This window comes from Aegilops tauschii, chromosome 7 (assembly GCF_002575655.3).
Source record: "Aegilops tauschii subsp. strangulata cultivar AL8/78 chromosome 7, Aet v6.0, whole genome shotgun sequence".
Lineage (NCBI taxonomy): Eukaryota > Viridiplantae > Streptophyta > Magnoliopsida > Poales > Poaceae > Aegilops > Aegilops tauschii.
Genome location: NC_053041.3, coordinates 608,267,753 through 608,411,931, shown reverse-complemented (window position 1 = coordinate 608,411,931; position 144,179 = coordinate 608,267,753). Strand labels below are relative to the sequence as shown.

The window sequence follows — 144,179 nt, the reverse complement described above, 5'->3', positions numbered from 1 at the left end:
CTGTTAATTAAAAACATTCTAGAAAGGCAAATTGCTTAGTGTTTGAGACTGAAGACATAGATATCAGATTTTTTTTCAATAATGTGGTGTATTATTTAACAAGAATGACATTTTTATATTCAATTTTTGAATAGTAATTTGTTTGTACAATTTATAACATTGCCAGCAAATTATATTTGTGTACAATTGTTAGCATAATTTATCAAAGAGTGTGAAATAATGAACCATGGTCCAAGAAAGGCACCCAATGATTTTAAATTGAGTGCGGACATAAAGTTCTAATCAGCACTCACTTTGATAGGCTTGCCCCGTGCGAATGCACGGGTCGACGGCTAGTAATCCAAATCGCTCCAAAGTCATTTCAGCTCAGAAACATAGTCAACCACTGTCTTCTCGCCTTGACTCAGGTCCTGCAACTCCTTCTGAATCTTGCAAGCAAGCATTTCATTTCCTACTCCTGAGAATGTCCCTTTCAATAATCTCCAGATTTCAGAAGCTTCTTTAATCCTTTCAATTTGCTTAGCGATCTGAGGTGATACTGAGCTCAATAACCAGGCCTTCACAAGTGCATTTGTCGCCTTCCACTTCTGGCCTTCTTTGGAACTCTCATCTGCAGGCTTCTCCACCATGCCTAAAATATAACCTTCAAGCTTCCTAAAAATGGTCTCTGTATGCTCTGCCCAACTCACATAACTCTCAGGCCCTTCTAATTTTACATGGGGCATTTGCAAAGGATGCACCTCTTCTTTTATCTTCACTTCTGATCTTGAGTTCCCTGCTTGCTTGTTAATTGCATCAAACAACACCCGATACTTCTCATCCATCGCCTGCAAAACAGCAGCAAGCTCCCCCGCTGTGACTCCTGCTGGGGCATTTTCATTGCCTGCCATACCTTCAGTTCCTCCACACCCAGCACACACCTCAGCCCGAGTACCCAAATGCCTGACCTGTTCAGCTCCAGCAACGAAGGGAATGCTCAAATCGAGTCACCGCAGCGGCTGAACCTCGTTGCCTGTTGATGTCCGACGCGCCCTTGCTGACCAGCGCTGCGCCTCAACTGCCGCCAGTCACACTCCTCCACCACAGCCGACCAACCCAGCCCCGATTCAGCTGTCCACCACCGCAAATTAGGCCCCCTAGCCACCCCGCTCTGATGCCATGTTGTTGAACACACACCTCATCAGAGAGGAGTCGAAGGTGAGAGAAGGGGAAGACACTAGAATTTCTGGTCGGGGCAACCTCATCCATTCATCCTCAGTACAGATATTTACCGAGCTTCACTTTTACACATAAGACCTCTAGCTTCCCTATTATACAACAAGAGTACCGACAGTACTTGTCTCGAGTGCTGACACATGTTCTCTTCTTTTTTGAACCATGGTGCTTTTAGAGCATCTACATCACCCGAAGTGGGTAGGCGTTACCGATGAGAGAAATGATTGGCTCAAGTGCTAAAGAATGTGTCCTTGCAAGGACAGTAGATAATGGTAATGCAATCACGCCGGCTGGTACCAGACTGCTTCAGACATAGGGAACCAAAACTTTTGGCACTCCTCAATTTCCTCTTCTTAGACCCGTGTGACATGGATGCTCTAAAAAAATAAAACACCAACCTGTTTCACAGAGTTTATAAAAAAAACTGGCCTAAAAACATAAAAAGAAGCTGACAACTTGTTTCCGCAGCCATCAAGGGCTCATGGCCGGCCCACTTTGGCTGCGGTACAAGAACGTTGGGGGCGGAGAATAAGGAGAGTACAGACAGTTGTAGGGCGCGCTTGGTTTGGAGTTAAAATCTGGCTACTGAATGAGTTGGCGGCAACCAATATTTGGCAAAATCAGAACATGCAAAAAAACATGAACTTTTGTAGAGATTAGCACAAGGCTGTTCAGTAGCTAATGTTTGGTACATCCGCCCCAGACAGTAACTGAAAATTTGCCAAACCTGCTAGAGCCCGGTAGCCTCTCTAGAGTCTAGACATGGGGACCACTACTAGGAAAAGGCTAATTAGTGGCGCACCTGTTTTGGCCATTAATGGCGCACTACAGGTGCGCCACTATCATCACGCCACTAATAACTAATACTAATGGCGTACCCCTGGTGCGCCATTAGTATACCAGACAATAGTGACGCACCAGGGAATGCACCATTAGTATGTCAAACGGTGCGCCATTATTATGCCTCCCAGGGGGGCATATTTACCTTGTGCTCTGGGTTACTAATGGCGCATTTCTAGGTAGTGCGCCACTAGTGTGTTTATTGCAGTGCGCCACTAAAGTGCAGTGTGGTGCGCCACTAGTATGAATATTAGGAATTTTTTTCTTTTCTAATATTTGCACAGGTTACGAAATATATTACTGCACATAATATAGACAACACAACATATAAACAACAGATTTATCGAATACAATAGAAGATTAGTCTCCGAATACAATTCATCATATTAGTCTTCGAATTCAAAAGACCGAACAAATCTAGAACATTACAAGTCTCGAGACCGCGAGTAGCGAGTTTGTCTTCACATTACAAGTCGATATCGGTCATCTAAACTACCATCACATAGAAGAGAGCTGCGGTCATCACGATGAGCATCATTGCGATGAGCATCATTGCGATGAAACTGGTCTTCATCCGGTTCCTCCTCCGCTCCCTCCTCTCTCCCGCTAGATAGCGCGCGTATCTAGCTTCCGCCTCCGCCCTAGTGGTGTACCCTTTGTAACTGTTACCGCTGAAACGGTGAACCTGTCTCCGACACTCCTCCCAGTCGTCGTAGACTCCGGGAACCTTACCCTTGTACACGACATACGACGGCATCTCTATGCACTAGCCAAACAAAACGTTAGTAGTAATTCACAGACAATACATAAGCAATATATAAGTATGCAACAAAAGATCAGAAGAGAAAAGCAAGACATTAATAGCACGATTCATGGTCCTACTAATAAATAGCATCGATTTCATATAAGTTGAACGACTGTCCAAACCAAAGAGACATACAAGTTCATTAAAGTTTAATTACAACATGAGCTAATCGATATTTCAGAACTACATAGCATCACTACTTTCGACTCGACTCAGGGACCGGAGCGTGGATGAAGCCGCCGTCTGTCGTGATGGTCATGAAATCGCGGGCGTTGTCAGCCTGCATTTGTAGCGTTGTTTCTATCTCACTGTTGGACGGTTGATATCTGAGGTAGAACTGCCCCGAGGTACGAAGGACATCTTGATGGATGATTTCCGCAAACTCCGACTGGATGCGAAAGAATTCTTGTCTGATGTCCGCGTCCTGGATTGCCGACAAGCTTGCGGCCCAATCTTTGAGATTATTTGGTAGCAGAAGGTGATTATGGTCCTGTACGATCGCCCGCATGTGATGGAGGGTGTAGTAGGCATCCTTCTGACCGCCAGGCGGCTGCTTGACGTAGGGGAACGTCGTATTGTGGGTGAACACGTGCTTGCCGTACCTACGAATTGGCCTGCTGAAGGTGCCTCCAGATCTGGCGTAGCCGGGGAGAACATCATCAAGAACTTTCTTGATATTTGTGTAGTCTTTCTTCGACTGACGGTCCGAGTCAAAATACGTGGCCATGGAATATTTCGGGCTCAAGAGGATGAGTGTGCAACGTGTGTCACTGCACAAAACACGGAATGTTAGAAAAAAAGAACGATCGAAATCTAAGAAATCATATGTTACGGGGTGGTGAGGGGATGACTTACTCGGGAAAGTAAGGCACGAGGAAGTTATCCTTATCTGGGATTCCAGAATGACGCCTTCGAGGTATGAACTCGCGACTTGCCGGTCCCCAGCGCTGCCCAAGATCTTGGCACGCATGTAGAAGGGGTCGACTATCATGATGTCCGGGGTCTTGTCTCTAATGATCCGCATCTCCATACTCAGCGAAAATAGCCGAACGAAGGTGTAGTGCAGCGGATGAAGGTTAAACATAGCGAAGATGTCATCAAACCGCAGGACGATCGTACCCCCGATGGCGCTATCCACAAAGCCCTTGCCCTCTGGCACCTTGGCCACGAAAACCGGGTATGCCAGATCATTCTCGGAGAGACGCCGCTTCTCCAAAGAAAGAACACTATCATGCAGACTCTGCATAGCACCGGTTGCAGTATTGAGCAGATTAGTCGGTAGCATCGGCCTACCCGCCACATGCACCCTCCTCGAGATATCCTTAGGTGAAGGTGGCCCGTCCTGAGCACGGATCGTACTCGGTGCCGGCTGGCTCGCACCCTTGTTAGTCTTTCTTTTCCGTCCCTTCTTCTTCTGCTGTAATGGGAGCGAGTTCTACTCAGAGACCGCCTTCTTGAGTGTGTTGGGGCTGATAATATTTCGCACCTCGGCTATCTGAGGCTCGGTGAAGGCGGCAGCTGGAGGCGTCTCCTGAGAACTGAACGCCAGACGACGCCTGTTGCACTTGGGTTTCTCCGTGGTACCAGCTAGATCGTCTTTTGCAGGGTTGGGTTCTTGAGAAGGAGGCCCCAAGAATTCGTCACCGTACCCATGTTCGTTGAAGTACTTATCGACGTTGGTAAATGTACCGTCGTCATCGTCGTCGTCGTCCGGATCCTGTGCCATATGCATGTCCGAATCCTGTGCCATATGCATGTCCGGCATGTCCGGTAGCGTTGCGGCGGTCTTGCCATGGCTTGGCGCCGGCACGACTGGCGGTGTTGTCTGTGGAGTGGTGTCCCCCGTCCCCAAACGAATCTGGCTCTTCGGCCAAAGCAGGTGCCAGCTTAAGCAGGCGCTGAGGGTCATCACATCATCTTCGTCGGCCCCAGAGGGTCGAAACGGAGGTATAAAGTCGTCGCAGCCCCGCAGCACCCGAACTAGTTGAACCCTATACACGTTGGGTGGCATCGGATTACCGTGGAACAGGCGGTTGCCCGGTTGAACGATTCTGGCCTTGGCGATATCGATCAACTCGCCGTCCATGAAGTGCAGGAGAGTGCATGGAACGTCGGCGGCGCCCTGCGAAAACATGTAGGGCGTCAGGGATGCCCAGTCAAAGGCAAGGAGATGAAGTCATCTGCCGAGAGGCTTAATTAGTTACCGTGATGGCGTCGAGCTCGGCTAATGTCGAGGCACCGGCAACGGCGGGCGTGCAATTGACGGAGGGGCCGCTTGCTGCCAAGGTGCCGGCCGGCGTATTCTTCCCACACCCGGGTAAATTAAGCTGCAGTGCCGGCGTCGCCGCGGGAGACACCAATGCTGCCTCCGCCGGAGACACCAATGGCGCCGCCGGCGCGTTGCGCGAGTTGCTGCCCGTGAAGCTGGGAATTGGGGACGGCCCCTGTTGGCCGCCCGCCATCCACGCCTGTAGCCCAGAAACCAAGGTAGGTATAATGGCGGTGATCATCGCTCCCAGTTGGTATCGCACTTGCTCTTCGACTGCCTTGAGTTGTTGAACCTCACGCTCCTGGCTTTCCGAGCTGGTCTTTCTCTCCTTTCGCCCAGCGGTATAGTATTCCGACCATTTCGTGGACAATTCTTTGCCGGCCACACGACCAGCTGACGACGGCTTACTGAGCTTATCCTTGTTTTTCATTACGTTCAACGCCCTATTTAAAGGGGTGTCGAAAGGGGATCTCTGAGACGACCCCGCGCTACTGCTTTCAGTGTCCTGCGGAAGGAACGTGAACCATTTAGAAATTTGGCTTCATTAATTAGAATGCAACCATATGGAGCTAATTACGCGGGGGTGTATTCCTTACCAGAACACGCTCAAGCGCCTTGGTCTTCGGATCCGTGGTAAGCTCCTTGGTTACCGGGTCAATCTTGTACCGGGCCCTGACATAGTTCCTGGTCTGCTTGTCACGGTATTTCTCGAAGAGGGGCGGTAGGCCTTGCTCGGCACGCTCCGCGTCCTCCTTGTCCCATATAGGTTCCGCCACTCTATAACCGCCGGGGCCGAGTTTGTGGACCCCTAAGTTCAAGTCCCGCATATCTTTCCCCCACTGACTTGATTCCACGGTTGCGTTGCTCTCGCACTTGATCTTGAACTCCCGGTAGTCATCTTCGTTGATCGAAGGATTTTTCTCCTTGATCTTCTCATAATTATCACCTTTTTCAATCATTCTCTTCACCGCGGCTCTCCAAGTTGCCAGGGCCGTGCTCATCATTGTGAGGGCGGCACTGTTCACTTTATTCCCTGAGAGGCGTGTGTTTGTGAAGTCACCGGGGAACTTGTATCGTTCGTGCAGCTTCGTGAAGAGGAGGTTGCACAAATTCCCTCGGTCACGATGCCTTAGGTTCTCGGTGTTGATCGAGACGGTGCTCCGGAGAATGCACCCGAGCTGTCCCGCATACCCCTTGACTATTGCTTTGGGCGCCGTTGGATGCCCCTCGGAGGACACTTCAGTAAATTCCTCCTTGACGGTGCCGAGCACGTTCGGGCGCCGGTCCTTCCGTTGCCTCTTCGGTTGGCTGCCATCTGTGCGTGCGCTGCCATCATCAGTGGTGGCATCCTCGGCGGCACCATCAGTGGTGTCATCCCCGACGCCACTAGGGGTTGTGTAGTCAGGATCGGTGTCTTCCGCGGCGTCCTCATAGCGGTGAGGTTCTTCCTCCATCTCCTGGGACATCTCCTAGAATGCCTTGCCCGAACCGCCGGCCTCATCGTTGTGGGCCATGTTTCCCTCTAAATAGGAAAAAAAATTGGTCAAAAAGTTGGTTATTGTCAAGGAACAAGATCTCTAAGTTGACCAAATAACCTAATTCTCGAGGAATGTCGCCAAAAAGTTGGCTTCGGTGTGCGGTACAAAACTGAATTTTGGAAATCCACAGAATGAACAAGCTAAGGGCTGCAAATGCCCTCAAGGCTTCAAGGGTGACGACATAATGGCTCAGTTGTATTTAAGGGTTGGTTTGTGAGGAATTATCATGGTCTCATCATTTAGGGTTTGTCGACACCGAGGCATCCTAAAAGCTAAGCTTTTATCATTTAGGGTTTGTCGACGCCGAGGCACCCTAAATGCTAAGTTAAGTTTTCATCATTTAGGGTTTATCGATGCCGAGGCACCCTAAATGCTAAGTTAAGTTTTCATCATTTAGGGTTTGTCGACGCCGAGGCACCCTAAAATCCAAGGTTATATCATTTAGGGTTTGTCGACACCGAGGCACCCCAAAAGCCTAAGTTTCATCATTTAGGGTTTATCGATGACGAGGCACCCTAAAAGCCATCATCATCATATCATCTTGAAAATATTATAGCAACTAAGTTCATCCTACTTAATTAAGTAATATTGACATTTTTTAAAATCTTAATTAAGTAATAGAGTTTCATTCACTTCTTGCACTAATAGATTGCATTTCCAAGTTCTTATAAGTTATAACGGAGACCCTACGAGGACCTGGAAGCTTGCAAGCGTTCTAGGGAAAATTCTGGTGGAGTTCTTCTAATAAGGAGTTGATTGGTTGATATAACAAGTTCTAGGGAAAATTCTAGTGGAGAAATGGAACTGGTTAAGAGTTGAAAGAAAGGTATCTAATTAGAAACATAGGTGGAGGGTCTTGTAGAGGATAGATAGGTAGCAGAATCCATTCAGATGGAAAGCTTTAATGAGTTTGAATCAAGATTTGGATAATTCATGCCTTTAGGTGAATAGGAAGTTACTTCTGCAAATATCTGTTGGGTCCAATAAGATAATCCACAGTGTGGTGAAAACACGCCCTTCGAACTGGTTTGAGCTATTGGTGAATGGAGATGGTCTAAGATTTTCGGTAGTAAGAAGTGAAGTGGTAATTTTGAGAGGAAATGGTTAGGATGAGTGGTTCCTCTTTCCTGTTTAGCTTTACAATAGAATATTGTTAGTCATGCACACTTGTGCATTTTCAACCAGGCCCAGTGGAGTTGGCCTAAAAACATTTCTTTCTTTAAGCCTGCTACATCCATCTCAAGTATTTATGGTCAAGGGTTAGCAGGGCCATCCAAATAGAATATGTGGTATGGGCTTTTTTAGTAGGTCATCCTACCAGATTAGGGTTTATCGATGACGAGCAACTGACATTAGTAATAACTATGAGTTGATATCACACTTCTATATGTATAACACAAGAGGCAGTTGATCCTACTTAATTGAGTACTAAGATACCCCGGCCCATGCATTAGTCGCAAGTACCCCATATGTCCTATTTTTAGCAAAGTCATGCTAAAATTCACGGAAAATTTCAGCATGACCTTTGCTGAAAATAGGACATATGGAGTACCCGAATTTGCCGGAACGGAATTTAATCGACATTCCGGCAAACTCAAGGGCCTCTCGGGGTACCTGCAAAATCACTATCCTAGGTGGACAAGGCAATGTGCTACTTGCTTAAATCTCTGTCCAATGCTATTTACAAGATAAACAACAGGTGGCAAAGCGCAGTGTTAAAAAAAGGCCTCCATCACAACATGGAAAATACGTTGGCATGTGAAGAGGTGAAACAATATATGCATCTCCAGGTAGTATCATTCAACATTTTGGACAAACCACTACAAGTAATACTGGATCAGATACAAGAAGAATGTGAGAAAATGCAGACAAATACTAACAGATTGAGGTGTTTAACTTGTGGTGCTCTCTGTGCTATACAGACCTGTATTCTTGACAAACTAGTACAAGCAATGGTGGATCAGATACATGAACAATGTGGGAAAATGCAGATCAGGACTAACAACAGATGGAGGAGTTCACCAGCCAATGCAAGATGGAGTCTGGTCTGTTCTATAGTGGATCCTATTCTAGTGTCTGGAACGCATCAAGGAATATTTTTTTCTTTCGATCGAACAAACAACAAAACAGCCCGTATGCAAAACAGAGTCGCGGGCAGAGACATAAGTTAACAATACCAAACGCAAGAGCTGTCATGAACTAAAACAACAGGACCCTGGTATTAAACAGTCTCCACCTATTAATGCTATTGTCTGATCAAAAGAGTGCCAATGTGTCAACGCTTATATAGGGACCAGAATGCATCCAGTAAAATCAAAAGAACATTCGATGCATATTAGGAAGAAAAAAACAGATTTGAGCTGTCTACATATAAATATGGTGTTTATCCTATGGTGAAACAATATATGCATTCCAGGCAGTATCATTCAACTATAACACAGCAGCGCGGGCGTATGGGCGCACATGCGCATGAGCACGGCAGAGGCCGGCCGGCCACGGCGCTAGTACGCGAGGAGCGCCGCGGGAGCGGCAGGGTGGACGCGGCCAGCGCGGGCGGTACGCGCAGGCGAGCGGGTGCGCGAGGGGTCTACAGCGCTCGGGACGAGGGGAAACAGAAGAGGGGAAGCGAGGGGAGCTCACCGCAGAGGCACACGAAGGCCCGGCGGTGGATTAGGAGCAGCAGGCCGGCCAGACTTGAAGGAGAGGCGACGGAATCCAAGGTGGAAGAAGGGCTCGGTGGCGGGTTCGCGGTGCTCCTCGGCTCGGCTCCGGTCCGGTTCGTCGATGTATTCGACGGAGACGACGTAGACGCGTGCTGGACTTCTCCGGCCTGCTTCGGTGCTCGACGGCGTGGAGACGGAGACGCGTCGGGGTGGGGTCGGAGGGGGAGGAAGGGGAGGATGGGGAGAGGGAGGCGGCGGGGGCGGCGGCGCAGTGGATCGGGGCAGCGGCGCGCAGTGGGGGGGCTGAGAGAGATGTGAGATTGGGGATCGGGGATTGGGGATTTTAGTAGGGGAGGGATAGCAATGGCGCACCACCTAGCGGTGCGCCATTAGTAACTTTTTTTTGGATAGCAATGGCGCACCACCTAGCGGTGCGCCATTAGTAATTTTTTTTGGATTTTTAGTTGCATTCATTTGTGAATTGGTAAAACATTTATGAATATGAAAAAATATCATAAAATTTGAAAAAAATGTATGAATTCAAAAAGTGCCCATGAAATTTAAGCAGGAAAACGAACACTGAAAAATAAATACAAGAATAAATAAAAATAAAAATTTGTATATCAATGGCGCACCTCATTCGGGTGTGCCATAAATACCTTCATAGCAATGGCGCACCCTCCCCTGGTGCGCCATTACTAACTGTTTTCTTTTTTGGATTTTTAGTTGCATCTAATAATATTTTAGAAAATGACGATCAAATCTGAAAACATTTATGAATGTGGAAAAGTATCATCAGATTTCAAAACATTTATGAAAAAAATATGAATATGAAAACATTTATGAATATGAAAAATATCATCAAATTTGTTATTTGATTTTTTTGGATTTTTAGTTGCATCTAATAATTTTTTAGAAAACATTTATTAATATGAAAAAATATTCATGAATTCAAAACGTGCCAATGAAATTTAAAAATATTCATGAGTTCAAAAAATATTAACAAATTCAATACTTTTTGTGAGTTAGAAATTGAATACCATAATAAACATAAATAAATATTCATGAGGACTAGAACAGAAGAAATATCATTTCAATATGTCGAAATACAATCGAGAAATGAAGACTACGATTTAAATACAATCGATCTTAGCTAGCTATCTTTTCACAATCTTCTTGCCCTTCTTTTTCGCAAATGGAGTTCTTCTCTTGAACATACGTCCTTTAGGTAGGGTGGTCCTGCTTCTTCTTGTGGTGTATGGCACTTCATCGTCGTCGTCATGTTCCATCTTCGGGTCGCCGTACTTGTCGAAGTCTTGCTCATTGGCGACTCCATCCATTCCGATGATCTTCCTCTTGCCTCTCCTCATGACAACACGATTGGGCTTTGACGGGTCGGTAATGAAGAAGCATTGGTCCACTTGGGAAGCCAGTACCCATGGCTCATTTTTCGCGGTGAAGTTTGCGCCCGCGGTCTTGGATTTGGCTTCGGGTATAACCATGGTGGTGAAATACCTGTCTTCTTTTAGGACGCTCTTGGCCCATCTGAGACGGAACATCGGGACCTTCTCTCCAGCGTAGCTCAGCTCCCAGATCTCCTCGATCCTTCCGTAGTATCTGTCCTTGTCGTTACCGGTGTAGGATTCCATCGTTACCCCGGAGTTTTGATAACCATCGCTCTTCATGTCCTTGTCCTCGGTGCAGAATATGTAGCCGTTGATATCGTACGCCTCATAGGTCATCAGGTTGTGCTCGGCGCCATGTGACAAGGCGAATATGAGTTTTTCTTCCGTGGAAGAATCCTCATGTAAAGGGTACGACAGAAGCTTCTCCTTGAACCAACCCGTGAAACATGAGTTGTGCTCTTTGATTATATCTCCGTCCGTCCTCTGTTGGCCTCGGTCATTGTACGTCTTCTCAGTAAAGGTTTTGTGCTCTACCACCCAAGGATCGACCACGTCTATGTGTTGTAGCGCGACTAGGTTTGCTCTTCTAAAGTCGGCGAGTCGACCCTCGAAGTCGACATGCATTTCGCGGCGACCCCATCCAGCGAGCCTGCCGAGGTGCCTGTTGACGGGCAGACCAACGGGGTTCTCGATACCTAGATAATTCGTGCAGTAGGAGATGCACTCTTCGGTCAGAAAGCCCCTGGCTATGCTTCCCTCTGGATGTGACATGTTGCGAACGTATCCTTTGATGACACCATTCATCCTTTCGAACGGCATCATGCTGTGCAGGAACGTCGGCCCGAGTTGGATGATATCCTCCACGATATGGACCAGCGGATGCACCATAACATCGAAGAATGCGGGCGGGAAGTACGTCTCAAGCTCGCGTAGTATCACCACGATCTCTTCCTGTAGCCTTCTGAGTTGCCTCACGCGAACCGACTTCCGAGAGATGATGTCGAAAAAGTTGCATGGGCCAAATAGCGTTTCACGGACGTGCGCCTCCATGATCCCACGGATTGCAACTGGAAGTATCTGCATCATCAGCACGTGACAGTCGTGAGACTTCATCCCGCTGAACTTCTGCTTCGCTGAGTCTAGGTATCTGCTTATCTTCCCCGCGTAACCGTAAGGAAGTTTTACTCCTACGAGGCAGGTGAAAAACTGCTCGATCTCCTCCTGACTTAGAGTGAAGCACGTGGGAGGGTACTCATTTCCGGTCGTCTTGGCCTTTTTGCCTTTGCGACGACTTTCCGTGTCCTGCTTCGCCTCATCATCATCATCATTAGCGTGAAGCTTCTCCCTGATGCCCATTGATTTCAAGTCTGCCCTTGCTTTCGGCCCATCTTTGGTCCTCTCTTGCATGTTGAGCAGGGTACCAAGCAGACTCTCGCACACGTTCTTCGTGATATGCATGACATCAAGGCTGTGAGGCACACGGTGGATCTTCCAGTACGGCAAGTCCCAGGAAACCGACCTCGTTTTCCATACCTTCAGCAGCGGCTCTGGCGCCTTTCGCTTCTTTCCCGGCTCTGGGCACTCTTTCCAAATTTTCAACAGCTCGTCTATTTCCTCGCCGCTCCTCGTACGCGGGCGTCTTCGGGGTTCGATTTCACCATCGAACAGATCCTTGCGTTTTCACCATGAGTCATCGTCATGAAGCCACCTTCAATGTCCATTGAACACGGTTTTCGAAGACCCGGGATCTCTATCTAGCTGGTGATACGTTGTGTCATCCATGCACCTGACGCATCCAGAAAATCCGTGGACCACCTGCCCCCCGAGATATCCGTAACCGAGATAGTCGTGCACCGTCGTGAGTAGTGCGGCTCTCATAGGGAAATATTCTTTCTCTGCGGCGTCCCATGTATTGGCTGGCGTTTTCCACAGCGTGTCTAGCTCCTCTTTCAGCAGCCCCAGATACAGATTGATGTCGTTCCCTGGTTGTTTCGGCCCTTTAATTAGCATACTCATGTGAATGTACTTCCTCTTCATGCACAACCAGGGGGAAGGTTATACATCCACACAAACATAGGCAGGTGCTATGTGTGCTTCTCTGGCTGCCAAACGGATTGACTCCATCGGTGCTCGCGCCCAGCACGATGTTCCTTGGATCATCCCCAAATTCTGGGTGTTCGAAGTTCAACGCTTGCCACTGGCTCGCATCCTTAGGGTGACTCAGCATCTTGTCTTTTTTATTTATCTCCGGATCATTTCCGTCATCTTCTCGCTTCTTCTCCTCCCTATCCGCGTGCCAACGTAGGAGCTTTGCTAGCTTACGGTCCGCGAAATACCGCTGCAGACGAGGAGTGATCGGAAAGTACCACACCACATTTCGAGGAGCTTTCTTCCTCTTCTTGTATCGAGTGACGCCGCACACCGGACATATGGTAGACTCCGCGTGCTCGTCCCGATAAATGATGCAATTGTTCATGCACACATGGTATTTCACGTGCGGTAAATCCAGAGGACACACGATTTTCTTCGCCTCCTCGAAACTGGTCGGGCACTTGTTCCCCTTGGGAAGACGTTCGTGCTAGAATGACATGTTCTCGTCGAAGCATGCGTCGGTCATTTTGTGTTTTACCTTCATCTCCAGAGCCATGAGCGTTACTTTCAGGCGGGTATCCTCGGGCCTGCATCCTTCATACAATGGAGTAACCGCGCCTATCTCCAATTGATCCAGCTTGGCTTTCTCTCGGGCGGCAGCTCTTGCGTTATCCGTCTGCTTGAGAAGCAGCTCTTGAATATGAGGGTCCTGCACCCAGCCCATCGATGGTCCATCGTCGTCTGCTCCGGCATCTTCATCTTCATGATCATGCCCTTCGTCTTGATCTTCCTCATCATCATGTCCGGCATCTTCTACATGATGACTATGTACTGCATCACCGTCGTGATCATGTCCTGGAGATTCTTCGTCTTCTCGCCCGCCCTCGCCACGGTGGTTGTCCTGCTGCCCTTCCTCATTTCTTGCCCGGCCCCCATGGACGACTTCATAGTAATCTTCATCACCTTGCCACCGATAGCCATCCATGAAACCACGCAAGAGCAGGTGGTCCCGCACCTGTCCGGAATCCGGGTCCGTAATAAGGCTCTTCAGCTTGCATCTTCGACACGGACATCTTATCTCCGTCTCGTTCTTTTGAAGCATCTCGGCCTTCCGGAGCTCAAAAACCTATTCACGATGCCTTCGGTCATCGTGCGGACCGTGGTCGCCTGCGGGGTAGAGCAAAACGATATTTTAGAACCAAGAAAAAATTTGGCATGACTTTGCCTAAAAATAGGACCAAAAAGAATGCATAGTGCCAAATTCTCGCCGAAACGGAAATGAATCAACATTCCGGCAAAATATTGGCAACTATCGCATTTCAAATACCGGTACCTGCAAACACAAACATATGCAATACCACAAACATATGCAACACTACAAACATACGTAGATCTAGGCCATAAAAAGTGCACGTGCACGTTGTTGGAGGGAGAAAAAAGTAGATCTACAACATAAAGAAAGCTTTCCCCTTACTTACCTATCAAAAAAAGGTAATTTAACCACTTAATTTGGGTGAATCTATGGTGCAAATGAGGTGAGGAGGAGGAGGCAGCCGAGACAAGCTTGGAGGAGGAGGTGGAGAGAATGAAGTGGGAAAAGTGAGTGTGGTAGGTGGCTGTCCAAAATATCTACCTGATCTCAGATTACCAATGGCGCACCACCTAAAAATGCGCCATTAATAACCCTGGTTACTAATGGCGCACCTGTTACGTGGTGCGCCATTACTAGTTTGCAAAAAAAATATAATTGTTAGTAGTGGCGCATCGTGGTTGTGGTGCGCCATTACTAGTTTGAACTAGTAATGGCGCACTGTACACAGGTGCACCATTACTAGTTTTGAAAAAAAGTAAAACAAAATTGTTAGTAGTGGCGCACAGAGCGTGTAGTGCGCCATTACTAGTTAAAACTAGTAATGGCGCACCGTGCCCTGGTGCACTATTAATAGTTTTGGAAAAATAAAAATAAAATAAAATTTGCTAGTAATGGCGCACCGTGTGTCTGGTGCGCCATTAGTAATGAGGACACTAATGGCGTACCTGTATCTGGTGCGCCACTGCTATATAGCAATGGCGCACCACATACATGATGCGTCATTAATGTCCATTTTAATTATAGCCCTTTTCCTAGTAGTGGACCATGGCTGCTCTTGATTCATGTATCTCTTGTCCACACAATTCTGGTCCCGGCGTTTCAGAGCAGTGGTGCAGAGTAAATGCATGCCATGAATTCACAGTCACAAGTTTATATATTCCTAATGCCTCCCAAATCTAACAAATTATTATAATTATGCGACTTCAACAGCATAAAATTTGGCTAATTGTCTTGACTCTGGAGGAGTAGTATATCCATGGTGGCTAGCTCATTTGAATAAATGGCTTACATACATCCTTCTTTAGTATGCCTCTAGCTAGCAAAACATATAATAAACCACGGTCGATGGGTTATTTCAAAAAAAAAATTATTTTTCAAAAAAAAAAACCACGGTCGATGGGAGTTATTCTATCTAGTCGGTAACTATGAACCACCACCATGCATAGAACCTATATGTATGCACACATAACTCATTCCAGGTGGGAGCTAGGAAGAAATGAATGTGATAATAGCTCATTAACAAGGTAGGTGCCATGTACCACTGAAGATGAGTATGACTACAGGAAATCAAGGAAGTTCAATAGTGAAGCGCACAAAGTGGATAAGTTACAGACAATCAAGGAACCAAAGAACAGTCGGAGGAACCGAATTGAGCTTGAACTTTTGTTATCCGCCAACTTGTCATAGTTGTAACCTAAATATGCAGTAGCTTCTGACCTTAAGTTATCATATGTAAAACTTGAACCTTTATTAGTATTACTGTACTGCTTCTATCATGTCCAAGTATGTGAATGTCACGGTATCTTCAGACAATCACTACTAGGAAAAAGCTTATAGACAGACGCTTACTAGCAGCGCTCTATATTGCCCCGCGCTACTGCTATTTACTAGTAGCGTGCTATATTGACCCACGCTACTAGTAATATTTACTGGTAGCGCGTGGCCCAAAAAACACGCTATTAGTAAATATCTTCAATCATGCCCTGTGAACAGACTATAATAGCAGCGTTGGTACTAAACCTGCGCTACTACTATGTGGATAGCTGTAGCGAAGGTGAGGCAACCGCGCTACTATTATACTCCAACCCCACCAACCGTCCCACTCCACCGTCCAACCGCCCCCGTTTATCTCAAAAAAACAATCCACCGAAGCCCCGATCCAGATCCCCTCCACCGCCGGCCTCCTTCCACCTCCTCCCGTCGAAACCCGCCCCCGCCCTCGGCCCCGCCAGGGTAAGAAACGAGAGGGAGGAGGGTCCCGACGAAACCCGCCCCCGGCCTCGCCCGGGTACGAAAAAAAGGATACAGAGGCTTAGGGTTCAGCTCCCATGGCGGCTCGGCCCCCACCGCCTGCTCCGCCTCTCCCGCCGGCTCCGGCTCCGGTGCCGGCCAAGGTATCTATCCACCCACCCACACCCACAACTCCTCATGCTCGCCGTGGGCTCTGCACTGCCGCCGCCGCCGCCGCCTATTGCCTTCCCCATCGGCGTCGGGGCATCCGCGAATGCGACGCTGCTGCTAGTGCCTAGTGCTGGAGCGGGGGGGCCATGTAGCGAGCGGATGGCGCACAAGAGTTTGTTCCGCTGGACTGGACGCCTCCTGTGGATTCTGCTCTGCCGCTGCCGGCTGCCCACCGCGTTCCTGCTCCGCCACCAGCCCTGCTCATTTTAGCGTCTGCTTTTCCCTTTTGAGCTTCGATTTGAGCAGCAATTTCTGTGTGACTGATTTGCTAGCGCGTCACTGCGTGATACTGCAACTGAAGCACATGCTCGTTAGACCTCTCTGATGCTCATCGTCCCATGTTTCACATGGGGATGGATATGCTACTAATCATTTCTAGTCCTGTCATGGGCGTCTGCGTGCTGGCCTTGTTTATCTTCTTCCTCTACATACAAGCACTTCTGCTCCTCTTGTTTCCCCTTCGTTCTCAGTGTGTGTCACTGATGGCATGGTTTGTGCTTTTCCCTTTCGGTTTTCAGGCAAATTCCTTCTACCCGGCGCCTCCAGATCGATACTAAGCATGGACAAGTCTGCCTGATCCCAATCAAAATAGTGTGTCTGTCACCAAGGTACGTACGAATGGAAAGATGAGGTTGTTCCCGTTATTTGTTTGTCCAGATATCGACGCACATGCCTAAGTTGTTCCCCTGAATGCGTATATGCGTATGTGTTTTTGTAGTGGACGAGAACGAGATGCATATGTGCTGTGCGGCCTTGATGTGTATTACTGTATATATGCAGGTTATTGTCTCATTTTTCTAGCGATTGGTATATGCTCAGGGTCATGTACAAAGTCTCAGATGTATGGATGTGTTGCTGCTGGATTTGTTTCGTGGTGAATCTCAGGCAACCCTTCACAAAGCTTTTACAACACTCGTCGCCTTCCAACAGCTTTGGCTAAATTTTGGGGTATAAGCGGAGGCCATTTTGCTTGGCTTTGATTCCCATCCAGTGTAGCATCCAAATCGATTTGTTAATACTGAACATGTTTTCCGGATGTATCTTCCATATGTATTATGTGCATTTCAATATCTTCGAAAATTATAATGTGGACAATTAGTTATTATGGCTTGCAAGGTGAACTCCTCGATCCATGTATACAGTCCGGCATCTATAATGAAATCATAATTAAGGTACAACTTTTGTCACATATTTTTTTTGAAGCCTGGCTACTACTTTTCATCTACTACCAACCATAAGCATTTCATTTTTGTATACATCAGCTTGCAATTGTAGTTATATAAATCACGGCGTTCAAATTATATTCATGAGTGATATTTACTTATTTTATGAAGTTTTAGATGTCACCAATCGCCTCTATTTGAGAAAATTTTGCACCTTGGTTGGGCTGCAGGTATGCGTGACAACCAGGGAGACAACGAAGTGCTATCGCGAACGACCATATGATGCTAACTCTCTGTGCTGCATCTGCAATTCTGCATGGGCATCTGGTTAGAATGAGAACATTACGTAGTGCTATGGCCTCTAATTGTGGTGTTTCTCATAGTTAATTTGATGTTAATTTGATGGGCTCCAAAGGTGATATGTGTCTTCAAATGCTACCTCATAAATTTTCATTTGTGGTGTTTCTCATAGTCGTTTCTGTAAGAGATCAATGGAAAACGACCATGTGTTTGGTTCTGAAGTTATTTAAGTTTAGAGTTATCTCTTATGCTCTCTTAGGTACTATTTCTTAATTTATCAGAAACTAATTCTATCCCATTACATTCTTGACATTCCACAAGATCACATTGCTTGCCCCACTAAATTAGCATTTAGGCTGGGCGAAAACCTTAGATCATATGTTCACAGTTCAATTCTTTTCTTATCTGAAACTAACATATTTTACAATGGGCATGATGGATGTTGCAGGTTCATTGATGACAGCCAAGGGTTCATGCTCGGAAACGACTACATCTTGCTCCATGTTGTCGCCTCAGCTAGAGTCCTTAATCATGAGGAGGTGGGACACGTCGATTGTTAGAGGACACTTGACAGGTGCATTTTGTGAAATTCTAGCCAAAAGATTGATAGCATGCTTGCCTGCTTGTTCTTTTCGGTTCAAATAAATGTTCCTTTTCTTGTTGAATCCAAAGTAGCTAGCGGAGATCAAGTGGAAAGGCTGTTGATTGTCCCAAAGTTCTTGGACCATTTAGTTTGAATAGCCAGTGAGGAATTAAGCATATATTTTTGGCAGCCCCTTTAAATTGCTAGATGAGAAGGAATCTTAACTTAATGGGTCTTGTGAATTGGAATATACCATTTAGTTGAACTGATGCAATTTACGTACTAACAAGTTTTCACTTTCTCGACGTGGGCGCAGGGGTGATCGACGCTGACTAGTGCGGCCGGTGGGCGCTATGCTCTTCAACCACTCGGAGGTGGACTTCTCCGTGAAGCCGGTGGCCACGTCGTGTAGATGATTGTCCAGGTGATTTCGACACCGGAGGTCGCCGAGGTGGAGGACCTAGACGCCACCGTCCGGTGGGAGGGAGGATTCGGGTCCACCGGCGTCTAAGCTCCGAGCCTTGATAGATACATCTTAGGTTGGTCATGGAACACCAGGGAAGGTACCCACCTTTTGATGATGGTTGTGTGTATCTGATGTTAAATGGAATCTTGAGAATGTTATGTGACGTTGGTTTGGTTTGCACTGGACGTATTGCCATCCATGAATAATACATATAACTTTTATTTTTTATTTCCTAAATTGTTAGTAGTAGCGTGGGAAATAAGTGAGCGCTACTAGTAGTTAGGTTAGTAGTAGCGTGGGAAATAAGTGAGCGCTACTAGTAGTTAGGTTAGTAGTAGCGCGGGTGCACCAGCGCAACTACTAACTTTTTAGTGGTAGCGCGGGTGCACCCGCGCTACCACTAACCATTTAGCTGTAGCGCGATAGGAGTAGCGCGGGTACCCGCGCTACTAGTAGGCAGTTTTTCAGCGCTACTACTAGCCTTTTTCCTAGTAGTGAATATGGTCGATAGGCTGTGAGTGCCTGCAAATCAATCCATTTTATGCACAATCCATTATCATGCCCCAACATTGAATCCCTATTTCTTTTCGATTTAGTTACAGTTTCTTCTTTGCGTTATAATGGTGTTTAAAGTTTTGATATTTCAATTTCGTGCTTGATTTATATTTGCTTCATACTCAACAGATATTAGTTATTAGCTGAATTTCTATGCTTTCGCCGCAAGAACGCTGCAAAGATAGTCACACAACAGGAAATGATACAGCCAAGATAATCTTATCTTGAATATTTCCATGAACTTGTTGTACAGAAAGTTGCCATGGAAGCGGTCGGTGTTCACCAAGAAACTCTTTTCCCAACTATCTTCATTGCCTTGCGCCGTGTATGAAACCGGAAATATTAATGCCTCCAGGGGAGGCGTTTTGGCTCCCAGGAGCATTTGCTCCCAGATAAACAGTAACTCAAAAAGGTGGTAAAATGTTTTAAAAAAATTCTGAATCTTTTTGTGGATGTACGTATTAGTGTCGCAAGCATATGCTTGGCAATTTTCATGCAAAATGGAGCTGTAGTGTTTCGTCGGGCCAAAAAAGCAAATTTGGGGTGAGATTTTGGGGTAACATTTGGAGTTTCAATTTATTTTGTTTTTTGTGCAATCGATTTTTTTTTAACTTTTTGGCCTAAAACATTGCAGGTAGCATTTCGATGTGACTATGAATACATAAAAAAATTGTTAGGATTTTTTTTTGACATTTCAAAACACATTTTTCGCGCGCAGCAGGATGTGCTCCCTGGAGCCAAATTGGATTTCATTCTCCATCTTAAGTCGACATTCGTTGAAAATTATATTGACAGATGCGCCAGTTTATGTCATCTTCTTTCTTCTTTCGTTGCTGATCTATATGCTAAGCGATATGACATCTGTCAGAGTGTCAGATTGCAAATACACTATAGTGCAGACCGCAATATCATCTGAATGTTATGCATGTTGTTAAGACTTGAACACACCCAGAAACAATCAACAGTCAGTTGTACATCACCGAGATTACGGGCACATAATAGTAATTGGCAAATCCGGAAAGTATTGGAAATGATCATCACCGGATGGTGTGCGCCAGAGTAGGCTATGTAGAGATATTAAGCATGATGGTTTCTTTGTATGTGTAATTACCACAAGCCAGCTCATGAACCGGCAACCCTGGGTCCTAGAGGTGTCCTCGGAAGTCATGCCATGTGGATGACAGACGTGCCGCTCTCTGTACTTCGTTTGGTGACTGACGATATTGCCGAGTCTTACTGGAATTTCTGTAGTAACTGTCAAAAATATTACATCAAACCAGGGGGACTCTAGTCGCCCGTGATTATAGATACTCTTGTCCGCATCATTCTCATTGAGCATCATCACAACATACAGCAATGGTTGAAAGTAAATACATGACAGTATCTCACGCAACTACAAGCCGGTCTATTCCTAATGCTTCCCAAATCTAACATATTTGTGATGGTGTGCGATTTAACAACGCAAATTAGGCAAATTGTCTTTACTATTGGGGAGTATTATATCCATGGTGGCCTACATATATACCTATGGGCTCTGGCTAGCTGTTCACACGACGGGAGCTATTCGAACTGGTTGATAACTATAGAAGACCGGGATGCAAACAATATATATGCATGCATACCAAACGGGAGCTAGGAAATAATAAAGGTGATAATAACTCATCGATAAGGTAGGTGCAATGTACCATAGAACTTGAGTCATGACTTTGCTATACTTTATTTCCTTCTTTTATCTTTTCTCGAATACGCACCAATGTACACATTATTTTGTATTAGAAGGGGGAGAACAAAAAGGAAAATAAAACCAGGGGGGACAAAACCTAACACATCAGTAAGCGCTATACAGGGCAGGTTCTGGTCTGGCAGTTGAGTGTGTGTTATGCTAGCCACTGTGGCGCCTTGGCACTAGCAAGTAGGGATGTAGGAGGACGGCGTCCGCAAGTCCACCTAGCCAGAAACACACTAAACTTTGTTATTTCAATAATCGCGCTAGGCCTAATTTTCATTAGACGGACGTTCGCAGACTCACGGACGTAGTCCGCCTGCATGCCTACCAACGAGCCTTCACTGATTCCCGACATTGACGATGCATGAACCAACACTCCCAGTCCTACGAGGCTCCTTAAAAGAGGCAAGTGATGCTCACTTTCTGGAGTTCCCATATGTGGGTATGGACAAAAACGATTATTTCCAATTCCTAATTGATCACATTATTACAAAATTAGTGGATGTAAAGAAAAATTGTTATCCGCTGGAGGAAAGGAAATTCTGCTCAAATCTATTGTACAAGCTATCCCAACTTATGCTATATCCCTCTTTATAATTCCTAATTTTTTTTGCAAAGAAATCATTGACGTGATGTCGCAATTTTGGTGGGGTGACGTGCACAGGCAGAAAAGGATGCATTGGTTGGCGTGGTGGAAAATATGTGACTTATGAGATATACATTGCTTCAATTTGGCTTTGCTAGCCAAGCAAGCTTGGGGTTTGCTGGATAATCCGGAATCATTATGTGCTGCAATCTTGAGAGCTAATTATTTCCTGAATGGTGATTTAATGAATGTAAATCTAAAGAAGGGTTCCTTTTTTACCTGGCAAAGCATTATGGCGGGGGTTAATTCTCTAAGGAATGGTTATATTGTGAGTACGAAATGGACACAATATTGACGCCCAAAGGGTGCTTGCGATTCCCCTTCCGATGCATGATATGTCGGACTTCATTGCTTGGAGTTAAACAAAAAATGATTTGTTCACTGTTAGATCAGCTTATTTAGAGGAATGGAACGAACAATATGGGAGGAAATTGCAACATACAAATAGTATGGGTATAACCATTGTTAATCCGATTTGGGGCAAGATCTGGAAACATTCTTGTCCGGCAAAGGTAAACAAAATTATCTGGCGTACATTGCATGGTGCCCTCCCGTGTTGTGTTACGCTCGCTAATAGACATATGAAAGTTTCACCCATCTGCCCGTCATGCTCAAATGTGCCAGAAGACACAAAACACGTCTTGTTTTTGTGTCAGAAGCAAAAGAGGTCTAGGATAAGTTAGGATTGTATGAGGTGATCAATAGAGCTTGTGTTGTCGACCGGGCGGGAGAGGTAGTTCTTGAATTTTTACTACTTATGCCAGATCAAGAATTATCTGTATTACGCCTCCAGAACGGACCTGAATGGACCATTATAACAACTTGGTATTTATGGTTGGATAGACGTAAAGTGGTTCATGAAGGAAAGTCTCAAGATGCGTATCACACTTCGATGGGGGCTCGTGCTATAACGGCAAGCTATGTTAAAACAAACTCCCCTAAGGCAACCAGTAAAACGAGGGATGGCTTAGACCTCCTATGGGTTTTATGAAATTAAATGTTGGTGCTTCTATTGATCATGACCTGCTTCGGGGCACAGCAAGGACTGTCCTCATAGATGGCAAAGGAATATTTGGATTGATCATACTACTGCGGCTTGTATTCGGATTGGAATATGTGTGCTTATATGGGTTATATGGAATTGCAGGAATGATATGATTTTTAACAGACAACATATTTAACTTTCTTGCAGGTCATCTTCAGGGCTACCGCATGGATCCGTACGTGGTCCTTACTCACTCCTATGGACTTTAGGGAGCCTTTGGTTACTGGGTGCAACCAGTGGGAGATGGTAGCACGGGCTATTTTCAATCGGTTCGGATGGCGGTCGCATAACAGGATAGGAGTCTAGGGAACCTGTCCTTTACATGGTCATACCAGTTGCGATATTGAGCATGCACCTTTTTTTTACTTTTTGCTCCGCTTGCGAGCTGTAATAATTTTATGACTTTGTGATACTTTGAGACCTATTAATAAGATGGTTGCGTGCATCGTTCCGGTGCAGCGGCCGGAGGCAAGCCTCCTTTTCCAAAAAAAGAAAGATGGCAAAGGAATGTTCGTTGTTGGCACAAGTTGAAGGATTGATTGGTGTGCTGATGTTTTAACAGCAAAGCACTGCCACACCGAAAAAGAACATACAAGTCAGTCATGCTCTTTTCAAGTGAGCCACATGAATCCAACGGATCCATGGCTGAAACACGTTTAGGTAGATTGTTCACAATCTACTAGTCACGCTTCTTTGACAAAAATAGGTTCATCCAAATTAACTAAGTACATGTTTTGTCTTTTTAATAAAGTTTTAGTTGACTTAATATTTTCTGGTTAAACCTTACAAAGATGAGGTCGTATTGTTCTCTCTTCAAACATGGTGTGTGTGCCCAATACGGTTCTCACAGTCCGGTCTCCAGAGTCATGTGAGAAAGCATATATAAGCTGGTTGCCCTATAGGATAACTATATTAAACTGCTTATTGGGATCTCGCTATCAAAATAGAGACCATTTTTAAAGAACTGTATGGAACACCCTCATTGAGTCGCGCAAAGTTTGAAGTTCCAGTCTCTCTAGAACAGGGGACTTGGGTTCTATAACATTCTGTGCTCACTTATGTCGATGTGCATAAGGTACAATAGAGTAGTGGTGCAAAGTAATTGCACGGCCAGGACTTTGATTGTGACAACTGATCTTTCCTAATGCCCCCCAAATTTACGTGTTTGTCCGCGGAAGAATTTCTACATTCAGAGATATACTTGTGTGATGTGTAATACACAGACCATGGAGACCAGAGACCCTTTGTTTCTGCACTGCCCTTTGTCTCAACTATGTTGGACTTATATCTTCACTAATTGGAGCCCAACTTGCTACGGTATTCAGGAGAATATTGCTCATATCAGCAACTCCTCAATGTGCCTTTTGCCCGGGAGATTATTATGTTGGTCTCATGGGCTATTTGGATCACACGAAATGATTTTTTATCCTCAAGAGGATAGCCCCAAGCCTTTACGAATGCAGGAAGAAATATAAGGAGGAGCTCAAATGGATCATTTACAGGCTAACACGAAGGATTATAGTGGCTTTGCAGATTGGATCAAGGTTGTTGGAGTTAACCACAATTCGGTGGCCGTATGGGGTACATATATGAGCAGTCACCGGATAAGATTTGTACTAGGACTTGGGACTAGTTTAGGACTAGTTTAGCTAATATAAATATGTATCTACCCCTGTGTAATCGTATCAAGATCAAAATAAATAAAGTTCAAAGGCTTGTGTACACGAGTGTTTTGCCATAACTCGTATTCCGGCGAGTTAGGATCAGCGTATTTGCTTGCATCTCCGCGCAGAAGGTATTGAGAGTGCGTGTGTGCTCCTAATCGTCATTGGTGAGATTTGATGTCAGGTGCTTTAGATCTATTCAAGGGTTCAACAACGACGACTCCGGCTCCAGGGCGATGTTCCTTAGGGGCATGTGCATGAAGACTTTTCGGTTGTCATCGACAAGGTCAAGCAGGCTCCGGTAGGGGAGCGGTGGCAGCGGTGTGTCAGTGGCTTGTTCAGACAATGGTCGTGGTCTCGAAATCTCGGTGTAATTTTTATTATTGTACTTTTGGCGAACATTGATAATAGATCAGGATCATTCTCGCAAATAAACTATCACCTAGAATTTGGTTGTCCCGTGCCTAAGGGAGATCTCCATAAGTATGGTGAATAACAACAAACACCGCACGTCAATCATACTCTTTTGAACAGGGTCACATGAATATAGGTTGAGATGGCAGATCATGAAATAGAAGTTGACAGCGAATAATGGTCCAAAGGATGGAAACATTATGTACAGACACATGTTGACAATCTATTAGTCATGCTTACAATTGACTAAGAGGATCAACCTAATTTATTATATGGTTTGCCCTTTTAAGGGAATATTTGAGGTGAATTAACTTCTTATTTTTTTCTAGTTCTATAGCACCGATAGAAACTCATCTAACAGAAAAATATATGTTTACAGACCATAACATATTTGACTTGATAGACTAGTTAGACAACGTAATTCAGCAGGGAACATGTATGTTAATCAGGTTTTCAGAGAGAGCACACCAGCTAGTAATTAAAAGACGGAATGGCCACAAATTTAACAAGAACCAAAAGGGTACTGGATAAGTAGCAGTTTGAAAATTCAATCTGCAATCCAGCATTCAATCTCTCGGACAGAGCAACATGGTACGGCGGGACTCGCCGATGTCGATGCGATAGAAGCCACCCCACCAAAAAGGTAGCGATGCCCGCAGGGCGCCCGCATTGATGGTTCCGGCCAAGGCCGAAACAAGCTTTTGCTAACTGAATTGCACCTGACACCGACCTGACTACCGGATCCTCTTCCACCTTCTTTCACCACAACCCACGGGAGCGGCCAATCCACCATCGGGAAACAACAGCACACAACCAAAGCCGCAATGGTGCCACCACCACCAAGATCCTGCCGCACCGCCGGGGTGGGTGGCGAGGGAGGCCACATCGTTGCGCCGCTGACACAAGGATACGCAAACACCAAGCCAGAGCTCCCGCGCGAGATCCGCCATAGCCGGGCTTAGAGCCACAACGGAGGAAAGACATGCCGCGCCATCATCCCCCGCTCGGGCTTTGCCCGCAGTCCGACAGCGTCTTGGAGATCGAAGGTGGCGACCGGTCGAACTCTAGATGAACTAGGGGATCACCGTCGCAACCAGCATAGAACCGCCCTGCCAACCCCATCCCTAGTGGGAAAATATCCCGTGGAGCTTAGGCTTAGGTGCACCTCCTTATCTAGCCATCCATCTTTGCATCGCGATTCATGCAAGAACTTTTCTCTTTTTTGTTTCTTCCAAATAAAACAACATATGAACTTCAAACTTTGCATCACAACAAAACATTCTAACTAGAATGTGGGAAAAAACTTCCAGATTTTTTCGTGCATCATAAGTACTAAAAATAACTTTTTAAATAAAGAAAATATAATTTTGTATATTTATGTCGGTCAAAAAAATCTATAAGATTTTTCTCTCATTGTAGTAGAATGTTTTGCTATATTGCAAAGTTTGAAGTTCATATGTTGTTTTATTTGGAAGCAACGAAAAAGTGAAAATTTCACGCAGTAAGTTAGTTGTCTAGCACGGATCTCAAAGCTATATTGGAAGGTATGTATAGGAGGTGTCCATGAGTCTAAGCTCTAAAAATCCGCGTCCATCCCTAGTGGGTGCACGGCTTAGACGCCGGTAGCCTCTGGAGGCGGTGAGGAGGGGCGAGAAGGGCGTGGGAGGAGGGATCCAGTGGTGTGATTAGTCTAGGCGGGGGCGCTAGATCACGAGGGTCGCGGACGTTTCGTGAGCACTGGTTAACTAGTTGGTACCTGTTTTGTACTTCCATCCACATCAACATCGGTAAGCAAATTTTTTGCATCAAATCTATCAGGCCCATAGCCTCTCTAGACATGAACGATTTGTGAAAACTGGCGTTAACTCACCAGATCACGTACATGGTTAGGATTACAACTTGTGTGACAAGGGAAAAGAAGATAGAGAGATAGAGTTGTTACAGAGATAAACTATATGCTAACAACCTGTCATGACTAGGCAGACATACATTGCTTAACACACTACCAGAAAAACTTCGTTTGCCGACGGCCAAATCTATGCCGACGGCACCCGTCGGCATAAATGCCGCTATGACGACGGCCAAGGGCAGGCCGTAGGCGTAGAAAAGCCGTCGGCATAAATACATATATGCCGACGGGGCCGTCGGCATATACGAGGCCGTCGGGACCGCTCGAGGTACGCCTACGGGGCCCGTCGGCATAGGAGCGGCCGTCGGCATAGCCCTTGCCGTCAGCGCTGACCGTTTGACGACGTTGAGCCTACGCCGACGGGTGGTAACGGCGGCCGTCGGCATACCCGTGCCAGCCCTATGCCGTCGGCATAGACCTGGCCCATACCCCTCTGCCACGTCATCGATCCGTGTGCTATGCCACGTCATCGATCCGTGGGACTGCACCTCCGTGTGTGCACAGATATGCCGACGGCCTAGCCGTCGGCATACATTTTTTTAGTTTTATTTTAAATTTCTTTTTATACAACCTATGGCAAATATATGCCTATGGTATAGCCGTCGACATAGGCCCCTCTGCCACGTCATCGATCCGTGCGCCATGCCACGTCATCGATCCGTGGGACTGCACCTCCGTTTGTGCACAGGTATGCCGACGGCATACAATTTTTTTATTTTTACTTTATTTTCTCATTTTTACTTTATTTTAGTTTTTGTTTTTGCATAAGATAATTATGCCTTATCTAAAAAAACATACCCTGATTGTATATCGATTGCCCCCCTTTACGAACGTCGCTATCGCCGTCTCACGGAGGGGGGAAACGGTCGACACGGAGGGAATTCTAGTTGGTGGGGGGATTCGGGGTGTAGCTATGTCACCGAAACATCGCACGGGTCCCGATGCATATGTGAAAGTGTTCAGGCATGCGTAGACGCCCGTCTTGGGGCTTCGCGGTGTGCCCCCCTGCAGGCAAGGCAGTGCCGCCGTCACTTGGATGGGGGCACACCCCGGAGACGCGTGCCGCCTCTTCGGACATGCCACCACACCACCCCGCATGTATGAGGGCCCGGTGCGACGCTCGGGTGGCATTGCTACCCCCCAGGGCCCCCGTCCCGCCTAACCCTGTAGCGACCACGGGATCTAGCCCTTTGACTTTGCACGGACGGGCTTTGAGCAGTGGACCTATCCACCCGGTTGTGGTAGGTCAGCCCATAGGAACACTTTGGAGCAACATCTGGGCCAGACCCACGGCAAGATCCCCTCCGTGTAGACCCGACGCGTCCGTTTCCCCCTCCAGGTGCCGGCGGCGGCGCCGTCCGTGAGGGGGGGCACACCCCGGAGACGCGTGCCGCCTCTTGGGACATGCCACCACACCACCCCGCATGTATGAGGGCCCGGTGCGACGCTCGGGTGGCATTGCTACCCCCCAGGGCCCCCGTCCCGCCTAACCCTGTAGCGTTTGACCACGGGATCTAGCCCTTTGACTTTGCACGGACGGGCTTTGAGCAGTGGACCTATCCACCCGGTTGTGTTAGGTCAGTCCATAAGAACACTTTGGAGCAACATCCGGGCCAGACCCACGGCAAGATCCCCTCCGTGTAGACCCGACGCGTCCGTTTCACCCCTCCAGGTGCCAACGGCGGCGCCGTCCGTGAGGGGGGCACACCCCGGAGACGCGTGCCGCCTCTTGGGACATGCCACCACACCACCCCGCATGTATGAGGGCCCGGTGCGACGCTCGGGTGGCATTGCTACCCCCCAGGGCCCCGTCCCGCCTAACCCTGTAGCGTTTGACCACGGGATCTAGCCCTATGACTTTGCACGGACGGGCTTTGAGCAGTGGACCTATCCACCCGGTTGTGGTAGGTCAGTCCATAAGAACACTTTGGAGCAACATCCGGGCCAGACCCACGGCAAGATCCCCTCCGTGTAGACCCGACGCGCCCGTTTCCCCCCTCCAGGTGCCGGCGGTGGCGCCGTCCGTGAGGGGGGGCACACCCCGGAGACGCGTGCCGCCTCTTGGGACATGCCACCACACCACCCCGCATGTATGAGGGCCCGGTGCGACGCTCGGGTGGCATTGCTACCCCCCAGGGCCTCCGTGTAGACCCGACGCGCCCGTTTCCCCCCTCCAGGTGCCGGGTACCGGGTCCCATACAGACGGTAAACTAAGAATCTAAAAATGTAATAATTGAATTGATTAAAAACTCCGGTATTCATCATTGAAAATGTACAATTGTTGTGAACCTTTTAGTGCTCGGGCCGCCCCGACCCCTGCCCCGACCCCGCGCCGCCCCGCCCCGACCCCCCTTCGGCCGCCCCGCCCCGAACCCCCTCTGGCCTCCCCAGGCGACCGCGGCGCCGGCCCTCCGCCGCCTGCTCCGGACCTCCATCGCCCGTGCCTGCCCTCCCCCCCCCCCCCCCGAGCCGGCCCTCCCCCATGGTGAGCTCCCTCCCTCCCTCCCTCTCTGTAGCAATTTTTTTGTGAATTAAGTTGTTGTTCATAGTTATGTAATTAGATGGATGGTTAGATGGATGGATGCATTATGTATGATGATAGTTAGATGGTAGATGATTTGATGATAGTTAGAAATGTGAGAAATGCAAAAAAATTAGATGATAGATGATGATGTTGATATGATAGATTATGATGTTAATGATGATGTTGATGATAGATGATAATGCTTTTTTTATGCCTTGATAATTTTTAGATGATGATGATGATAAATTTCCATTTTTTTTGCGGAAGAGATGATAAATGATGATGATTGTTGGATCATGGTAAATGACGATGATGATGATGGCTTTTTTATGCTTCGATGATTGTTACATGATGATAGATGACGAATATATTGTGATGTACTTAATTATTGTCACGGTGCAGGTTCTGTGGTGTTCCATCTTGGTGAAGTGATCGGCGTAGGAGCTGTTGGTCCCCGGTCGTCCGTCTGCTATTCGAATACTTCCTCTACAGCCGAGGGTGAGCTACGAATCATGTGACTAGATTTCATTCTCAAGTCAACTGGCGTAACCTAGGCGTCTCCCGTCCGAAAGGGTTGCATCGATAAATATGCATTCAATTGCATATTTATCACCGCAGCTCTTTTGGATTGTCCAGCGTTTTCCACGGACAGCCCGAGGATGTGTAGATTGGGTATGTTCTCCATGTTCTACCCCGTTCCGAGACAGGATTTCGGCGGCGCCTCCCCATTGTTCTCCGGAGCACATTCTCTCGGCTATTTGCCGAGACGTGTATCTGGAGAACAGCGGGGAGGTGCTGCCGAAATTTTGTCTCGGAACGGGGTAGAATGGAGAACGTACTCAATCTACACATCCTCGGGTGGGATTAGGACCCATCTTTACCTATTAGAGATGTAGGTGGATTAAACGCGGTAGAAACTAAAAATTTGCATAAGAAGGCACCGGAGTTGATAGTCAAGCTAGAGAAGATCTTTCCGCCAGGCTTCTTTACACCGATGACACATCTCATTCTGTACCTCGCGAACGAGGTATTGTTGGGGGGGCCTGTGCAGAATCGCTGGCAGTACGGCCCTGAGAGACAGAACAAGCATCTCCGACAGAAATGTGGAAACAAAGCTAAGATTGAAGCTTCCATAGCTGAGGCAGTTATCCTAGAGGAGGTGTCAGACCTCAGGTCATCATACTATCCAGACCACGTTCCCCATCTGCATAACAAGGTGCCTCGATACAATATAGAAGAGCCGAATTATCAACCCAAGCTCTATCTATTCAACGCGCAAGGTGGGAGGGCTGGGGCCTCGAAACCTTATAACATGCCACGACAAGAGTGGGAGGACCTCATGTTCTATATCTTGCACAACATCAGGGAAGTTGAGGAAGTGTGGATGAGGTAATACCACTACACCATTCCTTTATGTCTTCCACATCATCATGTTTTATGTTCACTTAGTCCCGGTTTAACACCGGTTTTCTTTTTTTTAGTGATTTCGTTCAAGAGGAATGGACGGGAATGAATCCTCCTACTGAGGCGGAGGCACTTACTCTTCTCCGTCATGGAAACCCTGGACGTAAAAATTTTGTTGCTTGGTTCATGGAGAAAGTAATTGTCCACACTCTCCTATTAAATACCTAGTTCAACATTTATTAGTTAACTAATGCACGCAACAATTTCAATTATACTTGTAGGGAAAAGATCCGAACATATCTATGGATGATGAATTGAGATGGGTTTCCATGGGTTTTGACCCTGCCGTCATGACATGTAAAAAGTATGATGTGAATGGGTATCGCTTCCATACAGAGGATCACCAGAACAGCCGGCCTGATCCCAAAACTATAAATACCGGAGTGTACACCCCCGGTCAAAATTCAGTAGACTACTACGGAAGGGTACAAAATATATACGAGATTAAATTCCACCAAGGGCGCGAGACCCTAAGTCTGCCTGTGTTCAAATGTCGATGGTTCGATCCGCGGGAGGGGGTAAAACATACGCCTTCCATTGGTTTGGTCGAAGTTAAACCATCAACCGTCTATGCCGGAGCCGATCTCTTCATTGCGGCTACCCAAGCTACACAAGTATATTATCTGCCTTACCCATGCCAGAAAGAGTACCTAAAGGGTTGGGAAGTTGTGTTCAAGGTGTCGCCACATGGTAAGCTACCGAACCCGAATGAAGACGATTACTACAACATTAACCCCATGACATACGAGGGAGTGTTCTATCAAGAGAAACCTGATGATGATGATGTGGTTAGAAACGATGACGCTAGACCATTGGGTGATGATGATGTGGATCCAAACGACGACGAAGCACGGAATGATGGTGAGACCATTGTCAACGAAAATGACATACTTATGCTAGAAAAGTTAAACTTAGACGCTGACGACGAGGAAGAGCCTCCACCTCCGTCAGACAACGAAGATTATATGATTGATAGTGATGATGAGACGGACTGAGAAAGAGGTTACAACAGTGATGATTCATATGGTTTCTAGCAGATGTACGTGTCAAGTCTTTTTTTCTATAGTTTAGGAATATGCCTTTTATGCCTTTTTATTAATGTGTTTATTTTCATGCCTTTTCCTTCATTTCATTAATTTACTAATTGCTTATTCTCTTTTCAATGCAGGTTCGTGGAACATGGGCAAGGGGAAGGCCGACGGCGTGGGTTTCCTACGCAAGGTCGTTGGCCTGCCTAGTCGGAGTGGTCGAGCACGTAATCCTCCCCCCGGCTACTTGACGATGACTCCTCACAGGGAGGTCGAGGGAGAGGTGCCCCTAGAGGAGGAGGGGGCGGGGGGAGAGCCCCTAGAGGGAGAGGTGGGGGGAGAGCCACTACAGGGGGTTGCGGCCAGAAAGAGCGCACCCTCACCGACTTAGGGGTGTTGTCTTCGAGGCCACCCTCTAGTGAGGTACCCTCCTCTGGTGAGGAGGAGGAGGAGGACGAGGCAGGCGAGGAGGAGGAGGTTCGGGATGGGGCCGAGGAGGAGGTGGAGGAGGAGGACGAGGAGGAGGAGGATGAGGAGGAGGTTGGGGAGGGGAAGGCAGGCGAGGAGGAGGGTGGTGGCGGGGATGATGGTGCTGGCGGGGAGGGGGTTGACAACAAGGGGTGGCTGCGTGGTAACGCAAAGCTACCAAAGCAGGTTCCTGCTACTGAGGAGCAGAAGTGGCTCATTGAGCCCACGGGGAAAGAGTAAGTGCCACTTTATAATAATTTCATTATTTTGCTTGTCACATGCTCATTCCGGTTGTTATTTATTTTGCTTGTCACATGCTAATAGTTCATTCTTTTGCAGCAACTGGATATATTCTAAAGGGGTCCGTATTCCCAACGGCCTCATCACCGTCCTGCTGAAGTTACACTGGCCGGAGTTGTACTGTCCGGATCCAGTCAGGCACCCGGACCATCGGGTCTTGGCCACGAGCTGGGAGCACTGGGAAGCGGCCCTCCACGCGGAGCATGGGACCCATGCCAAGGCTGTGATCACCACTTTCTGGGTGAGTTCTCTTCAGAAGCACAAGTCCATTCTAGTTTCATGAATGATTTAACTCATGGCTTCTTCCATTCTTGTTTCGTGCATGATTGTAGAAATTCTATCGAGTTCTCCCGGAGCACAGGGGCAGAGCGGACCAGATCGTGCTACGCCAATGCAAGAAGAAGGCCCGCCAGATGCAGTACGAGGTGCGCTATGTGGCCATCTCGACATACTACCACGACTATCTTGGTGTGAAGATGACCAAGGAAGAAGCGCGGAGGATGGCCATTACCTTGGAGAGGGACGAGTTCTTGGCGGTAAGTATAAAAGATTTTTCATTATGCTTTCATTACCTTGTGGTACATTTCACCGTTTCGTGTTGACATGTATTATGTAGGTGTGTCCAAATTGGTGTTATGGAAAAGACAAGTCCTGGGCGGCATTGGTGGATCTTTGGTGTGATGAGGCTGGAGCCTGGGCGGCTATGAGAGTCAAAAACAAGGCTAACCGAGGGAAGGAGGGAGTACATGCTCAGGGAAACCGAAACCACTATCTCCACAAGGCAGTTAATGTATGACTAGCTAACCCCATTAAACATTCTTCTTCTTCTATTTACCATCACTTTCTTATGTATGACTAACCTCTGTTTGGTGGTGCAGGAGGAGAAACTGAAGCGGCCGCTCTCACACATGCAGGCGTGGGAGATCGCCCATACGCGGAAGGACCCCAAGCCTGGCGAGCCCAAGTACTACGGCAAGAAGACCGCGGGGAGGAAGAAGGCCTACTCCGAAGGGTATCTGGCGTTACATCCTGACACACTTGACCCCATTGCGGCGGATCTGGACGAAAGGGTGGTGGTGGGCATGGGGCCGAAGGAGCATGATCGGGAGGCGGTTCTCGATGCTGTGATCACTCCGTCTATCTCCTACACACAGCTCCGTCGGATCGACCCGACCCTGAGCCAGCGCACGAGCACGCGCATGAGCAGTGCACCGTCACTGTCCCTCTTTCAGGAGCAGCAAACTATAAGTATTTTCCCTTTTATCTTCATTGTTCCCTTTATTTTCCGCATTTAGTAGTTTTATGAGTCTCATCATGTCATACTGTAGGCCTACATGGAGTACACACGCCAGGAGACCATGGCGTGGCACGACCGCCTTCATGCATACCATCAGTAGAGGGATCGCGAGATGCAGCACGCTTTTCAGGAAATGGCGGCCGGCAGGTGTCCTCAATGGCCATCAGCAGAGGGTCCTCCAGCACAACCAGTGCTGCTGACCTTTGAGGAGTTTGTGGCACAGAACGCTGGCCCCTGGCCGGTTAGTTCATCCCCAATCAATTCACCCAAAGCATGTCATGCCTTTCAACACAGTCTTATATCCCGTTAATATATCTTTTCAACATCCGGGGAACAAGTGCATCTACCGTTGGCGGTGGTCTTCGCAACACTCCCGAGACACGGAGCCCGACCACTCCGATCCACGGAGACGGAGGCGGAGGCGGTCTTGGCGGTAGCGCTGCCGCTAGCAGTGACGACCTGGGCTTCGGCGGTCTTGGCGGTGACGACCTCCGTGGTGCTCGACGTCCTGGCGCTTAAGCCTTTCTCGATGCTATGATACTTGCTTGTTCTCGATGCTATGATACTTGTATGCTTGTGATGATACTTATCTTATTGTTGTTTGTGAGATTCTTATATGCTTTGTGGTGATGATACTTATATGTGTGATGCTTTGCGATGCTTCTTAGCGATGCCAATTTGTTGTATGATGCTGTGTATATGCTGTTTGTTCTATATGCTATTTGTTATATATTCAAATGAATTGCGCTGAAAAGAAACAGAAAAAAGAAAAAAAACTGGACAGAATCTATGCCGACGGCTTGGCCGTCGGCATAGACCTGGCGTGAGCTCCCAGTGGACGACACGTGAAAACTATGCCGACGGCTAGGCCGTCGGCATAGGCCTGGCGTGAGCTCCCAGTGGCCGACACGTGGGACGTCTATGCCGACGGCCAGGCCGTCGGCATAGACCTGCCCCAGGAGCGCCCAGTATCTGACACGTGGCGTGTCTATGCCGACGCCTAGCCGTCGGCATAATTTCAAACTAAGCCGACGGCTGGGCCGTCGGCATAGACACGCCCATGCTAAACGGCGTCTCGCCACGTGGCGAGAAGCCATTGGGCAGCACTTGACGGCGGCCGCCGTTAGGCGATGACGTTGCCGACGGCTAAGGCCGTCGACATAGATGTACGGCCACCGTCGGCATAGGGTCTATGCCGATGGCTTTTCTATGCCGACGGTCATCCTGGCTATGCCGACGGATATGTTGCCGACGGCCCTATGCCGACGGGGGCCGTCGGCATAGGCCTGACCCGACGGCTAGTCATGGCTATGCCGACGGCCCTGGCCATCGGCATAGGGTGCGATTCCGGTAGTGACACCCTCCCTTAATCACAAGTTTGTCAAGTTGAGATTATGCTTGAATTCTTCAAAACTTCTTGTGGGTAATGGTTTTGTGAAGCCATCTGCAACTTGATCTCTGGAATGCACAAAACGAATTTTCAACTGTCGATTTGCAACTCTTTCTCTGACAAAGTGGAAATCAATTTCAATATACTTCGTTCTTGCATGGAACACTGGATTTGCAGATAGATAGGTAACACCAAGGTTATCACACCATAAACATGGAGCTTTGGTGCTCTTTACACCAAGTTCCCTCAACATAGACTGCACCCAAATAATTTCTGCCGTAGCATTTGCAAGTGCCTTGTACTCAGCTTCTATACTTGACCTCGATACAGTAGCCTGTTTCTTTGCACACCATGATGTTAGGTTAGGCCCAAAAAATACTGCAAACCCACCAGTGGAGCGTCTGTCATCTATGCATCCTGCGCAATCAGAGTCTGAAAAAGCACTGACTAGAGTGGATGGAGATTTACTGAAAGTAAGACCAAGATTCATAGTATTTTTCACATATCTTACTATACGGTTAGCAGTAGTCCAATGAACTGTGGTGGGTGCATGAAGAAATTGGCATACTTTGTTAATAGCAAATGAAATATCAGGTTTTGTCAGAGTCAAGTACTGAAGTGCTCCTACCAGACTTCTATAGTTTGTACTGTCCTCTTGATTCAAGAGATATCCTTCTATGAGTGACAGTTTTTCTGAGCTGGACAAGGGAGTTGGTGAGAGTTTACATCCTTGTAGACCAACTCTTCTTACTAGATCAGCATCTCAGCACTTAGATCATTCAGAAGTCCCGTTATTGCTTCATCAGAGGAACTGTGACAAATATATCATCAATATAAATAGGAACAAGCATGGAGGTATTTGACCTATTGTAAATAAGCAGTGATGTATAACACTTTGATGGGACAAAACCAAGTGCTTGCAGTTTCTGACTTAGGCGTGAGTACCATGCCCTGGGAGCCTGCTTTAAACCATATAGAGCTTTATCAAGTTTGCACACATGTAGTGGTGAGTTTTTGTTCACAAACCCAGGAGGTTGCTTCATGTATACTTCCTCTTCCAGAATGCCATGAAGAAACGCATTCTGCACATCTAGCTGTCTAAGACTCCATCCCTTGGAAATAACAATAGACAAAACGAGACGAATAGTGCCAGCTTTAACGACAATACTAAATGTGTCCTCATAGTCTATGTCATACCGTTGTTTGAATCCCTTTGAAACAAGTTGTGCTTTGTAACGATCTATTGATCCATCAGACTTCCTTTTGATGCGGAAAACACATTTGCAATCAATTAAATTTTACTTTGCCGTGGAGGCACCGGATGCCACGTTTTATTTTTCTTCAGTGCCGAATATTCTTCTTCCATGGCCTTTCTCCAACATGCATCATTCAATGCCTCTTCAACCATACTAGGTTCACCTGTAGAACAACAAGCCAGACCAAACTTTGTTTTATAGTTAACAGGTTGAATTACCCCTTTTTGGAGACGAGTACGTGGCTGCACAGGCGAAGCTGCACCAGTTCTAGGCGCAGGGGATGCCGCAGCAGATCCTGAGCTAGATGCGCCTGGCACCGTCCCTACGACATCCCTCATGCCGGGATCTTCTGTGGCTTCACCGCCTAAGGAGCCGGCTGCAGGCGGCACAGAAGATCTCGTGCGTGCTACCGCTACATCATTTGGAAATGATTACGAGGGACCAGTGCCGGATCCCAAGCCTGTGGGCCCCGTCGAATCCGTGCGGGGTTGCGCACCCGACGCAGGTGTCTATCGGTGCGTGTAGCAGTGGGGTCCATCTGCTGGCCAGCGCCTCTCAGGCAGACACGTGGTCTCCTCGGATTGGCACGGTCTCTGCTTTGACGAGTCCCAGGAGTCCGCGTGTCGCCTGGAGGGACGCCGATGCCACGCTTAGCAGGCGACGCGGTTTCTGGCATGCTGGCGCCATGCAGCTGCACAGACTCCAAGGTGGATGGCCTGGGCAGGTGCTGCAGCAGCGATCCCGTGGAGGATTTGCCTCCCAAATCTGGACACATCAAATATTGCCCATTGGGACTGATTTCTTGATCATTTTGGGCGATTTATTCACCAGTTTCGCCAACGTTTCTTCTGCTGCATCACCACAGAGCTCATGCACACGGTTATGAGGATTGGTCAATGATGGATCAACACAATTATTATCCCCCCTTTGATGAAAACCGGTGAGGTGAGAAGGCGGAAGCAAAATTTCTTGACGAAGTAAGGCACTAGTGTTTGGATGGAGATCAGCAAAGGGAAACTTGGTTTCATCAAAGACTACATCATGTGAAATATAGACACGGCCAGTAGAGACATCTAGGCATTTGACACCTTTGTGCATAGCACTGTAGCCAATGAAAACAAACTGCTTGGATCGAAACATAAGTTTGCGGTTGTTGTACGGTCTAAGGTTAGGCCAACAAGCGCATCCAAACACACGGAGAGAAGTGTAGTCTGGTTTGGTATGGAGGAGTTTTTCCGGTGGGTGTTTCATTGTTGAGGACATGACTTGGAAGCATATTAATGATGTGAACAGTGGTGAGAAAAGCCACATCCCAAAAGTTTATGGGCATGGAGGCGCCAGCAAGAAGGGCCAAACCAACTTCTACAATGTGACGATGTTTGTGTTCAGCCGACCCATTTTGCTGATGAGCGTGAGGGCAAGACACATGATGAGAGATGCCAAGTTCTTGAAAGAATGAGTTGAGCTTCTCATACTCACACCCCCCCCCTAATCAGATTGAAGGGCAAGAATTTTACTATCAAACTCTCGTTCAACGAGTGCTTGGAAGTTACGAAAAACTTGGAATACTTCGGATCGTTTCTTGAGAAGATAGATCCACGAATATTTGCTATAGTCATCTATGAAGCTCACATAGTATGTGTGTCTACCAACAGAGGACGGGGCAGGCCCCCACACATCAGAAAAAATAAGTTGCAACGGTTTGGTAGAAACAATAGTAGAAATTGGATAAGGGAACTGATGACTTTTTGCTCTTTGGCATGAATCACAAATAGTTTCAATATCACGCTCTCCAGCATATGGGAGCTTATTTTTCCTAAGCACTCGTTCAACTAAATAAAAAGCTGCATGTCCTGATCGATCGTGCCACCGTGTAGAGGATAACTTGGTGGCACTAAAAACTTGTTTATTGAATCTTCTTCTAAGCTTCGGAATCAAGGGGTAAAGCCCGTGAACGCATCTACCTTGATACAGTACCTTCCTCATTACCTGATCCTTGATCAAAAACAAGAAAGGGTGAAACTCAAGGAAGACATGATTATCAATGGCAATGCGATGAACAAAGAGACGATTTTTGGATGCACTAGGGACATGCAGAATTTTTCGAAGATGAATTGGTCGATGAGGGGTTTTAATAATGGAGTGACCAACATGACAGATCTTCATACCTTCTCCACTGGCGGTGTGAATGTGGTCTTGGCCGCGGTACTTCTCCCGCATGGTCACCTTCTCGAGTTCACCGGTAATGTGGTTCGTAGCGCCACTGTCCACGTACCAGTTTGTGTCCATGCCATACGATCCATCAGCAGCGGCAGACACCTTCTCATCTTGAGAGGGGTCATCATCATCGTCGAATCTGTACTAGCAATCCTTGGCTGAGTGGCCAGGTTTGCCGCAGGTCTGGCACCGGATGGCATCTGGGCGCGACCGGTTGGAGGAGCTGTTGCGGCGACCCTTATTTTTGTTGGAGGAGGGCCGTCCGCCACCGCCGTTGTTGCCATGTGGGTTGTTGTTGCCGGTGTTGGAGCCGCTGGTGTGCCTGCCCTTGCTGTGCCCCCGGTGACGAGAGCCACCACCACGACCGCACATGGCCAAAGTTGGCGGAGGACTTGAAGCCGCCGCCAGAGTGACCCCCTTAGTAGAGGGAAACCCTTTGGTCGAAGTTGTTGATCATGGCGAACAGGTCGTCGAGCGAGACGGGTGTGGTGCGGGCATCGAGCACGGAGACGAGGGGCTTGTACACCATGTCGAGGGCGGCGATGATTTAGGAGACGAGTTCGCCATCTCCGAGCAGCTTGTCGGCCGCTGCGAGCTCATATAAAAGTGAGCGCATGTGCCCGAAGAAGCTGACCACGGGCTGCGTCCCCTTCTGCGCGTTGGCGAGGGCGACACGAATGATGTTGACGCGAGACAGGGACTGTGACGAAAACATGTTCGACAGTGCTGTCCAAAGATCTTGTGCGTGGGCATCGTCGTGACCTGCACAAGTACCTCCTTGGACAGGTTATTCAGGAGGTATCCTAGTACCTGCTGATCCTCAAGGATCCAGATTGCATGAAGGGGGTTCGGTAAGGTCTCCTCCTTCCCGTACTTGTCCTTGGTGACGACGACTTTGGCTGGCTCGGGCATGGAGCCGTCGACGTAGCCGAAGAAGCCCGCACCACAGAGCTGCGGCGTGATCTGAGTCCGCCAGAGGATGTAGTTGGTGCGAGTCAGCTTCTCGGTGACCTGACCAGAGAGGCTAACAGGCGCGGCGCTGGAGGAGGCGGCCATGGCGGAAGCGGGGGGTGGTGGATGGGATAGCAGATGCGATGTGGAAGAGTTAGGCTGATACCATGTGAAAACTGGCGTTAACGTCGTACCTAGCTTTGGCCGACGGCTTCGTGTTAATATAACGGGGCACAACTCACCGAATCTTGTACATGGTTAGGATTACAACTTGTGTGACAAGGGATAAGAAGATAGAGAGATAGCGTTGTTACAGAGATAAACTATATGCTAACAACCTGACCTATCTTCGTCGGACTACCCTTGGAATACAAGTCATCAATCTGTCACGACTAGGCAGGCACACGTTGCTTAACACGATTCTCACACATCTTATCCAACCTATTCTCGCCGTCGAGGGTTGCGACATCATAGAGTAATGATCCAGAATATACCTCCGTTTCAGTTTACAAGTCCTACGCGTATACCTAGGTTATCAATTTTATCACCCTAATATAAACTATATAACATAAAAATTATATCGTTTGAAACTAGAACATCTGAAGTTTATATTGATATATTTTTTGTAATATATGACTTGTATTAGGTTGGTCAAATTGACGACCTAGGAGTACGCGCACGCCCTATAAACTAAGAGAGAGGTAGTAAATACATGGCAAGACCATCAACACACACTAGCTGGTCCATTCCTAATACCACCCGAATCTAACATCTTTGTAATAGTGTGTACTAAAACTTTAGTAGCATAAAATTAGGCAAAGTGGCTTGAACCTGAAGGAGTATTATATCGAGCTTGACTTAATGTGTACTAATTGGTGGCTAACTCACTTAAAACAAATGGTCTGCAAACCATGCTGGACGGGAGCTATTCTAGCTAGTTGATAACTATATAAGCCACCGTGGATCAAAGCTATATATTTATACACATACACACGATGGATGGGTGCTAGGGAAAAAGAGAATAATATAACTCATAGAGTTTTTTTTTTATAAAGGACTTTTCAATGAATAGATATATCGAGGTGAAACAATCGTATCGAAAGAAAGCCCAACCTCTGCATAGCTAGATGCACACAGCCGAAAAGTCCAGAGCACCCTAAAAATAAAATAATTCGATACAATGCCAAGCAATAAATCGTGTCCAGCCTAAGGAGCGGTAGATGACAAAAATAGGAGAGTGTTCGCACGCGAACACGTCACTGTGTACCTCCAACACCGAGGGTGATGCCCCGCAGCTCACGTCGAAGGAGACCCGTCCGGAAGCGCTGTACGCAAGCAATCCAATGGGTGCTTTTGTAAACCCGAAGCCCCACACACCCGGGAGGGACCCCGTCTGGGCGCGCGAGGGCTATGGGCTGCCCTAGGTCGACCTGACCGCCCCTAGAGCCTCGTGGATTCGCAGCGCTCCATTACCGAAGAACGACGAAGAACGAGAAGAAAGATACAATGGTACGGGATAGATGAACACGAAAAAGTAGTAAATGTGTTGATTCGATTGTGTGTTGTTTAATCGGCCGTCACCCCTTAGATATATATAAGAGGCGGATGGACTTCCCGTACAAGAAAAAGACTCCAAATCACGTACAAATCTTTCCAAAATTAACCGAACTCGGATTTAGGTAAGTTTGGGACATTATTTCGGTTTTTGACCCTCACAGGCCACAAACAACCTCGGATGAAGATGCTCCCAAAAGCGAATTTAACTGTTTCAACGAGACGAACAACTTTCATGTTGAACATTGTTCGATTCGGAGCCATCTTCAGTGCCGAATTGCTCGCGCAAAACAGCATATTACTCGCACTACCCATCAGAGACCATGTCTGATTGGGCGAGCGACTTTTTGCCTGGTGGCTGCACTCGAATGTCTCTAACTTTTACATACAACCTTGGATTGAGACGATTATTATATCAAAATCAACCATTTCGACGAGACGAAGACAATTCGTGTACAAAGTTTTCTAATTTGAGGCTGTCTTGGAGGCTTTATTGGCCGAATAATACTCTGAATACCAAATCTTGTACTTTGAGCATAGTTTCGGCCCTCGAGATGAGATCGGATGGCGATGGCCCAAACTTCGAAGATGTTCACGTCGACAATACAGAACTTTTTTATGTAGATCGTTTCTTCATTTGAAGCCACCTTAATTAAGTAGTTGACCTTGCCAAAATCTGGTGTCAACATATGTCTCCTTGTTTTTTGGCAAAGCTTGCATGCCGAAAAAATAATTTGCACGGAGCTTGTTCTAAGAACGATGTCAACACTCCATCGGCCATTTTGCATGTTCTTAGGACAGTAAGTTTACATCGGACATTGCTAGTGTGAATATTCTGATGCATGCTTCGGTGAAACTTTCTCAATTTCGTTAATCCGATTATAAAGTTTCATAGATATGCATGTCAAAACCATCCATCAACCATATTGTCCACCTTTCTGCTAGGACCTCGCAGATAATGAACAATGAACTTTCTTGAATCCTTGCTTTCGCCAGCATAAAAAATTCATTAGTATCCGAAGCAGTGCGTTTTGGTTCAGCCTTACCTACGTTGGCAGGAATATGCATCGGCTATTGATAGATATATGCAATACACCATGATCAACATAGTAGCCAGTTGCTTGCTGTGCCAACTCATTTGCTCTTCAATTGTCATGTCTAATTATATGAGCAGTATTAAAGCAACCTAAGGTAAAATTTACATCTAGACATACCTCAAGATAATTTAAAAGTGATTCGTCAAAACATTGATAAACCTTGGATATTTGTTGCACTATACTAATAACGAATCACCAAAAGCCTCACTATGTAAATCACCTATAGCAAGGAAAACTTCCAATCCGAATAATAATGCATATTCGGCTTTGATCATTTGTGCATAAATATTTTAAGCGGCATGAGGCTTCACAGAATAGCACCATAAGGAGATATATAAACAACACCAACACCTTGGCCATTTCTACAAATTTAACATCAATATATAATCACCATGGTACTAGAGAGATAAAGCTAAAATCAGTATTATGCGTGATGTCAATATGATGCTCAGTAATAAAATCAACTACGTAAATTCCGAAAACTAATAAGCCAAAGCACACCCAATGAAAACATAAGTCCACTTTGCATACTTTGGTGAATTGGTCTATGCATAATATCTTCAATGGCATCAATTTGACAAATTTCTATGCAAGCACTTATCTCAATCTCCACTCAAACTAAGGACGATGTTAGAATACCACACCGGCCATTCTTAGATATATTCTTAGGGCGATAGATAAATATCGGCCATTACCATGAGGTTCATGTAGAATTCAACCACCAAAGCATGATTAGCCGGAATAAACAAATGAAATAGCAATAAAATATTTCAGCCCCTTTGTATTAGCAACAAAAATGTAACTAACCAAATGTATAGTGATTTAGTAATACCTTCTCATGATGTAGAAAATTATGTTGGGTCCATGGATGAAAATAAATTCATGGAGGGTAATTGATCATACCTGAGGATGAATTCCATGTCAAAGGCATCAATGGCATGGTTGAATAATATGTATGATGTGCTAACCGAATATTTTGATGGGGTGATGGAAACTTTCGACTGAATTGTTTACTGCTTTCATTCTTTTCCTTCTTCATCTTTGCCGCACTTCTTGTAACGGAAGCTTGCACATAATTCTTATTTTGAGTACTTCCTTTGAGAACCCATGCCATGTTCCTTTCTTCAAGTTCTTGTGCACTAAGTTTTTGTAATTTCTTCTTTTGCCAATATGATAAAGCGAGTGAGCACCCCGGCTGTGATTTTGTTTGAAACAATGGCAATTCTTGTTTTACCTTGTGCACTCTCAATCTCAGCTCTTCAGATTTGGCACTTGATTGACCTGCCTCATTGCCTTTAGTAGCCAATGTCAACACTTTAATTGGCTCTTTTTATTTGAAATCAAATCTGAAGCAGCACTCTTACGACCATTTTTTGTAACACGAAAAACTTGCTTGACCACCTATTTCTTGTTCCTTGAGCTCCAGACCGATTCCTTATGATGGAAATAGTCTTTAACATTTGGTTGTTCAAATGTTGATCTTTTTGGAGCTGCATAATATTTGTGAGATGGTCTAAAATAAGATGAAGCATGCGCCCTTGTATCATACATGTCCCATGATGGATATGGATTTACATGATCACAGGAAGGTATCCATGGCATTGGCATTGGATATGAATTCTCATTTTGCAAATACCGATCCTCGGGTTTGCGCCTAGGGGGTGGTCTTGATGCTCTTAAATTACTTGGCCGATAAGCACTGTTCTCCTCACTTATCTTCTGATATTTTTCGAATAGTTGCGCAAAAGTGACTTTAGGCCTTTTACCTTTGTGATTACCTTGGCCTTTGCTTTCTTTTAGTTTGCTTTCATAAATCATTGGATTTTCTTGCTGCACCCCAGTCCTTGGCCTCTTCATTGTACCTTCCATGGAATTCTTGTCGTCAAGTTTATGTTGATTATGCTCTCCAATAACTTCTTTACTTGAAAGCTTGATCTCGTCACCTGTAGTTTTTACCTTCTCATGTTTAAATGGATTGGCTTGAAGCAACCGATGCAAAAAAAAATTCCATCAGGACCAATCGGAATAGACTGGTCATCTCTTGGTGTTTCAACAAATTTCAATCGTGCTTTATCAATGACCAATTTAACTATTTGACGAAACTCGTTACAATCCTCAAAATTATGCTTGGACGAATCATGCAACTGACAATACATTCATCCCTGGATTGATGGCTTGACATGGTGATCAAGAATTCTAATTTAATAATTTTTTAGCAACAAATCAAATATTTGATCACACATGCTTGAATTGAAGGTATACTTCTTATTGTTTAGACGGTCTTGCTGTGAGAACGGCTTTAGAGCTAAGCAAACGAATAGTTCAGATTTGGAATCTCCCCATTTGGCTATGCACTTTATATCCGGTGTCTTTCGATAAGATATCATAATAGCATCGGTTTTCTCAAAAGAATTTAACCTTGGATTTCAATTTCTTAAACGAAAATAGTTAGAGCATACATGTCTCAATTGAGACCAAATGCAAGCCAAGTAATAAATTAGCAAAGCTAACCAATTAGATATGAACTTTAGATAAAGCAATAGGGAAAGCCTTGGCTGCAACAATAAGTCACTATCGGTCTTTATAAATGGCGCAATGGGTTGACCGATATGCTCAATAACAATTTTATTGCTAACAAGTAAATTACCCTTCTTCATTCGTCTTTCAAAATTACTTATGAGGATTTTTCTAATAGATGCGTCAACTATGAAGTTGCGACCACATCTGGAAATAGGAAAATTACTTGCTAGGCATACCTCTTCAAATATGTTGGGAGAGCATGATGGTGGTGTGACTTGAAAAATATCTTGCTCCATCTTTGGATGGCTCCCCAACTCCTTCTCATCATCTTTTTCTTGATTTCGTGCATCATTACTTTGATGATCCTTGTCAGCCGAACTTTGTTCAGCTACCTGCTATTGTCCTTGAGGTTTGTCAATTTCTACAGCACGGTACTCATAGGGCAGGAAGTAGGTTCCATTAACTTCAAAAAAATCTAACACCTCGGTTTTCCTATGCTTGCCATGCCCTTTCTCAGTGATGCTTGCCTTTGTGGATTTGATGGATTTGAAATATATACTACTTGATTCAGCTTTTTCAACCGAAGCACTTTTAGTTTCCGAATCATCATTCTTTTCACCGGTTATATTAATTGGCAAGGCTTCTTTTCGTTGAGCCAATTCTTTTTCTGTTTGTTTCTGGGGCGAGCGAAAAAATTGGCTTTAAGTTTGTTCTCAATTTCAGCCCACTCTGGATATGATTGCCCCCAATGCTTTTAAATTCTTTCGGCAATGACACATGGGTGTTGCCGAAACATCTCAATTCTGTAGGCGGTGTATAATATGATGTAGTACTAGGTGAAGGCATATGCATTGTTGTAGAACCATATTTTTGGTCGCCAATTTTATCAATTGGCAAAGATTCATCTTCTTGTAAAACTCTAGCTTTTATTGCTGCATAATCAGGAAATAGCCCATTTGCATGTTGTTCAAGGCAAAGAGCACTAATCCTCTTATTTCGGACTAGACTCTTCAATGCAGCCACCACTACCTCATCTTCTACAATATTGGGCACAACCGCTCCTGTAAAATTTACATTTATTCGGCTATGACCAGGAAGACGTGAAGCCGAATTATGAACATTTACAATTGTGTATGGTGCTGAAAAATTACTAACATGAGGTGTAGCATATGACGGTTAGAGTAATTGGCCGAATAGCTAGTAGTAGCATGGCCAATTCTCCCATCCATCGGCATGGTTGAACTAGTATATTGCAAATTAGTTGCCGATGAATAAAAAGGTGAAACACTTTGTCGCATGCTATCGGAAGTTCCTACAAGAGGTGTTTCAACTTGATTGACCAAACTCATCACGTTGTTCATCGGCATAACGATTTCTGGGGTTGCCGATGCATGAGAGTTGGAGTACATATGGTGCATGTTACTAGTATCATAAGAAGTTGAAGCATGTAAATTACTTTGAATCGGCCTTTTCACATAATTAGATGCATTATTGAAAAAACTAGGGTTGGTCGATAGAGTATACTCATTGAACGATCTAGTAACACCATATGAATTATTTGCATCTACAGTAGGGAATTGGGTATTCATATTACCTTTGTACATTGCACACCCTAGATGACGATCTCTTCGTAGCAAGAGCGGGCTGGAGACCGTTCAAAGATTCGTCCCCAGCGGAGTCACAAAAAAGTGTGTTCGCACACGAACACGTCACCGTGTACCTCCAACGCCGAGAGTGATGTGTTTGTTCGATTGTGTGTTGTTCAATCGGATGTCACCTCTTAGATATAAGAGGTGGATGGACTCCCCGTACAATAAAAAGACTCCAAATCACGTCCAAATCTTTTCAAAATTAACCGAACTCGGATTTAGATAAGTTTGAGACATTAGTTCGGTTTTTGACTCTCACAGGCCACAAACAACCTTGGATGAAGATGTGCCCAAAAGCAAATTTAACCGTTTCTACGAGACGAACAACTTTCATGTTGAACGTTTTTCGAGTCAAGGCCATCTTTAGGGCCGAATCGCATGCGCAAGACAGCCTATTACACCATGTTTGATTGGGCGAGCGACTTTTTGCCTGGTGGCAGGGCTGCACTCGAGTGGCCCTAACTTTTACATACGACTTCGGATTAAGACAATATTTATACCAAAATCGACCGTTTCGACGAGACGAAGACAATTCGTGTACAAACTTTTCTCATTTGAGGCAGTCTTGGAGGCTGAATTGGCCGAATAATACTCTGAATACCAAATCTTAGTACTTTGAGCATAGTTTCGGCCCTCGAGATAAGATTGGATAGCGATGGACCAAACTTCGAAGATGTTCATGTCGACAATACGTAAATTTTTTATGTAGATCATTTCTTCATTTGAAGCCACCTTAATTAAGTAGTTTTCCTTGCCAAAATCTAGTGTCAACAGAGAGCTCTCAAACGTGTTTCACAAGAAAAATAAGGAGAGACAGACACCTGAATGTTTAAATTAGAAAAATAATCTGTGCTTCCGGTATTGAAATCCAAGCAAAAATCTATCTCCTCCAAGGATCAACAGCAGCTGCAAGCGTTGTACAAAAAACAGAAGATAAGTGAAGAATCATAACACCACAGTGGTAGAGCAGGGGCAAAAAAAAAAGTTGACCGGAAAAATCACGTATTGATTGCACTGCTCTATGCCTCCCACACCAGCCGGCCTCAATTCCTTGCCGTGGCAGCTCTGCAGCATGCAACTCTTGCTGCCGCTGCTCTTCAGTGTGTGCTTCTAGGGCCTCACCGATCACTGCCTCGCGAATATGTATAGGATAGAAGAAATCCATTTGAAAACAAAAAACTAAAGGCTAGAAGGAAGAAGTCTGTGCAATGGAAATATCCATTGATTGACGGATTTGGGTCATCTAATGGAGCAATGGGAGAGGATTGGTGAAGAATAGCAGACGACATCATGTGGAGATCGGGATGAGCTTTTAAAAAAAAAAACTAGCCACAGAGTTTTTTTTTTCCTTTTTCTTTTTTGAGACCATATAGCAACACAGTTCTGCTTGCTTCCCTGAGTTGCCTCTACTAGTGGGCTTTTTTTACATAAATCGGCCTCTAAGGTTTCCTTCTCATTTTCTTTGATTCTGCATAAATATTGGCCTTATACTATGCTCATGTATATATGCATTGGGTGTGGTGGCACCAATAGGCTGGGCACCTCAATTTCCTAATACGTGTTATAATGTGAAAAACTAAGACATGCTATAATTATGAAGAGGGAGTACCAATAACATTTGATAACGCACTGACAATCGCACCTTCCTCGTCAGCCTGCATTAAATTCAGTTCAGTCATAAAAAGGGAACAAAAGTTGGCCATATATCACATACTGCATAGAAAATCACTGATTTAACATCATAAATGCCCTATACAAGCAATACCTTATATTGGAAAGTTCTCAGGACCAATATGATTAGATCACGTAGCCTGCAGAAGTATCACTTAATCAGATCTATGAATTTTCACCCTTTGTGAACAAAATAAAATACAATAAACAAAAGGGTTAGTAAGTGAGCCGGCACCTAACGTCGTTATCCACGTCATTGTGCCCTGTTACTCCTCGTGTCTCGAATGTATGATTTACACCCCCAGAAGTTAATAAAACAAACTGAGTAGTTCGTCCATTGGGAACTTCTATCTGCAAAGAAATAATAGAATAGAAAATTCAAATAATATCTGTCAGCACAATCATAAATACTGAGCAAATAAATGTGCATGTTGGAGAATGTACATGTAGATTTGGTGTATATTTGTGGTCAATTACAGCTTCATTCTTATGGCTGAAGTTAATTTGATATCCGGTTTGTGTAAGCACCAATGTCGCCTTTTTCCATTCATCAGGAGAATATCCCTGCTGTGCAAAAGAAGGCTAACCGTCTTTAGTATGCTAGAAGCATGGTTAACGAGCTAATAAGCCTAGGCGATTTTGAGCTCAATGCTGTCAGTTTTGAACAGACCCCATTAATCACTTTTTTGCCAATTCCAATTGTGACCCTTCTATTATATGGAATACTTTTTAAGTCTGAGCTTCTAATTCAAAATAAGCTAGAAAGATGGGAATAGTTTCTTCAGTTTTAAGTACTATAATTCTGTAGATTATCAGATACAAAATGCAACAGTAGAATATTATGAGCATATGAATATCATAAGTTATATAATATGGTAGATGGCATTATCAAGAAGCCTTCCAAGTGAACATTCTGTTAACTTCATGGTGCAGGGAATTTTATTTATATTTCAGACATATTGATGGGTAATAAATACCTCAAGACGTACCAAAACAAAAACATCAAAGTCGGCTCTCCCCACCGAAATACAAATAGTGATGTAATTCTGTATGTCTTCATCTGCATAATGTATAATGGAACTTGCATAATTCTAAAAAAACATGGAGTGTAAATTAAATGCGGAGCTATGCTAAGTGCTAACAGTAGAGCTATGCTAAGTGCTAACAGTAGTGCGCCAAATTGAGGAAACTTAGAAAATGCATGTACGCTGTACCTCAACATTTCATGGGCACAAAGGGTCAGTCATGGTGGAAAAATAGTGCTTAGTACAAATGATTATTTTCTAGAGAACGAAACCCTATCATCATGTGAAAAGGTATGGACGTAAGTTCACTAACTTTGGTGTTCGTCAAGTCTCTGCCTTTTTTAGACCATGGTGTACTGTTTGTATAAACAAGCATTGCCATCCTCTTCAAGTTCTTTCTGATGTTCTTTTACAAGACTCCCACTTCAAAAGTGCAACACAATATCCCTGTTTCCTATCTATCAGGCGATTGTAGGCCTGTAACTCATCTTTTAACATGTTCTTTTCTCACAAGCATATAGCTTTACCGTGACCATCAAGGGGTTTTTTCAACTAAAAATATGTATAGAAATACCAAGTACTCCCTCCATTCTAAAATATTTGTCGTGGTTTTAGTTCAATTGAACTAAAACCACAACAAGTAAAGATATTCAGTAAATACAAAATATGGAAGTGGGAATACATCAACTACCAATGTTGATCCAATAATATTGGAGCAGAGTGGGACAATATAACAATGCTATCAGGGATCCACAAGAGGCAACATCAGAAACTAACCAGAAGTTATCTTGTACTCACTATTAACAAACGGCCTCACCAAATCACCCTACAATCAAGAGGAGCAACTCATCAAACAGAACATCTCAGAGAAGAGCACCGTAGGTAAAATTAATTCAGAACTATCGGCATATAAAATTCATGTGTCAGTGGCATTTGGAAAAAATTGCAACTGCATTTTTATCAGGTAGATAATAAATATAATTGCCTGCAAGCTCAAAACAAATGGTGAAACAAAAACAATAAAACAAGATCAGCCTATCAGGACACCAAAAAGGGAGAGATTTAGCAAGCATATACAAGTCACAAGATAAGCCACAAATTATTTCAAGACTAGAGGCTGGGAAATCAGGTTCAAATCAACATAGTGGTAAAAAATGTGAATATTTCGAGTTTAAAGGCCAGCTTTCAGTAAGTAAAAAGGAGGACAACTGACCCGCCATAGTTAGCTTGATAAAATTTTCGAGTTGCAAAAAAAACCCAGCTCAGCAAATAGTTTTTTAAGGTACTGGAGAAAATCCCACTTCCATTAATTAGCTTCCATTATTTTCAACGAAACGATGGAAATGGGTCTCAACTGTAGCTGGGAGAAAGAGTGTCTTCCTAGGTGGGTCCTTGGACGAACTTTTTGTGTCAAAAGTTGGGTTTCCTTCCTCCATTTGCAAAAAATGTTATACTATAATGTGTTTGGTATTTTGGAGACTTGGGTACTACACAAAACTTTGCTTATATATTGATCAGATGAGCTTGTAGTCTGAGACACAGAATTGCCCCTAAAGTATACTTGCTAGCAACCTGTCGACCAATATCATCCATAGGAAAGCATTCTGCAGCAAGATGAGCGCCAACAGCATCAGCCGTAACCATGTACTCATACATCGTAGCACCTGAATTGCAGAACATACAGGACTAGTCAGTATAATTACTTTTTATATAGACATTATCACATTTGCTGTAGAAAAAAAATCCCTTCTTTACCTTCAATAGGCTGCCTTGTGCCATCTTCAAAATATCGAACCCACTGAAAACAACATTACCAGGTGAAAGGTTCATTGCAGGATTTGCAAATTCACAGAAAATCACAATCCAGAGTCAGAACAGAAGATACCTGGAAAATACCCATTGTAGCACCTTTTGTAGGGAAACAACATGCTGTTAAAGTAAACCCTGGTCTAGGATTGCCGTCAATATGAAATCCCTCCACACCAGGTAATGGATAACCTAGGTTAAAAGTATGTACATATATATCAATAGATATGATCTGGAATCTTTTTTAGTTATCAGCTGAGTACTCTTGATTATCATTCCAATAGAATTGTGAGTCATCACCTAATCTTACTTCACTAGGACCAGCATTTCCTTCAGAACAATTAGAGTAAGTAGTAGCTACTGTATCCCTGTAAGGTTGTGTCAGGCAAGAAAAGGAGGTTAAAAAAAATTCCATGTCAATAACATATTAGACCAGATGGCCCATAACCATAAGTAACAGAATTTCAAATGTAAAATGAGCATACTGATTAAAAGTGGTCCATGGTATATTTGCTCAGTGTGTCGATCATTTGGATCTTGAGCATAGTGAGGGGAAGTGTTCCTATTCGCCTCCTGTAAATAGAAACAATCATACAAAGAGCTACAATGTTAAAGAAGCAAATTATGGGACCATGTTATCGTACTATACATCTATAACTAGTTTTTTATACTAGTAAGAGGCTTGAAAAAAAGTAAGATTGTTGATCAGCTATTTTTGCATTCCAATCCTATATATAACTAAATAGGTGTCCCCACTAACCCATTTCACTCAACATGCAGACATGTTCAACATGGAACAATGCATGGGAAATGGTCCACCTAAAAATGCAACCATGCATGGGAAAATGCTTTCCATTCTATTATACAATAAATCATGTGTGTTTTTAAGTTAGCATACTTCAATAAGCATTTGTTCAGATGAAAGTTGTGCACCCTTGATTAAAGACAACATTTTGATGTAACTACAAACTTGTGAATTTCTTGCAATCTTGCCCACACATGTCTCGGAGCTGCAATGCCCACCCACACACGTGAAATCTATTACAACTTTTACAGTAGTATGCATTTTTTGGAGCCATTCGTTTGTCTCGATCTAATGGCGCATACATACGTAGTACTCGAAAGTACGCGGATGAAAGTACTCAAAAGTACTCGAAAGTACTATTAGTCTAGGGGCATTTTAGTCCTAGGAAATATATGACAAGGTGGGGCCCTCTCGTCCAATGCAAAACCGCCGCCCCTCTCCTCCAATGCAAAACCACCGCCCCTCTCGTCCAATGCAAAGCCGCCGCCGTGCTCCTTCCCCTCTTCCATCACCATTGCAACCGCGGCCATCTCCTAGCCTTCTCCTCCTTCTCGCGGCCGCAACTTTGCTCTTCTCATCTTCCACATCCACCCCCTCTTCCATCCACGCAAGATCCTCAATGGAGCAGCAGATCGAGCACATCGGCGTCGGCGAGAACGCCGACTTCGTGGAGATCGCCGGCGGCGAGAACGCCGACTTCATGGAGATCGCCGGCGGCGACCAGGTCAAGATGGCCAGGTTGACGGAGATCCGTTCTTGGTTTCCCAACATATTGCAGATGAACTGGACGGCAATGGCCACTTTGAAGCAAATGACGAGGAGGGAGAGGGCAAAGCTTTCCCCCCACCCGCACAACCGATGCACAAGGTCGAGATCCTCCTCTGGGCGATGGAGCAGGCCGATTCGTCCAGCCCGTGGACCAGGCGTAGGTGGTGGGCGTTCAGATCCAGGGTAGAGCATCCACTGGGTCAGGAACCCACGGTGCACGAGGTGCCGTTGCAGATTGTGAGCCTCCAACCGAGTCGGAGATGACTCCGAAGCGCAAGAGGAGGAGGACAGTGGTCGCGACATCGCTTCCCCGCCGTTCTCCACGCTTCCCTCGCCGCTCTCCTCGTCTGAACGGCGGCCGTAGCAATGTTTAGGGTAAGATTGCTGAATTTCATTCATCATTACTTGCCACTTGCTTAATTTGATTCTCTGCAATATGTTCTTGCTACCTGTGTACTTGAATCCGTAGCCTCTGGATGGCAGCTTAGTTTGATCGACGAGGCTGTAATGAGTCTAGGCATATAGCATTGCTATGTTTACTTGCTACGTTTTGATGTGAATGACTGGTATCCATGATAGGAAATTTTGTCTGTCACCTCAAGAGTTGTGTTCAAATTACGTGATGCAATCTGTGTAAATTGAACTTGCAATATTTTGGCTGCAAGAAGTGCCTCCAGAAAAGTTCAGTACACAATTTAGAGTGATAGACTCTGGGTTGACACTGAAATATTTCAATACTGCAAGTTTAGTAGATAGTTGTAGGTATTGAAATATTTCAGTAGTGACAGGTTCACACTGAAATATTTGAGTAGAGCAATTGCAGTACACATGGGTACACACTGAAAAATTTCTGTAGTGCAATGCAATTTCAGTACACACGGGTAGACACTGAATATTTCAGTACTGCAGTTTCAGTACACGCACGCAACCCCAAAAATATTTCGGTGTAGCAGTTTCAGTACACGCACGTAGCCACTGAAATATTTCGGTGGTGCTGTATCAGTACAAGCATGTAGCCTCTGAAATATTTCGGTGGTGCACTTTCAGTACACGCACGTACCCACTGAAATATTTCAGTGGTTCACTTTCAGTACACGCACGTACGAAATGAAATATTTCAGTGGTGCCGTTTCAGTACACGCATGTAGCAACTGAAATATTTCAGTGGTGCTGTTTAAGTACACACACGTAGCCACTGAAATATTTCAGTAATGCACTTTCAGTACAGAGATGTAGACACTGAAATATTTCAGTAGTGCCATGTCGGTGATCTTGCATCCAAATATTTAGGGCTTCCTAATGATTCAGCAAAAAAAATAGACATAAGCAGTGAAATAATTTTTGTAGGGATGTTGGCTTACTCATGTTGCCGTGCTGTACAACCTTTTGCTTCACTTCCTGTAAGTGCTTCTTGCATGTGCTATGGCCTACATGCTGTTTACTCTCATCACAACAGTGATTTTGCATCTTGCAAAGGTCTTATTAATTCAACATTGACTTCTATGAACTTTGTATTCAAATTCGTATACTCCTACAGTTGTTGTGACAGATTTCCTTGGCATCTTCAAATTACCGTACTGTCATTTTTCCAATACCAACTGTATTCAATCTGAAACTTTCAGTTACTTATATGCTACAGGTGGAATCATGGATAGGTTGCTGAAGATGTTGCGCCTCACAATAAAAGTCCCTTGCTCAACCTCAACATCACAAGCTTTTTTGCATTTCTAGTTGTCTCACTATTTCATGTGATGTATTTGAATACCAGAAGTTGTTATGCATTACAAGTTCAATCTGATAATCGTAGTACCTGCAGTCTGTGTGTTATCTGTTTTTGTATGTGTGGGATCAAAATCTAATACGGTTCTGATTCCTGTTTTCATGGCCTTGATGCTAAGTTAAGTACATGCTGGTCAGAGTGATCAGAGGGAAGGGTGGCGCTGCTGGGAAATATTTTAGGGTTTTATCGTCATGATAACCCTAGAAAATTAATAAAAACGTCGAAAATCAATGGAACTAGTCATGGATGCTTCTCATGTTGGTACAAGGGTGAAGAAAGAATACAGGTCCATTTGAAGCAAGTCGAGAAAAACCCGTCCTTCCACACGGACCCTTACCTCCTACCGGAACGACCGCCGGTGAAGGATCGACAACGTGCGCTTCTCGCGTCACCTCCGAGAAGTATTCTAAGAATTTAATCGTATTAGAAAATCCATACAAATGCCGACAACCTTACCAAACGAGTCATGCTTCCTTCTGATGTTGATACAAAGAAGTGGAAATTTTTTGGGTCCATTTACATCATGTCCGGCAAGTATTTTAAGCAGTATAAATTCAAAAAAATATAAAACCTTGGAAACCTAGATTTGTTTGTGCAAGAGATCATGTGTGCCAAATTTTGCGTGATTTGGAGGTGGTCGAAAAAATCACCGCATTCCGGAGGGACCATTTGGTCTAACTTAAGCCATTTTTTGAACAAAGGTGCTTTTTCCCACCACCTCCAAATCACCCAATTTCTCTGTGACACGGTGACCCACATGTGCCAAACATGTCCATGAAAGAAAATTTGGAAAAAATATATTTTACAATACCCCCTTGAGGTATAGACCGATGTTTTGATCAGTCAGTCTAGAGGGCAGTATAAATTCAAAAAAAATCAAAAAAAATAAAACCTTGGAAACCTAGCTTTGTTTGTGCAAGAGATCATGTGTGCCAAAATTGAGGTGATTTGGAGGTGGTCGAAAAAATCACCGCATTACGGAGGGACCGTTTGGTCTAACTTAAGCCATTTTTTGAACAAAGGTGATTTTTTCCACCACCTCCAAATCACCCAATTTCTCTATGACACGGTGACCCACATGTGCCAAACATGTCCATGAAAGAAAATTTGGAAAAAATATATTTTACAATGCCCCCTTGAGGTATAGACCGATGTTTTGATCAGTCAGTCTAGAGGGCAGTATAAATTCAAAAAAATTAAAAAATATATAAAACCTTAGAAACCTAGCTTTGTTTGTGCAAGGGATCCACATGTAAAAATCCCATACGCAAAAAGGAGGCCCAATCAAAGTGCCCGACGGAGTTTCGAACCTAGGGCATTAGTTTGTGATGGGGAGGGTGTTACCGCTGGGCTAATGATGCATTTTCATACACATTACGTGTCAGCAGTTTGAAGGGCGGCGCGGGGCATAGCGCACACGAGGTGCACGGCGCGGGGCAAACCCCACGCGTCCACACTGTGGAAGGCCCTGGTAGGTGAGACAAATCACCCCCCTCGACCCCTCGGTAACTCCAAGAGGCAGCCACATTCATTTTCTTCCCCAATTCGGGTAGAAAACCCTCGTCCTCTCCCAGTCTAGCCATACCACCTCGTCCTCTCCCAAACCCTCCTGGCTTCCTCAGCAATCCACTCCTCCTCCTCGTCTCGTCGACCGCCGATGAAGCGCGGCCATGAAGATGCGGCCGACGAGCCGGAGGCAACCATCGGTGGAGAGCAGTCTGTTGCCGTGGGTGCCGCCGCAGTTGCAGCGGCTGAGTCCGCCGTAGCGGCGACCGCTGGCGGTGCAGCAACTGCTGTGCCTCCTCCCGCTGCCATCCCAGCCGTCGAGCTACCAGTCGGAGAGCGTGTGCACGAGAAGGTGGGGGAAGATCTGGACGAGGAGAGGGTGAGGCTCCATGATAGAATCGAGGAGGAGTTCTACGGGGGGGGGGGGCACTGTGGACGAGATAGAGTTCGAGATGGTTGTGGATCCCAGGAAGGACGGCGACTTCGACGAGGATGTCATCGACGAGCTGTCGGAGGTACTACTCTGGTTTTTTGAGATTTATTTTTCCTTCATGTACTCTGTTTTTTCATGGCATTGGGGTTTTTCTTGTTAAGTACATGAGAATCAAATTCATATGGGCGTGCTAGTTGAAAGGATCTAGCATAGATTTTCTTGCATAATGAATGGTGGTTTTTGAATCTGAATCATTTTCTTAAAGTATTGATGAGGTATTTCTACTCATGTATTGGCCCCTCCATAATGTTTGCGTACATGTAGGATTGTAGGGATCTAGCATAGATTTTCTTGTTGGATGGTGATTTTAGAATCTGATTCATTTTCTGTTCGAATAGACAGAAAAAAACCACTAGTATAGCTAAAACTCCATCAAGCAGGCAGATGATGCATTTGCAATATAATGGCAATTTACTGAATTGACACAGAGTTGCCATACTGATCTCTTAAAACACCACCCATCGACTCATGTCCTTCTTAACTATCATATGATGCATCTAAATTCAGTTTTAATTGGTAAGAATCCTGTTCTGACCACTTGATTATTTCTTTGACACCATTTCCTGTTTTGGCAATTGGTCTGCCTTATTGCATGAGGACAGAACCAATACCTTGACCTGATGCATCTGTTTAAAAAGTAAATGGTAGGGTCAAATAAGGCAAAGCCATAACAACAGCAGTGACCAGACAATTCTTCAATGTTGTGAAGGCCTCAATTTGAGCATCTGACCACTGGAATGAATATTTTTTTAGACAACATGCCCTAAATACTCAACTTGTATTTGTAAAACTAGAATTCAATTTCTGAATCTTTTTTTAGACAACTGGAATGAATCTTTTTTAGCATATATTTGTAAAACTAAAATTCAATTTCTGATTCCAATAAATAGACAAAAAACACTTTGTTTTGCATGACAACATTTCCTGTTCCAAGTTAAGTTGCTCCAAACTATTTTCCTCACCGGTATCATCAGAGTCACAAGATAAGGGATAAAGATAGTAGCCCATAGCTCCTTTGTAACTACCGACGACTAGACAGTTGGATTTAACCCTAACTAATTGCATATACCAATTGATGAGAGGCGTCGTAGCAAGGCATTGCATTCCACTATGATAAAGCTTGGTCTATTTTGACATTTTGATTATGTCGTAAGTCTAGTATCGACGCATGCGCTTGTGCTTGTCGTTTATCTTGTTGTTTGAAATTTGTAGTTTGCTTTTCTTGGGTTAAACCAGCTTGTTTATGTCATGCGTGTCAGAGTTGAACCAGTTTGTTTATGTCCTGTTTGTCAGGGTTGAACAAGTTTGCTTATATCATCATGTACATAGTTTGCTTATCTCGTTAAATAAGTTTGCTAGCTTCCTATTTTGTTTATCCATCAAAACAAATATTCAAGTAAATTGTGAATGGAACTTTGTGGCTGCTCTTCAATACTCCCTACGTAAACTAATATAAGAGCGTTTAGATCACTATTTTAGTAATCTAAACCCTCTTATATTAGTTTACAGAGGGAGTACTAGTTATCAATGGAACTAATCACAGAAGGTTGTGCCATGTGTAGTTTTGGTTCAAAATTGTATGGAAAAGTAAACAATTACTACAATTAGAACTAAACTCCATTAACCGAACCTACGAAAAAGGGTCCCCCAACCCCCTCAGCTTTATACTATAAAGCAACAACACCAAACATCCAACAACAAGTCAAGACAGATTCAAGTTCAAGGAAGTCTCAAATAACTGCTGGGGCAACAACAAAACAAGCCCCAAACATAACAAGTTCATTTCACAGCGATACATGGCCCATTTACTGAACCTAGATATATATAGATAGGTACGGTAATACACGGCAAGTACTCGGAAACAAGAGCTAACATAACAAGTTCATTTCACACCGAAACATTGCCCAGCCAGTTCTAAATGAGGTTGATGGTGATCATCATCCTCAAGTCATGGCGACGGGTGTTCGCAACGGTGAGTAGGATGCCCTGACCTACCCAAAGATTCTTGCCATGAAGGAACTTCTTCCACCCCGCCCGGTTGAAGACAGTGCGACCGTCCGTGTCCACTACGTAGGCACAGGTGGTGATGGAGCCCGTTCTGGTAAGGCGTAGTCCAGCAGTCATGCCTTCTTCATGCGGCTCGATGCCACAGCTAACAGATAACCTCTTAGGTAATTTCTGAAAATAGTTGATATGATATATGAGCATGTCACGTGCAATTATCAGCAAATCATACACTTGAAGACACATATATCATTGGATTCAACATTGAGCATATATATCATCACATGACTACACTAGACGCTAATCATCAAATTACTATAGTAATTAAGCATATCATTATTTACTACGTACACTAACCATATCATCGCATATTACTACACTACATAAGGATATATCGCATTACTACAACCCATGCATACCATAAAAAATTCTGCACTAAATGAATCCTACACATGGGATATCATCACAGTACTACAACATGCATATCATATCAACTAGTACACTTATTTAGCATGCATATCATGTAATTACCACAATAAGTAACATACCATGAGATGCTGTTTAACATTCGTCCTTGTGAGTCGGGTCACGAATGGCATCCCGATGTAGTCTTCACATAGCGGAAGCATGTCCCAGAGGTTGCACGTTTCATCGCCGCTTAGCCTCAATCTTTGGGCATAGAGTGCTTCATCAAGTGGGTTCTCAACATCATCTGAATCCTCACCATCGTCCTCCTCATGAACTTCATCCTCACTATCGAAAATCAAATTCAGATAGATAACAGAAATCCTGGGCCTTTCTCCTCTGAAGGAGAAGCTGATCAATTCACCCCCACTAAGATGCAAGCGGGCGAGCCCATTCATCTCCTCCAATCTGGGTTATCGTTCGCCCCTTATCGACCTGCATAGTGTACGGCCCCCCGAGAGCGTCGAAGGTCACGGTGTCTCCGACGAGCTCATTGAATGCCAATCTCACATTGCATGGGACGATCTGTGCAAGATAAAAACAAATAACAAACACAATGCATTAGTGGAAATAGCAATAAAAACAAAATTAATGAACTGTCAGAAGGTTCATATAAATTGTTACCGCTGCAAAAACAAAAGTAGGCTAGAAGTAGATGCCGAACAGCGTGGCAGTACAAAGGCTGGTCCGGGACCGTGATTTGCACCATCGACACGGTGCTTCCTCCATTCTACACAGAATATGTTGAACTCTAAGTTGAATTGTATGCTACCATAGTAGAATACAAAGATCATACATATAATAAATCATAGTGACAACCTAAAATTCAATGCCTATTAAATCTGTTTACTATCATCTACCTAAAAAAGCAATGCCAATGACAATGGCAATGCCAGTATCATCTACCTGATAAATCCCAATCAGATCCAATCCAATGTCAGTACTACATACAATAGTGAAGAACGGATGAATTATTTTGATTTATTTTTTCACACATAGGGCCTCATTTTGATTTGCACAGGGCCTCTCTTTTCCCTGGTATGGCTCAGATCCTACACTACGACATACATCAATCTATCAAAGAACCATCATATCCATCAACAAATCATCTACCGCATGTATCAAATAAAATTTCTGGATCAGATCCGCGCCCGGAGGGAGACGCATGCGGTTTGGGAAGGGAAGAAGATTCACGAGGGGGATGAGGGGAGATCTCACCTACTTGCCGGAGTTGGCGGCGGCCGCACAGATCCGCCGGTGAAGAGAGGCGGCGTCGGGAGCTGGCGGCGGTGGCGCTTGTCGAGAAGGGGACGAAGAAGTTGAAAATGATGTGGAGTACTAGGTGCACTTAGCCAAATGTGGTACATGTGGTGGCGCGTTTGTGTGGATAACAAGGGGACCCCACGTGTCGGTACCCATAGAAAAAATTGGCATTTCCAACTACCTCACGGGGATTCGAACCAGGGCCATGCGGGTGTGTGGTAAAGGGTCTAACCAGTTCGGCTAATGCAGTGTGTTCGGTTGAACCAATTTGCCTCTCCTTAAGACATTTATCTGGACACAGACACACGAAAAAAAACCATGCACCGAGGCTGTGCTCCATGTGTGGCATAAGTGGTCCTGTGAAGCTGCAACTAGGACCAATGTTGATATATGTTGTTATTAGCTAGGGTACCAACACTATATAATGGCTTATGTGATCCTTGCTAGTAAAAAAACCATTATCCATGTTAGCCCAAGTGGCACGTTTGAGTGCAACGTTTTAATATTGGTGCATTTGGCCCTTATGGCATCCGTGAGTCCAAAGAGACCATGATTAGTGAAAACACATGAAGATTGCTACATGACGGGCCGTTGGCGTGTCTTGGTATGCACTGCGCGTGCAATGTGACTACAAAAAGTTGTTGTATGTCGAGACGTAGTTTATCGGTGCATGTGGATCCTATAGGCTTATTTGTTCCTTGTTTGTGGGCATGGTGCGTGTTGGCCCAAGTGACATGTGTCAGTGCATTGTGACATCTATTGGTGCATCTGGCCCTTATACCAATTATTTGTGCAAAGATATCAAAATTGATACATGTCGATCCATTGTCGCATCTTGGAGTGGAATGTGACTAGGAGAATTGGTGAAAGAACATGCGGTGCCCCCATGTTTGGTTTTGGTAATTGATGTCAATCTCTATGGACTAATGGTTGCCTTGAGTTATATTTGAAGGATTTGTCCATAGGCATTTCTTGAAGTCCATGTGTTGGTTTCAAGGAGTTTATGTGGTGACCAAGGTGTTATTAAGGAATTATCCAAAGATTGGTCATGTGAGAGTAGAACTTATTGCAAGCATGTCTTGAAGAAGAAGATTGTGTGATCATTCATGTTTACCTTCAAGACATCATCCAAATGAAGAGAGTTGGAAAGAGTCAAGGTTGATCAAGACTAAGTCAAGAGTGAATCAAGTTGATCAACACACAAAGCGCACAAGATGTACCGAGAGGGATCAAGCGATCCCATGGTGTGGTAAGCATTGTCGATTACGCTTTGTGTACTAACCCATGATCTTCGTGAGAGTTCTTTGTGGGGTTAGGTTGCGGTGTGCAAGTTCAAGTGAAGCATCATGAAGAGATCAAATGCTTGAAGCTTGCCGTCCATTGTGGCGACAATGGACTTGTGAAGATGTTGCGGTGCGCAAGTTCAAGTGAAGCATCATGACGAGATCAAATGCTTGAAGCTTTCCGTCCATTGTGGTGACAATGGACTGGTGAAGATGTGCGGAAGAGTGGCTCACCCATAGTGGTGTACGGGGGAGCAATCAACTAGTCTTCATCGAGCCAACACAACCAAGAAAGGTGGTCCAACTTGAGGGAGTCAAGATCGTCATCATCTAGCTCAAGTGGACCATGTGCAAGGCAAAGGTTTGCTCTTGATAGGTTTTCTATTTTACCGGTCTCATGATGGTAGTTGGGAGACCGGGTTATAGGATCGATTGCCGTACTATCAAGGGGGGCTCTCGATGAGTAGCTTGATCGTATCGTTCATAGAGAGCTCAAACCATTACATCCTTGCATCATCTTTGTTGGTTCTGGTTTGGTTCTTCTCTTTGTGAGTTTTGGAGCTTATGGTCATCTTGATGACAAGCTCGAGTTCATCGAAAACGGGGTTCACTCGCATCTTCTATGATGTTTTCGATGTTGGAGGTTATGCCGGTTCTTCTCGGTTGGAGGTTTCACTCCTCTATTTTTTGGCATACCTCCCCTGCCTCTTCTTACTATAACCAGACGCTGTTTTGATGCTACTCGTCTTTCTCTATCCAACAAGCTTGAGTTTGCTCAATTCGGAGCTCATATGCAGAAGTTATGGCAGTCTTGGTTTCCTAGCGGTAGTACCGCGGCCAGAGCGGCAGTACCGCTTATCACCCCAAGCGGTAGTACCGCTGTCCAAAGCGGTAGTACCGCCTATGGCCATAAGCGGTAGTACAGCTACGGTTCCGCGCTGGTACCGCCTCGATTTTGGGTCTTGCATTTTTCGTGTCGAGTTTTGCAGTACTTGCACGGCAGTAAGGCGCGGCAGTTCCACCTATAAGCGGTAGTACCGCCTATAAGCGGTAGTACCGCTCCGGTCGGGCGGTAGTACCGCTACTGTTTTTTTTTGGTCCCGTCTTCTGCTCCTCTAGCGGTAGTACCGCTTATAAGCGGTACTACCGCCCCAAGGTTCATGTTTGGTTGCTCCTTTTCCCTGCTTCTTCCGCCAGAGCGGTAGTACCGCTCGTGGAGCGGTAGTACCGCTCATGTGCGGACTGAGCACACTAACGGTTGGACTTTTCCCCTTCTATAAAAGGGGGTCTTCTTCCCCATTGAACCTTATCCTTTGAGCTCGTGTTCTTCCCCCATTGTTGACCTTATTCGAGCTTGCTAACTCTCAATCCCTCCATGGATTCTTGCTAGTTTTTGAGGGAAAAGAGAGAGGAGATCTAGATCCACATTTCCACCAATCACTTTCTCCTCTTTGTGAGGGGAACCCCTTGGATCTAGATCTTGGAGTTCTTGGTGTTCTCCTTCTTGTTCTTCCTCTCTTTTTCCTCCCTAGCATTAGTTGCTTCGGTGGGATTTGAGAGAGAAGGACTTGGGCACTCCGTGTGCCCTTGCCATTGCATTTGGTGCATTGGTTTGAGTTCTCCATGGTGATACGTGGAAGTTACAAGTTGAGAAGCTTATTACTCTTGGGTGCTTGGTGCCCTTGAGCTTGTTCCTCTTGGGTGCTTGGGCGCCCTAGACGGTTTGTGGTGTTCGGAGCTCAATCATTGTGGTGTAAAGCTCCGGGCAAGCGTCGGGGTCTCCAATTAGGTTGTGGAGATCGCCCCGAGCAATTTGACGGGTACCGGTGACCGCCCCCAAGGGTTGCCAAAGTGTACGGGTTCGGTGACCGCCCCCAAGGGTTGCCATTTGTACGGGTTCGGTGACCGCCCTCAAGGGTCCCTTAGTGGAATCACGGCATCTTGCATTGTGCGAGGGCGTGAGGAGATTACGGTGGCCCTAGTGGCTTCTTGGGGAGCATTGTGCCTCCACACCGCTCCAAACGGAGATTAGCATCCGCAAGGGTGTGAACTTCGGGATACATCGTCGTCTCCGCGTGCCTCGGTTATCTCTTACCCGAACCCTTTACTTATGCACTTTACTTTGTGATAGCCATATTGTTTCTTGTCATACATCTTGCTATCACTTAGTTGTTCATCTTGCTTAGCATAAGTTGTTGGTGCACATAGGTGAGCCTAGTTGTTGTAGGTTTTTGTGCTTGTCAAATTAACCGCTAGATTTATTCCGCATTTGTTCAAGCCTAAACCGTAATTATTTTAAAGCGCCTATTCACCCCCCCTCTAGGCGACATCCACGATCTTTCAATTGGTGAATGATTTGGACCCCTTATGGCATGTATCAATCTAATGGGACCAATGTTGTTGCATGTTGGTCAAGATGGTATCGACACATGCAGTGTGAATATTACTGGTATATGTCCGTCGTTATAGCTCTGTGTGCCGAAGGAGAACAAGTTTGGTGCATGCTCTTGTGTGCCAAGATGTTATGTGGGAACAAAAAAACTGTCAATAGTTCATTTCTGTGGGCCCAGAAACAATGAGAATTATTTCTGGAGTACCTATTTGTAAATTTTGCACAGTTCTAGCTGGGTGCTGATGTGGAATGTGTTTTTTTCCCGCGGTGCACTTACAAACTGGACTCACTTGTCACAAATCATGTCAACCCACCCAAAATGGCGGATTAGACCTAGCTGCAACAAATTACCCCAATATGTGTTCTTTTGTGCAACAAACCTGTAAAGTAGGTGTTCTATGCAAAAGTAACACCAAAAGTAGGTAATTTGTGCAATTTCCTCGCTAAACCACAGGTCAAAAATATATATACAAATTCATGACAAAAATTAAATGAAAGCGGTTGGGGCGTGCACGAGCGCATGACGCCACGCGTCTAGCCTCGGTAACTCCAAACGTCCACCCCCACACGCCAAATAAAGGCCGCCTCCCCCACCCCCGTCTCCCCCACCCCCACCCCTTCTGCTTTTCTTCCCCAAATCAGCAAAACCCCTCTCCTCTCACCTCGAACCAACCTCCTACGAGCCAGCAACCACCTCTGTTGCCCTTCGTCGTCGGAAGATGAAGGTCGGCCGTGAAGACGCGGCGGTGGAGAAGGACACAGCGGTAGAAGCAGTGGAGAAGCCTGCTGTGGTCATTGCCGCCACGGTTGGCGCGACCGAGGGCGCCGTCGCGGCGACGGGAGGCGGTGCACCATCTGCTGCGACTGCTCCGGCCGCCGTCGCAGCGGTCGAGCCTGTGGTCGGGGAGCAGGTGGAGGAGGAGGTGGCGGTGGATCTGGAGGAGCAGAGGCTCAAGCAGAAGCGCGAGCAGTACGAGCTCATCGACAAGAGCTACGAGGAGGCCCACCTCGACGCTCAGGAAGTGCAGGACGAGGCCGCCGAGTTCGACGAGGAGGTCGACGACGAGCTCTCGGAGGTACTACTCTGTTCTGTTCTATTCTCCTACTCTGTTTTTGGGTTTTCTCCCTTGGGTTTTTCTCTTGAATTGCATGCAGCACGGATTAGATTTCGTCCAGATAGGTTATGTTTCTTGATCTCTCCCTTAGGGTTAGGATTAGTACTAGTTGTTTCGTACATTTGGAAGGAAACCCCTTCAATCTGAAACCTGACATGGAACAGTAGTCATGTAGGCCTAAAATCCCCCTGTGCGTGCAACAGTAGTCATAATCAGTTCTGCTATAGTAAACGGTGTATTTGTTAGGTATCACCTCTTTGATTCGTACAATTTCCAAAACGCAGGAATAGGGAAAACGTGGGATTAGAGTGGCATGTCATCTTGAATCCTACATGATTGTATGAGTGTTTGATTGTGCACACTAAAAACGTAGGATTCTTTCAGACAGGTCTGAGTGGATGGAAAATTTCCTACAAATTTGTTTATCAATGACATTCAATAAGAGGATCAATGATTAATATCTAGAACATGAAAAGTTGACATGCAACAGTAAATATTTATCAACATTGCTTGAGCTTCTATAAATGGTAACTTTGTAAACATGTACTCTGGAAACAACTTTGAATATATGTTGTTGGATGAAGCCAATCCAACGGTGGACAGATGGGAAATCCCAGCATTTTTGGCCATTCGATATCTTATTTACTACAAAAGAAAAATTCCAAGCATGCGTACTATATAGAATATACCATTTGTAAGCTCAAGCACAATGCTACCTATGCACAAACAACCTCATAGCACTATGTTTCTCCTGTTAGTACAACCCCTATTTAAATCAGTACAACCCCTGTTACAACTATGCTCTGTTCCTCAATTGTGCAACCCATTATCTGGTTTTGCTATTCATGATACTATCCTCCGTTCTTCAATAGTGGCAACCATTATCTGGTTTTGGTATGCATGAAACTGGGCCACATCATCGAGTCATGCATCTGGTCAGTACTGATGCATGCAGTAACAATTTACGGCCACTGCCTGCCATTAACAACAAACATGGATTAGTTCTTCTCTTGCACAAATCAATCCATGAAACTATGCCACATCAGTAATCATGCATGCCAAGTCCATGCAACAGTACATTTCTAGCAACAAGATTTTCTATTGCATTCTTACTATATAGAATTTTCCATTACTAAGCGTAATCATAATGCTCCATATGCACAAAGCTGATACCACAATTTCATCTTTCTTATAGAATCTTTCTTACCTTAACAGTGCAAACTTTCTCTATCTGCTTCATGATTTCCATATAATGAAATGGACTATGCATCTTATTTTCAATCTGATTACCAAATCTGTTGAGACCTAGTAAACAGTACATTTATTTAGTTGTCAGAAAAACTGGTTTATTTGATGAAAATCATGAAACCATACAGCTATATTGTGAAGACATTTTCTGATTGCAGTCAGTAATTCATTGCAGAGTTTCTTATGTACGCACCCTATGTAATTATTAGCAACAAGGATGAGTAATTAAAGCCATAATTTCTTATGTTCGCAACCGATGTACCTCAATCCAAAATTTCTCTTTTTTATACATAATTCATGACCTCATTCATATGTTTTCTTGTCTTCAAAATATCAAGTGAGGGCAATCTTTTGTTTGTTGATGCGGTAGTTTTACTTTGTAGTATGTACTCATCTAGTTTGAATATCATTAAATTAGATATGTTCTGGTATCTCTTTATGATAAAACCAGATCATACAAAATATTGTTGCAAGAAATGGCAAGAAATGATCCTGTTTTTGGAATTATCTATTTTCAGTATGAACTAAAATATGTGCTTGAATGCAGTAAAGTGATTTGTTCATACTGTAAAACCTGAACACTTTAGTTAATTGTCAACTTAGATTGTACAAATAGGACTACTTTAGAGGGGAGAACAGCTACGCATGCAAAGCAAAGAAAAAAGAACAAGAAAGATAACAAATAATACATAAACATATATTGCAATACATGAGGTACATGTTGTGTGAATCATCTGATTGATCATGTTTTTGTATTCCTACTTTAGGAATGTACTTGATACTCTTATGAAATGCTACATTTCTATATTCCTAATCTGACATAGCTGTCGATCAACTAACACACAGGAAGATGATGAAGACGTGGATGATAGTAAGGAGAGCAGGGACAGCAAGAGCCGCTACGTCCTCGGGAGGCTACGGAATGGGGAAATCCCATACCGCAGCGGATACAACAGGCTCTATGGCAACATAGCCTGCCCCTTCTGCTGCGCGATTATCAAGAGCGACTACAATAGCCTGATCATGCATGGCACCTATATTGGCCATGGTAATGGGAGGAACCGCAAGCCCCACGTCCGGGCTAAACATGCCGCTTTTGGTGCCTTCCTCAGGAAGTACGCGAAGGGGCATCTGCCATTCTACCTCCCGAGGCCTCCTCGTCCGGCCAAGATGCCGAGGATCTGATGCGCTGCTTGGTTGTTACTGCTGGCCCACCCTAGTAAGACTGTTTTTATGTTATGGTTGTCGTGTGATACTTCTGCCCCACCGTACTGCATGAACTTATGCGCTGGTTTATCTTTTGGGTTCTGACTGTTTAACATGCTATGTTTAAGTGTTTGGTAGTATATTGCTCATTTCTGGTAATGGACAACTTCCAATGCTACGTGCTTAGGTACATGCTAACAATAATAAACATGGTTTTCTGACGCAGCAGTGCCAATTTGTACATGATAGGCGCCTAATTAAGTGTCTACCCTATTCTAATAAGCGTCGTTGCTTCATTAAACTATTGTTTATCTTGTTAGCACCTACCCTAAGTGCATTGCGGTCAACCTTGCCTAATACCTCCACTATGGTGATATATGGTACATATATGTTATGACTCTAACTGAAGATGCTAATGCTATATCTTGCACTGAATTTGGTATGTTTAGAAATAATGACATTCAAGTTATTTCTATGGACAGTTAAACCATTATAAATGAGCTTGTATTAATAGCTGCCAAAAGTAGAGCACACAAATGTTTTCCAGGAGTACATACTGCCATTTGAAGCAGAACAAATGAGCATGCATTAGTAATTGCAAGAAATGTAGCATGCACATGATTGCAAAAAGTACCTATTGCCACTTTTTGACAGGCACTTAGGTTGTACTATAAGATATTGCCAAAAGTTCAACATGCAAATGATTGGCAGAATGACCTATTAGCAGTTCAACCAAAAGAACCGAGCATGCATCCCTAATTGCCAAAATTACAAAATGTTCGTGATTGCCAAAAGTATGTACCGCGACAGCAGAGATTGCTATATTGTGGTATGTTATCATACCCTACTTTTTACGGTCTTAGCTGGTGTTAGCAAGCCATCTTTCACCGCTCGTCGATGCACGTTTGATAAAGTTCAATCACCAAATCGTAAATGACAAATGTATCATAAGTAGTGCTAACTACAGTGCTACCCAGTATGTACCTAAACTACCATTTGGTTAACTTGAATGGGCTCGATATAGCTTGTGATGGCTTGCGTGATCGTCTTGACAATGAAGAAGCCACTTGTTTAGCAATGGTCTTGCTATCAAATTTCACTCTGAGCTCTTCCATAGTTTTTGTTTTTTTAGCTTGCACTTCGTCGACAGCTTCCTCGGGCGTCCACGTCCTCTCCGCTTTTTTGGGGAGCTCGGGTGTCGGGATTCTTTGGGGAGCTCGACGTGTCTGACATCTTGCACTCAACAGTACCGATAATTTTTTGGACATCGTCTTCTGAACCCATAGGTTGCGATGCAACGTGGGCTTCATACGTCTCCGCCTGTAAAGCAGACATGAGTGCATTCGGTAGCGTCATGACACATATGAATAAAATAAAATATTCGTGCTTTTTCGCTAACCGTTATGGGGTACTTGTATGTTTCCATGCGAAGACTGTTGCAATCTGAACGCAGCAAGCTTGAAACTATTTTCCAGCTAAATATATCTATCTGTGACTACATTTGATAAGCGACACATATGTCAGCACAGCGTTCAGTCATAAGATATTCTACAAGAAAATATAGTGTTTGCCTCACCTGCTCCACTTTGTCGGTAAATACTTCACCGTTCCATGTCAACATGTACTTCAGTGTGAAAAACGCACATGAATGCCTGCAGTGTTTAGTTTAGGTTTTAGTAAACTTGGACGTGTCGACAAGGAATAATTTAGGAGGTCGTACGTACCCGTCATTCTGTTGCGGTATGTCGTCATAGCGTACTACTTCCCAGTCGGTAAATTTGATGGGCTTAGCTGGTGTTACCAAGCCATCCTTAACCGCTTCGTCCATGCAGGTCTGAATTGCCTCCACCTAGCATAATACGAGTATTACGAAGGGTTACGATGATTTGGGAGTTCATGTGACATGCGACAGTAAAGAGGCAGCAAGATAAAGCTTACAAGAGCAGTTTCCTTGGACTCGTCAAATTGATTTTTCAAGGAGTTTAGGATTTGAATCTCTTCTTTGTCGAAATTGAACACCATTGCCATCGAGTGGTTGTCATTCACATTCAACGGGATGTGGACCTGCCGTAAAGTCAAAGAGGACTCATTCCACGAAATAATGTATATAAGGTAACAATTATGGTTCGGGGGACCCCTGAAATATTTCATCTACACTATCTATTACGATATATGAAAGTGAGGAAAACGGTTACCTTCCGGCGTCCTACAAATTTATTTGCAATACGCTGAACCCACGAGCTTCCATGGCCCTTTGGAATGACCCCTTTTGTTTGTAAAAGCTTTCTGGTTTCATTGGGGATATGACTGAGGTAGTATCAGTCTCAACTCCGCTGATGTGAGCATACGCCATAATAACCTGCCAAATTTGTAATCATATAATGATGTGCCAACAGTTCAAATAGTTGATGTACAATGGAGTACAATGGGCTTACATCACCACAGATGTATTTTTTATCATAAATTGGCTTCATTTGTTCCGCTCTTAGGGGAATGTCTCCGATTTGAACGACTTCAACAGGGCCGTGTGTTCCCTGGATGAAAATGGCTGCCTCTTTGTCCTCAGCGGTGAGCACGTAATCATTATCAAACAGAGGCTTCATCGGTGTGATTCGAGGATCGTCCTTGTTTGGCAGGACGTGTCTGGCACTTGGTGTTGGAGTCGAAGTACGTGGCGTGGATGCGTCGAACTTAGGAGTCGCCATGAAGGGATCACTGCACACATTGACTTGTTCCTTCAACAAAAAAAAGGTCAATTATAATTAGTTTGGTAATACTACTTATGTGGTGGGCCATAATTATTACCTCGACGCCAGCTTTCTGTGACTCAGATTGTCGGCTAACTTTACTTTTGTTTATTAATTCCTGTAACAATTATAACAATAATGAATATGGAGGAACATATTCGTAACAATAAAAAATGCACGACATGACATACCATCAGTTCCCTCCTTAAGTCCTTAATTTCGTCCTCGAGCAGTGAGAGCCTAGGATTACTGCCAGATTTACTCTTAATGTCGATTAACTCTTCACTCAGGGTGAGGAATTTCACGTCGAATCTATGCTGAAATTCCATTAACTATCTGTCTATCTTCTTTTCTTGCTCAGCACAACGTGCATTCAGGGATGCAACTATCATTTCCACCTGTGCAAACGAAATAACACCCCGTTCACAAGAAATCAAAATGAATGAGTTTTGATGCGACCTTTTACTGATCTTGGAAAATGAAAATTGTCTTTGTTGGGCTTACTTGGTGGCTACTCATATTTTGACCTTGTGATTGTGCTGGAGATGAATCATCTTCATCCACACGTACAAATTTTTTGCTTACTGGATCCTTTCTATTGTTGGCCTCTGGTTGTCGAGCACAAATTTCCATCACAACCTTTGAATCAGGTACAATGAATCAGTAGTAGCAAATAAATAACCGGATATATACATGGGTAAAATCTAGAAACACACCAGTCCTTTACGAAGACCTCCTGAGGTGTAAGCTTCCTTATTACGCACGTGCATTCGTCCCGTCGTGCGACCAATGTTGGGGGTATAGGAGTATACATCAATTTGCCGGAACGCAGGTGCTCCCAGTACCAAATCTTCACAATAAATTACTTCGTGAATATAGAGAGATATAGAAAAGAAAAACAATTGTACAATGTTAACTAGTGATGTTGCACTAACCTGAAGCAGAGGTAGATTTCCCTGTAGAGATACTTGATCAAGAGAGTTAAATTTGTGTATGGACATGAACAAGTGTTCCATTGTGAAACATCCCTAGTTCAATCCCGGAAGGCTTTTAATATCCGCAACAAGTTTAAGGTATTTCGCATCGACATAAGATTGTGTTGTTGGTGCTAAACTGTGCCAATAGTGAATAGAACGAACCGCGCCAAGAAATCATTGTCCGGTGTTTTGGAACTTAAGATCTCTCTCTCAAGGTCAGCCAGATCAATGCTCCCATTTTTTTGAAATGTGTTAAACAAATTTGGATCCGGTGCGCTTTCCAGCTCTTTATCGATATCCTCCCCTTCTATCGCAAGGCCAAATATATGGTGCACGTCTTCTGCGGTGATAGGAATGGGTGTTTTACCTATGGTAATGGACGATGTCTCACTATCGAAGCTCTTTGCTAGTCTTATCAACGTAATGCGCCGGAGTTTAAATTTACGAATCATGTTTAGACACCCAAGACCGGCATCGCTTATGATTTTCTCTATGTGTTTTGATGACAACAATTTCATGACTTTGGCGAGCCTTGACGGTGAGCACACTAACTTATATGCCCGTGTTTCCTCAAGATTTCCTGCAAAAGTGGCAATAGATTTTATCGAGTATGAAAGAAGGGTCTGCAAGTACAGTTTTCAAACGAAATGTCAACTACGTACCTCATCGGTCATTTCGGAGACGTGTTTTTCTCCATTAGCAGGACTTTTAACAGTAGTTTCCATTTTACTGGCACCTATGGAACAGAAGCAAAACCGGTTCAATTTATTTGACCTTCACGTTGAGAAATGTGTAACAAAAATAAAATCTTATACGCAGGCACGGATGATTTTATTAAATAATATGAACTACATGTAACTTTAAGCACACTAAGATTTTGGTCATGCATAACATTGGGACAGTTCAACTAGGGTTTTGGGATTGCATAAACATACGACGTGTTATTTCATGAAAGAGATACCCTTGTTGTGGTATTACCACTTCGGACGTTCGTGTAGTGTTCCAAGATTGATTACAAGATACTTATTAATGAGAGCTATGATCAGGTAATCTTGACGACTGTAATAACTTGTGGGAAACCTATCAGGGCTTTACTAGTAGACGTGCATGTCTGCGAAAGATTAAAAAGAGCTATGATCACGTAACCTTCTATCATCGGCGGTGGCGGCCCAATGCTCCACGCGGATAGTGCGCCCCACACTAGATGTCGATGTGTGGCGCTCGATGGCAGCAACAGGAGCAGTGGCGCGTTGACGCGCGTAGTAGGCGGCGACAACACCACTCCCGTCCGACCCCTCAGGCGACGTTGGCGGTGGGCAGCGGGCGGCGGCTACAATCTGATCTTGCAGCGGTCGTGGGAGGTGGTAGGGGACCTGGATGCTGCGGGTGGTTACGAGGGAGGAGATGTAATCGTGGGATTTCGGGAGATCTGGGCGGCGTGAGTTATGGGAGGTTGAAACATTAGCATGTACTTGGCCAAAACAAATGTAGTGTTCCGAAGAAAAAACAAATGTGCCGTCGAGAAAGGAATGCATTTTTTAAGTGGTAAAATATGTGGTTTGTTCTGAAAAATGTCCGGAAATTGACCGTACGTGACTAAACTTGCAACTTCGCTGAAAATGGTTGAAATTTGAAAGTACCCCAATAATTACCATGGCTTGCAACCCTGCAAAGTTGGGTTGATTTCAGGTAGGTCAACAAACTAGCATGTGATTTCGGAGGTGCCAGTCAAGGCCGCAAGGGCGTGTTTGGGGGCACCCCCATGTTTAGTAGATCATCTACAATACAAAATGATGTGTACTAATTCCCATGGAATCCCATGACCAAAACAAGCTGCCATGCGAAATGCTTCTAAGTTTAGACTAAGATTTACACATGAAAAAACTTTCAAACTTAGATGAAAATGGTTCAAACTTGGCATATGTATCCCTAACATGGCCATGGATTGTAACGATACAAACTTGGCGGTCATTTAATATAGGTCAATAAACCAACATGTGCTTTCGGAGTGTACAAGGATAGCCCGGAAGGGCCCGTCTCGGGCCACCTCCTTCAATACACCATGTACATAGGATTCCAAGTTATTCTGATGCCATCCCATGAACCAAATCAAGCATGCATGCACAGTGCGTTCAAGGTTACACATGATTTTCATGATTTTTTCACCTCCCAGACGGTCTACCCGTAGACAACCATCGAAAGTAGTAGCACATGATGCCTTCAAGCTTTATTGCCTAAGGTTAGTCCTAATTGACACCATACCAAGTGCGAACATTGGTTCAAACTAGATTCCATCCATGGAGTCGATGTAGTACACGCACTGCCTCCGTCGAGAACCTTCGTGCTACACTGTCGAATGTACAAACCAAGTAGATCATGCTTCATGTGGAATGAACCCAAGTTATGACATGCAATGGAAAATGTTTCATTACAGGCTTCTAGGACAACATCAAAATGAGTTTCAGCAAAATTTGCAAGTTTTGGCAATTGCGGCCACTTTTCGAGCATTTATGACCGAAAAATGGAAGAAAATGGAAAATCTAGTAGAAAATTACAACCATTGTGCATGCATGCTTCATTTGGTCATGGGAGGCCATGAAATATATTTGACAAAATATAAAGATGGTGTGAACATGGAGGTTCCCCGGCACAAGCCCTTCCGGCCGAGCCTGGCGCCCTTTGAGAGCAGATGCTATAGTACTATCCTGACCTGTATGAAACCGACCCAACTTTTTGGGGTGACTATTGAAGGCCATGTTTGAACCATTTTTTTGTAAAGTTTGCAATATGATTCACGTGTGGCCAGTTTTCGAGTATTTTCGGCCAAAAAAATTACCGTACATGCAAAATTTTGTGTAAACTGAATAGCATTTTTGCATGCTTGCTTGATTTTGTCATGAGATGTACTTTAAAAGCTTGGGAGAATTTCACAAATTTCATGTTGTACTTGCTTCACAAAGTGGACAGTGCAGTTCGAAGGTTCTAGATGGGAGCAGTTGATGTGCCCGAGCTTTCATACGACATGGAATCCGGTGTAGGCCAATGATCCAACTAGGCTTGGTGTGTCAACTAGGTCCACCATAAGACAAACAAAGTGTAATGCATCATGTGCCCCCTTCTTTTGATGTGTGGCTAGGGGGGTAGACCATGCAGGCGATGTTTCTTTTTCGCTTCGAAATTGCAGAAGGATTATAAATGTTGGAAAAATTAAAAACCATTGTGAATGCATTATTGATTTTCTCATGGGAGATCATCAAATAAAGTTGGCATCATTTGTGGATATTGTAAACACGGAGTTGCTCCAATACGCGCCCTTCCTTTGGGCTAACATGGCATCCTCTAAGAAGACACATGCTGGTTTGTTGACCTTTTTCTTGAATCAACACAAAATTTTTGGGGTAACAACTCATGGTCATGTTAGTCCTCCATGCCAAGTTTGAATTATTCTTAGTAAAGTTTGCAACTAATGTCACGTGGGGCCAGTTTTCGGGCATTTTCAATATAAATAAATCCCAATACGTGGAGAAGTTGTCGAAACTGAGAACCATATTTGCATGTTTGCTTGATTTTCTCATGGGAGGGCATGAAAAAAAGTTGGAATCATTTGTATGTGGTGTTAACATGGAGGTGCTCCCGGACTCGCCCTTCCGGGCTAGCCTGGCACCCTCCGAAAATGCTCGATGGTTTGTTCACATATCTTAAGTCAACCGAACTTTTTTGCGGTGACAATTCATGGCCATTGTACGCCTCCATGCCTAGTTTGAACCATTTTCGACAATGATTGCAAGTGTTGTCACGTGCGGCCACATTCAGGCATTTTCGTCCGAAAATGAAAAACTTCGCTAAACTAAAAACCATTTTGCATGCTTGCTTGCATTGGTCATAGCATGTATAGTTGTGAAACTTATTTGGAAAATGGACAAGGCCAATTTTGGAATTATATATCGTTCAAACTTGTTTCGAACCAAAACCTAGTTCACCCTTATGAAATGTATTTTTTAGCACAACATAATGTTCTTTTTTTATCTTGATGATATATGTTAAAAGATCCCATAACTCACGCACGCCACCTCTCCCGAAGTCCCGTGATTGCACCGCCTTCCTCCTAACCACCCGTGGCATCGGGGCCTCCTACCACCGCCACGACCGCTCCAATATAAGATCGGAGACGCCGGGCGTACGCGCTTTTCGAAATCTCCGGACGCCGCCGCCATCGTTAGCTTAGGGGTCGGAAGTGGCTGCTCTTCTCGCCCCCTCCTCCTCACGTCCCTCTCTCGAGTGAAAATGGTTAAGGAGATCAGTGCGGCACGTATTTGGACTATAGAATCTGTCAGATCTGAATTCAACTGCTAGCACTAATCTTTAAGACTGTACGTACTAGTAATGAGATTGATCTCGATTCGCAGAGTGGCATTTGTTTGGACACCAAGGGTTTGTGCCCCGGTGAGCATCGTATGCGGGATTTGCAAACAAGACAGTAAGATCCAGTCTGACATGACCCGTAGCAAATATCATGAGAAACTTAGTACTCCGTCCGATCCAAAATTAATGTGTTAGATTCATGTAGATACGCATGTATCTAGTCATGTTTTCTGCATAGATACATCCGTATGTATAAAAATTTGTCCACAAATTTTTGGACTGAGGCACTAATATTGAACGAATATTGTACTCGGACCCTTTGTACTCAGTCAGTTGTTCATAATGTTTACTGCAAAAAGAGTTATATTGCATGTTGATTTCTTAGATGATAAAATGGTTTTGTGTACGTGCATGTAAATTTAAATCTTCTATGGGGTTATATGATAATACTGCTAAGAAGTAGTGAACTATACTATGCTAGTCATCTATGATTGGACAAATTCTTTAGATTAACAGGCAGTTCATATATATTAACAATCGTCCATATGCTACTCAGGTAATCCCCTGCTACGACAGATACAGTTTCACGCAGAAATTTGGAGTGCCCTTGGGAAAATATGGGAACTTTAAAGCAAGTTTCAGTACCAATGAGGGGTTTGAATTCCCATGTGAGATTACCAATGACAATGAGTTGACATACATTTCAGGAGAGTCTTGGAAGGAATTTGTTAGAGTTTATACGCTACATGTGGGTCAGGAGATTACGTTCAGTACTGACAATTCAGAAGTACCAAGTAGCGTTGTGACAACTAGGAATTTGCCTATCATACATCGGAGTAAGATACTTTTTTGTTCCTGCAAGTTTTATTACTCTAAATTTATCATATACCATATATAATAAATTAAATTGTATGTGCTATAATATTGTAGCATACTACCAATTGTCCAATGAGAAAAGAGATATTATTGACAATGTCGCTGTAACTGAGGGGACAAGCTTAAACTGGAGAATGATGGAGTATGTCATACGCCAAGTGATGGACCTTGACAAGTTAGTGGAGCGTCATGATGCTGGAAACTATGATCAAGGAAGAGCATATGCATTCCTCCGTACGTTGACATGGTCAGATTGCAACAAGAACTTCTCGGTAACCATCTTTCTGTTCTTCATTTACTTTGTGTCATTTCAGTATGTTTTTAGCTTTGTTCCAAATTAATTGTTCTTCCTTTACTACATAACAATAAGTTGCCACGTGTTGATGTAACAAATATTGTTTTCAAACAGAAACTGCCTAATCGTGTTGTCCCCGAAGAAATGGAGGAATATGGTGCCATAACCATTGTTTGTCATCCACACAGTACTGTGTCAAGTACATACACCATTTCTGATATTGACGGTCGTGTCTGCGTCAACAAATGGAACGAGTTCATGAAGAAGGAAAAAATCTTGCTGTTAGGACAGAAGGTGCTGATGTTGCTGTACCTGGGAGATCATGGGATATATTTGTTTGTTTCCCATGTTCCTGACGTGCCTCTAGAGTAGTTTTGGCAAAACGTAGTGTGATAAAATAAATTAAGGGATTTTAAGTCATTGCTGTAATGGCGTACTTTATTTTTACATCATGGTACTCTTGTGTTCGTGCACAACATAGTGGGCAAGAATTTAAATGGTCTTTTACGTTTTTCCATTCGATTTCCTTCATTGCAACTCGGTTTATTCATTATTTTTTAGCAATTTTAACATGCTCCGTCTTGCCCCTTATTTTCTCTTAATAGTCAAGAAGGTAAGAAATAATCAAAACAACTATTTCATGCAATCATCGTGTAAGATTTATTTCTTACTCTTACCTATCATGTTAAAAGAGGGGTGGGGGCCGGGGGGTGTAAGAGTTATCATGTTAGACACCTCTTCTTTTTAAGCTATTATTACATGTGACCATGATAATCGCCTTGATACGATCACAAATATATTATTTCTTCACAATCAACATCAGACACAACACACACAACACCATTACACTAGCCGTCAAAAGCTTCAGCATGAAAACAATTTGTCTCCCTAGTCCTAACATCGTATAAGCTTGGTGCTTTGTAATGGTTGCCACATTGCTCTGACAGTAATTTGTCCTGCCTCCAATGTTGCCACTCTTGGCACATGCATTCTTTTCACACTATTTTTTAGCGTTGTAGCTGTTCCCTTCTATCATGTGCCGCAGCCATTGCATCAAGGGCATAAGCACCAACAAGGACACTTGTACCAACAAGATGATCCACGTACTCTAGTTCCCAGCGCCAGAAATCACATGGATCCTATGAATCAAGTGAACTCAAATCAAACCAGCACTAACGAAACAGTAGAAAAAATTACTCATGCAGTAAATGTCATGTAAAGGGATTGTACATCGTGGTGCTTGCACTTGTAGAACACCCAACCATCATGCTCTTCGGTACTGGAGAGATAGAATCTAAGCATTTCGCCACAGTCAAGGCAAGGGATCAGGGGCACATCAACTGATCGGCCCCTCAGCGCGCACCTAATCGAGCTTGACGACGACATGGTTGATTTGGTGTCAGGCGACTGCGGCAATGACAGAAGGTGGTCGTAATCCTTTTGGTAAGAGAAGAACTAGGGACTCCTCCGCTGGGCTAACAAACCCTAACACCAGGACCAGAGCATCGTGCTCCCTCTAAATAGGCTAACTAACAAATCTTCCAACCGACTAACCCACCCTAAAATCACGGACGGACCATCCATGCGCATTACTTGTAAATATATCGTCCGATATCACGGGAGATATGTACCCTTCCATCGTACCGCATATCCCTCCCATATTTTCTTTCCGCATATCGCTCCTTCCTTAACCGCCCAAAAAGTTTTGGTGTCCAGAGGTAGCCGTCGCCGGGATAATTGCCATCGCTCTGCGGAAGCCCACACCGACGGCCGAGTAAAAAGAAAAAGGTATCATCCTCCACGTCTCCTCCCATCTCTTGAAACGTTCATACTTTTTCCGTCGATTGGACCAAAAAGGAGGTTGTGATGAGATTAGAGATGCCATATTTGTGTGCAAGATCTTTGGTATTTGTTCCTGGCAGATTAGTTTTTCGTCAAAGGTACTATTTTGGTGCAAGATATTGTGTGCTTGTCTTTACTTGGTGTAAAGGCCGTTATGAGATTAGATGTGATTGCAAGTTCACAGTAGTTCATAATACGATCTGGTTACGGAAATATTATGTTGGTGGAGCTAATTTTCTAGCCCTTTCTGCTATACTGGATTACTATGAATGATTTGCATAAGGTTGGAGTGAAGAATTTTATGCAAGAGCTTTGCGATTGGTTGTTAGGGGATCCTGATCATACAGTCTAGTTATGGATTTTTTTTGTCATTGGATTTTCTTTACAAGACCTTTAGGCTATGTTCCATTAGTAGGAATGATTTGGATGATGTTTGATTTAGCCACTTAGATGTGGCGTACAAAGACTTGTTCTCAATACTACAGTAAAGGAGGTGCTGTTGAAGGAGTTGCTGGATTATTTAGGACTGATTTGGATGAGGTTGTTCATACCAAATTAGGAATACGAATTTTAGGAGATTAGAGCGTTTGCTGGAAATTCATGACTCAGTTTGTCTCACACATACCATGCTATTCTATATTACGAGGTATTTAAATAGCCCTATGTTTTAGTGAGAATCGGTGTATTTTGACAATCTGGATCTCATTAATCGCATTCTACTATCTGGTGTTGTAGGCACCATGGATTCACATGTGCATGGCAATAAGCGTGCGGAGTACGACAGGTTGTTGCGTGAAGCCCGCCGGGAGATCGACGCGAAGGTCCAACACGAACGTGATGAGATGGACAGGGCACTCAAACAAGAATGTGCGTATGTTGATAGGATGCTTAAGGATGAGCGTGCTGATATGTCTCAGAAGATTATGCAGATGCGTGAAGAGATGAAAAAAAAGTTAAATCAGGACCGCGAGGCCATGGAAAAGAAATTCCAGCTGGCGTACAAGGAGATGCAGCTTAAATTGCAAAAGGACAGGAAGGTTGTCGACGGCCTTATACAGACAGAGCATTTCAACATGGACGCGAATGTGTTGCAGGCACGTGCCAATATGGACATTAGGCTGCAACAGGAGCGCAAGGACATGGACTACAAGGCTATTGTGGAGCAGGTCATGATGGAAGGAAAGATGCTGGAAGACCGTGCGATGTTTCAATCCCACGTTCAATGCCACGGCAGTCAACCGCAAGAGCATGTCTTCAGTACTCCCCCTGTGAGTACCTTGCAACGATGTTATTCAGTCACGATCACGACCGATATTGTGTATTAATAGTTTTTTTTGTGAGTAACTTTGTGTAAGCTATTCATATGCAGTCCAAGAAGCGTTACGCGGCACAATCTCCAAACACTAAAGGCCTAGTGATGTCGGTGTCACCCGTTGAATGCCACAGTTCTCCACTTGAAGAACATGTCTTCAAGTCTCCTCCTGTAAGTACGTCGCACCCATGGTAAACATTCACATCCAACATTTTGTATGACCATATTTAATTCGTGTGTAACTCTATGTCGGCGATTCATACGTAGGCTAAGCATCCAGTGACGGAACAATCCCGAATCCTCGCAGATGAAGTTTACATCCCATATAATAATAAGGTAACTTTGTCGCGATGTTGCTACGCACATAAAAAATTATTTATGGAACTTTGGTGATTGCAATGTATTAAATTTGATGTGAGATACTTGTATGTAGGTGCTGGTAATGGAATTTTACATTCATAGGGATTGTGAGCTTTCGCATGTCCCAACAGGATACTTTGACGAAAGACCCATTGAGATGAGATTGTTTGAACCCGGCGTATTGGACTATGATTTTCTCATGAAAGAAGTGGCTGGATATGGTTATAAAAAGGATTCAGATTTGTACCACTTCTTACCTGAGCATGCGTGCAACCTACCGGGAGGAATGTTCCTGATTTCAGGACCAGGTGATTTTGCAAAGATGATTTCCCGCCTGAACGGCAGCAAGACATGTCATTTGTATTTGGTGTATAATCGTCCACCAAAAGATGATTATGAGTGGTGGTCGGACATGGATTCAGAGGTTCCTATTCTTCATGTTACATCAATTTTACGGCTTCATCATCCTTAAGTTTGTCCTAATACGTTAGTATGATTTTACAGGAACTGCGCATCCAAGACTTGCAGCACGAGGAGGCTCTGGCTAGAGAGCTTGAGGCAAAGGAACAACTTAAATCCTTAGGTTACATTGATGTACCGTGTAAAAATATTGGAGAAGGTGGGTCGTCGCAAATCCTGGTGCAAACTCCAACGACCTATACGAAGAAGTCACTGGATTTTGGCACCCGAGACGAGCTTCCGTAGGAGGGCAAATGTTATTTTAAATGTTTTAAGCTGGAGACAACATTTTTTGGTTTTCTTACAAATGTTTGCTGTTATGGAACAATTCATTCACGATGGAGGTCTTGTAACAACATTTTTCCTAGAATGTGATTTCCATTTCCGAAGCGACATGCATGTGTTTAAACCCAACTGTACACTCCGTCCGTTCCTAAATACTATATGTTTTTTAAGATATTTCAGTATGAACTACATACGGATGTATATAGACGTATTTTAGAGTGTAGATTCACTCATTTTGCTCCGTATGTATTTCATACTGAAATCTCAAAAAAGACTTATATTTACGAACGGAGGGAGTAGTTGTTAATGAGCAGGTGCTGCAGGATCATGTACAATTGTGACTGAAAAAAATTTGCTGCAAAACGGTGCAAGAAATAAACCGAAGGGACATTTTATGTGCCACAAAGTGACAAAATTGCTGGCGAATCATCCTCGGGATCCGCGGAGTCAGACCTGACGAGATCTGCTCCGGGATCGGTGCGGTGCCAGGGCGCATCGAAGCGCAGGCGGATCCCCGCCAAAGCGCACGAGAAAGGCCCGTCGCCCGCCCACGCGTCATCACCCGGAGACAGGCCGACCGAATTAATCTATGCGGGCCCCGCACATGTATGCATGTCGGGCCAGTTCGATAATCCCGCGCGATCCGCCTGCTGTGCAGTTCCATGCATGCACGTAGGTTTCCCACGTCCGCCACGCCTCCTCCCCCAAAGCCCGACCCATTCAAGCAATTCAAGGCGGGCCGGCCCACGTCGCGCCAATCTCGAGCCAGGATCACGTCTTAATATTTTTAGTCCCACCTCGCCCCCCCCCCCCCCGAGCAAGTGCTGCACCGGCTTAAATACCTTCATCTATTTGATTATCACAAGCGTTGGTCTTCCTTGCACTCTACGTGGAGGATATGTAGGATGAGTATGATTAATCATCTGTATTCATCCTATATATTCTTCACTTGGAGAGCAAGGATGACTTATGTATTTTTTAGGATTTATAGAAAATGCAAACCAAATATCGCAAAAAAGAGAATTTGAAATAAGATGTAACATGTTATTTTTTGAGTGGTCAGGTAATTTTTATGTAAACAAAAGGAAAAGGAAAAAATAAACAAAAGGAAAAGCATGGGCCAGCCTAGACATCTAGACCCACGCATGGTCCAACACGCGGGAAGGCTGGCCTGTGAAAGCCCATCTAATCTGGCCCATCGCGTGGGCGCACCAGGGCAAACCAGACTATGGTGGGAGTTTAGTCCCACCTTGCCGAGCGAGAGGGAGACGCACCAGCTTATATACCCGGCTGTGCCTCCCCACTCAAGCTCCTCTCATATGCAGGCAGTACTTTGCCTAATGTTTCATGCTCTTTGCCCAGTTGGCCCCACCAGCAGAAGAGTAATCTGCACCCCGGGCCTGTATCCTTGCCCATAAACTGTTGGGTTCCTAGTCGTATACAGGCCGTGGTGTATGAAAACTCCTGCCTCTGGTTGGTAGGTGTGCATTTTTTTGCATTCATATTGAAATTAGTAAACATAATATAACACATGCTCACTGACTTACCTAGCTTTGTTTGTGCAAGAGATCATGTGCGCCAAAATTTGGGTGATTTGGAGGTGGTCGAAAAAATCACCCCATTCCGGAGGGACCATTTGGTGTAACTTAAGCCATTTTTTGAAAAAAGGTGATTTTTTTCCACCATCTCAAAATCACCCAAATTTTTTATGACACGGTGACCCACATGTGCCAAACATGTCTATGAAAGAAAATTTGGAAAAAATATATTTTACAATGCCCCCTTGAGGTATAGACCGATGTTATGATCAGTCAGTCTAGAGGGCAGTATAAATTCAAAAAAATCAAAAAAATATAAAACCTTGGAAACCTAGCTTTGTTTGTGCAAGAGATGCGTGCCAAAATTTGGGTGATTTGGAGGTGGTCGAAAAAATCACCGCATTCCGGAGGGACCATTTGGTCTCACTTAAGCCATTTTTTGAACAAAGGTGGTTTTTTTCACCACCTCCAAATCACCCAATTTCTCTATGACACGGTGACCCACATGTGCCAAACATGTCCATGAAAGAAAATTTGGAAAAATATATTTTACAATGCCCCCTTGAGGTATAGACCGATGTTTTGATCAGTCAGTCTAGAGGGCAGTATAAATTGAAAAAAATTAAAAAATATATATAAAACCTCGGAAACCTAGCTTTTTTTGTGCAAGAGATCATGTGTGCCAAAATTGAGGTGATTTGGAGGTGGTCGAAAAAATCACCGCATTCCGGAGGGACCGTTTGGTCTAAGTTAAGCCATTTTTTGAATAAAGGTGATTTTTTCCACCACCTCTAAATCACCCAAATTTTTCTTTTACACAGTGACCCACATGTGCCAAACATGTCCATCAAAGAAAATTTAGAAAAAAATATTTTACCATGCCCCCTAGAGGTATAGACTGATGTTATGATCAGTCAGTCTAGAGGGCAGTATAAATTCAAGAAAATTCAAAAAAATATAAAACCTTGGAATCGTAGCTTTGTTTGTGTAACAGATCATGTGTGCCAAAATTGAGGTGATTTGGAGGTGGTCGAAAAAATCACCGCATTCCGGAGGGACCATTGAGGTGCAGGAGAGTTCGTGGCCCCAGAATATCCCGTAGCCCTTTCTAGAGACAGGACAGCGACGGAATCCGAGGCAGATTAGCCTGCAGCAGCCGGTTTCGGGCGGTCCTGATCTTCTGTGGCAGCGGGCCGAGGCGCTGGTGAGAGTGGAGCCGCAGAAGATCCACGGCAGCTTGCAGACTCATCATGAGCCCATGATGTTGCAGGCCCACTGGAGTCAGGGGCTGTCTCCACGTCCGCCTGGCGAACGGCGGGGCGCCGCTTGTAGCACACGGGCTGGGCCGCAAAGCGCGTGCGTCCCTGACCATTATCTAGTTGCCGCGTGGCCGCCGGTTATTGGTGCGGGCCGGAGGGCGCGCCTCGCCCGATCCGAGGTGGCCGCGTGTCGAGCGGCGGGTCGGAGGCGCGCGTGCAGCCGACCGCAGCTGCTGTGTCTGGTCGATCTGCCGCGGATCCGCAGCTGTCACCTGGTATTGATCCCGGAGACGATTGCCTGGGCCTCTGCGACGGAAATCCCGAGGAGGATATGTTCCCCACGCCGCGGCACACGCGATATAACTCGCCCGGAACGATTTCTTCACCAGTTTCTTCGCCGTTTTCACTGTTTTGTTCGCCTGGCTCCCCTGTAGCATGGTGAGTTGTACATGCAGATACAAACACATTGTGATAAGAAGTCGCAAGCAGTTTTCCTTGCACTGTACGTGGAGGATATATAGGATGAGAATGATTCATCATCTGTATTCATCCTGTATATTCTTCAATTGGAGAGCATGGATGACTAATGTATTTTTCGGATTTATCAGGCTTTTATTTTGTTTTTAGGAGCGAAATATAATTCCTCCATTACATCTATTTCCAAATTTTATCGTGCAACCTAAACAAGCTACACGCTGGCCAGGAAGAAACCATGATTCTTGAGGTTGCACTTGAAAAACTCACATATAAAATGCAAAAAAAATATCCCAAACTAATACTGTTACAAGGGAGTGGACAACCAAATAGCTGAGTCATACAACATGAGTTAGTCACTAACTGACAGAATGAAGTATTTTAGAGAAAAGGTCACACGATACTTGACATAGACGACAATGCACACGCCAACATCAGGTTGATCGTCGACGTACTTGATGTCCGACCGTGCGCACAATGTTGTTGCTATCATAGTTCTGCTTTGAGATCCTGCACATAAGGATATTATTAATGCCATGGAATATATTTGGACACATTAAAACATTAAATTACGGCATATTAGGTAGCTCTATCAATTTGGCGCACGTACGTCGATTGTGACCATGTGCCTCATGTCAATAGCTACATCTACCCTTTGTTCTGGTTTTCTTCATCTATGCATGTAGCCTTTTCTTCGGAGCACCTCGGCCTGGCACATGCACGAGATCAAGAACCTTTTCGAAACCTTCACCATCAAGGTTAGCCGATTGTGGCATCAACGGGCCAAACCTAATGTTGTTACCCTGAGCATTAGTTGATCCCTTGCTATCAGCTTGTTCACTTGTTGATCCCTTGCAAACATCTTGTCCTTCCAAAACCCTTTTTAGATGCTGAAACGCCTCACAAGAGTGGCATGCCTTGAAATATGCTACGTGACTAAAATTCCTTAGCTTACGGTACCTTTGTAGGGCTGCAGAGTATGCATACATCTCGCTCTTTCTGGTCGGTGCGAATGCACATTTTGCACTCATTGTCCACCTAGTGGGAACACAACACCTGGGCAGTGTTTCTTCTTGTAAAATTCCCAATATGTAAAATATGTGGGAACATGGTGTGCCTGCGCATTCCAATTTGCGGCAAGAACAACTGATACTGCGAAGCATACCTTCCTTCGACTCCGTGCGCACTTCGATCTTTTTATCCATTCTTTCCTTCTTAGACACAACGTATGTGGTAACCTCTGCTGCATCAAGTACCTCTTTGATCTCACATTTTTTGACAGCATCTATGCTCCATAAGACCAACTTGAACACAGCAGGAGTGAAAACTTTCGCGGCGTGTTTCTCAAGAACTGAAGCATTTTCCTCTGTGAACGGAACGGACTGTAAGGCCTCGACGTCTTGGAGAGCCTCGTTCAAGCGTCGTGACGCAAGGCAATGCTCATAGTGCTCTAGCATTTGAAACAACGTCATCTTAGCCTCAAGATGCGTATGTAGCACTGAGTTTAAACTCTCACTTCGCTGATTGCTGCTCAATCCTAGAAAACAACGGCCCTCAAGATATGGAGCACACCACAGTTTTCTCATCTTATACATCTGATGCAGCCAGGAGTCCTCACTTGTTACTTTATTCCGTTGTAAGAAGTGTAACCATTTTCTCTCATGGTCTTCAATGGAAGATGTATCATATATGAAAGATCGGAATACCTCCTTTACTGCGTCATCATGCAGATGGCGTACAATGTTCTGCTGAATGTGCCATATACAGAGCCCATGGTTTGAGTCAGGCCACACCACCCTGATTGCTCTTTGCATTGCAAGGTCCCCATCCGTGATCACAGATATAGGATGCTTCTGTCCATAGCATCAGAAAAGGTCTGTAACATCCACTCATATGCCTGGCTTGTTTCATGTGAAATGATACCACATGCAAAAATAACGGTGATGCGGTGGTGATTTAACCCGACAAACGGCACAAATGGCAGATTGTACTTATTGGTTCTGTATGTGCTATCAAAAACAATAACATCTCCGAAAGCCTCGTAGTCAAGTCGGGATTGACTATCACACCAGAACAGTCCCTTCAGATGGCCAGCTTCATCAACCAAGTACCTGAAGAAAAAATCTGAATCTTGCTCTTGCCTCGCCACCATGTGATTGATCACCGTTTGAGCATCCCCGCAAGAAATTGTTTCCTGCTTGTTAGCATGGCAGAAATTGTAAATGTCCCTCATAATGCATCCAACCTCATCATATCCACCGTATTGCATGCACATAATATCCATAATATGGTGTTTTCTGATCCCAGATTTTTCCATCTCTGCAATGTCCGCTTTCTGCTCATCGCTAATTCTTCTGTGTGAACGCAAAAGACACGACAGATCCCGTGGGGCTAGAGGATGGTTGTGTTCATCGATGAAATCCTTGAGAAACCACTGACATGTTTCCTCCTGTCTTGCAATCACCAATTTAGCTTTACACCCTACACGAGTTATACTCCGTGGCCTCCTCTTTCTATCTTCCACCTTCCTCTTCATGTGCTTCTCTTCACGAACCCCTTCACGACTACACACAAATTCCCTTAAAATTATATGGCAGTTGGATCCATCCCACTCGACATAGCTTCTCCGGACACTAAAACCTTTCTCAAGACCATATTTGTTATAGAATGTATAACCTTCATCCTCACTATTAAACATCTTGTTGGCAATATGATAGTACTCCATCATTGACTCGTGACTTACGTCCACCATGTCTTCCTGCATCACAATTCGGACGAATAAAAATCTGAAAGGACAGACATAAATGCATGCAAAACCTAGTACGAAATCTTGCATGGAATTTTAAACTTTGCTCCTTGTACATGTTATGGCAAGCAATCATAAACGTCCATAAACTGGGTCCCCCGTAAACTAGTGAAGTGACCATGGATGATGAAAAATTCTAAATTGAATTGCATGCACTAGGGAAACTTAAATCGATGATGACTAAACAAATCTAAGTAGGAAGTGCAGACTACGAATCAAAGTAAGTCGAGATTCGGGCGATTCATACCTTAAGATGCAAGTCCGGAAGCGATGGGATCAGCGGGGGGCTTTCTCCTATACCGCCGCCGCCGTCGCCGCCAACACTGCCGCCGCAGATGTCACGCCTTATTCTTCTTCCTGCCGCCGACCACGTCTTTTATAGTGAAGGGGACCAGGAGGAGGACGAAGAACGACGCCGACGACGGTGAATTGGTTCCTCTCGCCGGGCTCGTCGGACAGAAGGAAGAGGACGAGAACGACGCCGACGACGGTGAATTGGTTCCTCTCGCCGGGCTCGTTGGACAGAAGGAAGAGGACGAGAAGGAGGACTTGACCGAGCTACTAGATCTATACGTGGTTCCGGTCGTGGACGTGATCGGTTGACTTTTTTTTACCCTGGAACATTATGCCCTTCTCTGATTAAACTAATTAAGTTAATTCATTCTTAATCCCCCACCAGATCGGACGGCTAATAAAAATCCGAGGGGTAAGTACTCAAAAGTACTCCCAGTACCGCCCCAATCACCGTAAAGGAGCTCGAAATCTATATGTGCCAAACTGCCAACTAACAGCAGAGCCAAGAAAAGGGGGCTTCAAATCATCAAAATATTACTGGTCCACTGGATTGGATTTAAGATGGCAATGGGTTAGGTATAGGGTGGCATAACAACCCCATACACATGCCCGACATGCTAACAAGTGCCAGTGTCTACCCATACCCAACGGCAGCTCAGCATGAACATTGTAATAAATGTCTAATAGTAAATTTGATAGAAAGTACAAAATTGAACTCAGTTTCATGACACAATCAAAAGAACAAATTGAATAGCTCAAACAAAGGACTTCATGCACAGGCGCACATCAAACAAATAAAGTTCAGAAACATGCAGAGCATCAGCTGTTCAACAGCAACACACGCAGCAGTTTGGCCCCACATGTCAGCTTGTCAGAAGTGTACAGTTTAAGACGATGACACTGTGTTAATAGCGATCAGTACATACCTGGAAATTGAACAAGTCCATCCTTGCCGCAAAATACTTAGTTTCTGTCTCGTGCAGTCTATGGACAATATCATGTATAGCTGGCCTTTTGTGTCGATCCTCCTGCACACAACTTAACCCGATTTCAATGCATATCTTTACTTGCTCGGAATATGCGTTCCTCAGATTCGATGTTTCAACTAGCCTATTCGTCCAGTTTTTCTGCACCTACAGATTTATAGCAAAAAGAATGGCAATATATTAGGATAACCAAAGTATTACTTATGAAATGCATACACATCTCTTGGTAAGAAAACATATTCTCTTACAAGATTAATGAATTCTTGGGAAGACATGTCAGTACTATTGAAGTAGCCCACACGTCCTGCCATTATCTTTATGATTACAACACCTAAGCTGAATATATCGAACTTATTTGAGATCAAATTGTTTTTAATGTATTCCGGCGGTAAGTACCCACTGCATCACACAACATATATAAATGTTACTTATACTATACATTTGATCCAAAACAAAGTTACCTTAATTTTCAGTTCACACGAAGAATTCTTACATTGTTCCTAAACTACTTTTTGTAGCTCGTGTCTGTTCATCTCTGAAGAGCCTTGATATCCCAAAATCTGCAATTCTGGGAACCATGTCCTCATCCAGCAATATATTGGCTGGCTTTAAATCAAAATGATACATAGGAGGTTTTAATTCATTGTGGAGGTAATTTAAACCCTGTCAAATCCCCTTAATTATTTGATAGCCTTTCTGCCAATCATATCTATCACATTCATCTGCAGCACCAAATAAGGAGAATTCTCAGGATGTAAATTTTAAGAACGATACCTTAACATGCTAACTGGAAAAAAGGAGAACATCAACATTACCAGAAAGATACTTTTCAAGGCTTCCATTAGACATATACTCCAAGCAGAGCGCCCTATGTGTCTTTTCAGCAAGAACCAATTTCCCTTCATGCATTACTTGTACTTCCTGAATATCATGGCAATAGCCTACTAAGCGCACAATGTTTGGGTGCTGGAGCCTTGTAAGATTTTTAAACTCGTTCTGAAAGTGTTTATCGTCAACTCCAGGCATATCATAGAGCACCTTCACAGCAATCTTTTCCCCGTTTTGATGCACTCCCTACTCAACATTTCACATCGTTTAATTTTCAGTTCATATAGTAAAACAGAAAATGCTGTGGTCAAATGCGGCGATGCAAAACATTTACTGCTACATGACAATATGTGAGTAAATCAATTAACAAGATCAGTAGAGAAACAGATATAGCTTTCTTCATTGGTGCAGGAACTGGTCATCTGAAGAAGCACTGGGACATCATGCTGACGGGGATGTTTTTTTTTTAGAGAAGGAGGGTCACCGATCTTTTACAATGACAAAATCACCATATTCCTGTTCGTCTAAATGGTGGTAGCGTATAGTTGTATGATACTACTGATGTCAGCAAGCCATATACACAATTAATCTTACCAAGTACACCTTTCCATATGAACCGCTACCAAGCTTCCGCTCCTCGGAGAAACCATCCGTAATCTCCCGTAATAAATCGAGTGGCATAACCGTTGGCACCGAATTTGCATCCTCCATGCTGTTACAGAAGGAAATAAAACTTCTATCAGTATATTTTACGGGTCGAATAAGCAACAGTACAGGCTTCTGAGCAGTTTAAATCATCTTCTCCTTATTTTTTACCTCTACGAATAAGATCCAAAATACAATAGAGATAAGGATAATGGGATAGTTTGGCATGAACGTTTTTTTCCAGCTCATACAGCAAAGATCTACATGGTAATTTAGATTTGGGCACAGAGCAAAAGGTCGTCAAGTGCAAACAAGACAGTACGACAGAGCTGTTCCACAAAATCATCCGATGAAATCGAGGGAGTGGGGAAAGCACTAACCTGGGAACAACCTAAGTCGAGAAGGATGCTGCTAGTCAACGGCAGTGGTTGGTGCAGTGGAATTAAGGAGAGGTGCCTCTGTTTTTTCCCTTGGGCTTCCACCGCCTCTAGCGCGTGACACGTTTTCCGCTTGGGCTTCCACCGCCTCTAGCGCGTGACACGTTTTCCATGTAGACCCCGCACCGCTCCATCCTTCTTATCCCTGTTTGCGACCTCTGTTGCAAAACGATTCTACAATATGCCTTGCAAATAAAATATTTTTTTGCAGCAATGACGCATGTCCCGTGTGGATCCTGCACAACTCCATCCTTCTTATTCCTCTTCTGCATCAGGATCTCTGTTGCAAAAGGATTATGTAAAATGCCTTCTGTTGTAAAAGAAAATGGAAAATATTTTTGCAACAAGACTCTTGTTGCAAAAAGACCAAGCGCAACAAAGATTTGTTTTCAGACTTCAGAGATTGGAAGAAAAAAAGATTACAACAAGGCCGTTGTTGTGGAGAGACGACCGCAACATTGAGCTGGTTGAAAGATCTGAGGGTTATCTCTGGCTCGATCCAACGGTCTGGGAAGCGGTCGATCTTTTCAAGGCATCAATCAGCAGATGCGTAGGGCGGCACATATTTGATATTTGAACAAGAGAATGAGAGTTTAGGAAAGGAGTTGTATTGGGATTAGACATGGGATGGTTATTTTCATAGTAAAAAATATGTGTGGAACTTAGAGGAGCAATTTTATTCCTTTGTTTGGTTCGCAGGGGAGATGATGAAGACTATATCTTGTTTAGAATGACTCGTAATTTTATTCAAACTTTACGAATATTATAGGTAAAAAAAATTGGATCATAGATTCAAGAAACTACAGAGCAACTCATATAACTAAGCTTTGCAAAAAGATAACTCATATAACTAAGAATTACAATGATATCTCAGAAACATCTTCTCCAGGGTATCTATCTTTATAACATGAAATATTGCCAAGGCTTCAGCAAAGAAACTGTAGTTAGATCGGATCGGCAACACTGCCACTCCTATACATGTCGAATGAACTTGAGTCGAGGATGATCCACTGGAGGTATAAGTTATCGAAGTACAAGATCTTCAACATAACAACAACTGACTCCAAACTGACACCGGTTCCTATCGAATCGGCAACAGTGCCACTCCTATACATGTGGAACGTACTTGAGTCAAGAATGATCCGCTGGAGGTATAAGTCGTTGAACTACAAGATCTTCAACATAACAACAACTGACTCCAAAATAACACGGTTCATATCGAATCGGCAACACTGCCACTCCTATACATGTTGAATGTACTTGGGTCAAGAATGATCCGCTGGAGGTATAAGTCGTCGAACTACAAGATCTTCAACATAACAACAAGTGACTCCAAACTCACGATGGTTCATTGCAATAAAAGCAACCAAAAGTACTAACAATACTAGGGAAAACCTTATACACAGAACATTAGCGGTAGCGCGGGCTAAAAACGCACGCTGGTGCTAATTAGCAACAGTGCAGTGTTGTAAACGGCGCTACAGATACAGTTATAGCAGTAGCGCGCCCGAGTACAAAAGCGCTACTACTAAAATTCCCACGGCCTAGCTGATAGGCTGCACATAGTAGTAGCGATCTTCGCCGAACCGCGCTACCGCTATTTGCTTTGTAGCAGCACGTTTACGCTGAGAGGCGCTACTGCTAAAGTAAATAAAATTAAATGGAAAGCAAATAGAAAAGTAAATGAAAATGAAAGAAATACAAAAAGGTGGAAGGAAAAAAATAAAATGTAAAGAAAAATAAATGAAAAAGTGGAGAAAAGAGAATGGTATAGCAGTAGCGCGTATCCAGGAACGCCGCTGTAGCTATGTTAGCAGTAGCGCACTTCCCGGAATGCGCTACTGCTACTTCTGACTAAACCGCTCGATTCATTTTTCTCAACGGCCACTTCCCCCAAATCGCAACTCCTCCGCTGTCGCCACCGCCGTCGCCCGTCGGCCGCTGTGCTTTTTCCCGTCGCTCTCCCGCCTCAACGCCGCCCCCGACCCCGGATTCGACGCCGCCCCCGCCCCCGACCTCGACGCCTCCCCCGACCCCGACCTCGACGCCGCCCTCCGCCGCGCGCCCGAGCCCCGACCCCGACCTCAACGCCGCCTGCCCCTCCCTCGCCGCAGTCACCGTAAGGCTCTGCCTCTCCTCTCCCCTACCCTCCTCTCTCTCTCTCTGCTAGGGCAATTTATATATGTGTTGATGCTGTGTTGATGTTCATATGAACCCTAGGTGTTCATATGAACCCTATATTTGTTTAGGGCAGTAGGCATTTTTTAGCATTTAGGAAAAATGATTAGCAATTTTTTTAGGAAATTAGCTAAGGCAATTTTTTATGAAAATGCCTAAACAGTAATTTCATTTGCATATTGTTGTTATATGATATATGTCATTGATGCTCATTTGCATATTCCATTATTGAAGTGGTTCGATTGTGCCCAAGTGGCTTTGTTGTTTCCAGGAAATGAAGCCGAGTGGCCTATATTTTGCCGGAATGTTGATTCATTTCCGTTCCGACAAATTTCAGGTTCTCGATTTGTCCACTTTTTAGCAAAAGTCATGCCGAAATTTTCCGTTAATTTCGGCATGACTTGTGCTACAAACTAGGACATATAGAGTGCCCGGGATTTGCCACACCGGGAAGGAGTCAACGTTCCTGCAAAGCATAGGCCTTTTTTTATGTCATTATTCATTTTATTAGGTATAGAATTAATTGACTAGATTTAATCGTAAGTGTTGACGTATAATGTGTTGTCTAGTCTCTTCCATCAGACCGGTCTTTTGGTTGCATTGGCTAGAGCATGCACTTCTACATGGTATCAGAGCCAAGAGGTCTTGAGTTCAAGACCCGGCTGGCGCAATTAAAATTGCAGCCCACTTTCGGTCCACGTTTAGGCCCGAGGGAGCCACACGTGAGGGGGAGTGTTGACGTATAATGTGTTGCCTAGTCTCTTCCATCAGACCGGTCTTTTGGTTGCATTGGCTAGAGCATGCATTTCTACAGTAAGAACTAGTTGAATTAATAGAACTAGTTGAACATGTCACATTTGTTGTTAATTTTTTAGTTAAAGCAATTTTCCGCGCATCGACGTCGACGATGCCTATCCCGCATCCTCGTCGTCGAGTCGGCGGAGGACACATGCGTCACCAGATGGGCCATGTCCGGGACTGGGCTCCGCCGGGGTGGTACTGGGAGGTGCTACCTACCGAGGGGCGCAGGTTGGTGAGGAGCCAGCCTGTCGTTGACCCGAACCTTCTTTGGTGCCGGTCGCGTGGGCCAGTGACGGTCCAGAGGCTCGAGGACCCCGCGGAGGTGGTGCGTCACCGTGTCAGTGAGGAGGACGCGCACGTCCGTCGCTACTTGTTTGCGTTGGAGCACATGTTCTCCAATACCTGGCAGGTTCTCCAAGGATCTCACTGGAGCTATGATCCTGTGATGGTTCCTTCTCTTTGGGTGTCCACCGCCCGCGCCGATACCCGTCGTGCGCTAGGGTTTTAGTTGTATTAGTGATGTTATATGTATGATACTATTCGGGATGTATTAGTGATAATATTCGATGATGTACGGACGCATGAGATGATTTACTTTTGCTTATTGAATGCATGCTAATTTGAATACTTATTTATTTTACGATTTGGTTTTGCTTATTGAATGCTCATGTCAATACGAGTCCTATAAGATATTTTGAGTATCCTGGAGTTGTCTTCGATCGATTTTCAATTAATGTTTCAACTATGAACATAGGAAATGTCTGACAACGAAAAGGATTATGTATTTGCAAATACTGCGAAGACAAGCGCTGCATGTGCGACGGAATCTTCCTAGATGATGATAGGCGCTTCAGCATCAAGCTGGACATGAACTTCGAAGTGGATACAGTAACTCACAACGACAAGTCTTTTTTCGTAATTAAGCATGACATCTGCTTCATTTGCTTCAACTTATAATTTAATTTTTTTACTATTCTACTAGCGTATCCCCTGCCATGCAAGAGTTTTTGTCTTGGATAAGATAGGTTTCAGTCGTACTATGGAGGTAAAGAAAGTTTACTTGAAAACCGAGCATGGTTATATTTTCCACGCAAAACTATACAACGCAGACGACTACACCTATTTTGGATGCAAAACTTGGCGAGCACTATGCAAGACTTATGCATTTGAGCCTGATATGGTTATGACCTTTGATATTCGTCCGAAAGATGATATTGAAGGTAATACCAACATCTGGGTCGATGTGCAGACGCCTCCAGTTATACTATTATGTGAGTTTCTCAACCATATTTATGTCTTTGATATTGTTTATTCAAAAATAGTTGACAACTAATTTCTATTGTCAGCTTATTTCGGTTCAAGCAAACATGTCCAGCGCTTGGTAGACAGGACCTACTACTATCCCGGGGCTGAACTAAACTGCGAGGAGCTAAGTCATTATGTTTCATGGCTTGAGGATCTTGATACTGTCAAGACAAATTTTCTTCCTGCACTTAGAAAACGTGCGACCAATAGTGTTCGTAATGAACTACGGTCATATCTATTAGGAAAGATGGTAAGATTTTTACTATTTTTCCTTAGTGCATCTTTTGCATACATTATTTTTTAAGCTAAACTTCATTGCTAAGTATGTTACTATACGATGTTCTTCAACAGGGACTCCCGATGAATGTTGTGCCTCATGGGATCGAGACTAATGGTGCCATGAGTATTGTTAGCTTACGGCCAAGATATCCTACAATGCACTTTAGTGCATTCAGGATTTCTAAGAGCGAGGAAGTCTTAATAGTGAAAGACTAGACCAAATTTGTGATGGAGGAGCGCAGAGAAGTAATAGGGGGCAGCAATCAGAAGCGCAACCCACGAGTAGGAGACAGGTTCATCTGCATGCTCCAACTTGATGAAGGAGGAGAGCTACACATGTTTTATGTTATTTTACCTGGGAGAGAGCAGCAGGAGTGATTAGCTAGCTAGAAATGAGTTTGAAGATGATGATGTGCTACACTATGACTATGATGATTAAATAGCCAATGTTGGTGGTAATGACTATGATGATTATTATTATCTAGTGTTGGTGGTGATTAGATAGCTACCGCATCTAGTGTTGGTGGTGAATAGCTAGCTAGAATGAGTTTGAAGATGATGATGTGCTACACTATGACTATGGTGATTAAATAAATACTGTTGGTGGTAATGACTATGATGATGATTAAATAGCTTGTGCTGGCGGCTTAGATTCAAGTGGAGGCAACATGTGGTGCACATCGAAAGTACTACTAGTCCAAACTAGATCAAGTTTGGATTAGTAGTATACTTTTGACATGCACCACATATTGCCTCCACTTGAACCTAATCCACCTTCATTTGACACATTGTTATGGACACAATGATATAAACCTCATAATTGGTATTGTACCAAAATTTGTATAACGGCGTATAATACACTAAAAATGAAAATAATAGTACTAGTAGCGATGGATAGTAAACACGCTACAACTAGCTAGATTAGCAGCAGCGCGGGATAGAACAAGCGCTGCCGCTATGTGTCTTAGCAGTAGCGCTTGTCGCACGCGCTACTGCTAAGTAATAGATGTAGTGCCTTATTGGTAGCGCGGCTGCCCGCGCTACTAGTGGGCATTAAACCCATGCTACTACTAGGGTTTTCCCTAGTAGTGTAACACAGACTAATCAAATCCAGATGAACGAATCTTTGAGGACATACGCATAAAATCCTCAATGACAGACACACCAAAAACTCAATGGCGTCACCCGATAAGATACCGCTATAGTTGGAGAAGAACCAGAATACCTTTATTCCCGATGGCATCGCACCCTCCCCCCAGATGTTGCTGATGAAGACCATAGGAACCATGCTAAACTAACTTGTAAGTATGCCTACGAAGATCTAAGGTGTGATAGCCTGGCTTATTAGGGATGATAGACTACTCATATCAATAAGGAATTCCTTCTTTTTCGGGAGCCCATTCGCACAGAACTCCAAAGTTAAGCGTGCTCAGCTTGGAGTAGTTTCAGGATGGGTGACCGACCGGGAAGTTGCTCCCGGGTGCACACGAGTGAGGACAAAGTGCAAAGAAAATACTAGTATTGAACTGTGGGGCTAGTCTAGATCCCGCCAGGAGTAACGACCACAGGCGGGTGTGTCCGGGGCGTTACAAGTTGGTATCAGAGCCGACCCTCGCGGTTACACGGATGTTTGCGGACAGGTGCGCGGTCATGTTGTGCATGACGTTTGTGACCCGTCGTGGCACACGGCATGGCACATATGCGGGATTGGAAGCACAGAGGTATGTGCCAAGAGGGAACGTTCCTGTGGCCCGACGAGGATGTCGGTTCCTCTGAGTGGGGATGTATGTGATATCCTGGCTTATTAGGGATGATAGACTGCTCATATCAATAAGGAATTCCTTCTTTTCCGGGAGCCCATTCGGACAGAACTCCAAAGTTAAGCGCGCTCAGCTTGGAGTAGTTTTAGGATGGGTGACCGACCGGGAAGTTGCTCCCGAGTGCGTACGACTGAGGACAAAGTGCGCAGAAAAGACTAGTATTGATCTGTGGGGCCAGTCTAGATCCCATCAGGAGTAACGACCACCGGCGGGTCTGTCGGGGGCGTTACATAAGGCCCCCTCACCTCACAACACGGTGGTCGGAGACGAGTGGAACCTGCAAAGTCCCCGCCAGCTGAACCTCAAACCCTAGCTTCTTTTATGAGGGACTAGATAAGGGAAGATTATGTAAGTTATAATGAAGTGTTCCTTTCCAACTCCCACCCCCTACCCTCTTAATAAACGAGAGTTAGAGTCTCAATTCCCATGCCTAGTCCTTCCTAGTTCTCAACCCCCCTAATCAGTCAAAAAAATTAAAGTCTTCTACCCCTTCAATTACCATTCCTTAGTTATAATTATGCTAATAAAACATGATGTAATTGGCGTCATTCCGTTGTACATGCTCTCACTCTAAATGGTTCCTCAAGGGATCAAGCAAGAAGGGGGTATGAGCATGGCTGGATTGTTATGGAGTGGTGATAAGCTTAAGAGGAAATGCAATTTTAGTGGGTTGGCCTAAGATTTATCTCCCAAAAACTTATATATAGTTGGGTATTCTAGACTTAAACATTATGAACATATCACAGTGAGCAAAATGGCTATGGAAGCTTTTCAATGAACCTTAATTAAGCCATGACTTTTGAACCTCAGAAGTATCTTAGGAGTACTCTCAATGCTCATTCAGTTTGTACGATTTTTGGAGGATTCTCATAGGATTTTGAACCTCAAGAATTTTTCCCTATGTATGGCATTCATTTAACAGGAATTGGTGTACTACATTCCTTAGGATTGTATTCAGATTGGCCTAATTCCTAAGGATTCTTAGAATTAAGTGAGACCTCACAGAAAATTCTCTTGGTTGCTGAGCTTGGGCATGTGGTAGTACTGCTCCCTGGAGCGGTAGTACCGCAGGCACCTGCGGTAGTACCGGACCTTGGTGCGGTAGTACCGCAGGAGCCCACCGTAGTACCGCTCCTCAGGAGCTGTAGTACCGTGGCCCCCAGGCCAAGTGCTGCTGCGCAGCAGTAGTAGGGGCGGATGTAATTTTTTACATCCGCGCCCTACACGGTAGTACCGCGCCCTGTGCGCGGTAGTACCGCGCCTCCTGGCCTGGCTCAGCCGCCACGCGGTAGTACCGCTCCTCATGCTGTACTACCGTGTCGGATTTATGCGTCGACTCCAACTCAACGGAAGTTGCCACAGATGTAATTTTTTATGTCCGTGCCATCTCGTTTTCTGGAACTTCCCTGCCTCGCGGTAGTACCGCTGGGTGGTGCGGTAGTACCGCACAAGCGGTTCTACCGCCCTCCGCTTCAGTGATATTGGGCTGTCCAGGTCTGTGCTGCTCGGGCGGTAGTACCGCAAGGCCCTGCGGTAGTACCGCATGTGCTTGCGGTAGTACCGCATGTGCTTGCGGTAGTACCGCGGCCCTGGCGCGGTAGTACCGTGCTGCGCATAATGGGTTGGTGGATAACGGTTGGATTTGTCCCTCCACTATATAAGGGGTGTCTTCTTCCCCGAGTTGACCACCTCTTCGAACCCTAAGCTCCATTGTTGCTCCAAGCTCCATTTTCGCCCGATCTCTCTCCCTAGCCAATCAAACTTGTTGATTTTCTAGGGATTGGTTGAGAAGGCTCCGATCTACACTTCCACCAAGAGAAATTTGATTCCCCCCACAAATACCTTGTGGATCTTGTTACTCTTGGGTGTTTGAGCACCCTAGATGGTTGAGGTCACTGCGGAGCCATAGTCCATTGTGGTGAAGTTTCGTGGTGTCGTTGGGAGCTTCCAATTAAGTTGTGGAGATAGCCCCAACCTTGTTTGTAAAGGTCCCGTTGCCGCCTCCAAGGGCACCATTAGTGGAATCACGGCATCTCGCATTGTGTGAGGGCGTGAGGAGAATACGGTGGCCCTAGTGGCTTCTTGGGGAGCATTGTGCCTCCACACCGCTCCAACGGAGACGTACTTCCCCTCAAAAGGAAGGAACTTCGGTAACACATCGTCGTCTTCACCGGCTCCACTCTTGGTTATCTCGTGCCTTTACTTGTGCAAGCTTCTTGTGTTATTTCCCTTGCTTGCTTGTGTGCTTGTTGTTGTTGAATCATATAGGTTGCTCACCTAGTTGCATATCTAGACAACCTACTTCGATGCAACATTTAATTTGGTAAAGAAAAGTTGAAAATTGTTAGTTGCCTATTCACCCCCCCCCCCTCTAGTCAACTATATCGATCCTTTCAATTGGTATCAGAGCCTCGTCTCTTTATTAAGGACTTTGCCGTCCGAAGAGTATGGTTGACACCGTAGACGGTGTGGAGGAGCACTCAGGTGTGAATCCGTTCTCATCTACGGGCGATGGGGGAACCTCGGTCTCTTGTGAGGAATTCAATGTGGCTCTGGACACATTGAAAACCTCCATGATGACCGAGGTTGAAAGCATGTTTAATAAATTCATTGAAGGGCTTAAACTATCTACCGCATCGTTGAAAGTGGGTGATCCCACTAACAAGGTGACGGATGCTAACTCCGACAAGGGGGAAGCTACTAGTGAAAAGGCTCCTTCTTCTAGTGGTAAGAATGGCACCGGCATCTTCTCCCATGTGGAACCCCCACTTGTTTATGGTGGACCGATTCCTTCTACTCATTTGAATCATGCCGGTCCTCCCCCTAAGATTGTGAAAAATGAGGACTTTGATTCTTGGGTCTATCGGTTTAAGCGTCACTTAAATCATGTGAATACTAATCTTTGGAGAATCATTGAAGAAGGTTTCTATCCGCATGACCGAAGCAACTTCACTCCTATAGAAGCCGCGGATAATCAATTCAATGAGAATGCTCTCTCCATCATCCAAGATGCAATTCCACCCGAAGATCTTCCTCACCTCCGGCCCTACGCCATGGCCAAAGATGCAGGGCACCAAGTTGTTTCCCTCTACCGGGGAAGCGCAAGCATTCAACGCTCCAACTATGAAGTGGTGCAAGATGAAGCCGACGAGTTTGCAATGAAAGAAGATGAAGAACCTCGTCAGCTTTATCGGAGAGTAACCAAACTCGCGGTTTCACTCCGAGATCATGGGAGCAAGGGCACGGATGACAATTGGATCAATCGCAAATTACTCAAGGCAATGATGCCTTACCACAAGGCCATGTCCTCCGTCATTCGTCAAAGGCCGGACTTCCACACCTTGTCCTCAAGTGAAGTGTTGTATGAGTTTGTGGCTATGAGCATCTTGGACAAGACCGCCGACAATGCGGTGCTTCGCTCTCAAAGGGCAGAGAAGCCCAACCTTGCGTTGAAGGCCAAGGTTTGTGTTGAAGAAGAAGAAGAAGAAGAAGTGGAAGAAGAGGAAAGCAACCCCGAAGATATGAAGTATGCTTATCATGAACACATGGCTCTTTCCTCAAGGCAATTTTGGAGCAAGAAGAACAGAAGGCCCAACTTCAACAAGAGCAACTCAAGTGGCGCGAAGGTCAAGCAACGTGTGAGGACTTGCAATAATTGTGGCAATGTGAGCCCTTTTGTTGCAGAATGCCCTTATGAGAAAAGGGAAGACAATGGTGGCAAGCTCATCCGGAAGGACAAGGCCAAGTCTTTCTCTAACAAGAGCAACTTCACCAAGAAGACTCCTCCCAAGGCGTTGGTGGTACAAGAAGAGTACCATGAGGATGATGATGATGATGATGAAGATGGTGAGTCAGTTGCCATGGCCTCCGTTGCCATTGCAACAACTCCACGGGTGTCTCTCTTCGACTCCCCTAATGAGAACATCACCGCCAAGTGCCTCATGGCTAAAGCCACGAACAAGGTAACCCCCAACATCAAAAATACCATCATTAATAATCCCTCTTTGACGGATTGCATTGATGAACATGAGGGGTCTAATGTGGAGGAGAATGAGTTTGAGTCTTTTATGAACAAACTCAAGGGTACACCCAAGAAGCACTTCGTTGCTCTCTTGGAACAACTTGGTGAAGCCAGTGACATGATCGAGGCTCGAGAAGATACCATCTCTAAGATGGAGGGGCATAGTCGTGACTATGCCGATGAGATTTCGGATCTTTCCAATGCTCTCGAGGAAGAGCATGGTCTTCGTTTGGCTCTTGAGGATTCACACAACGATGATCGTGCTAAATGAAAGAAAGATCTTGATCATGCTCTTGTTGTATCTCATGTGCTAAATTCTGAGAAGGCAAAACTTGGGGTTGATCTTGCTAGACTCAAGGAGGAGTTTGATATACTTGACAAGGCTCACAAGGCCTTGAAAGGTGTTCATGCTAGCCTCAAGGAGTCTCATGATCAACTCCAAGTGAAGCTAACCAAGGAGAAAGCCACCTTTCCTCATATGGTGTTAATTGATAATGCAAATGCTACTAACCCTTGTTGTGAGCATGTGCATCTTGTTGAGGAGAATGCTAAGTTGAAGGAGCAACTTGAGAAAGGCCTTGTGTCGTGCATACACGATTAGAAGAACCTCAACGGCCTTTTGAGCAATCAAAAGGAAGTTGTGGCCAAAGAACGAATTGGGTTTGCACCCATGCCCAAGAACAAGAAGAAGAATGACAAGACCAAACGACCTCCCCCTCTCAAGCAAACCTTTGTGAAGGAGGGAGAGGGTGCTTCCAAGGAAAAGAAGAACAATGTGATGGGTGGTGGTGTCAAGAAAGGCAATGTCACCCCTTCCAACAAAGCCGACGACTTTAACCCTTCTTATGTGTTGTGCCGTGCTAGCGATGGGCATGTTTATGCCAAATTTGTTGGTTCTCCTTATGAGTAAATTGAATGGTCTATTTGGGTTCCTAAGACCCTTTTTACTAACATCAAAGGACCCATTACAAAATGGGTACCTAAAACCAAGCATTGATTTCTTGTAGGTGTTTGCTTCCGGTGGGGGATCATGGTTGCTCGATAATGGAGCAACTAATCATATGACCGGGAGCAAGGACTTGGTGGTGGATGTTCACAAGATACCATCTATGCCCACCAATGTCGAGTGGGGTGATGCCTCGTTCTCTAAGGTATTGGGACTCGGCAAGGTTGTCATTTCTCATGATCTCACGATCGAGAAAGTCATGCTTGTTGAGTCCCTTGCATACAATTTGCTTTCCATTCAAAAACTTGCACTCATGGGCTTTGCCACTTTCCTTGATGTTGATACCGTGGCCCTCTTGTGGAGCAAGACTCTTAAAGTAGCCTTTGTTGGGCATGTCGAGAACGGTCTCTATGTGATTAACTTTTCGGAGCGACCCACTAAGACCACGACATGCCTAATGGCTAAAGTTGACGTGGGATGGCATTGGCATCGCCTTTTAGCCCATGTCAATATGAGATCTTTGCAAAGTCTTCTCAAGGGGGACCATGTCCGTGGACTAACAAATGTTAGTTTTCCTAAAGATCGTGCTTGTAGTGCTTGTATCGAAGGAAAGCTACATGAAAAGGCTCACCCTCCCACGACTATCATTTACTCGAAGAGGCCTTTGGAGCTCCTTCACATGGATCTCTTTGGGCCTCCATGCTTTGATAGTCTTGGGGGTAGAAAGTATTGCTTGGTGATTGTGGATGACTATTCAAGATACACTTGGGTATATTTCTTCAAGAGGAAGAGTGAGACCCAACAAACCGTCATTAACTTTGCAAATGAAGCCCAACGTCAACACAATGCAAAGATCTTGACAATAAGGAGTGACAACGGCACCGAGTTCAAGAACTACACCTTGGATGAGTTTCTTAGTGATGAGGGGATCAAGCATCAATATTCCGCACCTTACACCCCTCAACAAAATGGTGTAGTGGAGAGGAAGAACCGGACTTTCATGGATGCAGCAAGGACCATGATGGCGGAGTTCAAGTCTCCATACAACTTTTGGGCCAAAGCCATCAACACCGAGTGTCATGCATCAAATCGTCTCTATCTCCGCAAAGGGTTGAACGAGACTCCATATGAGATACTCACCGGTAACAAGCCCAACCTCAAGTACTTTCGGGTGTTCGGGTGTAAGTGTTTCATTCTCAAGAAAGGTGTTCGTTTGTCTAAATTTGAGGCTAGAGCTTATGAGGGCATATTTTTTGGTTATGCTACAAACTCTCATGCTTACCGTGTCCTCAGTAAGTCCACGGGACTTATTGAGGAGACGTGTAACGTAGAGTTTGATGAGAATAATGGCTCCCAAGTGGAGCAAAGTGGCACTTGTGATGTAGCTGATGAAATTCCTCCTCAAGCCATAAGAAGAATGGGTGTTGGTTTTATCCTACCCATTGAGGAACCCCTTGTGGCCGAAGGAGAAGGACAATGCTCCACTCTAGTGGAGCTATCACCAACCCAAGGCCCACACGCTTCCGAAGAACAAAGTGAAGGTCCTCAACCTCAAGAACAAGACCAAGGGCAAGATCAATCTCAAGATGGTGTTGTAACCTCAAGTGATGCCCAAGGTCAAGTTCTCTCCTCCGAGCAATTTCAAGATCAAGAACTTCCTCGATATCAAGATCAAGCTGAAGACGGCGCTCAAGATGATCAAGTGACCGTTCCTAGACTCACCCCCGAGGAGGAATTGGAGCGTCGTGCCGCCAAGATTGCATCCAAGCTCTCCACCAAGGGTCATCTCATGAAGAATGTGCTTGGAAGCATTCAAAAGGGGGTAAGCACTCGTAGACAATTGGCAAACTATTGTGAACATCACGCGTTTGTCTCTTGTGTTGAACCCCAAAAGGTATATGAGGCGCTCGAGGACCGGATTGGCTTAATGCCATGCATGAAGAACTCAACAACTTCGAGTACAACAAGGTGTGGAGATTGGTGCCAAGGCCATCGGGGAACCACAATGTCATTGGAACCAAGTGGATATTCAAGAACAAGCAAGATGCTCATGGGACCATCATTCGCAACAAGGCAAGATTGGTGGCACAAGGCTACTCCCAAGTCGATGGTATCGACTACGGTGAAACCTTTGCTCCCGTTGCCCGCCTTGAATCCATTCGTTTGTTGATTGCTTATGCTTCTCATCACAACTTTAAGCGGCAACAAATGGATGTGAAAAGTGCTTTTTTTAATGGTCATATTAATGAATTGGTATATGTCAAGCAACCCCCGGGTTCGAGTATCCCTACTTTCCCAATCATGTGTATCAACTCGATAAGGTGCTCTATGGCCTTAAACAAGCCCCACGTGCATGGTATGACCACCTTACCGAGTTGTTACAAGACCGTGGATTTGAAGTTGGGCTAATCGACCCCACTCTTTTTACTAAGAAGGTCAAAGGGGAGTTGTTTGTGTGCCAACTATATGTTGATGATATTATCTTTGGTTCCCCTAACAAAGCTTTCAATGAGGAATTTGCCGCTCTCATGACCTCAAAGTTCAAGATGTCTTCCATGGGAGAGTTGAAATTCTTTCTCGGGTTCGAAGTGAAGCAAAGAAGAGAAGGAACCTTCATCAACCAAGCCAAATACACTCAAGACATGCTCAAGAGGTTCAAGCTAAGTGATGTCAAGCCGGCTTCCACTCCAATGCCCACCAAGTGCCAACTTGAAATTGATCCCAATGGTAAAGTGGTGGATCAAAAGGTATATCACTCCATGATTGGCTCCTTGCTTTACCTTTGTGCATCTAGACCGGATATCATGTTGAGTGTGGGAATCTGTGCACGGTTTCAAGCCGCACCTAAGGAAAGCCACTTTGTGGCGGTCAAGCGAATCTTTTGATATTTGGCTCATACCCCAAACTTTGGCCTATGGTACCCAAGAGGAGCAAACTTCAAGCTTGTAGGATACTCGGACTCCGATTGGGCGGGAGACAAAGTGGATTGGAAGTCCACTTCCGGAGGGTGCCAATTTCATGGTTGCTCTTTGGTGAGTTGGTCTTCCAAGAAGCAAAGTTGTGTGTCTCTCTCGTCCTACGAAGCGGAGTATGTGGCGGCCGGTAGTTGTTGTGCACAACTCTTATGGATGAGGCAAATTTAAAGGATTACAGTGTCATTTGTGACAAAGTGCCTCTTTGGTGTGACAATGAAAGTGCCATCAAGATTTCTCTCAACCCGGTGCAACACTTCAAGACGAAGCACATTGAGATTCGATATCACTTCATCCGGGATCACATTAGGAGAGGGGGGGTCGAGCTCAACTATGTCAACCCTCATGATAACCTTGCAGATATTTTCACGAAGCCCTTGGATGAAGCAAGATTTCGCGAGTTAAGGCATGAGCTAAATATCATTGATTCGAGCAATGTGACTTGAACCCTTGCACACCCCACCACAATATACTTGTTGTCTAGTTTAGATGTAGGCAAGGACATAGGGGAGTGTTGTTCTCTCAATGAACTCTCCCTCCCCCCATTATGCATAAATTAATCAGCTCTTTCACATTAGCCATTTTTTATGGTACTTGTGCTTCAAAGACGAATTTTGGTCATGGGCCCAAGGATAATTCTTCGCGGTGCCATACCAATTGACTCAAACATAGGTGGCTCCGGCCACCGCCCTCTCCTTGGAGAGGTTGTGTCTCATGTTTGGTCCTTGTTGTTTCTTGCCTTTTCTTCTTCGTGTCGAGCTTGTGCCTGTGTCTCGTTGGTGTGTTCGCTCGTTTGAAGGTTCCTTGCAAAGACCCCTTTCTTCTGTTTGAAACTGCATTTTCTTGGGTTCATGGTACTACCGTGGCATGCCACGGTACTACCGCAAGGACACGGTACTACCGCAACCAGTACGGTAGTAACTTTTTACTGCCGCTGGTGGAGCAGTACTACTGCCCATGGCGCGGTACTTCCGCCCGGGCGGTACTACCGCAATGACGCGCGGTACTACCGCGTAGTGGCGAGCGTGTGGGGGTTAAGAGCGGGCAGGGGAAGTTCCAACTCCCCCATACCCATTCACTCTTTCTCCCCACGCTGCCTCTCTCTCTCCTGCACAAGAACGGCGCCGGAGGCCCTCGCCGGATCTCCGTCTCCGGCCGCTCTCCTCGGATTCCGACTGGTGGGATTGTTCCCCACCACTTCCTTTTGCCATGGAACAAGGTTTCTCCCCAAATCACTCTCTCTTTGGTTCGTTCTTTTGCTTCTAGGTTTTTGGGGAGATGCATGTTGTTCGTGAGATTTTAGGCCAAATCTTTGCAAGAGTAGGATGTAGGAGAGTAGTGGTGCATAGGAATTGTACTTGGTACGGTGTCCCGTGGTATATTTGATCAACCGTGGTACCGCCTCGTTTTCACGGTTGTTCTCATATTAAAATTGGTTTAGATCTGGCGTCGTGCGGTACTACCGCGTCTCTGGTGCGGTACTACCACTCGTACGGTACTACCACCCCTCAGGCGCGGTACTACCGCGCGAACCGAGGTACTAAAGTCCTACTACCGCTCCGAGCCCCGGTACTACCGTGCTGCCGCACGGTACTACTGCGACTAGGAGCGGCACTAAAATTTTAGTACCGCGCGAACAGGCTGTACTACCGTAGCTCTCAAATCTTCTTCATGGCAACTACCAAGTGCACATTCTACTTGTTTCACCTGTTTTTTCTGTGGTCTTTGCATTGATCCGTCTCGCTTCTCGTGCGTGTTTGTGTTTTGTGTCTTAGGTGGTGGCTCCGGTGCTCCTGCTCGCCGTTCCAATCCCAGCCGTGACACAGGTTCCAAGCGTCTGCGCAACCAAGATGAAGCCCCAGAGGGCTCCAATGCCCCCCAACGCAGGACCAAGACTACCGCCACCAAGAAGAAGGAGCCCTCCATGGGCATGGATGAGATTCCGCAGGCAGAGTTTCTCGCTCGAAGGAGAATCAACCCTTATGTGAATCCTCGTGCCAACTTCAGAGGCAATGATCTGTTCTGGAACAAGCAGCACAATCTCATTTATTTGGATGTGATCAAGGGCAAGAAGAACACATATGTGGACGTGCACTGGATTGATATGAATCACATGCGGGAGGAGAAGCACCGTGCCTACTTTGGTGAGGCCTTGGATCTCGTGGAGCAGTTTGCCATTGAGGATGTGATCTCTTTTCACCTGGACTATGATCCCGAGCTTGTGGCCCAGTTCTTTGCTTTGGTTCACTTTCACACTGAGGAGGATCGGAGGTTGACCTGGATGACCAATGGACGTCAGCTGTCTGCTACATGGCAGGAATTCATGGCTTTGCTCAATGTACCTGATGAGGGGCTCAACACGCCCGTTGGTGTCCGCCCTCATGCCAACCCCGAGTCTGCCAACAAGAACAAGCTTATGCCATACTATGTTGAGAAACTCCTTCCAAGCGGCAAGAAGACATGGGTTCTGAACCCTTTCCTTGACATTATGCACCGGATCTTCCGCAACTCTCTCTTCCCACGCATTGGGGACAAGGACAAGGTGCACGCTTATCTTGTGGACATGTTGCTTCTCTGTGAGGAGGCGCGGATCTCTCAGACACAACCCTTGGATGTTTCCCACACCATGTGGTGCGAGCTTCGCTTTGCGGAGTTCAACCGTAAGGTTCCCATCTATGGACCTTACCTGTTTCTGCTGATCTCGAAGACTTGGGAGCAGCGATTCCCTCAGGATGAGTTTCTGGCCCCTGACTGGATCCGTCATGACCCCATCAGACTGCGCATCAAGCCCCAGTGGGCTAACAGTACTACTCGTGCTGAGGCAGCGGCTGCTAAGATGGCTGTTGATGGGGAGGAAAGTGAGGAGGAGATTGCAGATGAGGACCACCCTACTAGACTTGCCCCTTCCTCCACTGAGCCCTCCTAGGCTAAGAAGCTGAAGGCCAAGATGAAGGCCTTGTTCTGCATGGAGGTTAAGGGGCAGTACCGGACCCACGTCGCCTCCAAGGAGAGTCGCCGTCGCGACAAGAAGATCATGAATGTGTTTGGAGAGGAAGTTTCCGGCGGCTCCGAGGAGCACATCACTCCAGAGGCCGAGTGTATGGCCAAACAAGGTTACAAGTGGACTGATTCTAAGGAGGAGTCCATCCCCGCTGCCGAGTCCGACGGAGAGCGCGCGAGTAACTACTCCGCTTGAGCCACCACTTGTGTTGTAGGTGTCCTCTTTGTCTTTTTGGCGTCTCGATGCCAAAGGGGGAGAGAGTGTAGGGATTTACGAGTTGTGTGTCGTGTTTGGTTTGTTTGCCTTCTCGTTTGAACCTCGTTTGCTTTGGTTTGGTTTGTGCTTGTGAGACTTATCTATAATATGGTGTAAGACATATGCACTCTATCGAATCTTATCGAGCTTATGATATCTTGTGCTATTTATATTATGCTCTTACTCACTATCTTGCTTAGTGTTAGCCTTTTTGTTGCAAGATATGCATTGTCTATAAAATATAGGGGGAGTGTTGATCCTAGTATGTGTGACGTGCAGTCCAAAGCACCTATCTAGATAGCACCCATCTAGGGGGAGCCCGTCTATATTTTAGAGATGTGGGGTTTGCTTATGGTCTATGTCTTTCCCTTTGTGCAAATCCCGTATTGTCATCAATCCACCAAAAAGGGGGAGATTGTAAGGGATATTTATCCCTAAGATGTTGTGGTGATTGATGACAATGCTTTTGCGGACTAATCGTGTGCCTCGAGTATTTCAGACGTTTCGTCACTAGGCACAAGACGGTTTGGTGCCCCTCGAAGACTATTGAAGACGGCGTTTTTCTACGTTTCTTTTCAGTGGTTTTGAGTCGTAGGAAAGCCGTACTATTAAGAGGGGGTACGCTTTCGAAAGGTTTGGGTGGAATCATCACGTACACATCTACTCCTTTTGCACCACCTTTCCTTTGGCTCTTTGGAGCATCCTCCGTTTTATCCTCTATGCAACTTGTCTTGGTTGCTGAGCTTGGGCATGCGGTAGTACCGCTCCCTGGAGCGGTAGTACCGGACCTTGGTGCGGTAGTACCGCAGGAGCCCATGGTAGTACCGCTCCTCAGGAGCTGTAGTACCTTGGCCCCCAGGCCAAGTGCTGCTGCGCGGCGATAGTAGGGGCGGATGTAATTTTTTACATCCGCGCCCTACACGGTAGTATCGCGCCCTGTGCATGGTAGTACCGCGCTGCCTGGCCTGGCTGAGCCGCTACGCGGTAGTACCGCTCCTCATGATGTACTACCGTGTCGGATTTTTGCGTCGACTCCAACTCAGCGGAAGTTGCCACAGATGTAATTTTTTACGTCTGTGCCTTCTCGTTTTTTGGAACTTCCCTGCCTCGCGGTAGTACCGCTCGGTGGTGCGGTAGTACCGCACAAGCGGTTCTACTGCCCTCCTCTTCAGTGCGATTGAGCTGTCCAGGTCTGTGCTGCTCGGGCGGTAGTACCGCAAGGCCCTACGGTAGTACCGCATGTGCTTGCGGTAGTACCGTGGCCCTGGTGCGGTAGTACCGTGCTGCGCAGAATGGGTTGGTGGATAACGGTTGGATTTGTCCCTCCACTATATAAGGGGTGTCTTCTTCCTCGAGTTGACCACCTCTTCTAACCCTAAGCTCCATTGTTGCTCCAAGCTCCATTTTCGCCCGATCACTCTCCCTAGCCAATCAAACTTGTTGATTTTCTAGGGATTGGTTGAGAAGGCTCCGATCTACACTTCCACCAACAGAAATTTGATTCCCCCCACTAATCCCTTGTGGATCTTGTTGCTCTTGGGTGTTTGAGCACCCTAGACGGTTGAGGTCATCGCGGAGCCATAGTCCATTATGGTGAAGCTTCGTGGTGTCGTTGGGAGCCTCCAATTAAGTTGTGGAGATTGCCCCAACCTTGTTTGTAAAGGTCCGGTTGCCGCCTCCAAGGGCACCAATAGTGGAATCACGGCATCTCGCATTGTGTGAGGGCGTGAGGAGAATACGGTGGCCCTAGTGGCTTCTTGGGGAGCATTGTGCCTCCACACCGCTCTAACGGAGACGTACTTCCCCTCAAAAGGAAGGAACTTCGGTAACACATCCTCGTCTTCACCGGCTCCACTCTTGGTTATCTCGTGCCTTTACTTGTGCAAGCTTCTTGTGTTATTTCCCTTGCTTGCTTGTGTGCTTGTTGTTGTTGAATCATATAGGTTGCTCACCTAGTTGCATATCTAGACAACTAACTTTGATGCAAAGTTTAATTTGGTAAAGAAAAGATAAAAATTGTTAATTGCCTATTCACCCCCCCCCCCCTCTAGTCAACTATATCGATCCTTTCAGCGTGCAATGGCCACCTTGCCTTCAACCGAGCAAGCATGTCACAAAACATGGTGACAGTGGTCTGGACGACGTACCATTGATATGATAACGACCTCATATTGCGTTGCTGGATGATATGCATGTCGTAGGGCGCAATGTGCTTTCGCATGTGAAATGAATCATGCACGCGCTGCTAGAAGAGCCCCCTTTTGTGCCTGCCTATGAAATCCACGGATACGGCCAACCACTCATCGCACAACAACTCATCTTCCATGCTAGAGTACCCTGCCATCCTTCGTACTCTAGAAAATAGTATGGCATTAAAAAAATAGCTCAATGGCATTTGACCGAACACCTGCCGGGTGTGATGTCTGCCATGGACATTGTCGACAGGGGGGAGGAGTGTACCTGGCTATGGACGGGTCCTGAATCGACGACGCCATCGCAAAATGCGAGCGGGTGCGTCAATGCCGGTTGCGGAGGTCTGACAAAGCCTGTGTGGTGGCTGGACAGGTACAACGGCGGCGGCCAAGGAGGAGGCTGAGGATGTAAAGGAAGGGGGAGAAGGGGCGGATTTGAAGAAAATGGGACCAGGAGGGGGGGTCCAGTGGGCCAGGGGTGTTGGAGTCCTATGTGGCTGCTGTCCGGACTCCCGCAAAGCCCCCCACTTTGCTTTGAATTTGCAGGAAAAAGTGCGTCTGGACCGCGTTGGAAGGCAGAACACGTCTGGACCGCATTGTCCGGACATATGCGAGCAGTTTGAGGGTCGTCATTGCAGATGCCCTTATATTGTGTGTGTAGGTCATTTGGAACACCCACATACTTTGCATGATGAAATGATCCAAGTTGAAATCAATCTGTAGAAGTTACATGCATGAGATATAGGGACTTTGGAGAGTTTGACAAGTGGAGGTTCCTCAATTAGCCCAAACTGAAGATCCAATACCAAGAGATTGTTGCTCATTATGTAACATTTTGTAAAATGGTGGTTTTTGCATTGTGTGAAATGAGTGTGTGGTTTTGTCGATTTTACTCCTTAAATTACAACTAAGAGAGCCTCCTTTTGATGCTCTATTAGTCATACTTCAGTGACTATATAGGATCCACAAGTAAATTATGTCTTTTTATGGAACTTTTAGCATACATTAACTACTTTTTTTGTGAATATGCATTCAGGCATATCATTTCATTGATAGGTGGAGTGAACATACAGGGTGCCGCTCGAGGGGATGTACACACATTGGCGTCCCCAAGAGCGTAATATGAGCATGTTGGAGATCGCTCAGCCTCGGTACATCAAGATTAGACTATAGGGATCACTAGTTCAGGCCCTTTGGCTCCGGCCTCGCCCAAACCGAGCCTCCTTCTTGATGGTGCGGACGAGTTCGTCGGTAGATGGCCGGATGTCGTCGAAGAGAGCGTCATTGTGAGGCCCATCTGCAATCTCGCCGGAGAAATGCTAAGGGAGGCAGATCACCAAGGGAAGAAGCTGCTAGCGTCGTTTAGTAGCAGCACTGGCAAGCGGCACGAGGATAGAATTTTGTGCCAGGTGATCCTTGAGAAGGTGCATTGGGCAAGTAGATGATCGAGGGTCTCATGCTCCTGGCAGCACAACATGCACTGGGTGTCGTGCGGTAGACCGTGGCGCGCTGTTCGTTCGGAAGTCCAGCAACGGCCAAGGGAGGCAAGCCATAGGAAGAACATGGCATTCATCGGTGCCGAGCACTTCCATATGGGACGCCAGTTTGGCGTGGTGGTGGAACCCAGGAAGAGCGCCTGTGCGGAACTGGCCGTGTAGATCCCGTTCGAGGTCCACTTTCAGGAGATCTTGTCGGGCATATCAGAAAGCTGGACCTGCTGGATTCGTACCCACAAACCAAAGTACTCAATGGTAGCAGTCGGGCCGAGGGATCCATGGATGTCCAAAATCCAAGACTGGCCGAAGATCCCATCGCAGACTAATTTTTTGTACCGCCGTCTGCGCAGAACATGGGAGAGGAGTGTCGGGTTGGTTTCAACAATAGATTTGCCCCGTAGACAATGGTCACACCAGAACCGGCATGTCTTTCCATACCCAATGGTTCAGGTCGTGAGCGCAAAATAATTGGCTGGTCTCCTCGTCCCTGGGTAGCTGTAGATGACGCCATGGGCGAGTGGGGTCCGTAGCTTGCAACCAGAGCCAATGCACCCGCAACGCGTTGCCCGTGCAGTGAAGATCACGAATGGCCAGGCCACCGAGCTCCAGAGGATCAACCCTAAAACGATTAAGGATCAACCTATTAACTTCTTTCCTATTCAGCCCTAAAACGTTTAAGGATCTACATAAACAACCTGAAAACTTACATACCATACCACCAGTTTACTCAATATTAGTTTTTCAATGGAGAGTAAGCAAGTGAATCAGATTTTTTAGAGAGCACATGAGTTAGTGATTAACAAGAAAAACCGGAAGGGTACTAAACAAGTAGCAGTTTGAAAATAGAAGACCAGCTCCATCCTTAATACAATCTACAGCGGAGAGATTTCCAACAACTTGGCAAAAATGAACAACTGGTGTGGGAATACATTTTTTAATTGGTCACCAGGCAAGTTTCCCCACAAAATGGCTGAGTTTTACAATAGGGGCATACAAGGAGATAGATAGGGGATCAAGCACTAGTGCAGAAAATCCTAGCTATGGCGTGCTAAAATTGCCCTTGTTGCCGTAGGGCTCCAACACCACCAGTATGGTGCCAGTGAAATATTTAACTGGTGGTGTTGGCACAAACGTCGGCGGTATTGTGAGTGCTGATGGCGTGCCACATGTCTAACACCAGCAATATGTTAGTGTTAGCTATGGTGTTATGTTTTTCCAATGCCAGCAATTAGATTTTTTTCGTTAATAACAAATTTATACCCAACAATTTAAACCTAGTATATATGCAACAATTTAAACTTACTTACATTTAGTTTCACAAAAGGTTAGTACTTCTAGTGATAACTCCACAAGCAGTACTATATACTAGCTAGTAGCAAAAGTGATCAACTTCAATCACAATATATCTCCTAACTACCTACACATGCTTACATCTCTCTCCGAAGAATTATTTTCATCTCGCGTATCTTGTTCCTATTGTTCCGCCCCTCCTTTTTGTATTGGACTGTCACCATCTTCAGTTGCATCCTCTTATCCTTCATAAGGTGTATGTCGTTCTTTAGCTCATCAATCTCGGCGACTAGTTTATCCTTCTGGTCATTGAGCTTCAGTATATTATCGTAGAAATCCGCATTCTTATCGATAATCTGATCCCTCTCATTCCGCAGGGAGTCATTCAACCCCCTGAGGGCCTTCACTGTACTCTCATGTGACACGACAAGCTCGTGGTTGAGCATGTCCATGTCACATGGCTGCGGCTCGACGGGTGCTGGAGACAGGTTTCGTACGTACCCCTGGCAAGTCAATTATTTGAAATCATCAATAATGAATGGCTAGATATATGCATGTGTTTGCAATGCTCATAGATGTTTTGTAATCTTACCTTGTTGGTGCTCGCTTCACCTTTGTCGACTTCGCCATACGCTGCGAAGCTGTTCGAGTTATTTCTCATATATAACAATTTTCTGTAAGAAATCATTGAACAACCTTTATTGGCATAGCATAATTGGCTGCAACTAAGTTAATTGGCTGCAACTAAGTTAATGGGCCGCAATTATGCACGTGTGTATCAACTAAAAATGCCAACAATGTGGCACTGATTTGGCAATGCACTAGAGCAAACACATTTCTAACAATGCCTTGAGCAAACACACTTCATCAATAACATAGATGATCACAACAACAATATTGTAGTGCCCAGAAGAGCACCACCACACATTTCTAAAATTATCTTGCGGTGCTAACAAACACATTGTAGTTTCTAATTCAATTTGTCCTACTCACTCTAATTCAATTTTGCCTACCCATTTTAATTCAATATGGATGAAGTGTAGTATCTACACAAGTCACATTGAACATTGGATGAAGCGTAATATCTACACAAGTCACATTGGCATAGCATAATTGTTTTGTCAACTACCTTTATTGGCATAGCATTATTTCTTCTATATAACAAAATTCTATGAGAAATCATTGAACAACCTTTATTGGCATAGCATAATTGGCTCCAATGTGGCACTAATTTGGCAATGCCCTAGAGCAAACACATTTCCAGAAATGCCGAGAGCAAACACATTTCTAAAAATTCCCAGAGCAAACACATTTCATCGACAACATATAGTGCCCAGAAGAACACCACCACACATTTCTAAAATTATCTTGCACTGCCAAACAAACACATTGTAGTTTCTAATTCAAATTGGCCTACTCCTTCTAATTCAATTTTGCCTATCCATTCTAATTCAAGATGGATTAAGTGTAGTATCTACACAAGTCACGTTGGACATTGGATGAAGTGTAGTATCTACACAAGTCACATTGGCATAGCATAATTGTTTTGTCAACTACCTTTATTGGCATAGCATTATTTCTCCTATATAACAAATTTCTACAAGAAATCATTGAACAACATTTATTGGTATAGAATAATTGGTTGCAATGTGGCACTGATTTGGCACCGACTTGGCAATGCACTAGAGCAAACACATTCCTAGAACTGCCCAAAGCAAAGACATTTCATCAGCAATTATCCACACCACCACACATTTCCAAAATTATCTTGCACTGCCAAAAAAACACATTGTAGTTTCTAATTCAATTTGGCCTACTCACTCTAATTCAATTTGGCCTACTCACTCTAATATAATTTTGCCTACCCATTCTAATTCAATTTGGCCTTGTCAAATCACTACCAAACTGAAACCCTAGCGACGGAAATCAAATCGGGAGGGGATGAACTCACCATGAATTCGTAGAAAGCAAAAGAAGATGGATGGGATGAACTCACTGAAGTTGTGGAGGGGATGCAGGTGGAGGGGGTTGAACCCTAGTAGTCGGTCATTTCCGCCGACGCCGTTGCTAAAACCCTAGCGATGGAAATCAAAACAAAATCAAATCAAATCAGACGACAATGAGCGGCAAGAGAGGGAGAGAGGGAGAGAGATTAGTAGTTACCTCACCATCGAAATCGAAGTGGCGGCGTTCGTGGTAAACTACTTATACATCATCTAGATCTCGAAAAGAAGATTACATTGAATAGATCTGCAAGAGCAATATGGAAAACATTATATTGAAGATCAAAGAGAGAGAAGAAACCATCTAGCTACTAGCTATGGACCTGTAGGTCCGTGGTAAACTACTTATACATCATCAGAACGGAAGCAAGGTTGATGTAGACGCCATCCGTGATCAATCCCCCCCCCCCCCCCCCTGACAGAGTACCAGAAAAGGCCTCTAGATGGGATCTCCAAAGAAAAGAAAAACTTATGGTGGCAGAAAAAGTATTTTTGGCAGCTCTCTGTTAGTTTCCCAATTTTACAGATTATAGAGGAGGAATTAGGACAGACGGAGCCATGAGGTGCCCACCAGGCATTAGAGTGCGACCACACACCCCCGGGCGCGTCCTACTGCCTTGCCGTCTCCTCGCTTCTCGTCTGGTCTCCACCCGAAGCTTCTAGGGTCTCTCTTGTCCAAAAAAAACCTTAAAAAGTTTTGTGGTATTTGGACTTCATTTGGTACTGATTTCCTGGAAAACCAAAAACAGAGAAAGAACAACAACTGACACTTGGCACTAGGTTAATAGGTTAGTCCCAAAAAATAATATATAATTACATATAAAACATCCAATATTGATACTATAATAGCATGAAACAATAAAAAATTATAGATACGTTGAAGACATATCAGCGAGCACCACAGAGAGGAGTTGGTTGGCTCACGCATGAGGTATAAAGTTTGATCAATTGCGTAATGTGATGTTATAATAAAGAAAGGCAGACATGCAATTTTTTTATTAAGACAAGGCATGTGGTTCTACCATTAGATTATTAGAAGAAAATATTCATTTACATTTTGCATAAAGGTTAGGATCCAAACCACTACGCGGACCAGTTGTCAGCAGAGTCTAGTCTCACACATGGTATTCGAGACTGCTCTATCAAATCATGCTATGGAAATCCGCATACCACATACCCTCCTTGCGTTTCATAGACCAAAGTTGTAGTGTCCCTTCACAGATCGAAGTTGTAGTGTCCCTAGAGCACGGGACTTCGGTTGTGTAACATTTTTTGCTCACAGGCTCTGATGTACACCACGTGCACTGTGGTACAACAGAGTAACTGTGCAAACTAGATACACCGCGACGATCTGGGTTGCCACAAGCTGATCTTCTCCTAATGCCTCCCAAATCTAACCTATTTTGTGATAGTGTGTCCTGGCACATGTGTAGTTTATATTGTCTCCGCACACAATCATAACAAGATAATAATTGAGGGGAATTGTTTTGTGGAGTAATAGAGTACTCATTTCATGGTGGCTAGCTCTCTTGAGGCACATTCCCCATATCTTTCTTTAGTCTGGCAGCAAGAACACATTATATAAACCATGATGGATAGGAGCTATTCTGGCTAGCTTGTTGCAATAAGCTGTGGTAGATGGGAGTTGTTTTGGCTAGTTGGCATCAATAGACCATGGTGGCTGAGAACTATATATATGCATGCACATCAAAGGTGGTTCAGAAGAAATAAAGGGGACAATAATTCATCGACAAGGAGGATAGTGTGTAGCATTGTAGATTCGTTATTGACTTGCCATACTTAATATTTGGGAAACACTTATAATTAACCTACGGATTACTCACACCTCATCGTCCGCCTCGTTCGGGTGACACTTGTCTCATGGCTCCCCACACACTTTTCTTCCTCAACCTTATCCTCCTGCTAGTGTCATGGATAAAATCTGGCAGTTAAGCTCAGGTGGAGACCCACGACGACTCATCCCCTGATGTGCCCTCTTCCCGAGCGCCCCTCCTGACCCAGCCAACATAGAGATCGTTCCATGGACCAACTCACGAGTGGAGTTGCAGTTGGAGACCCTGAGCGCCATGGATTTATGTCTTGCATGTGATTTCGAATCCATGCCAACCGAGAGCTTTGTTGCAGAGGCAGGTAGCACTACAACAATATCGTCTTTGACGCTAGTGCGAGGCCTAGTGATGGTCTTGGCCTTGCAAGACCATGTCCATATGTGAGCGCAACATGGTCCATGTTGTAATGGGTGACCTCAACATGATCCATGTTGCAATGGGTGACCAAAGGCCGGCACCATGCAAGTTGGAGGTAGCTGCAATATGATCCATGTTGTAATGGGTGACCACAACATGGTCCATGTTGTAGTGGGTGGCCAAAGACCCACAGGTTACATGCGCACGAGTGCAACACGGCTGATGTTGCAAAGTCCCAAGCGCAACATTATCCATGTTGCAAACGACTTGGGCTCACAGGACGGAAATCGGATGGCTGCCATGCATACCATCTAACGGCTACAAAGGCAGCCGATGTGATCTGATTATCACCTGGCCGAAGCGTAACGCCGTCCTTAATATTTTAAAGAAAACATGGAAAACCTTAGAATATAAATTATAAGACCCCAAATAGAAGAATGTGGTTGACATATATGGGACCAGGCTCAGTATTTTACTTGCCGTACTTCACGGATATTAAAATGAAAGATAAAATATACAAGGTGGACATACTCAGACTCTCCAATCTCGGTGCATAAGACGTACATCTGGTTATCGAGGTTTATTGTGGAACGCTTTGGTGTCCAACACCTCCATATCCTCGTTGGTTTCCAGGTAAAACAACTTGGAGGCCACGATATCATTTGAATGTTAGGCATGTTAGGCAGACTGAACACATCAGAAACTGTCAAAACTCAGACAGCAGGCAGATCCTACAGCACCCAAGGCATCTCGGATAACAAGCGGTGATACTTCCTCCATTCGAAATTACTTGTCGACGCAACAGAACGCGCCGCGGCAGGCGGCGGAGGAGGAGTGCCCGAGGGCCTTTTCTCTTCTCAAGCTCCAATAACATGTGGAAGAGAAACCCTTATAAGGAGGTCCAACTCCTCTCCAACTTCTAGGGTGGGACTAAACTTCCGACTACACTTTTTTTTTAGCAACAACTTCTCACTACACCTAGTACCAACTAAACCCATATGGACCCTTAGAGATTTTCAAAAATTGCTAGATGGGCCTAAAGCCCACCCCATATTTCAGCAAAAGTGAGGGACAGGATCCGGTTAGCACATGGACCTGCTGGTACATTTGTGAAAGAGTCCTTGCAGTACATCTAAATCAAGTGAATGGACCTTCCGAACCCAGTTCGTCCCCTTGCCATATCCTGTACCATCGCAGCAGGCTTGAGCTGGGGCTAGAAATTTGGTCCTCTCTCCCTCCCTCTCTCCGGCTTCCAGGGCTTTCGGCGTTGACACACCACTGCCTAGGATCCACATCACGTGGTCCACCAGCAGCTCACGGCGATTTCGTCTACATAGCGACCCGGCGCTGTAGCTCTGGTGATGAGATCGACGCTACAGCTGCTTACGAGTCAGCCATCATCTTTCTACAGCTCAAGGAACCGAGGTATGAGCACTGAATTTGATTTTCTGTTATCCATGTGCGGGTCATGTTTTAATCTTCCAATTCGTCAGTTCCCCCAATTTGTTTGAAACCATTGGCATTTGGGAAATTGAAAAGTGTGAGCATCAAATCGATGCGAGACATGCAGTTATAATGGTGAAATTCTTACCACTAATTATAGCAGATAGTGGAAAATTGATGATGAGATCTATGCGTTCTGATCCTACATTTGTATACAATTTCCATGTATGCTTGCTAATTTTATAGGAAGGTTTGTACGTGATATGAAGCAATTTGACATGTATGTGAGAAAAATGGAAACCTGAGAGCCTGCATACATGGCAAGAGTAGGTTTATTACCGATGTTCCTGTTATTTTCTTGGACATGAACTAGCAATTTTTCGTTGCAATGCTTCTCCTTTGCAGGTTATTTTCCGTTATACGCACTCGCTTCGTACGTGGTCTACGCTACAACAAGCGGAGTACCAACCGCTATTCAAGGTGGTGTGTACGCGGTTGGAGCAGGTGGCTACGGTGTTTTTTACCCAACATGGGTGGCAGCTTAATCTCCGGATCGGTCCACCATCCCTTGCGACATAGGCATAGTATAGGTCTATAGGACTCCACTATCGCTGATTTGTCATTTTTTTCCTTTCATTTTGTCAGACATTACGTGTTTGGTTGTGTGCATCTTAGTTATGCAGAGGCCGGTTGTTACTCATAATGCTTTGTATCCGCTTGATGCTACAGTTTGAGATAATAAAAATGCCATTTATCGAAAATGAACTAGCAATGTATTATATGTTCTTGTGAGTTGTGACCCACTTTAATTTTTTCATATCAAATGGAAAGGGCCTTTACAATGTGCAATTGAACTTTCATGGCACTAATTGTTAATGTTCCTCATTTGTCTTTCTGCAATGCACATTGTTGCTTTTCTCTGAGGTAAAAATCTGGATGTGTGCTGCTTTTGTACTCCATTGGGTCAACTATGGAGTAGTAGGTTGGTTCTCTACTTTTGAACCTGAATGTGATTTTTTTGTGATTATATTTGTAGGAAAACAGGTAATCATGGAGTCAATGGAAAGTGCTGCTCTAAGCATTGGGTCAACTATGGCATTAGGACTAGATTTTGTCGCTTGTTATATTTTTTTTCTCAAATAGTTAAGGCACGATCCGGTTGGTCGAAAATGTTGGAAATAGCTACAACAGGCCAAAAAGAATTAGTCTTCTATATGTTCAGTGCGTGAGCTTCAGTTCATGAACTAAACCATTATTATTGTGCATACATAGGGGTCAACATATGAGCCCGAGAGTGATGAGAACTTACAACATGTAATGATGTTTGTCTTATTTTCAGGCAAATTTGTAACTGGATGACGGTCTGCAGCATTGAAGTGATTAAAACTCTGACATTAATTACTCATGCCTGAATTTCAAGAAATCTCAAATGGACATTAAAATGGAATATGTAAAGTTTGAGCTGTATGAATATCTATATATTCTGCTTTTCAAGTAGCAGTCTTACTCTGCTGTAAATGAACAAGATATGTTAGACTGCATATGAAGGCATGTGTCCTCTTCATTTATACATCTATCTGACCGAGCTTCTGTTTTAAACCATGCATTGTACCTGAGAAAATCGAAGTTCTGCTCTTGTATCAGCTTATGTATCTGTTTCCTGATTACTCATTGTTGTCTTGGGAAAAAATGCAAAATTTTCATGTAATCTATTCTTCGGTAAGTTGGAAAGATCAATAGTTATAACTCTGTAAAACAAATTGACCAGGATATAACTCTGTACTATTAAGTATTAGAAAAACAGCTTTATAAGTAGTTGTGGTGCTGTTGTTTTGTAGCTGAACCGAAGATCTCTTGACACATTTTCTTTAGATGATTCCATGCCAGAACATCATTTCGTTCATATTGGAACAAAACAAGCATGCATATAAATTGTACAACAACTGCCCATCTGAGCGAAAAAAGTCGCATACTATTTCTGTAGCACGTTAAAGGTCTTGCTGAATACATGGTGCCACAAAAACCAGAGCCTGAGACAACCGGACATGATCTGGACTAGCACGAGAGGTAAAATTAGCAGTCTCATGAGCTGCCATATTGGCTTCTCGTTTTATAAAGATAATTGCAAAAGCTGAAAGCACTACTTAGCTTCTGAAGTTGCACAAGAACCTGAAGATTTGCAGCCCTGTTCGTCGTCTACGTCTTCAACCAGATTTACCAGCCCTAGGCAATCAGAGCATAATGTTGAATCTCCCAGCAAAGCAGAACACCATCTCGACAGGTAAAAGCAGCCTAACTGACCGCATTTGGCTTAGTATCATAGCGTTTTGATTTGTCAGCCAATAAGCAACCGTCACATCTTCAGGGGGGCACTAAGATTTGTCAAGCAGATCATCATACGCCCAAGTAGCTTTGACTTATTGACTGCGTGATTTAGTTGTGCGGAATCTAGAACACTACACTTAAAAGAGATTCTAATTTGGCAGAATTGGGCGAACCCCTCTCTCATCATATATCCACAAAGCTACAGCCCCGCGTCGGTACAGAAACGCAAATGACAGCGAGGGACATCATGATTTGGATCTTGGGCACTCGTGTTTAAACGCCAGAAGCCGGAGAGGGACAGGGAGAGATGGATTCACCCAATTGTTCAGCCGGCAACCTGGAGCAGTCGTACAGGACAGAGGAAAAGGGGATAGACGAACTGGGTTTGTGAGGTCGATTCGCTCGATTTACCTAGACTCGAAGGTTAGTTTTGCAAAACGTACCAGTAGCTCCCCTTGCACTTCATCTTGTCCCTCTCTTTTTAATCCAAGGGCTCATGTTCCACCGGAGCACCTGGTAGATGAGTCCGCTGATTAGCAAGGCAGTTCGGTAGCTAATGTTTTGTGCGTCCCCTGCAGACAGTAACTGAAAATTTTGCATCAAAACTGCACTCCCAGTAGCCTCTCTAAACTTGGGGACTATGGCTGTGTTAAACGTACATGACAAGGAGGGCTGCCGCACCCGTATCATCTTAGGTACTTGGTAGTTTGTTAGCTAGAGTTTATCTTCCTTTTGTAATCTTATCTTTACCTAGCTTCCTCTCCAAGATGTAATCTAAACTGTATGCGCTATCAGGGAGGTGCGCCCCTGCCTATAAACACGTACGGCGTCCCCTCGAGTTGAGGTACAACGCTTTCCGCCATCGCACATGGTAATCATAGCCCTTCTCTTCCACAACGTCTAAACCCTAGAACTCCAGTGCAACTATGTCGTCTTCCTCTTCCTCCGGCGCCTCCCAGGCTGGCCCCAACGGCCAAGTCACGGAGAGGCTCTCCCGCACCAACTATGTCCTCTGGCGCGCGCAGATCATGCCGCAGCTGAGGGGCGCGGGTGTCTTCGGCTATGTCGACGGCACGACACCGGAGCCGGCCAGGATCCTCCACACCAAGGACAAAGATGGGAAGGAATCAACTGAGCCGAATCCCCTCCACTCCATCTGGGTGCGAGAGGACCAGCAGGTGCTCGGGGTACCTGCTGAACAACCTCACCAAGGAGGTGCTCGTGTAGGTGACCGCAATCACCATGGCGCGCGAGCTCTGGATGGCGCTGTCAGGGATGTTCTCCTCGCAGTCGCTCAGTCGCGTCAACAACATCAGAACCTCTCTGGTGAACGCCCAGAAGGGCAACAAGACCGTCACTACCTACTTCGCCGAGATGCGCGGCTTCGCCGATGAGCTGGCCGCCGCCAGGAAACCCCTCCAGGATGATGAACTCATCTCCTACATCCTGCACGGCCTCGACATGGACTACCAGCCACTCGTCTCCGCCCTCGACGCCCGCATCACCCCGGTATCCCTCGATGAGCTTTTTTCAATGCTTAGCAACTTTGATCAGAGGGTGGCGCAGTACCAGGGATCGGGCGGCTTCAAGTCGTCAGCTAAAGCTGTGACGCGCGAGCGCGGCGGCTACGCACGTCACCGCGGTCCTCCTCGCTCCAAGGGCAAGCAGGGGAGCGGTGGCAGCAACGGCGGGTCCAACTCCCGCAACGGACGGCCCAACTCCACCAACAACAGGGGCCGCCGCGGTGGTTCTTCCAGGTCACGCCCAGACGCGGTGCGCTGCCAAATCTGCGGCAAACCGGGCCACACGGCGAGGGACTGCTGGTACCGGTTCGATGAGGATGAGGCCTCCTCTGAAGATGAAGAAAAGGTGGCTGCTGCTGCTGACGGCTCATATGGCGTCGATACCAATTGGTATCTCGACAGCGGCGCAACGAACCACCTCACCGGCGAACTAGAGAAGGTGACACTCAAGGAGAAATATCATGGCAAGGACCAGATCCACACCGCAATTGGTGCAGGTATGAGGATACGTCTCATTGGTCATTCAGTTTTTCGTACCCCACGTCGAAAATTTCATCTTAGGAAAATTTTGCATGTCCCTAGCACTGACAAGAGTCTTCTATCTGTCCATTGAATCACCCTTGAAAATCATGTTTATATTGAATTTCATCCCTTGTTCTTTTTGATCAAGGACCAGGTCACGAGGAAAACTCTCTATCGTGGTAGATGTGTTCGAGGCCTTTACCCGTTGATTCCGGAGCTTCTAAGATACAATAAACAAGCTTGTGGTGCTATCAAGCTTTCGGCCACACGATGGCACGACCGTTTAGGGCATGCTTCATTTTCCTTAGTTGATCGTTTACTTAAAAAGAATAAGCTCCCGTTTGTTGGTGAGCGCAATGTTGAAACCATTTGTGATTCTTGTCAGAAAGCAAAAAGTCGTCAACTTACTTACCCTGTTTCCACTAGTGTTTCTACTCAACTGTTGCAATTAATTTTTTCTGATGTATGGGGTCCTGCCCCAAGCTATGTTGGTAGACACACATACTACGTTAGCTTCATTGATGACTACAGCAAGTTTTCTTGGCTCTATCTTCTTAAAAAGAGGTCAGAAGTTTTCCAAGTCTTTAAAAACTTCCAAGCTCTTGTTGAACGGCAGTTTGACAGAAAGATTCTTGCTGTCCAATCCGACTGGGAGGGGAGTACGAAAAACTTAACTCCTTTTTCCAAACGTTAGGGATTTCCCATCATGTGTCATGCCCTCACGCTCACCAACAAAATGGGTCTGCGGAACGTAAGCATAGGCACATTGTTGAGGTTGGCCTTTCTCTCTTGGCCGGAGCTTCTATGCCCTTAAAATTTTGGGACGAAGCATTCCTCACTGCCGTACACATCATAAACATGCTTCCTAGTCGGGTTATCAACAATGAAACTCCCTTAGAAAGGCTTCTCCACACAAAACCAGATTATAAATCTCTTCGTGTTTTTGGATGCGCTTGTTGGCCGAATCTTCGCCCCTACAACAACCGCAAGCTTATGTTTCGCTCCAAACAGTGTGCGTTTCTTGGGTATAGTGCTCCGCATAAAGGTGTAAAATGCCTTGATATCTCTACTGGCCGCGTCTACATCTCTAGAGATGTTGTTTTTGACGAGACAAAATTCCCTTTTGCTGATCTTCACCCTAATGCCGGCGCCTTACTTCGCAAGGAGATACTTCTTCTACCACCTCACCTCTCCGGTCATGATCAAGGGGGACATGATAACCGTGATGATCATTTGTTGACTAATCCTCCTAACCATATGCATGAGCCTTGTGATGACACAGGAGACCATAGCGGTGAAAACAACGAAGAAAACGGTGCAAACAGCGAAGAAAATGGTGCAACAGTCTGCCCATATCATATGTGTCACGGCGAAGGGAGCAAATCCACCTCGGGATCCGCCGTGACAGCAGCGGCAGGTGGATTAGCCTCGGGATCCGGCGCATCAGCAGAGGCAGGAGGATCTGCCTCGGGATCTGGCGCGTCAGCAGCGACAGCGCGCGATGCTGCACCAGGCGCGCCATCGGCGCCCGTCTCCGCGTTGGCCACGCGGCCAGCTGTGGTTGGCAGCGGCGGCTCCACCAGCCCGCGCGAATCAGCAACTGCCACGCGTCAGGCTGCCGCTGGCCCGATTGGCTCGCGCTTCGGGAGCCAACCGGCTGTCTACAAGCGGCGCGATGCAGGGCGACCGACTGGCTCGGGACAAGACACAGCAGGTGCAGATCCCTGTCAGCCCGTGTCGGCTGGCCGGACGGGATCTTCTGCGCCGGATTCGTATTCACCACAGCAGCCAGCTGCCACAGAAGATCCGCCAGCAGCGGACCCCGCTGAAACTGCTGGAGCAGGCGGATCCGTCTCGGATCGGGCGTAGATTCTAGCTCCTGATTCAGCCATGGGATCCTCTGTGGCGCAAAACAATGCTGCTGCACAGCAGCGCCGTACACGACTACAATCAGGGGTAAATAAGCCAATTAATTACAAGCACATAACCAAATATGGTATGATCTGTTCTATAGGTGAACCAGGTGAGCCCACCACACTTGATGAGGCCCTTGGTGATGAGAAGTGGAGAAAGGCAATGCATGAGGAGTATGTGGCACTACAGAAAAATAAAATGTGGCATTTGGTTCCTCCAAAACAAGGTAAAAATCTTATTGACTGCAAGTGGGTCTTTAGGATCAAAAGGAAGTCCGATGGAACAGTTGATCGTTACAAGGCAAGGCTAGTTGCTAAAGGTTTTAAATAACGCTATGGCATAGACTATGAGGACACCTTTAGTCCAGTTGTAAAAGCTGCCACCATCCGTCTTGCCTTGTCTATTGCTGTTTCCAGGGGATGGAGTCTTCGACAATTAGACGTACAGAACGCGTTTCTTCATGGTGTTCTGGAAGAGGAGGTTTACATGAAAACAACCTTGTGGGTTTGAAAACAAACATGCACCCTCTTACGTATGCAAGCTTGATAAAGCATTGTATGGATTGAAACAGGCTCCTAGGGCATGGTATTCTCGTCTCAGTAAAAAGATGCAAATGCTTGGCTTTGTTCCTTTAAAGTCCGACACCTCACTGTTCATTTACAATAAGTCCAATACATCAATATTTGTTCTTATATATGTTGATGATATTATTGTCACAAGTTCATCTGATGAGGCAATAACAGGACTGTTGAAGGATTTAAGCGCTGAGTTTGCCCTAAAGGACCTTGGTGATTTGCACTGTTTCCTAGGGATTGAAGTAAAGAAGCACAAGGATGGACATCATCTCTCCCAGGAAAAATATGCAAATGATTTGGTAAGAAAAGCTGGCTGCAAGGTTGTAAACCTATGACTACTCCTTTGTCTAGTACAGAAAGATTGTCTTTCATAGAAGGAACACTTTTGAGTTCAGAACACAGCACAAGGTACAGAAGTCTTGTGGGTGCACTTCAATACTTGACACTCACACGATCTGATATTTCTTTTGCTGTCAACAAAGTATGTCAATTCCTTCATGCACCAACCACAGTTCATTTGACTGCTGCAAAACGTATATGTGAAAGATACTATGAGCATTGGTCTTAATTTTAGCAAGTCATCTACTCTTGTTAGTGCCTTCTCTTACTCAGATTGAGCAGGATGTTTGGATGATAGACGGTCCACTGGTGGCTTTGCAGTATTTCTTGGATCTAACCTGATTTCTTGATGTGCCAGAAAGCAAGCTACTGTTTCCAGGTCCAGTACAAAGGCAGAGTACAAGGCACTGGCCAATGCTACAGCAGAAATTATATGGGTTCAATCCATCCTTAAGTAGCTCGGTGTGAGAACTACTCAGGCTCCATGTTTGTGGTGTGATAACTTGTGTGCAACTTATCTCTCAGCAAATCCAGTTTTTCATGCAAGAACAAAACATATTGATGGAGAGAGAGTTGCCAATAAGCTTGTGTGCAACTTATCTCTCAACTTATCTCTCAGCAACTTATCTCTCAACTTATCTCTCAACTTATCTCTCAACTTATCTCTCAGCAACTTATCTCCAGATTTTCATTTTGTCAGAGAGAGAGTTGCCAATAAGCTCCTAGACATTCGGTTCATACATTCCAAGGACCAGATTGGAGATGGGTTTACAAAAGCCTTGCCTATACGAAGCTTTGAGAACTTCAGATATAATCTTAACTTGATGAAGTTGTGATTAAGGGAGGGTGTTAAACGTACGTGACAAGGAGGGCTGCCGCACCCATATCATCTTAGGTAGTTGGTAGTTTGTTAGCTAGAGTTTATCTTCCTTTTGTAATCTTATCTCTACCTAGCTTCCTCTCCAAGATGTAGTCTAAACTGTATGCGCTATCAGGGAGGTGCGCCCCTGCCTATAAACACGTACGGCATCCCCTCGAGTTGAGGTACTATACTTTCCGCCATCGCACAGGCTGCTCTTGGTTCAGGTTTCTCTTGTCCACACAGTTTCGGTGGAGGGTCGTGGCATCTTAGAGCTGTGGTGCAGAGTAGATGCATGCCATGAGTTCACAAAGTTACAAGCTTATATATTCCTAATGCCTCCCAAATCTAACACATTATTATCAGTGTGCGAGTTTAACAGCATAAAATTTGGCTCAATTGAATAAATGGCTTACATGCATCCTTCTTTAGTATACCTCTAGCTAGCAGATCATATAACAAATCACGGTGGACGGAAGCTATTCTAGCTAGTGGGAAACTATGAACCACCACCATGGATAGAGGCTGTATATATATGCACACCTTCCAGGTGGGAGCTGGAAAGAAATAAATATGATAATAGCTCATTAACAAGGTAGATGCCATTTATAAAGATGAGTATGACTGCAGGAAATCAAGGAAGATCAACAGTGAAGCACTGAAAGTCGATCAGTTATAGACAATCAAGGAACCAAAGAACACTCGGATGAACCTAGTTGATCTTGAACTTTTGCTATCGTCAACCTAGTCATATTTTGTATCCTAAATATGCAGTACCTGCCGAGCTTAAGTAATCATATGTAAAGCTTGAACCTTTATTATTACTGTACTGCTCCTATCATGTCAAAGTAAGTGAATTCACAGTATCTTCAGTCAATACGGTCCATAGCACTAGTAGAAAAAGGGGCTTTTATCCCGGTTAGTAAGGCCCTTTAGTCCCGGTTTTTGAACCGGGACTAAAGGGTCGTTACTAATGCCTCTCCCCTTTAGTCCCGGTTCTTACACGAACCGGGACTAAAGGCCGCGGCCACGTATGATTTTTTTTAATTTTTTTTTTTTAAAATTTATTTTCAAATTTCTGAATTATTTTAACCTCTAATCTCTAATCATCACCCATCATCACTGCTCAATTTATCCTTTAATCTCTAATCACCCCTCATCATTCCAAATCATCTAACTTCCCGAATGGTCACCCATCCTCCCACTCCCCCAGCCTGAGCAAGCTTAACTTCCGGGCTCTATTCTCCCTCGTTTCCAAGTCTGCACTTGTTGTTTTCCTGACAATAGTAAGATGTCAATCCTATTAACCCTCAGGAATTTTGCTTGAGCATGAAGTGACACATTTCACTGTTTGAGTTTGAAACTATTGTTTTAAAAAACAATACTTATTTAGTAACACTAATATTTCTTGAATAATTTGTTTGACCATTGTTTGACCATTGTTTGACCACAGTTTGACCAGATTTGACCAAAATTCAAAATAACTGAAATAATTATTTAGTAACACTAATATTCTAGAATAATTAGTTTGACCATTGTTTGACCACAGTTTGAAATTTTTTCGATTTTTTCCACTCTAGTTAAAAGCCCCGTAACTTTTTTCTGTTAGGTTTTTGAGGATTTTGAAAATGATTAACGGGGTTCCCCCCGTTAAATTCGGATGTAACTTTTCGAGTAGATGATTTTTCATATGAAAAACTTTTTCATCCGAGTTCGTATGCAAAAGTTATGCCCATTTTACAAATTTCAGAGAGATTTTGCAAATAAAGTCGAAATTCATATTTGTTAATTTTCCCAACAACTAGACCACATATCACATGGGAAACTTATTTTATTTTATTTTTTGACATTTTCATCATTTTCTTTTGTTTTTTTCTAAAACTGAAAAGGCGGTCGGGGAGGGGGGGGGTAGAGTTTGAAAATGGGACCTTTAGTACCGGTTCGTGCCATGAACCGGTACTAATGCCTCAAAGCCCATTAGTACCGGTTGGTGGCACCAACTGGGACTAAACGGTTGGTGCCACCAACCGGGACTAATGGGCATCGCACCCTTTAGTCCCGGTTCGTGGTACCAACCGGGACTAAAGGGCCCAGGTGAACCGGGACTAATGCCTTAGCCGCATGAATCGGGACGAATGCTCACATTAGTCCCGGTTCGTGACTGAACCGGGACTAATATGAATACTACCCTATGACCAAAGCCCTGTTTTCTACTAGTGTAGGCATGTGAGTGCCTGCAAATCAATCCATTATCATGCTCCAACATTGAATCCGTATTTCATTTCCAGTTAGTTACAGTTTCTTCTTTGCTCCTCGCCAAAAAAGAACAGTTTCTTCTTTGCGATGATAATTGTGTTTGCAGTTTTGATATTTCAGTTTGATGCTTGCCTTTTATTTCCTTCATACTCCGATATATAAAAATTCCAAATCGTTCAGAAGTCATTAATTTTTAGCTAAATTTTCTATGCTTTCCCCACAAGAATGCTGGGAAGATAATCACACAAAAGGAAAAGATACTGCCAGGATCATTGTATCTTGAATATTTCCATGAACTCATGTTTTCAATTTAGAGAAGCGGTTGGCGTTCACCGAGAGAAAGACTTTTCCTAACTATCCCCATTGCCTTTGGTCTTGTCTGAAACCAGAAATATTAAGGTAAGTCAAGCATTCACACTAGTAGAAAACAGGGCTTTGGTCACAGGGCAATATTAACATTAGTCCCGATTCAGTCACGAACCGGGACTAATGTGAGCATTGGTCCCGGTTCGTGCGGCTAAGGCATTAGTCCCGGTTCACCTGAGCCCTTTAGTCCCGGTTTGAGACACGAACCCGGACTAAAGGGTGCCATGCCCTTTAGTCCCGGTTCGTGTGTCAAACCGGGACTAAAGGGCTCATTTTCAAACTCTACCCCCCCCCCCCCCCCGATCGCCTTTTCGGTTTTGTAAAAAGCAAAAGAAAATGATAAAACTTCAAAAATTAAAATCCTTCCAGATGTAGTTATGTTACTACATGTACTAGTTAGGAAAATTTAAAAACTTAAATTTGGACATGTTTTGCAAAAAGTGTAGGTAAAATGTGAAACAGCTATAACTTTTGCATACGATGTCAGAAAAAAAGTATAATATATCAAAATGTTCAGCACGAAAATCCGCATTCACTTTTGACAACCTACGGCCTGTTTGCAAATTTTTAGAATCCTCAAATTCTAAAAGGAAAAAAAGTTATGCTCAAATTTCTGTTTTTTTTTTAATTTTTGTTAAATCTGGTCAAACTATGGTCAAACTACTTATTCAAGAAGTATTAGTGTTACTAAATAATTATTCAAGAATATTAGTGTTACTAAATAATTATTTCAGTTTTTTTGAATTTTGGTCAAATCTGGTCAAACTGTGGTCAAACAATGGTCAAACTAATTATTCAAGAAATATTAGTGTTACTAAATAATTATTACAGTTTTTCTGAATTTTGGTCAAATCTGGTCAAACTGTGGTCAAACTACTTATTCAAGAAATATTAGTGTTACTAAATAATTATTGTTTTTTAGAACAATAGTTTCAAACTCAAACAGTGAAATGTGTGACTTCATGCTCAAGCTAAATTCCTGAGGGTTCATAGGATTGACATCTTACTATTGTCAGGAAAACAACAAGTGCAGACTTGGAAACGAGGGAGAATAGAACCCGGAAGTTAAGCGTGCTCAGGGTTAAATTGAGCAGTGATGAGGGATGATTAGAGATTAGAGGTTAAAATAATTTGAAAATTTGAAAATCAAAAAAAAATTCAAAAAAAAATTTGAAAAAAAAATCATAAAATTTCCTTTAGTCCCGGTTGGTGTTACCAACCGAGACTAAATGTGGAGCTCCAGGCTGCGGCCACGTGGACGGCCTTTAGTCCCGGATGCGGGACTAAATGCCCTTTTTCTACTAGTGTCATTGAAAATAATAGTGAGAAACGCACCAGTTTATGTCCGTTTCATTCACTTTCACTGATGATCTACATGCTAAGCTACATGAAGTTTGCCAGGCTGTAAGCACACAATAGTGCAGACCCAGATATAATCTGAACGGTATGCAGGTTGTTCAGATGCACCAGAAACTGTAAACACTCAGAAGGCAGAGCATGGTTGCACATCACTGAAACTGTGGACACATCCCTGCAGCACCCAAGGCATCTCAGATAACAAACTGTGATCCTTCATAGTGGTTGGTAAATCTGGAATGGCTCGGGGAATAATCATCACTAGTTTCCATTCATATTCAGGTCTCAGGCATACATGCACTCTGTTCATACGACATCTTTTCTTTTTTTGAGTTGTTCATATATAGGGCAACTTTGATCAGTTGCATAATTGGATTTTTGTAAAAATCGAGCATGAGAACTATTTGAAACTGCTCACTTGGCTCGCGCTACGAAAAGCAGAGATCATCTTGTAAAATATATAACTGCTAAGATATACAGATAACAAAATTGTAGTGCGTGCTTATTTTACGATCACAGATTGGCTATTCTATTTGCTGGAAGCTAATATTCAACAAAACCAAAACTTTCTGGAAATTAACTTATATAGAGATTACCTGCAAAAAAATCTTATATAGAGATTAGCAAGGCAATTAGCTAGTTATCTTAGTAGCTAATAGCTAATATATGTGCTTCCCCTGACATTATAGTAAAACAAAAGTTGGCACCAAACCAGCCATGTCGTAGCGTGTGTAGACATGAGGAACAGTACAGTAATGGTGCAAAGTAGATGTACGGCAGGATTGAGATCCAGTGACCTGTGCACAGTACATAGCTACAATACCCGGTGCTACAGGTACCCTGCACAGTTTGATCTAACGGCACTACGGCAGGATCTCATGCAGTTTCAAGCTTATCTATTCCCGGTGGGTCCTAAATCTAACATATTTGTGGTATTGTGCAACTTAACAACATAAAATCAGGCAAAGTGTCTTGACTCTTGAGTACTATTTTCACGGTAGCTGACTCACTTAATATAAAAGCCACACATATACTCCATCCGTTCCTAAATATTTGTCTTTCTAAAGATTTCAACAAGTGACTACATACGGAGCAAAATGAGTGAATCTACACTCTAAAATATGTCTATATACATCCGTATGTGGTAGTCCATTTGAAATCTCTAAAAAGACAAATATTTAGGAACGGAGGAAGTATCTTTCTTCAGCCTACCTATGGCTAGTTGACCATATAAAACACGATGGATGTGAGCTACTCCCTCCATTCCCTTATACAAGGCCACTATAAAAAATACATTTTGCATCTATACAAGTCCACTAACAGTAATCGAGCAACATTTAATGATGTTTTCTCATAGTAGCAACTTATTTAAACTTTCATGCATGTAGTCATAATGACATTGTGCTACTTCCTTCTCATTTCTCCCTTGCATGCATGCGGGCATATTAATAATCCCGGTTAACGAGAAGAAAAGTTGACTTATAAAGCAGTCATTAAATTTTGCCTTGGTACCTATATTTTGAGTTTGTGACCTTGTATAAGGGAATGGAGGGAGTATTTTTTTTTTTAAGCATGGGAGCTATTCTGACTAGTTGATAACTACAAACCACTGAGCTTGTGAGCTATATATAGATGGGATGTTCGAAGAAATGAAGACCATAGTAACTCATTGACAAGGTAAATATCATGTACCACTGAAGATCTATCATTTTTAATCCAGGGGGACGTTAGAGATATATTTGAGTTACATGTATTTGGTAGTCTAGGATTTGTAATCCATCTCCTATCTTATCTTCAGGAGAAACTTCTTGCCCTCCAAGTCTTGTACTCAATATATACTCACCCTTGAAGCTTTAATAATACATCTATCATATTCCGCCAATCCCTCTCTAGTCCCTTCTAACAGATGCAAATGAATCAAAATAAAGGTACTTGCTCTGACATGTGCTGTATGGATATACTACTAGACAAGCCAGCACCAGTAAGAGCGGAAATTTACTTTGGCTCATAGGTGTATATGCACCCATTGTCTAATTAGACATAATAGTTGCACTGAATAAGCAACTGAACGAAAAAGAATGTGCGCTGCGGTTGCATTGGAAAATTAAAACCTGCTGGAAATAGTTGAGTGCTTGTCACCAACTTTTGCCCAGGACATGGATATGAATGGGACTAGTGACGATATTTCCCGAGACGTTCCAGATTTCCTGATTACTATGAAGGATCGCCCTTCTTTGTTTAGATAACTTGAGTGGTGCAGGATGTATCCATAGTTTCAGTGATCTGCAACTGTGCTCTGCTTTCTGAATGTTGGCAGTTTCTGGTGCGTTCGATTGCTTTTGTTCTTTCTTTTTTTGCAAATCGTATGACCTTGTTAAAGTTAATATAACGTGGAAGTTATGGCCCCAAATATCCGACGCAGACATTCGCGTTCTGCTTAAGAGAAGGTGGAATGTTTTTCTCCAGTGAAGTAAAAAAGAACCACAATTTCATATGACAGTAAGTTGCCAAGTCTGAACAACAGACATATTATTCAGATGACATCCTGCTCTGGACTATGGTGTGTTTACATACTGACAAATGCAGCTTGGCATATAGATCATCAGCAGAACTGAATGATGGGGACATGAACTGGTGCGCTTGCTACTACTATTTTCCATGCATGCTAGGCTTACCTTATGGTGGGTGCATTAATATTTCCGATTTCAGGCACAACAGAAGGCAGTGGAGATCATTGGGAACAAGAGTTCCTCAGTGGAACGCTGAGCGCTTCTCTGAAGTAAAACCAAACATGTAAGAGGCTCCATGGCAACTCTCCGCAGAATGATTCCACGGAAATATTCAAGATACAATGATCTTGGACGTATTTTATTATCTTTTCCTGTTGTGTGATTATCTTGGCAGCATTGTTGCGAGAAAAGAATAGAAATTCAGCAATCAAGACTGAAGATTATTACTTACAAAGGCATCAGCTAATAAGAAATGTCTTTAGAATGGTTTGGAGTTTGTGTATATCTGAGCATGAGGCAAATATAAATCAAGCACGGAATTGAAGTATGAAAACTGTACACAATTATCCACGCAAAGAAGATGTGACTATAAATAACTGGGAAGGAAATGAGGATTCAATGTTGGAGAATGGTAATGGATTGCACATTAATGGATCGATTTACAGGCACTCACAGGGCTATTAACCATATTGCCTGAAGAAACTGTGAAATTCACTTGCTTGGATATGATAGAAGTACAACACATATTAATAAGGGTTCAAGTTTGCATAGGATAACTTAAGCTCGGGAGCTACTGCAAATTTGGTACAAATATAACTAAACTAGCGGATAACAAAAGTTCAAGTTTAGCTAGGTTCTTCTGAGTGTCCATTCCTTCCTTGATTGATCCACTTTCAACGCTTCACTATTGATCTTCCTCATCCGGGCCAGTTTGTATGCAGTCTGATGTTGGAAACACAGGAAGGCCACACTCCAACTTTTTGTCCGGGATCCAAGTTGTTGTCGCAGAGCCAAATTTCCTGTAGTCATATGAAGAGTCGGATACAACAGATTTGCTGCTCCAGGTATCTCCTAGATAGGACAAGGTGTAGTATGGGGACACGTATGTAGCAGCGCTAACTCCAATATGAGAGCAGACGGCAATGACATGAGAGCAGGGCATGCGAAGAAGATGCGGCTTGTTGCATGAACACGCGGCACTTTTTCTGATTCTGCATCCTCGAGACATTTTCATGCCAGTGGCATATTCTGAATCCAGGTGAACACTTACACGCTTCTGCCCTGACTTAACCACAAATTTTCCGACATCTTTCGCAGCATTTTTGTCCTTGGTGGTCATGCGGATAACTTGATGAGTCTGGGCCTTTTGCATTTTGGAATTAATGTCATCCTGGACTCTTTTAGGGAAGTTCATTACTGGATTCTCTATTGCTTCTTTTGCTGCATCGCTTGTGCTTTTGAAGTACTCTTCCATACGGTTGAGTGTCACCTTCACTATCGCGCTGATCGGAAGGCACTGCACTCCCTTCAACACGTGGTTCATCATGGGTTTCCTGCCACAAGTTCTGCCTCATCATGCTTGACCGACTCCTGCTGCATTTCCTGACTAGCACCACCATTTTTCTCCCTCATATGTTTCAGTGTCAAGTCATCTAGCTCCTCCCAGGTGTCAGCAAACTTGCTTTTTTGCTTGTGCTCACAAAGTCTCTTGAACATAGCCAGCAGCTTCTTGTCGCCAAAATGTGCCAAGAAGTTTTCAGCAAGGTGTAGCATACACCACCGGCTTTGTAGATCTGTCCATGGGTGTAGTTCTTGATGGCCATTCTGAATATCTTCTACAGCATTGACCAACTCCATTTTGTAGTCATGTATAATGCAGACGCCGGATCGCTCCTTCACAACCGCTCGCTTGAGATTCCTAAGAAACCACAGCCAGCATTCCTTGGTCTCCCCCTCAGTGACAGCAAATGCAACTGGAACAAGGAAATCATTAGCATCTAGTGCTACAGCAGTGAGCAGCATTCCTTGATATTTCCCAGAGTGGTGTGCCCTTAACACAAAGCACAGGGCGACAGCAACGGAAGGCATGTATGCAAGGCGCAAACGCCCAAAAGATACGATGGAGAACTCTGAAATCCTCACAGCCAACAACCTCTGTATCCTTGATGTCAACAAAACCACCAGGGTTGCATGCTATATCCTGAAGCAACCCTGGGACAGAGTCGTATGAATGAAAAAAGGTCCCAAATGCAGTCTCCAACACCTTCAGTTTTGCTCTCCACGCCTCAGCAAGCCTGATCTGCTTGTCGTAGTTGTCAGCAAGATATACTACGATTTCCTGAGGGGTCATTGTCCAGTCTTCAACAAGGTGGAAGTGATGATCAGGGTCATCAATTAACAGACATTTCGTCTCCGGCAGAACAACCGTCGATGGTGGTGTGTAATCCTCATGGACTGCTTTGAGCAGAACATCGTAGTGCTTGAGTTCAGAGCAGTCGACGAACAGCTTGAACTTCTGCTGCACATTCTTCCTCTTCATTTTATTAACAAAGGAACTCCAATCTCTGTCTGTGGTGAAAAACCGGATATCCCAGTCCAGGATTTGGTCCAGAAAGTGAGGGTCTGAGTAAGTGTCAGGGGTGTATTCTTTGAAGAACCCTGTGATGCTGAGATCTTGTGTTTCCGGGTGGAGCCGGAACAATTTCAAGATCCAGAGGTGCAGATCCACCAATGTCATAGGCCGCGGCTGCGGCAGCTCGACCACTACGTGTCCGAATCCACTGAAATTATGTCCTCTGTAGAAAGATAAGCGATCATTTAGACTTAGCGTGCGTTGTTCTCTATGGCCATAGTACACGCGGATGACATTTGTGCTGTTATCCTACAAAATATGGATGAAACAAAATAAATAAATTATCAAGATTCAGGGAGAGGGTGTGATGGGTGCGGCACAGTACGAACCGGCTGGTTGCGACGCCTCCGAGAGGCACCCGGGGCCTTCCGCTTTGTCCCCTGCTGGTGGCACTGACACGGGCACCCTGCGAGCTCCAAAGACAAGCGAACTTCAACAAGGGGAGACGGCGAATCCAAAGCATGGTAGGTGCTACGGAGGAGAAGAGGACGTACCGGTACGGGATTGGGCGGGCGGTCGAGACGCGTCGGGGCCAAGCGGCGAGATGATCCATCGCGTATCCCCATCTTCCGATTCGTCCGAGTTTACCGCCGCCGAGCGGCGGGATGAGCTTTTCCGCTTCCCCATGGACGGATTCGTCGGGGCCTCGGAGGCAAAGCTCTGCCCGGGACTGTGCCACTCTGGTGTGCGCGTTGGTGGGAAAGGGGAACGTCTTCCCTCCATTTCCATCACGTTTTCCCTCCATTTTCTTCTAGCAGTTGGGCTGAAATGGTTTCTAGTGACCCGCTGGGCCTACGTTTCTATGCTAACGTAAGTATACATTTGCTTTAAGAATGGCGTGTCCTACAAAGAAATGCCGTCTATGGGAAATTTAATTATTATACACAAGAGCTTTTTTCCCAGAGAATCTCGAACATACCCATCCCATTCATTTTTCATAATCTTATCCAAAGCCTGGCACGGCGCCGCCCGTTTCGGCCTTTTTTTTTATAAAAGGGTCATGCCTTGCCGGCTCAAAGGCCTGGCCATGAGAATCGGCCTGGCACGCCTATTATTAAGGGGGTGTTTGGTTCAGAAGTCCTAGGACTTTTTCTAGTCCCAGGGACTAATCAAAAAAGACTCTCTAGTAGAGTCTTTTTCTAGTCCCTATAGAAAAAGTCCCTCCCGTTTGGTTCCTAGGGACTTTTTAGGAACTTTTTCTAGTCTTTGGGACTAAAAAGTCCCTGAACCAAACACCCCCTAAGGGTGGTTCGGCGGCATTTCCTCTTCGGCGCCTTCTGCTCCTGATACTTTGACTTTTGCAATCGGCCGCACCCAATCCCGGGCCCCTCCCCTCCGCGCTGGGCCCACTCATTTTCCCATTGTTCTTTTTTCTACTCCCGTCCGAAGAAGTCGCGCGTGCAGGTGAATCAAACTCGCGCCCTTCTCTTTCTGTCTAAACTGCACTAACCACCAAGGACAACTTACTTGTTGCGTCTGCTTATATCCTTTTTCCTCTTTTCTTCTTTAATTTTTTCCTTTATCTTTATCTTTTTATTTTTATCATTATTAATTTTTATTTTTACAAAATGCATGAACTTTTTCAAATGCGATGAACCTTGTTTTCAAAATAAATGAACTTTTTTTCCAAATCGATGAACCTTTTTAAAATCAATGAACAATTTTTTTTCAAAATTGATGAAGTTATTAAAAAATTCCAAAAAGTTTCCTAATCAACGAAGTATTTTCAAAATTAAGGAACTTTTTTCAAATTCATAAACTTTTTTGTAGTTTGTGAAAAAAACTTTAAAACTCATGAACATTTTTGAAATCACAAATATTTTTTGTGTTTTTCCGATTTAATAATAATAATAATATTTTTCAAAATTGAATCAGTGACCGGTCAATTGCTCGGTTGTTTACCGACGAACCAAATGCACCCTGGTGATGGACTGCATCACGAGTGGTGAAATGGGTTGGCCCATTGCTGCGCCTAGTGGGCGCCTGAACTCCTAGTTGACGCATCAGGCATGTGCCGGCTAGGAGCTCCCCGTTTCGGCACGGCATGGCTGAGGGGAGATTGGTTTTGCTTTTCGGCCTTGTGGGTCGTTTTCATCATTCCCAAACTTTTGTTTTTTAAATAAAAAACAAAGGAAAAATACATGAAAACCAGAAGAAATTAAGGAATAAATACCGAAAAGGTTAAGTGTCATATGGACAAAAGAGCTTTATTTGTGTTTGCCCTTTGGAGAAAAACCATGGTAAGGAGAAAAGTATAAAGCTTGCTCAAAATTACAAAAGGATAAACAAAAATTATGAAAGAAAAGGAAAATTACGGAGATTACAACCTTGGTAAGGAAAAGAAAAGGGCACCTGGAAGGGACGGGGGCGCTGGGGCCGGGCAAGAACATGGGGAGGGGCAGTGGAGCCGCCGTCCATGCACACGCCACCCTAGCTACGGCACACCAACCAACTCGGTTGTTAGCAGCAGTCACCAACCGTCGTAACCGAGTACGTGTCGTATTGGATCGACACATGGTGCCGCTCCATTTCGCCGGCTCACCATCGCCGCAGCTTGTCCAGTGGCGGATGCTGGGCTTGGATCAGCTGGGTGCCCCACTCTCTCTTTAGTGATTTGTCTCAACCAGGCGCGATAGCATATGATGATGTAGACGGGGAGATGATGCAGATGATCCACGATGGAGGTGGAGGCGGCTTCGTTGACGAACACGTGGATCACTCCCAGACGGAGGCGTGCACCCAGCAACCGGGCACGAACACCTAGAGGTCGGACACGTACACCGGGCATCCAGGGACGTACGCAGGGTAGAAGAGAAAGTTCCAACATGAGGGATGACAAATTGTTGTTCTTTGCATTGTTGCACACTAGCATCGATCCGCTCCAAGGCACGGAGCAAAAGGGTGCAAAATTTTGGTCCAATATTCATTTTTGTTTCCATGAGCACAAGAATTTCGAACCCTACCACAAGGAAGTCATCGGAGATCATGGGCCGAAGTCACTCAACTATCGATGAAACCTTCCAAGAATCCATGAGCAAGTATTGCAACCATCTCAATACACTCATAAAACGGTGGACAAGTGGTGCCCAAATCTCCAAGCAAGTAAGTTGTTCTATGTGTTGATCATGTGGCCGAATATGCTCTATGTGTTGCTCATTTGGCCGGAGATGCATCTTGACAATATCTTTTTTTGCTAGCCCTCCCATGCGTGCACATTGTATTTGAAGTAGGATAAGAAGAGTTTCGCCCTCATGCATTGTTGGTTGAACTTGAATGGGCAACCCAAATGGCAACAACCCATTGCCAATTCCTTCAAGACCGCTGGCATTGCCAATGAGGATGAAGCCGGTGATCCAACCAATGCAATAAAAGAGCCATCCAAGAAGGATAGGAAGGGGTTTGAGGGTAAGAAGAGGGAGGAGGAGAAGGAGAAGCGAGAAGGGGCGACTACAAAGAAGAAGAGAGGTTCGAGGATATCTTGGCGAAGATGGAATAGGCATGTGTCAAGCGCTATGACGTGAAGGATGGAAAGAAGGTGGAGAAGTTTGATGTCTTCATGGTGGCGCTCGGTAAGAATATCAACCTTGAAGAGAAGAAGATGATACTCGAATAGAGGAGAGTTGAGCTAGCGTCCACTTCGGAGGATGCCAAAGTGTTGACGATGAAGATTGACGAGTTGGATCCCGATGCGATGATGATCGTGCTCGTCGTCCGTGTTAGGATGTTGAAGCGCTTGGCAGCCGACATGGAGACAACCGAGAAGGATGCGGATGTTGCGGAGGAGCTGGCGATAGAGTGAGCGAGGAGGACCTACAACCGATCTAGGAAGGCCAAAATGCCTTAGTTTGCTCTGACTGTCGCCTGGAACTTTTGTGATCATCAAACTGCTCCTTGTTCCCTATCTTCTGGTTTCCTTCATTAAATTTGTGATTGTTCTGTCACTTCCATGTTAATCACTAACTGGCTGTGATCTTTCGAAAAACTTCTTAACTTGCTTTTTATTTGCTGATTCGGTTTAACAAAGTTTGGAGTCAACCGGTGGCATGAGTTGGCAGCTTCTTTTTATGTTTGTTAAATGATTCATTCAAAAAGGTTGTTTGTGAAGGTAGAATGATGTCTACTTTTAGTTGCCTATGCTTTCTTGGCTAATAGTTGCCTATGTTAGTCTCAAGAAGTATAGTACACTAACAATCTCATCTGTCGGAGTCACTGCATTTCACCAACCCTTGATTTTTTTTAATCAATTGCTCCTCATGATGTTCTTCTCGTGACGGTTCATGCAACCACAGTAGTATGCGAAAATCGACCAAAGTGCAGTGACGCCATGGCATCTGAAGCACCTCGACAGGCGTGAGCCGCCACCGGCACCCACCACAGAAACAAGAAAACTATGTCAATACCTCTACATCCAGAACCATCCAACGAGCACCAATGAAGAGATTACACGCGTGCAATTCCGCGACCCCTCCGTGCCAACATCATCTCTGGCAAATGGGTGTTTCGCCACAAGACTCGTCCGGATGGTTCTCTCGAGCGCTACAAGGCTCAATGGGTGGTTCGTGGTTTTCGGCAGCGCGCGGGCGTGGACTTCACTGACACCTTCGCCCCGGTTGTGAAACCGGGCACGATCCGCGCCGTCCTTCAGCTGGCGGTCTCGCGCGCCTGGCCTGTGCATCAGTTGGACGTTTCCAACGCCTTCTTGCACGGTCATCTCACCGAGCAGGTGTTCTATGAGCAGCCTACTGGTTTCGTCGACGTCGAGCACCCCGACTTCGTGTGCTTGCTCTCCCGCTCTCTTTACGGGTTGAAGCAGGCGCCTCGGGCTTGGTACCAGCGTATCGCAACCTTCCTGCAGTCTCTGGGCTTTCGGTCCACTCGCTCCGATGCCTCACTCTTTGTGTATCATCAGGGAGTTGACACTGCCTATCTGCTGCTCTACGTCGACGACATCATCCTCACGGCGTCCGGCCCCGATCTCCTTCAACGGCTGACTGCTCGTCTTCGTGATGAGTTCGCCCTCAACGACTTGGGGCCCCTGCCCTACTTTCTCGGCATCGAGGTGATCCGCCGGGCTGAGCACCTTGAGCGTGCCGGTATGCTTAACTGCGAGCCGGCACCCACCCCCGTTGACACGAAGGCGAAGGTCTCTACTCTGGAGGGGTCTCTCGCGTCTGATGGAGCGTTTTATCGCTCTATCGTTGGTGCTTTATAGTACTTGACGCTGACTCGCCCGGTCTGCAGTACGCTGTTCAGCAGGTGTGCCTCCATATGCACGCCCTGCGTGACTCTCACAGGACTCTGGTGAAGCGTATTCTCCGTTACATACGTGGCACCATGTCCTTGGGACTCACCCTGACGGCCTCCGCTTTCATCGACCTCGTGGCCTACTCGGATGCTGACTGGGCTGGCTGCCTCGACACGCGACGCTCTACGTCAGGCTACTGCGTCTACCTTGGGCCCTCGTTGATCTCTTGGCCATCGAAGCGGCAGCCCATGGTCTCCCGCTCCAGCGCCGAGGAAGAGTATCGCGCCGTGGCTAATGCCGTGGCCAAGTGCTCTTGGATACGTCAGCTGCTCCAGGAGTTGCTTTGTGGTGTTCACAAGGCCACTCTTGTCTACTGCGATAATGTCAGCGCGGTCTACCTCTCCGCCAACCCGGTACACCATCGACGGACGAAGCATATTGAGCTCGATATTCACTTCGTGCGCGAGCAGGTTGCCCTTGGCCGTGTTCGGGTTCTCCACGTGCCAACGACGCAACAGTTTGCTGATGTGATGATTAAGGGATTGCCTACTCCTGTCTTTAAGGAGTTTCGGTCCAGTCTCTGTGTCTCCGGCGACGCTTCGACTGCGGGGGGCGGGGGGGGGGGGGGGGGCTGTTGAGTATATATTTTGTATTGCACGTGTATTGGAGTTGTGGCCCACCTCCTAGTCTTGTATAGTTGAGGTAGAGGCCTTCCCTTCTATTATATATGCGTGCACCAGCACCCCAATCAATACATCGTAGTGCAAATTACCTGTCTACAGAACAAAAACAAACTAATATGCAGAGACATGATCAAGATTAAACATAACACGCATCACCGAGTAATGGTGCAACATAGATGCATGGCAACATTGCAGATTGTGTGACTTTATCAGCATAAAATTAGGGAAATTGTTTTGACACTTGAGTAGTACTGTAACCATTTTGGCTAGCTCACTAGGGATAAATTGGCTACATACATCTTTTAGTCTTCATCTGGGTAGCTGATCATATAACAACCCATGGTGGATGGGAGCTATTCTGGCACTAGTAGGAAAAGGGGCTTAGGTCACAGGATAGTTTTCACATTAGCCCCGGTTCAGTCACAAACCGGGACTAATGTGAGCATTGGTCCCGGTTCGTGCGGCCAGGGACCTGCCGGGCCTCGTGGGGGCAATGGTCCCGGTTCGTCCGGACCCTTTGGTCCCGGTTGGTGGGACAAATCGGGGCCAATGGGCCACGCTCCTGGCCCACCACCCTTTAGTCCCGGCTCCTACCACAAACCGGGACTAAAGGCCTGGTCCTAGTTGCGGCTAGTGTTTAGTCCCACCTCGCCAACCGAAGGGCGCTCACATCAGTTTATAAGGCCGTCCTTATCTGCCTTGTTGAGCTTCTCTTAAAGTGAAAATAGATGCCCTTATACAGGAAATTTGACCTAAATTCATAGTAAATTTCATAGAAATTTATTATGAATTTAGGTTGAATTTTCTCTATAAGCGCATCTATGTTCATTTTTTTATATTTATAAAATAAATAAACCTTAATAAAATAAATAAAACTAAATAAACCTTAATAAAATAAAATAAAATAAACTATAGTAACTACAATAAATAAACCTTAATAAATTAAGTAAAAATAGCAGCAGTAAAATAAATAAAAATAGCAGCAATAAAATAAATAAAAATAAAATAATTAAAGTAAAATACATAAGTAATTAGAAATAAAATAAATAAGTTTTTTTGTTGTAAGTAGAAACAAAACAAAACAAATAAAGCAAAAAAAAAAAAAACACGAGCCATCAACTCCATAACTGCCATATCTGGGATAGAGAAGGGCGATCCCTTGGAGTGGGATTCACATACAGTTGCCCGTAACATCTACCATTGGAGCCTAGCAGGTGGAACTCGGATCTGTCAACAGTGTCAAAGCGGCAAATAGCAGGCGGAGGAGAAGCCACCGATGTCATGTGTAGATCCCTTCTAGGTCTTGCGGATCGTGCTATTACAACAATTTGGTTGGTTGATCCCCAAAAAAAGGAATTTGGTTGGTTTTCTTGAAGCCCTAGCTTGTTGTGCCGTCCTATTCTCTCAATGCAATTTAGCAAATGCTACTACAGTACAGTAAAGGGCACAAAGAAAAAGCACGCAGTGAAGGAAAATACCTCCATATCAAAGCTGCTACTTATCTTGTTGGTTATCAGGATGTGGATATGTAGAATTTTCTCTAGCCACGGCAACAGACATGCATTCATCGAGGGGGTTCCATTTGAGGATTTCTTCCAGTTTTACAATCAAAAGGCCCTCGATAAAACAACGATCACTTGCTACTGTCTGTAAGTAGTACTACTTCTGTCATTAAGTCTCTCTATATAGGTCAGCTCTTTCATTGCATGTATTTATACTTATCCTCACTATATTATGCAGATTGAAGATCGCCAAATTGAAGAAAAGACAAATCGGTGATGTTGGGTTCATTAACACAAATCTCATAGATGCATATACGGTTGAAAAACATCCCAAAGAAGCCGAGGCCAACTTGCTAGAATCGTTGGTATTAAATCAAAACAAAGATATAATACTCTTTCCTTACAACTTCAAGTGAGTGTTACTGTCTTGTGCATATTCGGTTTCCCTTATTAGTCCAGGTTATGGTAATGTAATTGATGACTTATGCATGCATGCGCAGCTTCCACTATATTCTCCTAGAGATTAAGCTTGAGCCGGGAGTAGTAACCGTCTTAGACTCGAGACGAAAAGATCCCCAGGACTATGCGAACATGACTCAAATGCTCGAGAAGTAAGTTAAATCGATCATTATCCACCATATCAGCAACTTTGTTCATTTCCTGATATCAAGTAATTGTTTTCTTTGTCTGGCAGAGTTTGGAGAAAATTCACCTCAAAAGCTCCGGGACTGCCGAAGAAGCTGCAATTTAATCACCCGAAAGTAAGTACTATAGTAGCATGTTCCGCGCATCTCCTAGTGATTCAAGCGCTAGTTTCATCAATACCATTTAGCATGCTTGCTTATCAGTTTGATTGACCTTTATTTCTTGTAAAGTGGTTGTGGCAGGAACCCGGGAATAATTACTGTGGATACTACATTTGCGAGTCCATCCGCTACCATACCTGTGAGCGGGGCTACACTGAAGAACAATATGAAGTGCGTAAGCAATAATATTCACAATTTTATTTTATTACCATCATTTGTGTTGAGTTTTATTTATTCATATATATATGTATTGAACCCCTTCTTCAAATTAGATGTTTCGGAAGCGGGATGAACTCCTAGCAGAAGATCGTATGCGAGGAATTCAAGAGGAATTGGCGGCATTCTTCCTTGACCACGTGATCGCTGAAAACGGAGAATA

General features: G+C 44.8%; 2 protein-coding genes and 1 pseudogene across 3 annotated transcripts; all 3 read right to left on the bottom strand.

Annotated features, from left to right (window-relative positions):
• Nucleotides 1–47,287: 47,287 nt before the first annotated feature.
• Nucleotides 47,288–51,500, bottom strand: LOC120969159 (uncharacterized). Its single transcript, XM_073505392.1, has 11 exons — nucleotides 51,369–51,500; nucleotides 51,148–51,260; nucleotides 51,018–51,060; nucleotides 50,835–50,926; nucleotides 50,040–50,088; nucleotides 49,227–49,297; nucleotides 48,682–48,804; nucleotides 48,473–48,588; nucleotides 48,332–48,377; nucleotides 48,176–48,221; nucleotides 47,288–47,472 (listed from the first exon to the last, which is right to left on the bottom strand). The coding sequence occupies exons 1-11, from the start codon at nucleotides 51,481–51,483 to the stop codon at nucleotides 47,447–47,449; spliced, it is 840 nt and encodes a 279-aa protein (XP_073361493.1). The 5' UTR covers nucleotides 51,484–51,500; the 3' UTR covers nucleotides 47,288–47,446.
• LOC141027494 (cysteine-rich receptor-like protein kinase 44) lies at nucleotides 51,489–89,925 on the bottom strand (annotated as a pseudogene).
• A 43,628-nt stretch (nucleotides 89,926–133,553) lies between these two features.
• On the bottom strand, nucleotides 133,554–136,409 carry LOC120968326 (uncharacterized). 2 transcript variants are annotated; one of them, XM_073505391.1, is made up of 3 exons: nucleotides 136,059–136,409; nucleotides 135,894–135,944; nucleotides 133,554–135,813 (listed from the first exon to the last, which is right to left on the bottom strand). In XM_073505391.1, exons 1-3 carry the CDS (start codon nucleotides 136,128–136,130, stop codon nucleotides 134,923–134,925), a joined length of 1,014 nt encoding a protein of 337 aa, XP_073361492.1. In that variant the 5' UTR covers nucleotides 136,131–136,409; the 3' UTR covers nucleotides 133,554–134,922. The 2 variants fall into 2 exon arrangements, with proteins under 2 accessions (XP_073361492.1, XP_040250938.1); XM_040395004.3 differs by having other exon boundaries at nucleotides 135,894–135,970; nucleotides 136,059–136,307.
• Between the last annotated feature and the right edge of the window lie 7,770 nt (nucleotides 136,410–144,179).

Coding starts and splice junctions, on each gene's coding strand:
- LOC120968326 (XM_040395004.3), bottom strand. CDS start 136,293: ATGGAAATGGAGGGAAGACGTTCCCCTTTCCCACCAACGCGCACACCA. Junction 135,971..136,058: donor GCCCGCCCAATCCCGTACCG/GTACGTCCTCTT, acceptor TGGAGCTCGCAG/GGTGCCCGTGTCAGTGCCAC. Junction 135,814..135,893: donor GGAGGCGTCGCAACCAGCCG/GTTCGTACTGTG, acceptor CATATTTTGTAG/GATAACAGCACAAATGTCAT.
- LOC120969159 (XM_073505392.1), bottom strand. CDS start 51,483: ATGGAATTTTTTTTAACCTCCTTTTCTTGCCTGACACAACCTTACAGG. Junction 49,298..50,039: donor TGAGTACAAGATAACTTCTG/GTTAGTTTCTGA, acceptor TACATTATGCAG/ATGAAGACATACAGAATTAC. Junction 48,805..49,226: donor ACTTTGATGTTTTTGTTTTG/GTACGTCTTGAG, acceptor TCTTTTGCACAG/CAGGGATATTCTCCTGATGA.